Raw genomic sequence first — 101061 nt, 5'->3', positions numbered from 1 at the left:
GAGGGAGCTCAGGAGGACTGGACCAAGATGATCTTCTCTTCATTAGTCAGCTATAAGTGAGTTTTGGAAGCTTTGAAGAGATTGGTGTTCATAAGTAGCATAGGATGACTTATAGGATGACTTGTCAGGTTCTCTCTGTTGTAGAGCAAATGATTTGATAATGTCTTGTTTTCACTATGCATCTAATACAGTCTAAGGATGTCTCTGTTCTTTATTATTTTCTTGTAATAAGTTTGTTACCCAGACTTGGACTGGTGATTTCCTTTTGTGTCCTTTTCTATTTCATTTATCTTATCTTACTTTTTCCTTTTTATTATTATTATTTTTTTAAGGTGGCTACTGAATTTTAGTGTCTGAAATTATTGTAGGATTTAGAACTAAACAGTTTATCACTGCCTAGGCTAAATTTGATTCCCTTTAAAAAGCCAGTTGGCCAATGACAGATTACATGAGAAATTAAAAGTATATCAAGAGTAGCCTGAAACCATGCTACAATGTAAGTCAATGAAAGGATAAATTTGTTAGATTTCAATGGTAATAACTTTTTTGAGGCATCACTATAAATGCTTTCTTTTTTTTTCTTTTTTTTTCTTTTTTTTTTCTGTTCTGCACATTTTTGAAGCCCTTCTGTTACATCTGGATCATTTCCTTTGACTATTATTTTCAATACAGAATACCTGGAAAGCAGACACAATTAGGTTACTAAATAATGCAAACCACAAAAGAGATTTACAAAGAAGAAGAAAATATAAAGTAGTGAATAGTTCTATCTCCATTAAATACAAAATGTAGCGTTTATTATCACTTCTCCAAATTCCTGTATATCATATGGCCTTTGCTTCAGCCCTAGAGCATTACAACTCCTCTGTTCAAAGACACAGTAATTGTTCAGAGTAAGGGAGATTTTTGCATTTACAGATGCATGGATACATGTGCATTCAGTAAACTGGAGTTTCCAGGTATCTTCTGAATAAAATTCTGATTCTCTGGATCACTCTTGCTTCAGTGGGGATCACCAGAGCTTTGAAATACATGGATTTCTGAATCCCCTTTGAAATCTCACTCTGATGTCAGAGACATTCTTTAAATCAGATCTACTTGCTCTGGTCAGTGCCTCAGTCACCTTTGCTTTTCTATTTATTTGACAACCACCACTAGTGTACACTATCAGGATTTTCTAGTTCTTATCAATCCAAAGCTCTAAAATCGTTATGATCAATGCTTGTATTGCTCCAGAGCACTTCAGGATTTGAAAGACTGGACGTGCTGCTCTGCTGTATGCAGATAGTGTTTTATTAGTACGTGCAGAATCAAGCTGTGCAATCAAGCAGTCTCCAGGTATGCATCTCTTCAGACTGCATGTGACACAAGTAAGTTCCAACAGGATAAATTAAAGCAAAGAAAATCCCCATTCCACAGATCTCTTCATATTACTTATCTGTTTTTTTTAATAGAGACAGGAAATACAAAAGGAAATTAACATATCCAGCACTCCTGGACAATAATTAGCATAGTGAAGAATAGTCATACAGAGAAGAATATATGCAGAGTCAGAGACCACAGTGACCTCCCACACTGCATGGTTCTTCAGAGTTACTGAAATTATAAACAAAGTAAAAGCTCTTTTTTAGCAAACAGCCGCCTTGATGTCACTTTTTTCCACATTCCAGCTTCTGTCACTGCATCCCACACTCTCCCTGTTGCTAAGTGCTTTAGGCTTCTGCAATATGTTCCAGCAGCTCCCTGTTTCTCTCAGATCTCCAAATGTGCTATCATGTGAGAGCAGAATGTCTTGGTTTAACTGACCTGGTAAGAAAAAAAAAGATTAAACTGTACAAATTACAGCTCCCTAGAGAACATGAGAATTTTTAATACAAAAAATGTCTTCATAATCTTACATGCCCTTTCATACCACTTTCTTAGCACATGCTTTCAATTCACAGTAGGGTATATGAGGGCACATTATAGCTCCTAGGAGCAGCTATAACTAAACTTTGACTGTAAATAACAATAGCAGCACAAAGCAGAGTGTTTGCAGGAAGCTTAAATCAGTTCTCCCACTGTGCTATGCAAATAAACTCACAAGTGAATAGAAATTATGGGAAAAGTGAAAAAGGAAAACAATGCATCACTTAGAAATCTATAACATTTTGTAATTTTATTAGTAAATATTGGCTGTTCCAGTATTCTGGCTTACACGTTGTTTTATTTCTTCTACCCTTCTAGCAAGTGTGTAGTAACTTCTGTTGAGGAGAGAATGATACTGTCACAGTTGTTCACCCAGTTATGCAACTCTTTTCTTCCTTTCCTTTTCATTTTTTTTGGGGGGTAGGTACTTTACTGAGTGCACTTTCCAAGCTGCATGCCTTTACTCATCCTGTTGTATAGTTCCATAGCTCTCTCTGAATCTTTGGCTACGGTAGCAGCATAGCTACTCCAAATAACAGCAATATTTTTGCTGTTCAAGTTAAGACAAGCAACAACAGAAGCAATAAAAGCTTTCTTGAAAGCTAACATATGTATTTCATACACAGTGAACATTTTAGGTACATATTCATCTTGTATTTGCCATATCCCAGAGCCAGCTCAAGGTGCAGCCAAAGTAGGCTATATTTACATGAGAAAGTAATTCCGCACACTGGGACTAGATCAGTAGATTGAAACAGTTGATAGATAGTGAGCCATCTCATTTTTCCGTTATATGTGTTTTGGGGGTTTATTCTGGATTATACTTAGCCTGGTCCCTGGAGCCAAACACCTCTGCTACATATGTGGAATAAAGCTTTCTGAAGAGAAAAAGTGTTTGGTATGTGCTAGAGAACCTTGTGGTGATGCAGCTCACACTGTTTTGGAACCTCCTGTCCCCATTAGCACTATGGTGCATTTGGAGCACATTTAAGCAGAGCTTCTGTTTTCAATTCTTCCTTAAAGAATTTACTTTGTATGCACCAAAACCAAAACCACTGTGAGAACAGAAACAAAACATGGTAAAAGGAGACAATGACAGTATTTTTCTCGGAGCTGCACAATTGCTTTGAAATAAATTGCTAATGTAGACACAGCCCTTTGACAGCTGCCGACAGCAGAATTTCCTGCCAACTCTGCTTGGGACTAGGAGAGGAGATCAACGGCTTTGGGCTGAATCCCTTCACTCAGTATAGACCACCTCTCAATATCACTGTTGGCCTTTCTATCAGTGTTCTTCTTCCTTGTCCCATGTGCATTCTCAGCACCAGAGAAAGGTCCCCAGTGTGCTCCATTACCATCCATCTGGAAAACAAAGGAAGCAAAGTGTGGCTGCTGGAAGATAGTGCATGCTGTAGGGTGAGGACTGACAGCTACACAAGGCCTGAACATGGAGATGCTGTAGCCAAAGAGAACTGAAGGAAGAGAGTCTCTAACATAGAGAGGGCATACAATGGTTGTGAGAGAGGAGTAGAAAAGCCCACTTGGCTTCTAAAATGCTGCCACTTCTTGTCACACCTCAGACTCCTTATATCCTAATCAAGCACCTTGCAGAGTTCATAGTACCCTAGCATTCACCTGGAACAAGAAGACTTTTCCTGGCACTCCCGTTTTTTATTCTGAAATTTCTCACCTGCTACTGCTGCAGAATTTAATCAACTACACAAACACAGAATTTTTAAAACCATGTTTCAACAGTTGCTTTCTTTCTGCTTCATTCTCCCCACAGAGGAAAAGAGAAATTCTTTTGAAATCTGCCTGGTTTCTTCTGGTTCCTAGGTCTCTTCTTTGCCTCCAGACATATATTTTAATAACTGTGTGCTGAAAAAAAAATGTTATCTTGACTCTGCCTTCATTCTCGCAGTCTGGGCCAGAAACCAAAGCTGATAACCAGTTTTTCCCTTAATCAAACCCAGAATACGATGTTACATCTCTTGAGATCCTAAAAACCTCTTTGGAGGGACTCTTTGGAGTCTGTTGTTTTAAATTACCTGGGTTATTCTGAAGCAGAAAAGGATAACAGCCAGGCTAGACATTGGTATCAGCTGGGATGCAACAGCTGACAACTAAACAGGGGTGTAAGAATCAGCCAAAAAGTATGCCTCATCCCCTAACTGTACAAAATAACAGTATGGTTCTCACCTAGACTGGAGCTGAGGTCCCCAGGCCAAGCATGCATGGTGAGCACAGCCCCAAACCACTCCTTCCTGCCTCCTTCTTTTCCCCTGAAGCACCAGTTAAACTAAGGAGATTTTACAGCATAGTATTACGCTTAACTTATGATCAGCTCTGTGTAAATATCAACGGAGAGCTACAGAGAAGCTATGTCATCATAGCTGTTCCTTTGGATTGCTTCAGAGAGGCAGGGTGCATGGGAGGAGGAGAGCAGAGCAGTGCAACAGAGGAGGCAAAATGGTGAGGGAGCAGCAAGGCTGGGTCACCTGGAGCCATCAAGTGGGACAAGTGGAAAAGGAGTGCCTGACGAAGAAGAGGATGAGCTGAGCAAGGTGACACCAGTGATAACACTCTCAAGATTATTCTATCAAGAAAGACCGGAAAAAAATATCAGCAGCAGTATCCAAAGCAACCTTAAATTCAATTGGCAGGGGTCAGAAGTCATTACCAGCTGACAGCTATATCTGTGATCCGTGTGAAACAGGCAGAGTGCTCCTGTAGTTCATGGGCTCACGTCCAATTAAAACAAAGTACGCCGAAAAAACTGATATGCTCCAGCAAAGGCCAAGGCATAATGCAGGTGCAAGTGACCCACACCTCCCACATAAGGAGATCAATCTGGGAAGCACTGAGATGTTCTGCAGCACTCCTGTATTAACAACTACGAATGTCTCTTTAAAGGTAGTATACAGATGCAGTGTATTCCCTGAACTCTATTCTTGGTGTGTTACTAAGAGACGACTGTTTCTATGGAGAGCTCATTGGTGGTCAAAATAGACCATTCTGATGAATTACAAAAAAGGTAAATTAATTTTTTAAACAAAATATTGCCTGACAATGCTAATGATACAAAGCCACGCTAATACAGAATTAAGAGTGCATACTTCCTATCTCTTTTATTTATTTAATTTCTAGTGGACATTTATCCTAAATTCTGTACTGTCTACAAACTAATATAAATTAATATCTGTACTGCAAAGTACTTAACGAATGAAACAGCCACCTTAGTAGTGGCTACAAAAGCTTCAGTTGAACATTTGTTTGTTTTAAAACTAAGTATGATTGTACAGCAGTTTACTGTGGTTCACAAGTATCTACATGACCATGAATATGCTGTGCTGTGCAGTGAACAAAAGAGCTTTGAAATAAGAATTGTAAAGGCAAAGAAGGAGAGAACAAAGTGCATTAAATAAGCTCAGCATTTAATTTTAACATGCTTCTATGATAACAGCTAGGCTCTGCAGATGACAAGCAATAGATACGTGGGGGTTTGGAGCATTCCTGCTTCTTTCTTGTTTATAGCTCTAATTATTTTACAGACCTTGAAAAATGCTGTGCTTCACTTAGAGAACAGTTTAGTTGATCGGTCAACAATTTGGCAAAGTAAATAACAAGAAGCTACACAAAAAGAAGTCAGTGAAGAATTCTACAATTAAACCAGTTGGAATTTATGTGAGTAACCCTTTTTTTTTTTCTTTATTTTTTACATCTGTAGAAATTACTCATCTCATTTGAAGATGCACTGTGACATCTTTTGTGTCAGACTCGGAAATATTACGTATGTGGTGATTTGTTCAATCGTCTTTTGTCACCTACAACGTGTTAATTACTCTGCTTTTTCACCAGTCAGCTATTAGCAAGGTTTCAGTGATACTAACATTGGAAAGATTGCATTGCTAAAGTTGGATCCTGTGTAACTGAAAGGATCTCTTCAGGCCCTCGGTGACAGAAGGAAGGTGAGCCAACAAAATCATAATCACAAATTTTCTAAAAGTCATGATTAGGGTAAAACTCTCGGGATTTACATCAGGAAAATGTTTTCTTTCTAATTGACCCTCTTATTTTGGGATCCTCATAAGAAAGCCAGTCCAGGAACAAAACTCAGTATTAAATGCACATGCAAAAATGTGAAGTTTATCACTGACACCTGAACTTCTCTCTCCTCTGAGCAGATAGAGGCTGTTCTTTTGTTTTTATGCTGCTCTTTTTTCTCCCTTGCTTGCTTGCAGTCTTTCAATTTCAACACCGACATACGGATATGTATCTGGCTACATAAGGCAGGAGGGTTTGCAGCACAGCAAAAATGGCTTAGCAGGAGCCTGATGTGGTTGTGCTGATGTAGGAAACTACAGACCGCACCTCTTGGTTCTTCCCATCTGCCAGAGGGTGCCGTCCTCGCAGGAGGTGTGGCAGAAGAAATGCAGGCATCTGACTCACCACCACGACGTCCTCTTTAGTGGTTAGAGCCAATTGCCACACTACGCAGGGGAACAGGCCAGGCTCCAGTCCCCTTTCCCTCAGGCTGTAACAACTTGCAGCAGAAGGGTAGGGTGACAACATCTTAATTCTACCTACCTACCCTGCATAGTTAGTGCACCAAGATTATAAGACAGAAGATGTTAGCCTAAGTGAAGCCCTGTATCTGCTTACCTTGTCATTTCCTGCATCTGTCTTCCACAGCTTAACTCTAACATTCTTTATCATCATCAGTGCTTCTCACATACCCCCTATCTTACTAAGAGCCTATTCTGAATAGACTATCTGCCACTCGCATCTCAAAGGCTACCATTATAAATCTGCAAGCAGTCCTGTCAGCCATCTGCCAGTGCATAGAAAACTATAGAAGGAATTCTCCAAATTTACTATTCATGCTGGCTCCACTCTGGTGCACTTTCTCATACTTTTCATATTCTCTACACTGGATTTTAGCTCCAGTTCCACTTCTCTTATTCCCATATCTCTTCACACATTCCTGTCCAGTCATATAAATGTAAACTTGAGAACTGTTTTCATCTTCATGAGAACAGATATAAACTTTCCTAGAAGAAACTTAATTTTTAAATAAAAAGTTTACAATAAAGTAACAATAGCTTGTCGTGATTGAAAGCAATTCAATGTAAGTCAGAAAATTCTTTGGGGATAGCAGCCATTAAAATAAGGAAGAAATCAGAAGTTTGACACCTATAATCTTGTAACTGCAGGAGTTGCTGTGCTTTTTGTGCTTTATTTCCAAATCCACTAACTACTTTGATTTGGCAGTGGTTCAAATGTTCAGAGACTTGCTGATGGCATTTCTAATCAATTCAGGGAGAAATGACTGCAAATTTCTAGGAAGAAATTTACTTGCAAAGAAGAAGGAAAATAGATGCTTGCTATTCTGTCCCAGCTACTGAACCTGAAAGAAACAGGAGAAGAATAGGAACCTCTTTCCTTGAGATTTCATTATTTGTTTCACAAAGGAGAGATGTGATCCCCAAATGTATACCTAAAAAGGAGAAGCAGCAGAGGTGCATATACCCAAGTGACCTGCTCTTATTACTTGCAGATTTTCATTCTTTCATTCAAATTTTTTCCATCAGTTTTAGTTTCCAGTGCTATATTTAAGCAAAATATAAAACAAACAAACAAACAAGCATAAATCTTAGACTTGAGTTTCATAGCAACCTATCTTTTACTGCAGAAACCTATCATTTTTAGGCAATCAATGGAAAAAACCTCACTGTTTCCTACATGAACAGGATAATTGTATGGGGTTGGGGTAGACCTAATGTCTTTGGCTTTAAAAAGCAGGATGTCCTGCATTTCAGAGCAGAAGCAGAGAAATAAAGGAGTGTCTACCCATTTGTTTGCTAAGCAGAGCATAAATGTACAGCAAGAACCTCCTTGCTATTAATTTCCTTCTCAAAGGACTAACCATTTGCTGAAGTCAATTGAAAGACTTCATTGTTATTAGCTGGAGATGATTTATACAAGGAATTGAACTAGATATTGCTCCCTCCACCAAAACAATGGCTTATATCCCAAAATACCATTACCTATCATATATGTCCATGTCCCAGAAATACTTGATACAAATAAAAATATCACCTCAGATGCTGTAAAGACATAAATGCTTATCCGCTTGCATGATGAATAATCTTCAAAATTTCAAGAGTTATAAGTAAATGAGAAATAATATTTAAGTAGGATTTTGATGGGATGTCGTGAAATTAGGAATGGGAACTGAAAAGTTAATCAAACTAAAGGTACAGGAAGAGGAAAATGGGCAACGGCATGACACACACACGCACACACACACATATATATGTCATATGTTATATTCATATGCTGGAAAATGTCAATAATAGAAAATAGGTACAGGCCAAGAACAAGAAGACAGACTTCTCAGTAATGGTAATTTCTCCAGTAGTTGATCAATCTCTAAAGTCCACTACAGCACATGAATGCAAATCTCAAGTGCAGACAACAAACACACCAATATTTGCACTACGAGAACATTCTCTTGCTTGCCAAGCAAGTAAAGTTTACAAGAGCACACAGTAGCTTTCCCTATTCCTGTCCAGAATATACAGTGCAGCTATGTTAGTGACCTTTCATCAGTTATTCAAATCAAGGTAGAAATGGCTATATTTCTGTTAAGAGTGTATAGCTTTTTGTTTCTTGAAAGGGTGAACTTCTTGCTGCTATTTCCTGCTTCCATTCATTCCAAGAGGAAGGGGTTTGGTCTCCCAGTGACGTTAACAATTATTATTTTTTTCAGCCTAGAGGTCTGCAAGTAGTACTTTATATTAAATCCAAGTAACATGGAAAAAATATATGAATACCTACTTGGTATAAGAAAGTAAGAAATTATCTTAAGATTGTTAAGTGGACTGGAATTTTGTGTAGGTGGAAGAATATCATTACAGAAAAGAGTGCTACGCAAACTAATATATAAATAGCTCTCGCAGAGCAGAACAATAGCTCTGTTTCTTCTCTCAGAGTACAGATACAATTAGTTAGAGGATATTCATTCTTTAGAAATTTTTGGCATCCAATAGAAAAACACAATTGCATTTCAGAAAAAAAAATATTGTATTTGAAAATCATTTCCCCCTTTAATTACCTGCCAGGACTTTCAGTCTTTCCCCTGCAAATGAACACATCCCTTGTACCAGAGCACAATGCTTTCCCACACTGATGGCTGGCAGGGAGGGCACTGATCCCTGCTGCTGCCGCTCATCATCCTGAACTGGGGGCTTGGCAGGAAAGCAGATGCTTTCCACACACATTGTTTTAAAAACACATATGATTCTGTAACATTTCCATCTACCAGCATGTGTACTTCCCTGATTTAACTCCTATACTCCTACTGTTACAAAACAACTACATCCTTCTGTTATATAAATGCTGAGGCAAAGCTATTGTATTCATGTTTGAGGCAGGAAATTCTTGGTCCCCTGGCTGCACAGTATTCCTACTGCTGCCTCTATGCTCCAATGGCTGATGCAGATTTCATCAGATCATCCAGAAGTAATAATTCATGCCATGGAACTTGGGCATACCCTATTCTCGCTGTCTTCATAACAGACCTATTGTACTCATCAGCCAATCCATTTCAAAACTAGTTTAAAATATTAATAATCATGGTTAGCTAGATGGAAGTATGATTGATTGCTAAGTATTCCACTAAATAATAAAAAAATCAGTAGCTAGAGTTATAAAAACAGCCTTGTGGGATACATTAATCAAAATCAGTTCCTACATTTCAAACTTCAGTCTTTGCTTTGGTAGTGTCTTTTGCACAGACGTGAAAATCTTTCTCTGAAGGCAGATGTAGCACACGAAGCCTAGATAGGGAACAGGTAGTATACCAGTACCGACCCTCCCTTGTTAACTCATTATTCTTCTTAGTACAAGTGGAAACCATAAAACATTCTCATTACTGCAACTATTGTTCACACTTTGTTTTTTTGGGTAGTTCATCATAACCACTCAGTTTTTAGTTTCTCATCTTGTCACGACCACTTTTACTGTCATAACTGAATTATAAGTGGCAGACATGAATGTGTATAAAGTAAAATAAGCACAGCAGTACTACTATATCACTAATATTTTAGTACTTGAAAACAAAAGCACAGCTTTGTGAACTTCCAGCCCACCTCCTTTATGGAACGTAGTTTACTTGGGTGCGCTGCAGTAACTGCACTTGTTGCTGTGCTGTCTCGGGAACTTGTTCTACAATTCATTTATGTAATAACAAACCTGCACACAATTATTTATAATGATATTACTTACCCAAAATACCCTTCAAATTGAATAAGATAAAACAAAGCACAGATCATCTCGTTAGCATTCATAGATGAGAAGACCTGGCAGGTCTAGCAAGAACTGGTAGGTCCTGAGCTGCAGAAGAGATCTGTAAGGGATATCTTTGCATTGCCAGAAGTTCAAAGCACAAACGTCTGCTTTCTCTGTCATTAAAAATCCCACATGTTTTGCAAAGGTAAGGCTGCTATCCTATGTCTTGAACGCATTCAGAATGAGCTCAGTAATCATGTTTTGTCTACGCAGACTTCAAGTGTGCTTCTGAGTCATATTTACTGCTTTTTATGCTCAACTGATTTCACTAGGAGCATACATCAGCATGAGCAAAGTGAATTTGTATGCACGTAATAAGTGGCTTGATGCTTGCACTCCTTTTTAGGCAAAAGCAAGTTACTTCTGTTTACTGGGAAACATTCGTCAGTGTTCTGGTTCATTTGTGCTGCTGGAAGGGTGCAACTGAGCTGGAAACAAGGGAAATTTTAGCTGGCACTGCTCCTGCAAGCACAGCTCCCGCTTGGCCCCACTATGGAGAAAGACTGGCTGGAATGAGCTGCACATGGAGCTCCTCAAGCTCAGCAGCTTGCTGCTGCATTAAAACACACTGTATCCTCCACCTTAGCACAGAGCTACCTGCAGAGCTTGGCCTCCCTCAGTGTGCCTGGACATACCACAAAGCATGGACATGAAAATCCCATCAGTTCTCCTGAGAAGACCACGGTTTGGCTTCACATAGTCTTCCAGAAGACTGCAAGTCTGCTTGGACAACAGGTCATGTGGCTGTAACACTGAACTTTGACCAGCAAAATAAAAGCAAAAATCAAAACATGTTAAAAGAAGAAAAAAAAAGAAAAAAAAAAAGAAAAAAAAAAACAATGGGCCAAAGTGTGCCCTAAGCATATCCGTGACCTGGTACTTGAAGCTCAAACACACATCACTGAGATCACTTCAGATCTGGACGTATTGTTCTATTTTGTTCTTTCTGTGGTAGAAACATGACAAGAAGAGATAGTGCGGAACAAATTGCTCGTAAGAGTAACTTGTAGATTTTGTTCCATAGTACTGGAAAGTTAAGGCATTTGGGGGCACAAAGGGTTGAGAAGTGAGGGAATGCAAACTACATCATTTTGAATGAAAAACGGTTATAAATGGAAGAGCAAAGAGGAAGCACGGTCGGTGTGGGCAGGAGAAGCACCGGGATGGCACGGGAATGCTACAGAGCTAAGGAAACATCATGGAATAACGAAAAGGACTTTTTCCTTGCAACTGAGCAAGACATCTGCAGAAGCTACGCGGTGCCCCCCCAGCTCCAGTTCCTGCTGCCTCACAGACGGGCTCCACCCTGCCGCAAGCCCCAGGCTAAGCACCAAAGGGGCAGCCGGCGGCGGCCGCTACACCTGGAGCGAGGAAAGGCCCTCCCCACACTGACACAGCTCCCCACGGGGAGCAGCAGCGCTCCGTGCTCCCGGCTCCCCCGCAGAGAAGGCGGCCCGAGCCGCGCTCCGCCGCTCAGCGGCATTTCCCGGGGCCGCGCTCCGCCGCCCGGCCCTCCCTCAGTGCTCTCCGCGGCCGCTAGGTGTCGCCGGCGCCCGGCCTCCCCCGCGGCCCCTCCTGCGCTCGGTGTGCCGGCGGGGCTGGCTCAGTGCGTCGCGAGCGGGCGGAGGCGGCAGCCCGCAGCGGAGACGCGTAGCCCGGCTCGGCTCGGCTCGGCTCGGCCTGGCTGACGCAAGGCCCTGCGCTCGGCACCCGGTAGCGTTCGGCTCCTGGTGCGATCCGAGGCCGCGCTCCGCTGGGGAGCCGCGGAAAGGCGACGGCGGGGGAAGCAGCCATGTTGGAGCGGGGAATAAAGTGACTTCGCTCGGGGAGGTGGCGCGGCCGGCGGCTCTCGGGGCAGCGAGGGGAGGGGGCTCGGCTCCCGGCGCGTCCGGATATCGCTCCCGGCCGGAGGAGGAGAGGAAGGAGAAGGGGCAGAACATCCGCCCCCGGACCCGCGGAGCTCCGGCGCTGCTGGTGAGTTGGGGCCGCTCATTGTCTGCGGGGCCGAGGCCCCGCGGGGCGAGGGGAAGCCGCTGAGGGTCGGGAGCCGGGCCGCGGGCGCCTGGCGGGGCCGGGGCTGCACGGAGACCCGCGGGGGATTTCCGGCACCCAGGGGCGGCCCCGGGGCCCGGGCGGGGGCGGCTCCCGGGGGCTGCGCGGCTCCCCGGCCCGGCCCGGCTGCGTTCGCGATCCCGGCCGCGCTTGTAACCTCCTTCCCCGCCGCCCCCTCTCCCAGCGAGGCTGCTTTCTCCCGACTGACAGCTCCACGCTTCGCAGCCTCCGCACAGATGACACATTCGATCCTATTGCAGCCCCCCCACACACACGCACGCATAGGCAAAATCTGTCGGTTCTGTGTGTGGCTTAAGAGCTTTTGTGCCCTGCGCATCTCTGCGTTGCTGCATGACAGGATACGTGAACACTGGCTGACCATGAACTTCGGTGAACTCCTCCCTCCTCTTCCTCTCCCAGATATGCGATGGCACGAGGCCACCGGGAGCAGAGCGGTGCTTCCCTCCCGAGGAAGGTGGGATGGGTGCCTGGGGGTGCCCGGGGGTGCCTTTGATGCCTCGTAAATCCCCTGGAACCTCACCCACATGCCAGTCCTGTTGCCACCTCCACAGAGGTGGATCTGCTGCTATGCTGAGTGCTGACCTACGTCCTGTTGTCGCTTTTCTGCATCAGTTTCAGCAGTGAAACAGAGTTGTGCTCCACTCTGGGCTATCTTCAGCACTTTTGTAATGGTGGTTACTGGTATTATGGGTATGGTGAGGGAAATAAGGCTGAACTGTATCATACTCCAAATTACTTCACGTCAAAGGCTTCTGTTTCCTTCATTTTATTTCAGTAAATAACTTATGTGTGTGGTATCTTCCATTTATAATTTAACAGAAGATCAGTAGTGACTTGCTCATATCTGTTGCGGCTTACATACGAGGAGAGGAAGCTGGATTTGATATTCTTCCATTCTGTCCCTTCTTTAATGGCACTAATTGAGCTGCAGACTAGATAAGCAGAGGTTAAATACGTGGAAGATGTGGGTCAGAAAGAAACTTATCAAATCAGGCGGTGTCACATTCAGGTTTGTTTTTAAATTAGAACTATGTAAAAGTGAAGGAGGTGATGTGGTATTTTGTGTGCTTAAGATACGAAGGAGATTGCCATATTGCTTTGTTGTAGCAATTCTGTGTGCTCATTGCACAGCCCTTGTTATTTATATCTGCACTCGATGCGATGTGAGAAAGGCCTGTTTTGAATAATTAACACGGAAGTAACAGATACGAAAACATGGAATCATATGTTTGAAATGCAGAGTGAAAAAATTTCCTTAAAAATTACTTATACTTGAAAGAACAAACCGAATCTCCTTCTCCAACAGAAGAGTCATTACAGTGTTAACTTGGCGTTAAAAAGGCCACTTAAATTTGAAGAGATGAAAGCATCCCTTTTTGATGGCATTATGTAAATCCTGCCTGTCGATGAGCAGTCTGGCTTACAGCACCTTTAATGGGATAGCGACCTGGGCTTTGCGTGTTGCTGCAGCCCGGTGAGATGGAATTCCACTCAGGTCAGTAGGGGTCTGCCTGCATCCATGCTTCTTGTGAAGCAGAGCCTGTGTTGTCTGCAGCAAATGGTAGTTTGGAAGCGCAGGGTCATTTATTTTTAGCTTGGCCGAGGATGTTGTGCGTTAATTCATCTGTTTAATATGAGAAACACCCCTAGCGTGTACTTAATATATAATTCCAGTTATAGGCTTAGAAAAACAGCTCTGTTTTTCCCCTGAATGGGAAAAGTGTCTTTAATTTCCGCATAGTGCTGCAGCATAAAAATAGGAGATTGCTTATGCCATAGGTATCCTGTATGCCTGTTGTTGGTACTGTGTGGCACAACTAATAATATGCCAGAATTTCTGGCTGGATTGTTAACATATGCGTTCTTCTAATTTCTTAAATGCGTATCTGCTGCTGGAAGAAAAAAAGTTCTGCTTATCTTAGTGAGTTCTGTTTCAATGCGGTGCATTTGGATAAGCCAACCAAGTGCCATCGGGAAGGGCTTCCCTGGAGATTGATTCAACAACTGATTCATTAAAATCTTCCTTGAAAATTGCTTCTGGAGTGGAAGCAGTGGATGATATGTGGATCGATCTGCTTTTATTTTTAGCTAGGGAAAAAAAAAAAAATGTCTAAAAATCTGAAAATTGTCTAAAAATCGAGCTCAGTGGTAATAAAGCTTTTTTAGCATACATTTGGTGTTTGTAACCAGATTGACTGTTGGTTACAATTCCTAAGTTACAAGTATCTTAAGTTCTCAGCTGTGTGTTTTTTAAGCTGGTTCAGTTTTTTTGCAGCAAGCTCCAGTTAGATATCTCATGACTCAGCTGCACACCAGTGTAATGGGTGACACTTCAGAATCTGATACAAAACTCTCCTCCACAACTTTAGGGGTAGAAATGCTTTCAAAATGCCAGATGTTTGCTCGACAGTTCCACAGTCTTTGTTCAGTTTGTGCTGCCCAGTGCTGTGCTTCACATGTAAAGAACAGACTGACACGCTTGTGCTGCTGGTGACCATTGTCTTTTTTTGCAGTGCGTGTCATTGTAGCAATGACATTCTCATTCTGAATGTAGAACTTGAATTATTTTGGTGCCAGTTCACATGCTGATACGGAGATCGTTGTACTCGGGTGTTAAAACTAAAAGTGTTTTATATTCAAATCGCTACAACAGCGCTTACATCGCTAGACAATAATTTTCATATACTTCTTGAAAACTTTAAGAGATCTAAGGCTATGTTTTGTTTTATTTTAATAAACGTAGTAAATGTGCTGTACCATTTCAGAGCCTAGTTGTGTTTTTCCCATGTAAGCGAGGAAGAACAGATAATATTTCCAGATATAGTGATTTCACAGAAATGTCATTAATGGCGAGGGGTGTTTTCTTTTGTCTGCATATTTTGTGAAGAATTGTGATCCGGTTTCGGCAGGTGTTTCTCTACAGAGTGAGAGTTAATACTCATTTATTCACATGACCAGCAATAACTCTGAATCAAATATAAATCCCTACTTCTGCACTGTTAACTAACTGAGTGGATTGGTACTTCCTATGGAGCTGTTGGTTTCCCGGCCACGTTTTAGCGGAGGTATCGACTGTGGGGTTCAACTGAGCTGGCTTACTTGGATATCTAACTGCAGCAGTTCCGCTTCTGTTTTCTGATCTGGTTATATGGAGAATGGTAACTTTAAAGGAAGTGTGAATCAGGTGGCTTGAATCAAGCCAGCTTTTGGTATTTTTCTTTTTGAATAATATAATATCCTATATATTTAAAAAAAAATGCTAAGTTCCAGTGTAATAACCAGTGAATGCTATTTCTGTAATTGAAATGACAACTTCGGGCTTCGATTGTGAGAGCGTGAAGAAAGAATGTAGTCTTGAAAAGGTGATTTCTTGTACAAGTTTTACAGTATTTTTACATTCATATGTTGTTGGAAAGCCATAGGTGTTGAAGAAAGCGTGAAGTCATGCAGGAATACCAATCTGTGTTGAGGATTTGGGCACTTTCTGGGATCATGCAATTTATGCTGATAACAGGAAATTAGAGAGAGAGGTTAATTTGGTCATTTCCATGCCAATGAAGAATTCTTAATTTATATTTTCTAATGTGTTTTCTGATCCGTTGTAAATCCTCAAACAATAAGGCTTTTGCCACTTCTTAATGGAGATCATTAAACCCCATGAATGACTGCATTATAAAATCCTTTAGATGCACCCATTCTGGAAATCATCATAACTGTTTTACTGACATATTTGGGCTTTTGAGGCCTAGTGCCTGTTTTTAAAAGATTAGAAATCTCTTTTGTTGGGATCATCAAGTTCTCAGAGGGTGCTGTGTACAAGCACAAACAATACAAAGGAAAAAAATGTGAGTAGCATGGCCAAAAAAGCACAGCAGTGGAAGAATTCTAGTTTTTCATATGGTGGGGCAGAAATAGAAATAAAGATATTTTTTTTAAGAGATAAAGTACTGTCTGAATGCTTTTTAAATAAGTACTTGCAGGCTTCAGTGAATGTAAGGGCAAATTTGTGATTGTTTTTTCCCTAATGCCTTGAAAGTATAGTGAATTGCAGAACACAGTTTTAGGCAAGTTTTTGACTATGATCCTGTCACCCTGCCTTTTTTTTTTTTTTAATATTCTCTGGAACAAAGAATTCTGCATATATTACGTTGAACAAGGATGTCTTGTTGTACCACAGCAAAGAAAAAAGTCTAGTTTATACTCCTAGACACAGTTCTCGCTTGTTTTCATATTTTAGGTTGTGCTTGCTAGATATCTTGTGTAAGTGAAAGTTACTGCGTGCTCTCTAATCATATTTCATTTAATTATAGTCTATTCCTTATAATTGTACGCCTTCCCCTGCTGCTGTTTTCAAGGCGTGCTGGAGTTGCATGATGGTCTCTGATTTTCAGCAGCTGTGCCTTGTCAGCCTCACTAAGATGACTTGCCTGCTTTCCGTTCGTGTTGGAGCTGGCAGGATCCTGGCTTTCCCCTCTGTGCTCTGCGGTCTGGGCACTTTGCAGGCACCATTCCTCGACCTGAGCTTTCATAACCAGCAGTCTTCTTTCAGGAAAGTCTCTTTCCTGGTGTTTTTGACTCCTTACTGATACGTTACTAATGTGGAATATCTTGTTTGAATTTTGTTCAGATATGAGGAAGATGTTTTTAGAATGCAAGCAATTAAAGGTATCATTTAGTGAGATTTTCAGCAATGGTGCTAATTGGCATTCACTAAAATAAAGATCTTTCAGAGACAGAATACTGATCAAAGAACAGTACTTAACAGAAAACCCGTTGTCCTGTAACTGAGAGAAACCTGTTAGAGCTTCTCTGTAGAAGTAAAGAAGCCAGTTTACAAAAATATAAAGAAGTTGAAGTGAATGTGGTTGATAAGGGAAGCCAAAGTCTGTGATGAGATAAAAACTGTGACCAAAAGGCAGGCCGTGTTTTGGGAAGAAAATGAATTCTAACAAGGCTATTAGCCCATGAAAGCAGTAAAGAAAATGGTAGTGTTTGAAGAGGTCAGTGATGTTCATCATATACTCTTATGTTCCTAAGTAAAATCAGATGATAGTCATACATGGTGCTTTGAAGTGCTTCTTAAAATAGCTCAAAGACGTTGAACAGCAGCCCCTGGAGTTACATGGTAAGAATTATAAAATGTTGATGGGGCATTTTCTAGGGCATTGATGCAATTGGTGTTTTTCAGTAGTCTTAGAATACTGAGGAATTATGTGATGAGCACAACTGAAATGTGCTAAGAATTAGTAATGAGCATCATAATGAGTATTGTCTGAGCAGAAGTTGAAGGTGAGGTGAAGATTGTCATTGTTCATCACAAGTTTATAGAAGGTTGGTCTTGTGAAAATAACTTTTGAGTCTGTTGATAAGATTCCAACTTTGTGATACGTGACTGTTGATACCACAGACAAGCTTCTGTAAAAATCTTTGGTTGGTCGTAACGTGACATGTTGATTAAGGAACTACAATGCTTGCTCACTTGTCTGTGTATGGCAGAGTAAAACCTGGCTGGCCGATGGTGTGAGCCAAGCAGTCCCTATAAATACTGCAGTTATGTAATGGTGTGCCATGAGGGCTCAGCAATGTCAGGGTGTCTGGGGGAGGCTGCTTGGTGCCAGCTGCCTGGCATGTTTGTCAGTGAAGCAAGAGAATGAAAATTGCTCACCCTTCTTGTAGATAGGTCCCATAGAACTGGTCCAGAACGAGTCGTTGGTGCAGGGTGGATGGCTGCAGTAATGGCAGTTTGCTGTGACGATAGCAGGTAAGAGCAGATAATACATTCAGTATGTGGGTTTTAGGAAAAGCTTTTTTATTTTTTTATTTTTGGAAGATTCAGCAGTCATAAATTGTACACAAGAGGTCTAAAATCAAAAATAGATGACATGTTATGAAATTTACTCCAACTTTCTGTATGGTTCAAGGCTGCATTTTTGACTGCAGAATTCATAAACAACCTGCAGAGGCCAAAGAAATTGTGGGTATGTGTTTTTAACTGAGGAACACTAAGAGCCCTGTTTCTAGTCTGTTCCTAGCTTGCTGCAGGAGCCACGTCCTCTGTTTTTTCTCTGTCTGTGAAGATCCAGTTGTCATAAACAGGAGTGGAGTGTTTAAACGTGCAGGAGGCTTGTTTCCTTCTTAACTACTACTCAGTCTTAAAAGCCTTGTCATAAATATCTAACTAAACTGTTTAAGTGTCTCCTTGCAAATGTATTTTATAATAAGCCACCTTATTTATAGGCTGTCTGAAAACCAAATGCAAAGCACAGGGCTCCAGTGATGGCTGCAGGAGGCTGCGGGAGGCCCAGTGCTGCCCAGCACCAGCAGTTGCTGCTGGCAGAAGGTGAAAATGTGGCTGTGCTGCTTGTGGCTGCTCTGGGATGGCAGCAGAGGTTAAAATAGGCACTGGGGTACAACCTCAGATTTGTTGGTTGTTTTTTTTTGTTCGGTTTTTTTTTTTTCATGTGTATAACAGTCGTTTTCTGCAGGATCATGGAAAAACAGCAGTTTGTAATTATTTATTTTTCTAAATATCCTGAGCAGATGGGAGGGGAAACTTCCTCTTGCACAGAAAGGAAAGGAGGTACTTGGCTGCTAAATATATCAAGCGTGTGTGCTTTATTTAAAGTCTTTTAAAAACATGGTGCAAAACAGTAGCCCAAACTTTATTTTGATACTGAATAAGAAGGGGCAGTAGGAAATAGTTACTGGTAAATCATATGAATTAGTTTTGAATGTAGATACGTCTTTGAGGCGGGAGCTGTGAAGTTCTTGGTATTGCAGGATAAAACTCTGAAGAAGTTGAATTTTTTTTTCTTGAGAATAATGTTTAAAAATTGAACAATTTGAGCTGAAACTGAGATGTTATAGGGGTTCAGAACAAACGTTTGGGTAGGCAGCACCGAAAAGTGGATAGCTGCAGTGGTCATTTTTTAAGGGCACTCAGTAGGGCAGTTGCACAGGATCCACACCATTCCTGAAAAAATGGCCACCTGAGGAGATGAGAAGTGATCTTTGGCTTTACTGAAGCCACAGCTTGGATTTACATCACTGGTGTTGCCGCTGAGTGTTCTTGACAATGATTTCCTGTATTTCTAATCTGTTCAATACTCAAAGCATTTTCAGAGGCAATTCCAAAACTTTAAGATTCTCCATAGTTTTTTATTACCTTTGTCAGTATGATTCAGTAGGTTATGGCAAAGCAAAATATTTTAAATCTTACGCTATTTACCTTCAGGATTAAACAAGATAAACAGCTTACAGTGTTCCCATTTGCACAAGTCACAGTATTTTTAAACCGGCTGCCTGTAATACCGGGTTGTTTATCAGGGAATGCAGTTAACCTAAATGTTGTATTGTGGCTTCTTTCTGATTCATCTGGATATAATTCTCAAAAGCAAAATGTTTGATCCATAAGCCAAAAAATAGCTTCTAAAATGTATTTAGAGAGAGGAAGTCATTTTGGTATTAAGCATACTCCATTTTTCCTGGACAGATCAGGAAAAAACAACATAACCGTGTATAGGAATAAATTGATTCCGTAGCTATATTTTTTTCTTAAATTTTGCATTTTTCCTCTTTTAGGAACAGTGCCAAGTAGGTTATGAGTTCTGAAGTTATGGACTTAATATGCTTTCATAGTAATCTTTGCTGTTGCAATTCAGAATGTTCTTGCTTTGTGTTTAAAACGTACAGTCATGATAAAGTATTCTGAACCTGTTTCTGTTAAAATGGGATTTTGTTTTGGTATTATCACCTAATAGGAGTTTTGTTTTCCTGCGATTTAGGATTGTTTCTGTTAGTGGAAGAGGTAGGCATTAGTTGAAGGATTTAAGTTGCACATTGCTTGTCATTGTTAAGTTATTTTGGGGATGAATGGTTGGGCAGTGGTAATTTACCTCCGACTGTCTCAGCAAAACACTTGCATGCTCTTTAATCATCTATTTCTAGAATAAGTTGATAAAACTTGGAATCTATTACATCAAATAATCTTATCTAAAATATGATTTATACCAAATTGGCTGATTTGAGTGCTGGTGTTTGTTCATTTGTTTTCTACTCCTTGTATCTATAATTAATAGAATAACACTGTCAGAGGACAGCACTAAGATCTTAATACAGAAGTGCCTCTCTTTCTACATTTACTACAGAGGGAGCCCATCGCAGTCCTTTTTATGGTATTACAATGTGCCAGCTTGAGCTGAATTAAGCATTTGCTTAAGAAGTTCTTGACTGTGTAGATTTCCACTTAATGTGTGGGCCAGAAAGGAGTTGGAGGAAGAGGGAAGACTTATCTGGCTGATGGTGAAGAAGAGAGGGTGGCTGGGGGAGCAAAGCATTTTCTTACTAGTGCTGGAAAGCTGTTAGTTGACTCCACAATTGATATGAAACTGTCTGTAAAGTGCCTAGAGATAAATAATGTGCTTCTTCCCCCTTTGCCTTGCTATTCATACTGTTGGGTCTTTAATAGGTAAGCAAGCAAGCAAACACAGATATTTTTCTTCATTCTTTGCTTCTGCTTGCAGATGCTTAGAACAGATGAAAATTCCAGCAGCATGAGCAGTAGTGATAGTGATACTATATATTAATATTGAGATAGATACCTGAAAAATCTGTTTTCATTTTATGGTAATTTCTGAAATGAAGGTGGCAGGAAAAAATGCAAATTATCTTTTACATGTTATCAGAAACTGTTTTTTAGGATATGCGCAGTCCAAGATAAAACAAGCCTACTCAAGATCGGAACATATACTAAACTTGCTTTTGATGCTCATTGCAAACTTTTAATGTCACTACAATGCGTAGTCAGTTGTCAGTTTGCATCTTTCCATGATAGGATTGCCGTAGTTGCTCGTGGCAACTGAAATTGCAGCTCATTCCAAAGGTTCTTTCCCAGTTTTGCTTGAAAGATATGATATCTCTATTTTTTTCTATTCTACTGTTATATTGAGATTTTCTTGAGTTTCATTATTTGCAAAATATATTTTTGTTCATCTTTTTTTGTTTTTCAAGTGTGTCATAAATAACCTGTTGAAGATGTTATTTTAGTAGATGCTGTTAAGATCAGCCAGTTTTCACAGGAAGCAGTGCATCAGTAGCTGAAGAAGTAGGTAGGGAAAGATTATGTATGTTGAGTTTTGTGTTCTTAACTGTGTGCTCCTTTAAGATGCTAATCCTCAAGGTGTGCGCGTCAGGGCATTTTGTAAATCAGACTTAGCAGGTCTGCTGCAGACAGCTGCTAAGAAAAGCAGTACCCCTACAGAAAAAATCTTGTGATAGAGATTTGTTGGTAAACATTTTGACTTTTCTAAGAAACAAGTGGATGAGAAGTGTAGAGGTGGTGCAGCTATAAAATAAATACTGTCGGGCCAGCTCTTTGCAATAGCTTTTCTCGTGTCTGGGGCTAGCTGATGTCTTGCTGCCAGTATTTTTATACCTAGGTAAGTGGATCTGTCCTGAACTGCTTAACCCACATTACTGCTTTACGTCGCAGTCTAGGTGATTGTACTAGTGCCTTTTCCAGCTGCGCATCAGACAGAGCTAATACATACGTAACCTTGCAGTGGGAAGTACCCTCCTTTATCTGCATTGGGTGTACCAGACTGCATAAACAAGTCTTGGTCACTTCAGAAGGCTTCAAAAAAAAAATCTCACCAAAAACGAAAGCAGCAAAACGCTCTGATAAAGCACAGGAAGCAAAATTGTTGACGGAGGAAATTCCTTTTCTATATTGTCACTTTTATGAGAAGAGCCACACCCCAAAGGTAATGCATTTAACTGTTGGCGGATCCCAGTGACAGATATCTTTTCCCTTGTATTCAGGGATTTAATAGAGATTGAAAGCAGATGAGACGATGTAATTTTCACTTATTTATGATAGTTGCTAGATTGTTTGTTCTAATTTATAAATAATTTCTTTGTGACTGCAAGAGACTTCTGAAAGTTGTGTTCCATTTTCTTTTAAAAAAATGGTAGATGTTTCTGGTGGCTTTCTTCTTTCTGACTCCTGACAGTGTGTCTTCCGCAGTGTGCGCAAGACTCACTTTTTCTGCTGGACAGTAATTTCATTCCTGCCAGATTTAGTTTTTGTGAGTCTTACAGCTCAGCAAGCTTTTTGCTGCACAGTATGAACTAAAGGGAAGCTGTGCTCTATGTCAGAGCAGAGAGTTGAGCCTTTTTTTCAGTAGTGTTCTTCCCTCCCCGTCTCTGTGACTGAGAAGGGTTGCACCCAATTTCTGAGCCAAACCTTGGGGTTAGCAGCAGTTTTGCTGGATAGGAAGGGCAGTGAATACAGATTTCACAAGTGAGTGAGTGAGCATGGGTGTGTCATTTTGGCAAGCTGCATGTTGGACTGGAGATTTATTGAAGTCTGTTCTTGTGGGACAATGGGGATCTGGCACTTTTGGTTTGTTTTAAGCTGGAGAGTCTAAATGTTGTCTTAGGGCTTTGCTTTATGTGCTGTCAGCAGTATTTTGGTGTAAAAACTCAAAGTTGTATTTATCCACTGACACGCAGTGTATACGGATTTGTCCTGAGAGGCTGCATAAGGCATTGTTCATGTTTGTTACGTGTGCTGTGGGTAGTGAAATGCCTTCAACTTTTAACAGGTTGTGGGGATACACTCATCTCTTTCAATTTCCAGTCTTGAAACACTGAAGATTGAATATAGTGGTGTTGTAGACAACCTAGAGGTGATTACTTGCTGAAGGGTCAAAAGTGTTACGATAAAGGAGATTGAACTGAAGCTAAGAGGTGTTTGGGATGCCCTGGCAGACTGTGTTATGGTGACATTGCTTTGTTGCCCTACCTGGTTCTGAAGCAGTTCTTCTTTGATGAGAATCTCTGAACACTGTTTGCTTTTGTCTTAGTGTTGAATGAATGGATTGCTGTTCACAGAATTTCAGGGCCATATATTGCCTCTTGCTACTTCTCTACCTCTACAACTACTTTTATTTTCTTTACATTTGAATCTTTGAATATATGTGTTGAATACAGGCAATGCCATGAATAAGGTTTAAACTTCCTGTACACAGGAAGCAACTATTATCTTTAATTTCCAGTATAGTTTCACTTCATTTCTGCCCATCAGCACTGAAGGAAGTACTGTTTAAAAAGCCACCTGTAGGGAACATCCCAACATTGCAAAAGGTATGCGGTGTTTATCTTGGGTATATTTGTATGCATAAATCTTCACAGGCTTTTTTTTTGCATGCTTTCTTTCTAAATTACTATTATTATTATTAAGTAATTCGGATGCTGCTAGAAATAATTTATATTTGACCTTAAATTTTAGACTTCTAAAGTTCATAGAATGATTTTAGTTTGCCTTGCTCTTCAGGTGGCATGTTGGTATCGCTTCAAACATCCAAGGTCATTAAGTAGCAAAGTCAGCCTAATTCCCAACCCGGGGTTTTATTGTTATTTTCTGCCTTGGAAATTCTTACCTACCCATGTACTTCAGAAATTTATTTATTCAGATAATTTTCTAATGCTTATTGAATAAAATTAGAGAATGGCTGTAAGAATGTGTATTGTTGTAATAGAGATTGAGTGTTGTAGCTTCTGATCTGTAATATTACTAGTTCATTTTTTTAATTAATTTAAAATATATTGACATTTCTGTATGCAACAATGCAACATTTATACATTTTTGTGTTTTAACAGTTAATACAGATTATTTTTTTTTCCATAGATGTATAACAGGAGTTGCAAATGGCATATATATGCTTTTTGTAAGTATTCATGGATGCTGGAGTCTTCTCCTGAAAACGCTGTATTTTTGGTTAAATGTAAAACTGATTAGGTGTACTTCTACTATAAGTAAATTCCTAGAAGGTCAAGGTATTATTTGGAAAAAAAAAAAAAAAGGAAAATTGCCTTGTAGACTTGTCTAAATCAGTGCAATTTTGGGACACTGTTTGGAGACCATGTATCTGTTATACTAGGGTTTTAAAAAACAATTTGTTTTTTAAAGCAATTAAATAAAGAATAGGAAGTATGATCTATTTAAAATGTTAATTCATGGAAAACAGAAAGGCAGCTGATGGACAGAAGGGTGTTACGACCCTGTGGAAAGCAGAAGGTACTTAGGATTCTAATAAGCATTGGTAGCATTTCTATACTGCAGGCCTTTCTCTTTTAAGAGATCTTGAAGTAACTTTAATAATTGTGGCCTATTTTTAGATTTTAGTTTGTCTTTTGGACAACTGAAAACCCTGTATGTGTTGTATATCAAACCTTTCTTACTTGATGTGATGTGAGGGAAGTTTCAGGCTTTTCTGAAGAGACTCAGTCACATATTGAGCAAAGGAGATTAGAATTGCAATTTTATGACTGAGTGGAATTTGTATGTAGCGCATGAGATGTAGAGAAAGGTAACCACATTTTCTTCACACGTGCAAGGCCATGCTCTGTACACAGTTTCTACACTTCCTTTTGTTGTGTGCTTCATGGTTAGTTAATGTGCATTGGGCATGTTATAAATGCATGTCTGGTATATCAGAATATGATTTATACTATGTAAATCATAAATACTTTATTCAGTGTTTTCACTGCTCATTACACAGACTCTTCTAGCAGCACTTGAGAGGGTAAATGAATTCTCTTAAGACCTAAGTGCTGTCATCAGCAATATGTACCTGTTTACATTCTATATGGGGTGTACACAGAGTGCTTTTTAAAGGAATAATCCACTGCATGAATAAAGAATATTCATGTCTTTGTTGAGCTGAAGTTTATTATAAATTCTGAATCACGTGAAAATACTGTTCATTTTTTGCTAGTGAAACAGCCTCTGAAATTTAAACATCTTGTCTTGAAACAGCAGTATTAATAATTTAGTAGGGTTAAAAGCGAGGGTTGCATTTTGACAGTTTGTAATTATTCAAAGGCAGTTGAGTTTAAAGGGGGAAGAGAACTTCCTTTGTATGAACTGATGTGCTGAAATTAACCTGCCCTGCTCTGTGGCTGGGACATTCTCTTCTATCACAGCAGTGCAGCGTAATGTGATTAGCTTCTGAAATTCAGGCCACTTGAATGAAATAGCTGCATCTTTAAGGTGTTTGGTTTTGGGGTTTTTTTTGTGCAGCTAGATTAGGACTATCACTGGATCTGAAAGTAAATGCAGAGGCCCTGTTACACAAGGTCACTGACTGGCTGGTGGCAGCTGTTGCACTGTGGCAGCTGGGCAGGCCCGAGGCTGCGAGCCGGCCCCTTGCATGGTAGCTGTGCCAGGGAGTGCTGTGTCTACAGCAGACTATAGTTTGAGAGTAAAAATGCTTTGAGGTGAATACCTATTTACAGTAGCCTCCAAAAGCTATGCTTATGTGTATGTAATTGGTAGCTTGCCATTGATGAATATTTAGCAAGACAGTTGGGAGGCCATGCCCAAGAAAAATGTTGCAGAATTTATGGTGTATATAAAAATAAAAAAAAATGCTGTTAGTGTTACATATTAAAGGTTAACACTAAAAATCTTCTCAGCAAAAAAATTGTAAATGTTGTATGTTTAAGATGCTGGCAAACATTATATGTAAACTGCTAAAAATCAGACATAATCCTAGTGTTTTTGCAGTGTTCTTTGAAGACCAAAATGATATAATGCTCTCTGAAAAAAATAAGATAATTTTCCTGTGTCATTTATGTACCAGTATGAATGAGCTCCTTTTATGCTAAGACATTTCTTTAATTAAATCCAAATGTCTGAATGAAAGCTAGTACATTTGTGTTGTTGTGATGCTTATTTTTATTTCATAAAGTCATGACATGAAACACAAACAATAGCTTGCCTTTGCTGTGTTAGAAAGGCCTCTTGAATAGAAGATTTGTACGTGGCGAAATCCTCTGGAGATCCATGGGGAAACTTGATTGTAAGCCAGCTCTGCTGGCACAGATAAATGTTTTTGGAGAAAGTATGGATCAGTTTATAAGTGTGCAGTGCCAGGCTGTTCTGAAGCTGGACAAACTTGAGTAATTATTATTTTTTCCATCCTGCGCTGTACCAGAGTTTGGACACAAGGGTAGATTTTTGAAAAAGTAAACTGGAGGTGTCCATGTGTGGCACTGACTTCACTTTCTTGAGCCTTATCCCCATGCTACGTTTTCTGTGTGGTGCAGTGATTGTGAGACTGCAGTAGGATGGCACTAACCATGTCCTGCTGTCACCAGATGCTTCCCTTCTCCTTTCACTGGAGGAGCTGACCTATGCTGGAACTGCAGACTGTGTGCTGAGTCACAGGACTTCTCTTTCTTACCTCAGTTATTTAATCTGAAGATGTCTGCTGTTTGTGCTCATGGATCCAAACGTTAATGTGTTGAACTGTTTGTTGTTCATCAAATGTGTATGTTCCAAAGAATTGTGTGGTTCTGATTTATCCTCACTGATAAACCAGAGTGTGCCAGTGCTGCTAACATAATGAATGGAAGATGGCTAAGTCTTTCAGTAATCTTGGTGAGTAAGTAGAGTAATATGGACAGAGGATACTTAGTAGAGATAATAACAGTGGTAAGACATTGGAATTGATTCATTACAAGCCTAATGAATAAGAAGCTTTTATTATGCACTTACCCATCATAACCCCACAGTGTATCTTACTAAGTGTCAGAACAAAATGTGATTAAAGCATTCTGAATGATTTCTTAAGTATCATAGTAAGATGTGAAACTCAAAATACCAATCCTGTATGATACAGCAAAACTTGCTTCTTGAGCTTCTTGGGCAAATACATTCAATATGAGTTTTTGTTGGTAAATTACAGTAGGAATGGATTTATAGGAATAGTCTGTTGTATTGTAGATGGAATGATGCCTTCTGTTTGTTTTAATAGTACTGGAGAGACTTTGATTCTTAGTTTTTACTTTGTTGTGAACATCCTGGTATGGGATGTTTAGCATAGTGGTTAAAACTGGATGTATCGATTTTGCTGTGCATGAGAAATAGGAAGTTCAGCCAGACTTCTTGCTAGTATGAAAGCCACTATCTGTCCTCAAGTTATTTCTCTTTATTTGTTTGTTTGTTGTCTGTTTATTTATTTATTTTTGTTTGCTTTGTGTTACATTGAAAATATAAATGTACATTTTGAAGAAGATACAAAATGTGGAGTATATTTGAAGTGTTCAGAAATGATCAGATTTCTCTTTCAAAGTTGGCTTGGCTTCTGTGTATACTACCAGCTTTGGGATCCAGTGACTATGTAGTTTGATTAGGCAGTCTTCAGATTCCAGACTGATTTTTGTCTCTGAAAGCTTTTTTCTGCCAAAAAGTGTTTAATTTGATCTGCTATATTTTGTATTGTCATACTGTGATATATATATATTTGCCTTTTGAAAGGTTAATTTGCTTTATATTGAAACCTTTAGTCTACTAAATGTTTCTTCTGCTTTACTTCTATACTCTAATGTCAAATGGTAAACAAGAACAAACAGAGTCTGGAAGGAAACAGGATATGTGGTTTATGTAACTTTATTATAATAGATTTTTGTACCGTGCATAAACTGTGTGTAGCGAGAATAGACTTTGAAATTGTTCATCACAATATTTGTTTCTCTGTGAATCAAAACTATAATGTTTACTGTAAAATTTAGTAGTGAAAAGTGTTTGAACAACAGATCAGTGTTAATTTTATTAACCCTGAGGATAGAAGGTTTTTTAAGGGAATACTAAGATCTTCATTGTGAATAGTCACTGAGCAATCCAGTGTTGTGGAAGATGTGTATGAAGAAAAAGAACCATTTCCTGTCAGGATGCCCTGGGGATGACACTGTGTGTAATGTGTCTAATGTTCAGCCTGTGAACTTGGCATTTTTCTTCTAATGATAAGTAGTAAGGCTAAGTAGTAAATTTTGTGCTAATTTTCCAATCTTTCAGGTTCAACATTTAGATCTTTTTCTAGCAGGTTGTCAGAGGGCTGCATACTTAGCTACTTCAGCTCAGGAAGTTAAGTCTGGGAACGCCTTTAATCTGCTCTGAGCCCCACTGAGGGGAGCAGGTGCTCTTCAGACATCACTTTTCCAAGTGCAGTATAAATGCATTGATGCAAGTCCTCTTTATGTGGATCTAGCTGAAGTCCTAGCAAGTGAGGAGGTATGCAAGCTGTCTATAGTTGTCTTCATGTATTCAGTGTGTATTTTTGTCTAGTCACTAACACTTCTTAGAGCTCTCAAGCTTATTCCAGGTGTAGGCTGGTTCTCAGGGTGGCACTCGATCTATTTATACAGAATTGATGTTGCATGGGGGAAGTGTAAGAGAGATTTTTCTTATGGAGGTTATTAGAGTTGATGGAAGCATATCATGAGGAAATTAGGTACTGGGAAAAAAAGGTGCCTTCATGCTTCATTTATTTCAGATTTGCCTTGGTAACGTTTGAATGCCTTTGCATTTTTGCTGTCAAAATGTCACTATTTGGATCTTTCCCAATGTTTTCATTCAACTGATAGGAAACAGAAGGGAAGGAACTAATTGGTATTAGTCTGGAAAACATGTTCTGAATACAAGTACAAGCATTCGTATATCCTCATCCAGATTTACAGGGTGTGAGATATGTGACAACAGGAGCATCATTCTGGGAACGCAGTTAGATCTCTTGGGAGTCCGGAATGCATTTCCTTCCTTACTGCAACCAAGGGAAAGTGCTGGTGCTTCTCTTGTTACAGATTCTCTTAAATTGTTGCTTTATAATGAAAAACTTGTCTTGCTAGCTCATTAGTAATTGCTACCTCCTACTCTCTTGTCAGCAGGGGGGTAGGATTGCCTCCTACACCCAAGAAAAAAAGCATGAAAATTAGATAGTGATAGAGGCTAAATTTAAAAGAAATATGAGAAGAAATAGGCCAGGCTAATCTTTAATTCTGCAAGAGAGCAATTCTTTCAATAGATATTAAATGGAGGAAAAAAAGAAAAAAAAAGAAAAAAAACACCCCCAAACAATCATTTTCATTACAGCGGTGTCTTTGGGGGTCCAAGTAGCTCCAGTGTTACCAGTCAGAGAATATTTCTACGTAGGCTGGGCTTGCTAACATGAATCATCATTCTGTATTTGATTAAGGCTTTTCTAAGTGGAAAGCTTTCTGCAGTTCAGAAGCAGTTGCACCTGATACCTGATTGCCTCACAGCAAGAGGGGAAGGCACTTCTGAACTTTAGGAAGAACTTAAGCGGTGAAAGCTTGTGTATGTTTGTGCTTTGGCACTGGGACAGTATAGGCAATGACACTTCAAACAAAAACAGGAGAGGAAAGTTTGTCAAAACTCTGCTGTGATGACTCATGCGTCTTTTTCATCATCTCAGATTCTGTCTGCACTGCAGTCACAGCAGTGAAAATACGATGGTAGCTGTTAAGTATTGGTTTGCATGCTGCTACCCACAGCAGCAGTTCCTTGAAATTAGCTGTGAAGAATGTTATAAATCTTTCTGTGAAGTCTTCCAGTCTTTCCCCTCTGTTACTTGATTTTTTTCTATTCCCTGCAGATTGAAAGCATTTCCCTTGCACTTTCACATTCTGTTTCATTTTAATTGTGCCTGTGGTAAATGTTTTTGTTTTTTCAACACTTAATCTGTTCCTCAGCCTGCATTTGTGAGTTATCAGTGAATATTTATTCCCCCACCCTGTCAATTTGCTGCTTTAACTGTAGAATACTGTAACATACACAGAATAAAACTAACTTGTATGGTGGTCAAGTTTGAGTACGTCACTGGCGTGTTGTGGTTGAGACTTTGTAAAGCAATGGCTTATTTTGAAGCCACGGGTTTTACTGGATGTAGTCACCTGTTGTCATGGTTGTTCAGAACTATTATGAATATATTCCACTGTCATATTAAAATAAAGAATAACTATGATTTATGAGAAATAATATTTGATGATCCTCATAATATTCCTTTTCCTCCGTTGTGTGTAATGTTTTTTTCTTGTGGGAGTAGACAGCTTGTAACTTCCTTGTATATTCAGGTGAATATATGAGCTTAAGTGGTCACAATCTGTTTGAATCATCAGTGAGACTTACGTTATAAAACAGGTTATGTGGCATTACTGACACTTAATTCTGTTGAACTAGAAAATTGCTTGTAAATTCTTGCCTTTAGACCATGCCTTCCTTTTTTCAGCATCTGGAAAATCAAGTCATTGGTTCTCAGTAATTCACTTTTGCCTTTTTTTCTTTAATAATTAGATTACTTTGTGTATTTCATAGATACCAGGTTCTACAAGTACATGGACAGTTAGCATGAATTCACTTCTATATCATTAGTCAGGTGCTAATATTTGGATGGAAAAGACAAGTAATACTCATCAGAAAGAGCACTGTTCAAGTGTGCAGAATAGGAATATTATTTATTTGCAATGAGATGACTTCTAAAAATTTTCAGGTTCAGGTTTAATGCTAATACATTTCATTTGATTCTCCAGTTTGTACAGTAGATACGTATTGATTCATGGGAATTGTGACTGATAAAGAAATCAATTCAGTAATTCAGATGTTATTAATGTTCAAATGACAGAGTTAAAGTTTTTCCAGTCAATCTGTATTTTTCAAAGGACTTTTATTATGTGCATCTTTGCTTGGATCCACATTTGTATCTTCAGCTGTTCCTTAAGACAACTTACTTGTTCCATGTTTAGGGACTTCAGAAGAATAATATGGGGTTTTATGTATTGTCTGTATATCCTGAAAAGGATAATGTTTCCTATTTAGTTCACTTAGCATCTCTCGGTGTTAAACGTAGATCTGTAGGTTCAGTTGTTTTGGTTTTTTTTTGTTTGTTTGTTTGTTTTGGTTTGAGTTGGGTTGGTTTTTTTTTTTTACAATTCCTTGTTGTAAACATGCAATGTTGGGATTAGGTGTTTTCATTTTTAAGAGAAATTGTAGCTGATATTTGTGCAAACATAGCCTATCTTAAGAGTGGAAATTTTAAAAATAAAGACTAGAGGAAGAAAAAAAGATCAGTTTAGAAGTATTTATCAAGATTTTTGCCATGTAGTAGATCATTCCCAATGCTTTCAATTGAATCCTCAGTCACTAAATACCGTTTAGTTCTTTAGATGTCAGGTCTTCATTTGGCTTTACCTGCTTGGCTGTCTGTACGTGTTTGGATTTTTTACACGCAGAAATCTGATCCTGAGCAGAGCTGGAAAACTGGTATTTCACATATTTTGGGCAGTTGCAGATCAGCTGGCACACACAAGGCAGAGTAAACTGAAGAACAGAAATGCATATTGAAGTACGCTCACATATTTTAAAACTGCTAGTTAGTGGTATGGATTTTATATAGGCATTCTCATACCATCTTATAAACACATGCAGTAAAAAACTAACGTGGTCTTAAATGTGGAGCTTTTGATTCTGTAGAGACCGTGAACATTTGAGTGATTTAAATCCATTGTCAGTGTTGTTTCTTACTTTGCTCGAAAGGTTTAGGGTTTTTTGTTGTCATTGTTTTTACTTCAGAAGGTCAAGCTCAACTTGCATGTGGTTTGCAGGAGCTTTATGGTTTTCCTTTCTGAACGCTGTAATAGGGCAGCTTCAAAAAAAAGGAAGTGAGTGAGAGAAACACAGTGCACAAAGTCTCCCTACCTTCAAGACATCATCAAGGTTCTGAAAGCTTGCTTGAATGGAATCTGGATCAGAGCAGAAGCAACTGGAAAGTGATTTTATGTGCTTCCATTGTTAGAATAGCAAAATGAGAACTTCTAAGTATGGCTTTAGTGTTTGATTATTCAGTTATACAAGATAAAATAATTATAGATGAGGTAGCAGGGGAAGAAGATGGAAAAAAACAGATCCTATACCTAAGTTAATGTATTATGATTTGATGTTGGGACTTTAGTTGAACTTAAAGCACTGTAAACTGCCCTGAAATAATCAGGACAAAAATAGTTTTGATGTTATTGGTTTACACAATACAGAACAATTTACTACATGTACATGTTATAGCACTTTGATTTTGATGCTTAACTGTTCTGAAAAAAGGTCTGAAAAAATGGACAGAAAAGTCACTGATCATATTAAAGCTCTCAGCTGTACTTTATAGCCTTTTCATAGGAATAAGAATTTCTTTAGCTCTCAAGAAATCTGTTCTATCAGTAATTCATAGACTTAAGGACTGTGTAAAGCTGTTAAGTGTATTTCCCTTACTTGAAGGATTTTAAAAAGTTGTTGCAGGTTAGTAATTTATAGTATTTGAAATTTTAATTGTAATTGCTGCAGAACAAGGTACAAATATGCATCGTGACAACTCTGAATTATGTAAAATATCAAATTTTCCTGTCAAATTGTCTGAGTCACATATTTCTCTCAATATTTCTTTTTATTTTGTTGAAGTTATTTGAAATTGAAGAAGCTCATATGTAGAGAACAAGATAATTAGAAATAATAGCACACTTCAGTATTTTTACTTGAATAGTTTCAGTTGCATGAATTTTAAATTGCCCATCTAGTATAAGGGGCTGAATGCACGTGGTGAAGTCATGTAATGGCTGTCTAGTGATCTTCATAGCTGAGAGGTCTACCTTAATTTCTTGTGCAAGGAAATGGAGTTTAAAAAATGTAGACGAGAGTAGTTCACAGTTTTTTTTTCTTGCAGACTCTTTATAACAATAGAATACATTATAAAAAAAAGTAGTTTGGGTCGGTGAAGCTGACATGGCCTAAAGTGATTTACTTTTGCTTTCCAGTATATCTGATTTAATAAATAGAACAGTGGAGTACATTTTTTTACAACATATTGAAAATTTTAGCTAGACTATGCAAGAAAGGAGTTTGTGTTTCTCATTCTGTTTAAGAGCTGTCTTTCTGTGCTAGCTTCCTCATGCAGATCATGGCATGTCTTTGGCTATTCCTGAAAAGTAATGGGATTGTTATCTGTTTGCCTGCAGAGGATGAGTGAAGATGAATATTCAACTGCTTTGAAGATTACCTTATTTCTGTATAAAACAAGATTTCTGTTTGGGTTTGGATGACTTTTGATAAATTGTTCTTAGATTTTATTCTTCAGTTTCCCATGGCTTGAATTCTGTTTGTATCATACTCCTGCTTCCTCTGTGTTTGAGGGTTGGGTAAGTGAACAGAGAACCAAAACTCTCGTGGTCAATTTGTGTCACTGAAGAATGAGACCAGTTTCAGTTGTCTCAATAAGTAACAGTCCTTTGCTAAAATGATTTCCAGATAGTAACTCTGCAATGACATAAGGCTTCCTACACACGGTAAAGGAAACTGGAGATTTTTGAAGCCGTAGAGGTCTGGTCTGTCATTGTCTTCAAAAAATCAAGACTGACATATGCATATGAGTCTTGTCTAATTGGATGTTGAAAATCTCTAGCATGTTTTGTGATAAAGCAAAAGTTATAATAATTCTTCAAACTTTCTCATATATATATGAAAGTAAGATTTCACAGTGGCAAATTAGCCCACATTTTGTTTTATTCATTACTCTTATGTTGTCCTTCTTAAGAATCACTTATTATGGAATCTCAGAATGACTTGAGTTGGAAAGGACCTTAATGATTATCCAGCTCCAAGGTCTCTGCTGTGGGCAGTACTGCCATCCACCAGCTGAGGCTGCCCAGGGCCCCATCCAACCTGGCCTTGAGTGCCTCCAGGGATGGGGCACCCACAGCTTCTCTGGGCAACATATCTCAGTGCCTTACCACCTGGTGAGTAAAGAATTTCTGCCTAACACCTACTCTCTCTCCCCTTGTTTAGATTAAAGCAGTTCCCCCTTGTCCTGTTGCTACCAGACCAGACCAAAGTCTGTCTCCCTCCTGTCTGTAAGTTCCTCTCAGGTACTTCTGAAGGAACAACCTCTTGAAGCTACACATTTTAACAATTCGTGGCTGATATTGGCAGTTAAGTAAAAAATCATGATCGTCACACTGAATGGTGAAGAGAGTGGTATCTTGATTGAATGCATCATTTTTTGCTAAGACAAGACAAAACCATGGTTTCAGGATAGTCCTGTGAAATAGTAGGCTCCATCATTAAATGTTTCTTTACTTTAAAATTGTGAAAACAGCAATATACAGGTTTGGAAAATCTCTTATTTTACTATTAATCTACTTGAATATCTGCAAATTTCATAAAACTTCCATTCACACAATATTTCAAACAAGCCTTTAGGTCTCTGAGGTGTGTTATGTTGGCATAATGGTGCTCCTGGGATTCGTTGGACTTCTGATGTCTTCAGTGGAAAAATAAACTAGGTCAATGGTAGGAGATTTAAAAAATAAAAAAGCATCAAGCATTTACAAAATCAGATAATGGAGTAAAAGATTTCTTTAAGCAGATTAAAAAGTCAGGCTATAAACCTGTAATTGGCCTTCTTGAAACATTTTGTTTCTTTGATGCCAGTAGTAAAATTGTCTTGTTGTCATCCAGAGCTCTGTAGGACCAGTCTTACACAAGCTGCCCATACTTTGGATTGCAGCTCCACCTCTGGTAATAGATTTATTCTTAATGCTCACTGTGGGATCACCCATCAGTGGCAGCTTGATCTAAAACAAGCATCAGCAAAGAACAGCACTTGTGTTGTCTTGATCAGAACGCATCATCCTGTTGCTTTTCATCTTTGGGGTGGCTGTGGTAGGGACAGATGATTCTCTGTTTTGTGTGGGTTTGGAACAGAATGGCCGTTACAAAGCATTTGGAACAGATGTGTACAGTGCAGCCCGAGAGTTCTGGTGCTCTGTATCATGTGAGTGTATGGGGCTTTGATCTAGTAATTGAACAGCCTAAGAACCAGTGCAGGCTTAAGATGCAGACAAGTCTCTGTCATATCCTTCTGTTTTTATGGGTGAGAAACTTGTTACGTGTAGCTTACTGTAGTCCTTTCTCTCTTTTGTTTCTTTAACTTCGTGAATCTGCTGTTTTCTCCTCTCTTGACTTTTTGTAGGTTGTATGTCTTACATTCATTGCCAATTGCAGTTCAGTGCTGACGCGTTGTTCTCCAGTGGTTTTAGTTGCTTTATAATGGAAACATCAATTTATTTTTAGCCATAAAAATTCTTCTCTTGCAACTTATTTTTCAAAACCTGTATATTCTGGAGTGACTTCCCTAACAAAGGCAAGCTTTTCTGTACTGCTTCTGATTTTTTTTTTCTTGCTTTTTTTCTTCTGTAGAGAGTAATACTGGTCAGATGTTAGCAGTGAAAATAACTGATATATTTTTTCCTCTAGGGCTGCATGATGATAAAAATGCGTTTCTCTTCAGTAGCTCATAGGCTTTAATTGAATAGCAATAAGCAGAATGGGCAATTGAAGTAGCTTTTACATAAATTATATGTGGGCAGTGAAGAACAAGTTAGAGCTGTTAGCCTCTAATCTTTGAATTAGGGTTAGTGTTGTGTTTTGGTCTTTGTAGCCTATATGGTTTTTGTATGCTCATTTGGTTGCTTGCCACTTCCATAGATTTCTGTATCAAGATTTCTCTGAGTTATCAGCGTTCCTTTATCTTTGTTTGATTTCAGTAACAGTACACCACAGTAGTATGTATTTAGGTTTGTTATTTCTCTGGAAGTAGGAATTGATTAAGTCATTATTTAACAACATCTAATTTAGCCAATTCCGTCTCGATTTTTGGAATCCACCTTTGTCTTCAATACTTGAGTATGCTTTATATTTTTTTTGTGTAAGACGAAAGTGAATGCACTTCTGAAATGTCAGAGGGCACTTCGCACTGTGTTTGCTGCCATCAACAGTAATGACTAGTGTTTATGAATTAAGAAGTCCTTTATAATCAGATAAAAATTGCTGTTGGCCTTCTTCCTTCATATTCAATAAATACGTTTTTGACACTGCTTCCATTATCAGCTGGGTTGTGAAGAACACAGTTCTCTTAATTTATGAAATAATTCTGTAAACATTTGTCTTATTATTATTATATTATGACATCTTTATAGTTCTGCGGTTGATTTTATTGCTCGCTTTTAGGTTCGCATAATTCAGCCGATATCCTGAGCTCTTCATCAGTTTTTTATTGGAGCCTCTACCCTCAAATAAAAATTCATTTGTAAAGGTGGAAAGTGCAGTTATTGAGACAGCCTCAAGAATTAACAAAAGTTATTGTAGAAGTATCTGTAAGTACTTCCTTAGAAGTCTTGAAATTGTCTCACTAGTGCTCAGAGGGCAGCAGAGAAAAGGAGATAAACTGATTCTGTAGAAGCTCCAAAACAAGGAGTTCTTGATTGTAGTAACAGAAGAAGAATTTAAAAAACCCTCTGACAGGATCAGTTGTCATGCAAGACGTGTGCATGATATATGCCTGTCACCCAAAGTCTTTCTCTCACAAGGAATCTTACAATCTCTGGGCACCATACCTTTATGGTAAAAGAGTTGCTGAGGCATTGAAGGTCATCTAGAAGAGCCAAGGAATCTCCAGATTGCATCAAGTTATCTTATGTAAATACCACTTTGGGTATTCAAAAAGTGTTCCTTTAGTCCTCTGTTATGGATAGACGTGGATCAGAAACAGAAACGGTGTCATAATTTGATTGATTGTTTTGTACTTTTATTAATTACCAATGAAGCATATACAAAGATTCCTCTTGAAGACACTCTCTTGGGTTCCCATTTATTAAAACAGAAATGTAGACTGCTTTTCAAGAAAAATGAAACTGCAGAAGTACAAGCACTAAAAATGAAAATTGTGTTGCTCTTTAGAAACTTCTGGGAGTATTTAATTAATGACTATCGATCCTAGACATTAAAACAAAGTGAATTGCAGTGGAAGAGGTTCTTCCGGTTGCTCTCCAACAGGTGCATTCTTGGCTGGTAAAACACATTTCATACTACGTGCATCTCCTGGCATAGACTGCAGACAGAAAATAGTAGTGTGGATGCCAGGTTGCTTCAAGAACATCTGGAGAAAGGGAGAAGGAGTTAGAGGAGCTTGGACTGCTCTTTTGTTGTAGTAGAACAGAGATGCTACATGTCCTCAAGCTGGACTGTACTGAGGCCTGTGTCATTTGGTAACATTATAATAATGGTTAGGGCTCCTTTATTTTCTGCCCTGGAGTTTTACAGCAAAACAGCTTTGGTACTTCTCTAAGAGAGAAAGTTGCTTTCAAGGTAGATCTGTATTAGACTCTGACATTAAATGTCACTGAAGTAATACTCTCTAGGGAATGCTGAGTCTCTCTCTTTATAGGCAGCAGTTCAGATTTACCTTTTCACAAAAGATTTTTTCTTTGTGAGACAAATCTTGCAGCTTGACAGCACTACCCACGTCACTGGCAGCAAGCAGCAATCTCAACCTCAGCTAGGTGATGGAGATGGAGAATGTGAATCAGTTTGCCAGGGGAGCTGCTTGCCTTGTGCTAGGCTGTGGCAGGATGAGGCCACCTCATCACCACGTTCTAACAGCAGAGAGATCTCATTAGTGATTCAGGTGAAATTGTTTTGAAGACAAATATAAAATTGCACTTCCTCCTCCTGCCAGGCAAACAGAGGAAAGCAAATGGGTCTGCCCAGCACACTGATGCATTCATTAGCAGTGCTCGGTACAGACTGGAGGATCCTTTTTACTGCTTTCTTTTCATAATAAAATACCTGGTTATGTTTGCTCAGGCTTAAAGGATCCTAGAGAGATTCCAGTCACCAGTGTGTGTGCCTGTTTTTGTAGACTTTACCTGTTTAAGTTCTGTTCAAAACATTTTCTGGAGAGTAATTGAGACTCCATTTTTGTTTGCTAATTACTTATGTCTGGTTTACTACTATTTGTTTATGTTAATAGTTACTTCTCTCCCAGTTTCTCCATACCCTAATACTGCCTTATTGACCTGTCATGTGCTTACAGATTAGTATGTTTCCATGTAACTGGTTGTTGCCATGTCTCCACTTCCCTCAGCCTGTCTGACCTCTTGTCAGTGCCAGGGGACATGTTCTTTAGTCCTGGCTTTGCTGCAGGCCTGGAGGACTTGATACCATCAGGCTGAGAGTGACCTGTGTGGAGAGGGTGACCAGAAGTGTGAGCAGTGTCCTCTGCTCTGCTGTTTGTTCTGCCTGGAGCAGGGGAAGCTTCTCCAGCTGGCTTGCCAGATTCACCCAAATTACAGAGTTGTAGCTCTGCTCACATCCAGAATTTGGGAATCCTTGTCTGGATGGGATCTGTTAGACTCCATGTAGGATTCTTGTCTTTACATTAGTGGTGACAGCTGTGGCAACTTGATCCATGGCAGTTGCCTTAGTTTATATGCTCAAATGAAGAGGTGCTGTTCTTTTATCTGCTTCTGGAAACTACCCTGGGAAGTACCGGTTGTGAGGTGCAGTAGAATGGTTTAATGAGGGAGTGGGATGTCACTGTAGGAGAAGCACAGAGACTGAAAGGGACAAACCTGCATGTGGTTATTACATGGGAGGAACAGCCTGAACTATTGGAGAGTGAATGTGCATGTGCTGAGTACTTGTTTTTCATTTCATATGCATTTGTTCTTATCCTCCCACGTCATCTTTAATTAACAGCATTGCTGTTGTCCTTTATTTTATTCACTAATCACATTTATGTTATCTCTCATTTTCTGTTTAACTCAGCTAAATTAGCTAAAGGTAAAACTAGAGTTTTTCAGGCTGTTTTTCTAGTACTCAACTGTAATACCACAATACCCATGGTGTGGACAGCATGACATTGCATTTGATGCACATCAGTGATCAGTGCTCTACCTCCAAGAAAGTATTGAGATGGCTTAAGCACATTCTTGCCTTGCACTGCATATTACCACCACCCTGCTGTTGCCAGCATAACTGTTTGTGAATCCGTTCCACAAACATATGCCAGAACTCTTCTTTCTTTCCCAGGTTGTCAGCTAGATCATCATTTGCATTAGGCACAGTGTCTTATGTGTTCAGTGTCTTTGGCACTGGGTGCTGTAATGAGAGCAAGCACTCAGAGTCCCTGTGCGTATCCAGTTGACCCTTAAATGGCAGCGTGAACGTTTTCAGACAGATGTAGCAGCGTTTGTCTGAATGTTGTAACAGAACAAATCAGTCCCATGCTGGGACATCTTGACTGCTATGTAAAAATTAATACGGCAGAAAAATTTGTAACTGACTTGTTCAGAGCTTTTCTGTTAGTGAGGAATCTCATGAGCTGTATCAATTACAGGACTGGAGAAGGGAAGAGAAGGCAATAACCTATGAGTTTCTAAAATTATTGAATCAAAACAATTTATAAATTTATTTACACAAAATGCATTAATTGAAATGCATTTTAGGGCCGTAGTTGAGAAATAAACCTCATTCTGGCAATGTACTATTTACTCGCTCTTTGGACTTGTCTTTAAAATACATTTATGGAGGTTTTACACATACTCGACTATGAGAAACCATTTTAGTCATTGTTTCTGTCAGGAGTGACTGACTTTATTTTAGACAAGGTATTCCATCACTTTACTGCTTCAGAAGTAGTAATTTTCCCACAATTTGTTGTTGTCAGAAATCTCTAGAAAAACACATAATACTTCTGCTTTAAATAAGACTCCAAACAGTCAGTTCTGTTAACACCAGTGTTTTCTTGGTATCTTGCTTTCCGTCGCATTGTAATGCATCAGTGGATCAGACATTAAATGTAACCTGCTATTCTTAGCAGGGAAGATATTGTGATGTTGACAGTACTGTAGAATGTGCTGCCTATTTTGTCTCTTTTAAACTAATTGAAATTCCTGCCTATGTTTTTATGCTGTGCATTCATTTAAAAAGAAAAGCAAAACAACAAAACAAATCCATAAATTACTGTGAAACAGCTTTGTTTCTCTCTTCTATTTATTTATTTGTTTGTTTGTTTACTTGAGTTACCTTCTGCATCTGTGTGGCAGTGTGAGGGGAGTGCATCCAGGATTGCTTTAAATTGATTCCTGACTTATTGATATTCCTTGTATAGTAATGAATTCATACAGTAATTACAAGATACTTTTGTTTTTCTTCGTTGTTACAAGTTTAAAGTCTTTCTGGGTGCATATTTTCTTTTGTTTGTGTGCGTTTACACCATACAGAGCTCAGTCTCAGCTTCCTTAACGGTAAATGCCCAGGTGGACCTTAATAAGATTTCCTGAAAGCTTTTCCAGAGTAATTTATTTCTTGTTTAAGAGCAAAAGGGCAAAACTTTTTAAATTTGGTTGGAGATTTGTGCTACAGTTACTTGTTCAGCCGTATCAGTGTTTTCTTCAGTTTTTATCTTCATTTATATCACTACAGTGAGTGTTTCTGCATGCTTGATTCTATAATATCAAAATAAGTTGAAAGTTCTTTATCTTTGTAAGTCTTGGGTTGTAAATATGCGGTTTTGTGTGTGTGTACAACACAAGCCATATGTTGAGGCCTGGTCATGAGAGGTCAGGTGCTTAAATGACAGATGAAGGTAAATGGACAACTATGGTGGTGAAGGAAAGCTCCTGCTTGTGTGAGACTCCTCAATTTTGTACCTGAATCCTGGCAATAAAGGAAACCCTTTGGCATTTGGAAGTCCAGGCCTTCTACAGATGACATTGTTCGGGCCCTCAAAAGAGTACAGTTCTTTCACAATCTTAGGAGTAAAATTCTTGAGCCTGGTAGAGGATTTCTGCTCAGTTTTCTTCCTGAGACTGGCACATTGCAAGACTGAAGAAGGTGGTCCTGGAAGAGATGAGTGCTCCACTGTAAATCAGTTACTAAATCAATCTCTATATTAGGGGACAGCAAGCTTTCTGTGCACAGTTGTTAAGGATACTTGTCTTCTGAAGCCATGTTAAGACAATTTTATGCATATTAATCAAAATCCAGTAAAATTGCAGACATCTTGTTTTCCAGTTTTCCTTACATCTTTTGAGATGGAAAGTTCCATGGCTCATTGGTAATAAATATGTTACATTCATGTAGCATTCTGGATTTTGCTTTTCTCTCCAAGAGGAAGAGGGATTTTCAGTTTATGGATGTAACAGCAAATACAAGAGGCTTTGCCAGTCAGCTCATTCATTTTGTTGGCTTAAATGTCAGCCAGTTTAACCAGAGTCACACTGTGTTTTTTCACTTGGCTGGTGAGAGAACAGAGCCTTTGATAATTAACATGAAGCTATTCATTAGTACAATCTATCTAATCTAGGGAGATATAAAATACAATGTCTTTATTGATTCTTTTGCTGTTTGATATCGCTTGTATCTCTGTGGGGGAGAATGTGTGTGTACATTTGAAAATACATAAACTTGCTGTGATAGACTAAGGAAAGCTGAGTCCAGGAGAAAGGTAAGTATGTGATATGGAATAGGACTGCCAGAGTTAACTCTTTTGGGAAATCTAGAGAGTTTGATTCCTTATTTTCTGTACCAGTGGTATAGTTAAATACATCTATACGATTCTCAACTTTTGTTTTATTTTTTATTTAAAGATTTTGTGATGTTTCTTTTTAGGTTGTTTTTATTTCCATTCTTCATTACTTTTTAAAGGTAAAGGGATTATGAGGAGGAGGCATAAAAGGAAATACATTCCAAATATAAATTCAGTTAGGACAGGCTAATTTCCATGCATTTCCTCCGTATGCAAAAGTTCTTGCAGTTGATATAGATCAGGAGCTGAATGTAGATATGCTCTTACTCATTTTGGGAGGAGCCTCTTTGCCTATATTACAAGCCTCTGATAAGAAGTACAGCTTTGTGAATACATTTCTGCTTGCAGTTTTCTGTAATTAATTTGCTGTGATCTGTAAATATATAAAAGGGCCTCACCTCAGAAGATTACTTTCATGTGGAATATTGTTTTATTAATAAGGAAAAGGTGATGAGAGTCCCTTTGCCCTTTCTATTTCTGGGAGTTCAGCTGGGCTCTAATTTGACTTCGTAATTATTGGTTTTCTAATGGGTAACAAGGGTATTGTTTGTCAGATGTCATTTGTATCTGTGCTGTGTCATTTATTTGACCAAGTGCAGCGTAAAAGATAATTTCTGAAGTGGTTCTGTTCCTAACAAGCAAGTCTTGTTGGCCAGTCATATTGTTCTAGAGGAGTGGAAAAATGCTGTATTTTTTTTCATGGATGTGAACAAACGTGAGTTGAAACAAAAACGACAGATGTAGTGAGTAAGATTCCATATGTATAATCTATTCATTTACAGGAGACTTCTGATTGTAAGGAAGTATTATATGTGAATTTTGCAATTATGAAACTGTTAGTTTATGATCCTAAATAAATTAATCAAATATTTTTCATCAGTGAAAATTAGTTTGTTTTGTATTTGATGTGCAAGGTGCTTGTATCAACAGTAGCTTGTCTATCTTCTTTATTTTTTAAATTAATATAAATTGAGAACAATTAAATAGATACAAACATTACAGAAAGCTGTTTTTTTAGATTAAGACGACGATATCCTTGACAGACGTTTCCTTGTTTCTGTTTTTAATTAACACTGTTTACGTTAGTCCAGGTTTGTCATACTTTCTGACACAAGCAAGGGTTATCACCTCAGATACACTCTGATAAATATCTAAAGTTATTCATGCAGTCAAACGAATGACACACAGCTTATTGTGTACTCGATAATAAGTCATGTAACTGGTGTAATTAAGACACTAGTGGAAGGTTAAATGATGAGCTGCTCAGATTTGAAAGATTGACTGAATGACACTGCATTTTGAGAGTCACTGAGAATTGAGATCCTGAGGATCACACCAGAGGGAGTTTCATGATTCTTGCTAGTATTTTTTTTCTATGACTGTTTTTGTTTTTCAGCCAGTAATACTGTGCTCTATTTTCCATCTTAGACCCTAAAAAATGGAAGTCCTAAGAATTCATACTGAACTCCAGGGTGGACAGCCTGCCCTGTGGCTGTGTTGATCTCTTCTTGCATTGATATTCCCCACCTGTGGCTCCTGAGCACCTCAGTAAAGCCCATCCCGTGTTCATGCTGTTCTCAGGCTGTTGTTATTGGAAGTTTCTGGGCTTGTCTTTCCCTCTCACTTCAGCTGCTTTCTACAAATAAGGAGTTTTTCTTTCCACCTTCGGATGTTTGGGAAACACCTCTCCCTCTTGTAAAGCAGCTTGTAAAAACAGTCAAGAAGGAATTTCATTTTGTGTCTGAGTAGATTTTAAAATGCGTAATCACTCTGTAGATACACCTTAATGCAATTTAACATCTGGAACCTGGAGAGTCAGCACTTAGTCTGATCCGAAACTTACTGAAGTGGAAGGACGGGTTCCCATTGACTTCAAAGGACTTTGAATCAGCCAGATCTTGGTCAGCCATCAGTATCTGTGACCCTCCTGAAATAAATGGCTAACATGTAAGCTATTAAATAACTTCAGCACTTCTGAAAACTTTATCTGAATTTGGTTAAGCTTACAAGGATTAAGCACACAGTGCACGTTAATTGCAAATAAAGACCTTCTGCATTCCTTTGTTTCACTTCAGTGTGTCAGGGGGCTGGGAGCTTAAGGGAAATAGTGGGGGTTTAGATTGAGGATTTTGTCTATCGACATTGTAAGGCCTCTGATTTTTAGTGAGTAGATGAGTGCAGAATCTAGTTGAGTTATTATTTTAGAATGAAGATGCTTTGATGTGTGTCTGCAGTACATCCAAGGTGTTGCCTTGGACCTGGTTTAGCCAAAGAAAAAGTGCCATACTACAGGCGTTAAAAGAGGGATTGGTGTGGTACAGAAGAAGGGAACCAGAAACCACGTCTTTAAATCTGATTTCATGTAGGTGATAATGGTGAAGTTTGTTTTTAAAGCTGTGTTATGGAGATAGCTTTTAAATGACGTGGAGTGAGCAAAGTGGGAGCTTGAGGCTGTTGAAGCAAACACTCAATGATTATTGAAAACATTTTTTCTCAGATTGTAAGGAGAAAAATATGTATGAAAGGTGAATTTTAGTACAGTTTCTCAGGATTTAGTTGTGCTGCTTCCAAAGACAAAAATACCAACTGTTTGGGGGTAGACTGGAGGTTATTCATTCAGATGTAGCAGCTCCTTTAATATGTTGTTTTTTCCTTCATTTCCTATCAGCTTAAGGACAGAACAAATATGTCTCTGCCAGTTTTTCTGACTTGTAACAGAGAGTATCGTGTTAGATTGCTTGTCCTCATTCTGTCTGCAGAAGACTAGAATTTGCATTAGTTTCCTTCAAGTGTATACATCTATACGCCTTGACATCTAAAATAGTTGTTTTGGATACAACTTTGAAATTCAGAGTAGATCAGCCTATGGAACAGAGCAGTGAAATCCTCAGCTTCAGTCTGAAGTTTCAGAATAAAAATAACTGTGCATATTCATCTCACAGTAAGAACTTAGGAGAAAATAATGAGTCTTGCTTCATCTAATCATAGCTGCTACATGTGTATTACTAATCATGTAACTCCATTTTAGATTTGAATCAGGCTACGAATTAAAAAGAGAAAATAAGTATGCACATGTTATAAACTACTGAAAGCAAACGTCAGACTGTTTTCCTGTAATTTTAATTCAGGTGAATTAAAATAATCTTTTATTGATATTTCTGTTATTTTAGACATTTTAGAGAACCAGTTCTACCTTTGGATTGTGTAGCTTGTATTTTTGAAATTCTGTTCTCTGAGTCCTTTTCTTGAGATACCAACATTTGGCAGGTTCTGCAGCTTTGGCCAGAGTGAGAATGCACAAGTCAGAGGGTCAGGACATTCTCAAATGCTACACACAGTCATTCCTTCCTACATTGCCTTCCATTTCGAAATATATGTATAATACATATCTCTATGTGTCTGAAATAGCAGGAATACTGGTACTTAAAGGAGGAAAATTTGGTTTCCTATAAATGAGCGTCTTTCCCCTTTTTAAAAAAAATCTGCATTGTTTCAGAGGAAGAAAGTGTTTATGCTTACGTTGATTTCCACTCCTGATTCTTCTTTACTTTTAAATTACTTCAAAATCAAGTTCTGAACTTACTCCTAATTTTGGTAATGATGGTGCTTCAACACCCCATGAAAACCTCATGTAACAGTAAGAATTTTGATACTATATTTAACAGAATACTTACTTTCATGTTATCTTGAGGTTTAAAATCTCTCTCAAATTTTCTAATCTGTCTGTTAATTTGTATGTAATATTCTTTAGTGGTAGACCTTTTTGATCAAAAAAGTGTGTAGGCTTAAATATTTGCAAGATTGAAAGGCAGGAACAGCCTGTTTCCATGTAGAGGCATCTGTTTTTACAGTTACTGCCCAAGTAGAAAATTGGAAAGAAATTGTTGTGCTTTCCATTAGCTTTAGGGCATTACATAGCTAAAAATTCCACGTATCCTTTTTGAGAATAGTACATGTAGGAAGGTGCAGATTTCAAAAACACTGAGGAAGAGTTGAATAAAAACAAAATAAAAGGATGTGTCCTGATTTTCAATTTTTATTTTTAATTTTTAATAAAATAATAATTTTTAATAAAGATAATAGCCCATCATTTTGGAAAAGTTAAACAAACAATCTCAAATAACTTCTTTAAAGCAAGTCTTGAACAGGAAAAGGAAATATTCCCCTTGGAACATTCTCTGAGTTCAGTTCCTTAACAATCAGACTATCGTACTGTTGAGTCAGAAGAAATGAAATTATTCATGCTAAGGTGTGGTTTTATTGCACAGACAGAAACGCATTTAAAGAAAAGGACTCTTTTTCGCTGACTTAACTGCATCTCCAGAAGTTCTATTTTTATTTCCTACCCAGTGCCTGACTATTTCTGCCTACTCCTATAGTAGCTGTGGTTGCCTAAGGTGTTAAACCTGTGTTGTAATCTACCTTTGTGCCCTTAGACACCATTCCTTCTTTGTCACTTTTTGTATTTATTTGCCATTAGACTCAAATCCCAAAGGTCATTTTTTGTCTGTTGTTACTTACTAAAGTGTGTGGTTTGCTCTTACAATGATTTAGGCTGTATCAGTATTATCCTACTGTCAACTTCCACTTCCAACTTCTGCCACCAGCTTCTTCTCCTATTTGCTGTCTAATGACTAAACTATGCATTTGAAAAGCGCATACCTAAAGGGTTGCTGTCAATGTGAAAGAAATCATGTTCACAATTTGTCATTAAATATAGATATAATATAGATATTTAGCGTACTACTTTTTTGCTTTTCTCTATTTGGTGGTGAATATCAAGGAAAATCTGTTTTTCTGTGTGAATGATGGATTTAGGAGTACAAAGAGGCTGATAGAAGCTGCTCAGCAATCAAAGTATGTTGTGATTGTGTGTGACAGAGCCTGGGTGAGTCTTTGGTGCTCTGAGCAGATGAGTGAGTTGCTGAGAAGTAGCATCCAGGGTGAATTGTCCATATGGGTAAATGAAAGACAGCAGCGTGCTTACCGCAGTACGCCGTGTGTTTGCCCTTACATGACAAAGTTCACTTACCAGCTTAGACTTGTGGCAACCTGTTTATCTGCCTATTCTTTTGATGTTATTGCTTCTTTGTTTGCTTACCGCTTCCCACAGAGAAAGTGCCTCCTGTTTGTTCCCAGTTTGTTCCTGTTGCCAGACAGGAGAGAGGCATCCATTCTAGCTGTTGTTATCGGGCCTTGGCTGTCATCTTGGCTGTGGGACTGGATTTGAGAATTGCATTTGCGTTTTAAAAGTCCTAGTGTTATCTTCCTCCTCATTTGGTGAAAAGGGCAAAGTAGAGAGGTTGGGTAACCTGTCATCCTTAAACAGATGGGCTGAAAGAAACAGAAGGTTCCAACGTCATTGTCTCCAGGAGCTTTGGTGAAAGAAACTGCAGCAGGGGTGCAGTGAAGTAGGCAAGAGTGTCATCAGGTTTCCAGATGATGGCTACTTTTGTTACCGTAAATTAAATAGTGATTATATTAACTTTTACAGCTTTTCTTAAGCAATGGTTCTTACTTTCTCTAATATAAATCAAAATTGCAAAAATATGTGTCTCAAGGCATTGAGTCATTGGAAAACAATGTCTCAAGACATTCTTCAACCCAGTAGAGTAACTTCGGTCTAAGGATGTGTATGTTTTATGGATAACTTGCATAGTGACTACAGTTTCTGTGATCCTTTCTTCATTTCTATATACGTTAATTAGTTTTCTGATGAAATAATTTTCTTCTTGCTTTTTAATCTTTCTTTTCAGGCTTCCTTAAGCCAGGCGTAATATTGATAGAATGAAAAAGTTTAAGAGGAGACTTTCCTTAACCTTGCGTGGAAGTCAGACCATTGATGAATCGCTGTCTGAGCTAGCAGAACAAATGACAATTGAGGAAAACAGCAGCAAAGATAATGGTAAGGGTGTCTTTCACTGTAATGTAAGAATTTTGATAAGATCTCGCATGAGGGAACGATGTTGGGTTTTATTTCAGGTTTCATAATTGCATAGCCATCCTTATCAAGCTGTTCTTCTAATTTACCTCATGTTTGACAAGTCTGGTTCTTTTAACAGGCTGATAACATTGTCACATACTGTTTTACTTTGATATCAATTTGTTATACAAATTTATCAAGAATTACCAAAGTTGCTTTTTTAATGTATTGATTGTAGATGGTCTGTCAGTAAACAAAAGCATTATTTTATGAATTTAGGGGGTCTTGCATCAACTTCATACAGCTTTAAATTAAGTTTATTTCCCAAAATCATTATTCTGTAATATGTTAATAAGAATTGCTTAGGTATTATAAATGTAACTGCTTATGTTATAATTGGTGACGTAGCACGCTAGTTTGAGAACTATTACTTGGAATAAGTACTTCTTTTCAGCAATAGGAAGGCATTTAGAAGTATCAGGGGTAACTAGCTTGTCTGTGCATTCTTATGCAAGTCTTTGTCTGATCCCATAAGCATACTGGCTGCTGTGAAGTCTGTAGTAGTGATAGTACTGCTTCTGAACCTGCATTGCAATAATAATGACTAGAAGAGATTTTATTTGCTTTGTTCTGTTTTCTTGGCTGTGGCATTGAAGTCACGTTTGCATTTTCTGTGCTGATTACTATTATTTATTGCTCTGCTGACATCTAAGATTTTCTCAAGTATCAAGAGATCTGATTTTTTTTTTCACCTCACACCAGCAAATGTTAATATTCCTCTTGAATATTCAGAATTGGCAGGACTGGGAACTCTGAACAGAAGTAGAGGCAGTGGAATTTGCCCTGCAGACTTTCATGCTCCATCCTTGATCTGTTGCATACCAAGCAAAATTTACTTATGACAAAACAAATCAATTGGTATTTCTCATTCTTAATCCCTGGTTTCTTCATTGCTGTTGTCTTCATCATGGGCCGTGCCTGAGAGTTTTGGAAACTTATGTCTCTTCTAACTTCTTGTGTTTATTCAACAGATTTACTCCAAAACAGTAATTGCGTTTTCTCACTAATGTGTACAAAGTACTTTCTGAGACATTCTAAGCAGTGGTCCCTCATGGTTACATTTCCATTAGCCTTTGTTACGGAAGCATATTTTCTTCAGACCAGTATATACGTCTGATAGGTTGATTCCATTATGCAAATATGTGTAAACGAATGTGAATTTCATACTGGGAAATAAGCATCAAAAATTGTCACCATCATCGCCGAATGTACTGAACTGGGTTGCTGAAGTGACTCACTTGAAAACTGGATCCAGAAAGTTTAAGTTGTGTGGCATTCTGGACGTTAGCTCAAGGGAGAGATGACACAGTAACCTAGTTTGTGAAGATGTGAGCTTATGTCATCCTAGACAATGTATTTAATATTTGAGAATAATCTCAACCAGCAACTTAGATGTCTTCTGCATGTTTATCAGCAAACTTTGACAAACTTAAGTTGTCTGTAGATATTTTAAAAGTTTCTAATTGCAAGTGAATGATTTGGCTTTCAATGCTCATTTTACTTTGCTTTCCACGTTATTTCATTGGTTGAGAGGAAGCTTGTAAGCTAATATTGTGTGGTACAATGCTCAGAACTGTAAGATGTTGTTAATGCCATGGTAGAATACCTCTGGATACATCTAAGCATAGTCGATGCTTTTCAAAGTGGAAGAAAATACAATTGTACTGTTGCCATATGTAATCTTTAACTCATATTTTTTATTCATTTTAAAAAGTCATACTGCCACTTCCTTCACTTTTCTAATAGTTTTAGAATGCTTATATTGATATCAATTCTATCTCTGATACTGAAGAGATGAACAGGATATTTTGGATATTTTTATTTTCCTTGAAAACTCGAAAGTTGGAAAAATGCCTGCTTACATGATCTTCCCACAATCTAAGAGATTTTGGTTTTCAGGCAGATGATGGGAGTCAAAATTTGGACACCAGTTGCTGTCATGTGTACATGTGTGTATGTATATGATATGCATACACATATAATGACAGAGATTTGCCTCAATCTCTTTAGATATATATATGTATAGTGTAAAAAACCCTGTACTGGTTATAAATAGCAAATCGAAACACATGAGAGAGGATGTAGTGTCTTAACAGCCTATGAGTTTCTAGATATAGTAAGATTGTGGAAGGTGCATCTTTCACTGCAGTAGTGCTGATTTCAGAAGGCAGGAGTAACCTTCTACCCCAGTTTAGCTTTTAGAAAGAACAAGCAGCTTTTTAACCCTATGGAACAGAGAAACACAGATGTGACCACTTCGCTTCGCAGACTCTGGATCTATTCTTATCAGAACTTAAAAGGCTCTGTCTAGGAAATCAAAGGCAAACCAATATTTTGATCTACAGGGAATGAAAGTCAAGGATATAGACAGTGTTCAGAAAGTTTTGTGTGTCTCTTACCTTCTGCTGTTTTTCTTATGCCAAAAGACAAGGTACTGCCTTTACAGGCATTACAGAAGGCTTTACAGAATTTTCTTCCACTGTTGTTGTCCAGTTTTGTTTTGTTCTTATTTTTTTCTTCCTAGAGTATAACCTGTCTTGTCTCCTGTCATTCCTTTTGATAGCCATGCCCGCTGGAATATATATTGTTGTACAAGCTAGCTTTTTTCCTTACAGAAAAAATGTCTGATTTACTGAATGCTGGAGGCTGCTGAGGTTACATCCATAAAAATCCACTTAAGTGCTGACTTAGGATCCCCACTCATCCATGTGCTTTTCATAATATTGTTCTATAAAACCCTTATTGGAAAGCTCTAGTTCAGCTCTGTGATTTCAGTTGTAGATGACATGGACACCATACCAGGGACGTTTCATCATGATGCCCTTTGCAGTAGACTATCCTATTCAGCCCACCATCAAACCTATCCTCTCCCAGAACAATTGCCTCTGATTCCAAATAGCTGCAGCACTCTACAGACCTACCTTGTCATTAACTCCAACTTCTAAGTGGGTTGTTTGAAGATTGGTTTAAAAGAACATTGCTACTATGCAGAACAAATTGTCCCATTTGTAGTTCACAAATGTAAAATTAGATACATACCTTTTGATTTCTTTGCAATGCATTGATACCACAGAAGCAGCTGACCTTTTGTGTGCAGTCCCATTTCACATGCAGCCTCCTTCATTGTGTTACATCAGTACAGTCTCAGCATGCAGCACTTACCCATCAGCAGCAAAATGGGATTAGCGGGGATCAACCTGCATTGTTCAGTGCAATTGCAGTGTCATAGCACAGAGGTATTGCACTGAACATAGGATAATCAACAATATTATTCTGGAAACACCATCAAATTACTTCGTGATTCGAAACCTGTATGTGATTAAATCTGCCTCACAAATTACCTTCATCGTAATTGGCATTTGGGTGAGAAGGCATCATATAATCAGATGCATAAGCCATTGTAGTAGACTGACCAATGAAATGCCTAATATGCATCTGAAGCCTTATGTACTGTGGGCTGAAGCACAGTCTTTTTAGTGGTCTCCAATGCTTCAACGTATAAAACTGAAGAGTTGCATTTGCTGTATATTTTTTAATTCTGTCTTGATTCTAGCACAATAACAGTTTGCTGTGTATTTCTTTTAATCCTAGATACATAATATATATGTATTCACATTAATATTACAATTACTAAATCATAATTTGCAGCACTTGACAACTGAATTTGCTCCTGAATTTTTTCCTTGTCAATGTCATACTAATGAAATTTGGCCAGAAGTAACATCCAAATCATGCATATTTAGAGCTCAATTAAGTGTAAAATTTATGCAAGTGCTTTTAATACATATGAATATGCTCTCTAATGAAAGTGGAAAATGGGGCTGTATTGTCTAATTTGATAAAATATACTCATAAGCTCCAAGCATGCTTTTAAGATTAATTATAAGCTATATTCATAAATATGTCCATAGCTCTTGTGTTAATATATAAGTAACAATTTAGTTGAAATGCCACTATATAATGCCATCTTGTTCTTTATGTATACATACATGCTAAAGCAAAACAAGTGAGGTTCCAACATAATTAACTTCATGAATATCATAGAGTAATATTTATCTCCATTTAATCTGCTGTAGCTCAGTGATATGATCGTAGGATCTGGTTTCACAAACACTTCCATAATTTTTTTGTAATTTTACAGGTGTGAGTAATAATGGAAGGATCAACTACAGTAAAGTGCGTAAGTGTTTTTTTAGGTTTAAGGCCTTAATGACTAGTTTCTGCTCTGGTGAAAAGAATGAATGCTTGTAAAAATTGACACATGCCAGTACTGTTGTAGAACATCCAAATCATTATGTAGTTGTAGGCATTTCTTATCATCTTCCGTACAGCTGAGAAGTTCCCATCTGCTGTGTGTGATTCCTTGTATGTAAGAAAAACAGTGTGTTACAATACATTTTCAAGACAATGTGCTTGAATTGAAAATAAGAGCACAGAAATACTTACCAGTAATAAATCTGTACATTTTTTGTTGTTATCAGAGGAAAGAATCAATATAGATATGTCTAGTGGGGGGCAAGGAATCCAGAAGTGATAGAGCTCATCCTTGAGCTACAGATTACTGCATATAACTGGCAGTTGTCATAGCTAAGTACTGAACCACATGCTCTTCCTTATGCTATCCTGACAGTGGTTTTATTATGTCTTTATGTACCCTTCTGTGCTGTGGCATGCATCAATTTTTGTTATTACTGGTCAGTACAGTTTTCACATCCCACATATGCTGCATAGCATAGAGTTCTTTCCTCCCTTCTGTTTACATTTGCTTCATTCCACAAAACCTGGAGGCTCTGTTCATGTGTGGAAGTGCTTTTAAGTTAAAATCAGCATGAAAATTCTGTACCTGAAAGCGTGCTTCAGAGACTTGTAGTCTTGAGGGGCTTTTGTCCACTCTTCCTTTATAACTGGAGAACAGATTTGGCAGGAGAATGTGGTATGTGAATGCAGAAGTGGACTCCGTATATATCACACATCTCTGCATAGTCTCACGTATGAATCCATAGAAGATTCTTCTTAAATGGCATTCAGATGGACTTGTGAATATGGAAAAATAAAACAAATGTGTGGTGTTCCTTTGTTCCTTTTTTTTTTCCTGAAAGTAGGCAACTAGATCCTCTTTCCTGATTTGGTGGGCAATGTTGCCTCACAGATATTTGTTTTGGGAGCTACAGGGAGGGTAGTTGTGTGTGGGAAGGCAAGGACAGAGACAAGGGATGCTTTTATCTTGGCTGAGTGCTGACTTGTTGATTTAAATTGTACATGAAACAGTGTTCTGAAGGATTTCATGTAGTGTGATGCCTTCTGGAACAGTGTATTCTAAAGGGAAGGTTAGTACTTGTGATAGGTCATGCATGTATGGTAGGAAGATGCAGGACTTCCATGTTTGTGTTCAGATATGTGTTCCGGTAGCCACAAGTAATTTTCTTGAGAAGTGTTTTTTAAGTGAAATGAAATACCTAAATCTGGAAAGGCAGATTTTCTGCTTTGAATATCTTTTTATTTGATTGCAGTCTCCTTCATCTTCATACCTAGAGAGGAGGCAAAAACTCATTAGACATAAATTCACCTTTGAAGTACTTTTTCTTGTGCATTTTAGGTGTCCTGATCTTATTTTTGCCATGTATGTTGTCTGTTGTTTTTGTGGTTTAAAAATTTTCATTTTCATGCCAGTATGTAAAAATAAAAACAAACAGGGTCATTATGTGCCATTTTATTCTTCTTTAAGGTACTTTAACTTTCAGGAGAAACTCAAAGGGTAGCTTTCTGTCAGCGTCTTTCTTCAAATGTTATATATTTTTTGCCACATCTTCCAAGTAAGAATACTTGCTCTAAACTTGATGGCTGTACACAGATGGATTAACTTTGAGCAATGGGAGGAATCCTCCTAGGGTCGTGCTTAGTTTGCAGTGTTGTTATAGTCACTTTTGAAGTTTTCATTTCATTACATAAAGAATAAATAGAGTTTTGATTGGGAAGTGGTTTCTCTATTTTTAGAGCTCTTTAATGTTTTCTTAGGTATCACGTAATGGTGTCCATGGAATCAATCCCATATAACAATGCATAAGTTTACATTAATTTATACACTGTTCCATGAGAGTACAGATAGCAGGAAATGTACTGTTACTTCAGGTTATCTGAATATTTCTTCGATGGCAGCCATCACCTGCAATCAACTGATTTTACTCTATGGGTCTGACAACCTTCCGGCTATTGTATCATGCAAGATACTGGCTCTACAATGTCAGAAATTCACGTGCTTACGTTCTAGGACTTATTTTCTTCAGAAAATAAGTTAATTTCAAAATATTTGGTATTGCAAGTCATAGAAATAGGTCACTATTGCCAACAAATATATAAAAATTGAGTGGTCATTAGCACAGCATACAATTCAAATTAGTTAAATGAAGAGGCACTAGATAATGCTGAAATATAATTAAGCTATACAGCAGTAGCACTTATGACTTCAAAGCAGTTGGTAACATTTTTTAAAGGTTGTGATAGTTCAAGCTTCATGAAAGCAGAGCTGCTAGAGATGGAAAGCGTAGTTTCACTTTTGGACAGTTCTGACACCTCCCCACTCTCTTTCAAAATGGGAGGGGAAAAAAACAAAAACCAACCACATTGAAGTTTTCTGGAGCAAGGGTAGGGTCAAGGTGGGTAGAAAAGAAACTGCATACTGTCCTACAAAAACCAGTAGCTGATTCTCAGGGCATTTAGTAAGCCCTTGCTGTAGTTGAGCCAATCCAGAATCAGGCTCTACAGCTAAAAGTGACAAGAGAGGTTCTGCTTTCTCCCCTGTGTTAGGACTAGCACTCTGTGTGCCCTGAGATGGCCTAGTTCAGAAGCCTAAATCAAAGTTACCCTTCTTTTTGCCAGAGGAGGATCTAGGACAATCTTTTTGGTAACATCAGTGAATTGTGTCGCGCTTGCTGTCATGTCAGTTTGTCTTTACTTACAATATGGAGCATACCTGGGTTTGTTCCTCATGATATACTAGATTCAGAGGTCTTAACGTTGTCTGGATTTCCAGCATCTGTCTTATTTCTATTAGCAGAAACTCCGATTGTTTACATTATTTGTATGAAATTTAAATATATGTTTATTTATTAGTATGGTTTTTTTATCTCCAGAAGGGAGAGTGGTTACTGAATAATGCATTCTCTTGTAGACTTGTTCAGCTTTATCAGTGAGGCCTGATTTAAAGGGAAAATGTCACCAAGTATTACAGGTGATTTTGATTCTTTAATAAAGCTAGCTGAAGAAAAGAGTCCAAAACTTAGACAGAATCTGAAAGCCAGCCTGCAGTTTCAGTCACATAATAGAGTTACTCATGGGACATGAGAAAAATAGAAAGACAGTTGAATATCTGCTCTTAGATATTCATAAAATGTATTTTAAAACGCATTTACATTCATAATGAAAACTTTCTTTCTTTAATCCACCAATTGAGTGATATGTGACAGTGGCTGAGGCCTTGCATAGAAACGCCAAGCAATTTGCAGTCTTTCTGGAAACTCAGATTAAGTAAATCCAGTTAAATAAATCCAGCACTAGAAAGAAAGAAGTGGTATGGCCTTTTGTTAAGACAGATGGATAACAAGAAGAAACATTGAGGTTTTATTGAAAAAATACTGAATTTGGGAGTAATTTCAGGGCAGAATTTGTGGTTTCTTTAAATTATAGTTAAAGGGAAAAGACAAGACATCTTTATAGCCTCATAAAACAGTTAGTTTTAATTAATTCCTTGGATGGTGTTCTTGGTTATATAGTCTATTGTTCTGCTCTACACTGGCAGTGCTCGTAATTATGAGCATAAATTTATATTACTATGTAACTGAAAATTTTGGGCAGCTTGAGTTATATTCTGTTCTTAGATGTTTCTTAGTACTTGTGTAATTTCAAATGTAGAAAGGCAGTAGTACCTTACTGGGTACCATATTTTCTTAAAATATACATGTGTGTTCTTCAACAGATCAGCAATGTGATTTAATAGTTCTTAAAACATCAGTAAGCCAGACTGCTGGTGTGTGGAAGAGTAGTTTTGATAGCGCTGTGTTGTTAATTCGTGCTGTGTCAATAGTAACGGATGTTTGAGTGATAGGATGCAAGAAATATGAAAAAATGATCCAAATTGCATAAAACAGCTCAGCGTAAACCAAACTTGAAAACCAAGTAGTACAGTAGTGTATAGGTAGTATGTGTTGACCACTTTTTAACTGAGAGACTTTCTGAGATGCATACCTAACATAATAGCACACATATGGCTTTATTAAAAGGGTGTGTGTGTGTATAAATACACTATTATATTTATATGTAGATATATGAGTGCATGCTGTGTATATATTTATATATATATATATAGTTATTTCAAAAGCAGGTACACTCGAATTCCAAAAAGTATTATTGAGAATGATTCAGTTACCTTTTTTCTTATTTAAATACAGTATTTGATTGAGTAGTGTAATGAACTAGTAGTACATTTCTTAAGAAATGTAAGAGTTGAACTGTATTTGGTCGTTACTTGAAAGGTTGGTTGAAACTAGAGTGATTTTGTACCCAGAATACAAAGAGCATATAGTATTTACTGATAACACGTAATTCAAAAAGAGCAACTTAGTCTCTCTTTCAGCTTCCTTTTCACATTAGGAAGTTTATCGGTTTGAAATAAAAGTTTACAGAGTGAAGTCAGGCCAGAGGGCTAGAGGTGATTACTTGGGCCTATGGCTGTGGCAGCAGATGCAAAACCCTCACAGCTGCACCTTTGCAGCAGAACTCTTGCCATGTGAGGATGGGCGGAGTTACAGATAGCTGTCCCCTTGTCTCTGAATGTGATATTTGAGGGAGAGTCTAAGATTAAAGCCCAAAATGTGCTTGGGAGCATATCCTACAAGTGCTCTGTTTCTAGTTCAGAGACTTCCTGAACCAAGCGTGTTTTTGTGTGTTTAGTAAGCTTGAGAAGGTGTCAGTCTCCCTTGGCGTCTTGTAAAGCTTTTGGTACTCGTCACATCCTGTGTGGTAAGGAATTTCCACAGACGTGCGTTGTGAGCCACTTCCAACCACTTCCGTGTGTTTTACATCAAGTTTTGCAGGGGCCTGCTCTTGTGCTGGAGTCATTGGGCACAGCTGATGAAGTTGATTTCAGACAAGGGTTGTGTCACGTCTTCAGCAATTGTCACTGATCGAGGATAAAGTCTGCACAAGAATTCTCACAACTGTTTTCCACAGTTGGTCATCCTTGTTGTGGTTATTAGAGCCCTCTTTATACTGTTTCTCTCCGTTTTGAGAGAGAAGGACCAGAACTGTGAATGATACTCAGAGCACAAGAGGTCATTACATTTGCATGGTGATTTTTCTGCTGTTTCTCTACTTTCTTATTACATTGATAATTCAATTAGTTCCATGAAAATATCTACCATTCTACCAGAAATATGTCAGCTAAGCCTTTGGGGAGTTTACTGAATTACATTTGTTGAGTACAGTGAAGATAACTTAAGGAATATGAGTTTTATATAGTGAAACACTGTTTTAAAGACAAACCAAACCGACAGCTATGGAGATAAAATTATATGAGGCAGTTTATAAATGTATGTAATAAGAGTGTATAACTTTTACAGATAGTTTTGACTCATTCAAAAAGAATCAGTTGCACTAAATTCTCACCATAAGTTCATAAAAACGACAGCATTACCCTTGAAATACAATGATTCAGAATATTAATAGTTGTGCAAAAAACAAATTCTCAGAGTAGGTGAAATTCTGTATTAACTTTGGGATCTTTGTGATTGTTGGACAGAGAGCTAATGCGTTTTTGGAAAGCACTTCCTTTAAGTGTTTGTATCTTAAAAATGCAAAAATAAGTAACAGTTGTAAACTAATCTCCAGCAAGACTTTGCTTGATTATTTTCAGTATTTATTTCCAATTCTTATATGTTACTGTTGATTTTGCACAGAGGAGGCAGCACACAGTGGTGAATTCATGCGGACATTATTCTAAATATGTAGAGCATACCACAATGCAAATTTAACTATATGTGTTATCTAAACAAAATACTCAGACTGCAAGTATTTTTTACACCTTAGTAAAAAGAAACCTCCATATGATCCTTCCTTTTTCCTAGAATAATGTTGTTAGGATTTTAAAAACTTAAAAAAAAATAATAATAATAGTCTTGTAGTTAGGTACTCTTAACTCTTCTTTTAGTCTCGAGAATACTAGTAGTTCACTTCATTGTTTGTGGGCAGTGAAACCTGGCCTACTACACGACTTAAGTTAATGCTGCTAGATTTTGTAGCAGGCTTCATAACTGACAGCAGTACTTAATGATTATGCAGAAAGGTAACAACTGGATATTTCTGTATAACTGGATCTTATATTAAATATTACTCTTTCCATTTCTATAAATTTGCTGTTTATCTGTTAGTTTTATCTGTTTATCATCGAGCTGACTTTTTCTATGTTAAGATTTTAATTTTGCTTTAAACTTTCAGATATATGCAGATTTACCTGTGCCATGACAAAAGAACACATTGCTGAAATTAACATACCTTGTTCATCACACTTTCGTGTTTGTAATGAACGTAGAACTTTATCTCAACACCGTGTGGCATATTTGTAGTTTCTGACCTTCTCAGTGTGCTCCATGGTTCCTGGAGATTAATTTTGGTACAGGTAAACAAAGCCATAACATACAGTGGAGATTACCACCTCTGTGCGTACATGAATGCAAATGTCCATATGTGTGGGCATGCTGTAACATGATTAATGACACCAGAATCGTCATGGAATGCAAATGTAGTGATGCCCTTACGATTTGACAGGGCTGAAGTGATGCATGCACTGTCTTGCTTGTAAGCATTTTTGCTTCCGGGCTGTGTGGTTCCTTATCACTCCTTCGGTACTTTCTGACCTTTAGTGAGGTACGTATTGGCATCCTGCTTTTCTCAATATAATGAGAAACTCCATTGTTTTGATGCAGAATTTACATTTTTGAGTGAAAGACGTGTGCTGACAGGTCCTTTCAAATTCTGGTTTCTGCCTGAAGCCCTTTTTTAGTTTTGTTTCCTGCAGCAGCTGGGTTAAAGCCGTTTTTGTCTTAATGTATTACTCCCATTATATGCAAGCATTTCTTGCCTAATTACTTCTTAAAGTCACTGTCTGTACTTTAGTCTCTTCCTTCAGACCAATCTTGGTAATGCATCCTCAAGGTTTTTGCATTTGTGTGGGAGTTGTTGTGGGAAGGAGGGGACTCCTTTCAAAGTCCTATTTAACTATGTAGGTTGTGAAGTATTTGTTTTTCCTCCTCATTGAAATTCTGCCTGCAATAAAATTGTATCTGCCAGCTATATGTTGCTTATTTTTGGAGGAAAAGGAAGGCTTTGGGATCCCTGCATTTAGAGATATAAGTCAGGGTGATGAAATAGCACCCCAAGTTGCTCTCTGTCACAGCCGTGGCCCCAGAAGCACCCACGAGGCTCTGCTCAGCAGCAGTTCCCTGCAGTTGCTCTGTGCAGGGCTGCTGGCTTTTCTGTTCCACAGGTAACACCAAACCAGCTGTATACGTAATGGCGAGAATCAAACAGTGGAAAAAATAAAATCAGTTGAATCTGAAGCATCCTTTTGATACGTTTAGTCTCAGACTCCTTGGTTCTGAGCACTTCCCTCATGTATGGTTTTAGTGCTTGTAGGTAGCTTCCTTTGCCCTGTGCACATTTTCTGTAGAGAATGTTAAGATCTTGTATGAGTGACATAGTGGCTAATGGGTCCAGTTTTGTGACAAGCAGTGTGAGTTGTCTTCTGTCCTGCTCCTTGCTGGAGTAGGAAGTCCTCCCTAATTCTAGAATAGACTGAGCCATGTTTTGCAGCTAGTTAATGTGTGCCATAAGGATACTGGGAGAACACAAACACTTGATTTGTATATGCACTTGTATATCAGTTCTCATGTTTCCTCTTTTCTAGAAAGTGTTCATCAGTAATTATAATCATGGAAGCACATCTTACAATCCTGTTTTTTTGTATGAGTACAGTGGGTTGTTGGAGATATAATCCAAAAAAGCAAAATAACTGTTCTACTATTTAAATAATATCAGAACAACAGTTAACCTTAATTATGGCATAAAGATGGTGTGTGTATGCACAGGTATGTTTCTTTCTAAGGACTTCCAGTTGCAAAAGACCTCACTATGAGTAACTTTTAAGAATTTTGAGAGCGTGAGTATTTCTAAAGGCTTGCTGTTGAATTTGCTCATCATGAGAATTTATCTACCAGTTGGTTTATTTAAATTATAGTGAAGCTGAGACATTGAGAAATCAAACAAATCATTAATTCAGAAGAAAAAAAGCCAAATATTCAAGTCAACTTTCTGTTCTTATTTACATTTTTTTACTTTATGTTCAGACTGTTTACTGATCCCACAGTAGAGTGACAGAATTTAACAGATCCAATTTGGGAAACACTTAATGCCATGTTTTGTATTATTAATATTGAAATGGTTGTAGTGTTGTGGTCTGCTGTTAGTATGAACTAGTCTTACTGGAATGGTGATTTTCTGTCTAGTAACTGTTTGTTTTATTTTTCTTTCTTTTCCCTTCTGGCACGTTCCTGACACTCCTACTTGCTTGTGGAAATGAATATTTTGATCCCTGTGAATTCTAGAGCCTATTGTGAAGAATGGCAGGCCTCCAACGTCTCACAGCATGCACTCATTTCTCCACCAGTACACAGGATCTTTCAAGAAGCCCCCTTTACGAAGACCACATAGCGTCATAGGGGGCAGCCTCGGCTCTTTCATGGCAATGCCCAGGAATGGGAGCAGACTAGGTAATTTACTACGTGGTTTGTTTAAATTCATTTCTTTTTTCCTGTGAAAAATAATGTCTTAGTTTTATCAAGGGACAGAGTTACTCTAATGGTTTAATGAACCTCTGGGAATTCTTATTTTTTTTTTCCCTGGGGTTGCTAAGAAAACTTTTAGGTACTGAACATCTCGAGGAAAAGAACCTGTGAATGTTTGACAATTTAAAAAGTTACAAAGGCTGCAAAATACTCTTAATGCTTTAGAAGGAACCTTGTGTCCAGCTCAGTTAAAAGCTCTGCTGAGAACTACAAGAATTGAATATATAAATTCAGAAGATTATGTGTGGAATTGAAAAAGAAGGTGATGTATTACTTAGACTTTCCAGTAATACAAGAAAAAAAATGTTTTCCAGTGTTAATATAAGGCTACTCAACAATAACTATCTTTTGTTGGTGTCTTGAGCTATGTTTGTGAGGCAGGTGAGCTACAAATGCGTTTCTATTGTTCTCTTTCAAGTAGTTTGTCATATTGCTGCCTCCAGTCGCCATTAATGTTTTATCCTGCTTTTATGTTGTTTTAAATTCTGCTTAATTGATTGATACTAGTAAAATGAGAGCAAGTCAGTTTAATTAGAATTTTATGAATTTTTTGTTCTTTTGCCATTCTTTCAAAAGCGTGTGACACTTAAACTGATCTTGTTCAAGATTAAGCTGTGAGTTCTCAAGATACTCATCAAACCACTTACATCTTACATCCTCCCTTCCTTGTTATCACTTATGCAAATTTTGACTGCAGTATTAATTCCTGATTTCACTCAGCTACTTCACAGTACTTTTTTTTTTTACAGTATGCTAATGGAAAGAAAAAGTAGTTCTATTTATTTATTTATTTATTTATTTATTTTAAGCAAAACAACTATACATGAAAATTTGCCTGGTTAGGAATTTTTTGTCTTTTATGGGCGATTTGTTAAGTCAGGTGCATGTGAAATGTGTTCACAAAGAGCGGAGATGCATTCTTTTGTATTGCGTGTTGCCTTTAAAAGATACAGTAGCATTTTGAAGGGCACATTTGTCAATAACTTATTCCTTGTCAGATTTCTACTGTAAACTTCAAATTTGCAAAAAAAAGAAAAAAAAAATCCTGAACAGTTTTTGTTTGTTTAATGATTTCCCAGTTTACTCAAAGTTAAATTTTTTATCAAAGCATTAATACATAGGTAATACAGAAAAATGACATTTGTTTTCTTTTTAAGGTGTGTTTAATACTTGCAATTTGTAGAAGTGTTGTAATAACTACATACTAAATACAGATTCCTATAGAATGTGTAATTTCATTGAAGGTGTACAGAATGGATTTAGTGAGTGCACTACTTATTCGTCGTGAGTTTTCCCTCTTCTTCTCTGGAAAGATTAGTCACTCAAAACCTGTTATTTTGCTTATCTAATATGTTCTCATTTAATGAAAATTTAACCTACTTGAACATGTTACTTAGTAGCATTTTTCTACTTATCTATGCAAGCAAATTACTACTCTCTACTAGTTCTCTCTACTGCTTCTTTGCATCTTTTCTCCCTTTGTTCCTGCCATATGGGAATGGTTACTGCTCAACAGGAATTCTCCATTGGGGTAATGACATCAGAAACAAAATGGTCAAATATCCCACGCTATATGAGACTTCTGTGTGTGTGTGTGTGTGTGTGTGTGTGTGTGTGTGTGTGTGTTTATTCTTTCTTGTTTTCTTTCATTTTTTCCTATTCGAGTGATGGGGACAGGCTACTGGATTCTTGAAATAGCACAAAGTGGTAGTGTAAAAAGATGTCTTGGTTAAAAACAAAAACGAAAAACAGAATAAAACTAGATCTGCCACAAACATAGCTTCAGATGGCTTGTTTATGAATGAATTTATCACTATGAGAATCGACTGAGAGACCTGGGAGAGATTTCTTGTTTGTTTTCAGCACTGAGCATGCTGCAGAGTTCCTGCTGTTATGATAACAAGTAAAGACCCAAAATATTTTTTAAGACCTTTCTTCATGAAAATGTTTTGGTTAACTTGAGGTATTGTAAAGACAGAAAGTGTGTCTTTTGTTTAATGTTTTGCATTCACTTATGTTTGATGTTTTTTCAATAATACAGATGACACTCAGGGCAAACTGTGACTTAGCAGTGCCACTGATGAAGGTCCAGATGAGTTTTTTGAGCTTGCATTTACCTCGTAACTATAGAGCTCCTGCAGTCTTGCACCTCTAGAAATATTTAACTGCTGTGGGCCCTTAAAGAGCCAGAATTAATAAGCAATTTGTGTACCTCATCTGACTTAAACCAGGGCCAACTTCAGGTGTACTTGTTCCATATTTATATTACTGGGAGCACTGAAGAGGTGCTCAGAATACCCAAAGCCAGTTCTGTCCAGCATGGATCTCAAACTGGTGATCTTCAACAGCAGCAGGAACTTACCCATGCTTTAGCCAGTTGTCTCAATACAGTAATGAGGATCTGTTTCCTTGTCATAAATATCTGAATTGAAAGGAATGATGTTTTCATAGTGCTTTCATAGTTTGTTTATCTTTCACAAATGGAACATTGTATATTTTAAAAGTATGACAGTATCAAGCACATGATTACTTTCATGTATCTGTCAGGGTTAGTTGTTTTTTTTTTTTTTCCTTTTTTTAAATGATGTAATCGCTTCATGGCTTAGAATACAATAGTTATTTAGTTTCATGGAAGTTGTCCAGATAACTGTCTCTTGTCTAGCATCTCAAGAGAAAATAGGCTTTGTAGCCACACCAGCAAACTTAAACTAACATGAGAATAGATAGATTGGGGAGCAATTTCTAGAAGTCTTTCCCTCAAGTTCAGACCAGCATGTCTGTAGAAGTACTGATGAATCTTTGGTTCAAAACCAAGCTGAAAGGATTGCAGCTTTTTTCTCTCTCGTTCAAAATCTGAGCATGACTTCCTGAGAAATTTCTGTTGCACTGTGGACTTTTAATCAAAATCCGATTTTGACCCACACTGCTGCTGAAAACTGTGCTTTGTATATGAGATATTTTCTTAATCTGTGTTTAATTACAATTATTTGAGTTTAAATAGATGCTGTGTAAGTACCTTACAAGTTGCTCTTCTTATATCCTTTGTTTTCTGTAAAAATAAATTTGTAGTAGTAAGAAAGAATTTAGTTCTTTGAAGACTGTATGACTGTGTGAGCTAAACTAGACAGACGTTTTAGAAGATGTGTTGATTTCTAAACTTTGGCCTCAAGGGTTGTTTTCTTGAAAATCCAGTTTTTATTCTTTTTTGTTTATAGTGATTAAACATGCATATTCTTTCTCTCTCCTGTCTGTCTGTCTATCTTTCTGTGTGTGTGTGTGTGTGGTTATTATTATTATTTTTTTTTGCTTTAATTGTTGTGATTCTGAGTAAATGCTGAATATTTGGAGTTATACTGAACTTTGGGTGTTTTGGTCATATTAGTTTTTTTAAGGGTAGAGTTCCGAAAAATTTTAGTTATTCTCAGGTTCTCTTTTACACTGTCTGAGATCATGCTTAATAATAGGAACAGAAGAGATCAGGGAAATTCATGTATTTTGTCACCTCTTAGATATATACGTGTGTTTAGTCTGCAACCTTGCCAGCAACAGGGGAGTTGGAACTAGACAATCTTTGAGATCCCTTCCAACCCAAGCCATTCTATGGTTCTCTGTAGTAATTTGGAGCTCAAACATTTTAGAGGTGAGAATGGACTGTTACTCAAGAGTAACTTGCTTGTATGACCAATTTCACATTGTGTGTACTTCTGCATGTCATTTGTCTCTTGATGCTATTAATGATGCCACTTCAGTTCTTTTCTTCATTCTTTACAGTAATAGTCTTCCAAAGTCTGGAAGATTCTGTGGCAGTAAAAAAAATGTGATGTGTATGTTAAATACATGACATAAATCTGTTATATGTGAATGAATCTGCAGGATTACATTAAAAGTACTAATTTCAGTTTTCCTAAGGATCCTACAACACCATATAACTCAAGTGGACTAATACCTAAATTTCTCCCATACAATCATAAATTTCACTGAAAGGCTTCTGAATCTCAAGTCCTTTTCTGAATCAACTTAGGCATTGAAGACCTAGAGTTTCCATATTTGACATTTCTGAAAATCGATACCTATGCTTTTCAGTTGTATTTAAAAATTTATTTATTTAAAAATTTTTAAGGCACACTTAGTTGCAAGGCAAGTAGTCAGAAAGTCTTAAATATTTTCACGTTTTATATATTTTCTGGTGAATCTTAGATTTCCATTGCAGACACAAGTTTTTCTAATCCAGTAGTATCAGGAAGAAAAGAGATAATAAGGAAGTTTAGGGATATCCGGATAGTGGGAAGGCATTTAAAAACTAAAATTGGGATTTGACTGTCTTTTGTTCTGGAAAATTCTGATCTGCTGAAAACTGAGTGAGAAAAGTAACATTAAAGTTTGTGAGTGAATTTTATGAAGTATTCCTTTTTCATTTTGGGATCTCTGAGCCATAGAAAATATATTGTGTATCGGGACTAATATTACTGTGACGAGCCTTTAAGATAAAAATCAATGCACAGTTATTTGCTGTCTGTACAAGTGATATTACTTAGTGAAAACGGATTGACTATTTTGGTTTTTTTGTTTTTTTATTATTTTATTTTTATTTTTTACTGTTTTTAAGATATAGTTCATGAAAATCTGAAAATGGGGTCGGATGGTGAAAGTGACCAAGCATCTGGAACATCATCTGATGAAGTTCAGTCTCCCACGGGTGTTTGTCTCAGAAACCGAATACATAGACGAATCTCAATGGAGGTAATTTACTTTTCATATAAGGATTGTTTAAATTGACAACAGAGCATGGAGTTGTTCTAGTTCTTTGTAACTGGTTGTCTTCTCAATCACCTTTAAACACTTTGACATACTTACTGTGGAGAGGATTAATATAATAGTGCTTAAATGTCTAGATCCATTTGTCACACGCAAATAGGACAATTGTCTTGAATTGTTTATGAGTTGCTTATTTTGAAAGCTGAATATGTTTTGAAACTTGAATTTCTGTGAAGAAGGTATTATATGTAGTTTTTAGAATATCTTCACATTCTATACAATTTATAGAATGTGTTGAAGGAGTGGTGTTTAGATTTTTTTTTTTTTTTACTTTAAACTGTTGTCTAATCTTTCTAATAAGAATGTTGCAGAAGCATTGGTCAAGACTGCTTCAGCCTTTCTCTCTCTTCCTGTTTTTAAATGAACGGAACTTTACAGGATGGTAAACAAAAGGAGGAAAAGTACCTAATGAATAACTGTGCACATAATTTCCTTTATTTATGAGTCTCGTTGTGAATACTAGCCACCCTTGTGCTTGCTTTGTTGTCATTTCCCTTGGCAAAGAAAAACAAAATGCTTCCCTGTTTCTTGAGTGTGTAAAAGTAATAATGGTTCCTTTCTTGCAAAACCATGCAAAATTTTGCAGTTTCTTCATTACAGCATGTATACCAGTATGCATAGTTTGTAAGATTTTAGATCTTCTTTCAAAGCATGATATGAAGTATAGGACTTGGAAAGCAGAACTGGGTAAGTTACAGTAGAGTGAACATGCCAAAAAATTTTGATTGGTGAGGCATTATGTTATGCTTGGAATTCCAAGACTCTGAGCATGCAGTGCTGGTCTGATTCCAAGAACTTATAAATTTTTGTATTAATTATTTATATCTTCTGCAGCACCTGCTTTTTTTTTTTTTTTCCTAGAAATTCCTGATTTTTTTTTAAACATATTAAACTCAGGTTTAAACACTGTTTAAGCTGGACCTTTTACATGAGAGAGCTAATTTAGGTTTGTTGATCTATGCAGGAGGCTTTAAAAAAAATCATACAAGCTTGTAGATCAGTATGCATTCTGGAGAAACTCAAAACAGAAGAAATTTTCAAAATAGTTTGGTTTTTTGCTTAATATCTATTTCCTGTGCATTTCATCTGAAATACACGTTTAAGCCAGGAAAGAAATGAGCAAGTTAATGGTAGATCATGAAATTAATAAACTGAAATGGGAAGATGCAGAGACTTAGGGAGAGAGTGAAGAGCCACAAAGGGTCCTTGTTTAGAGTAGGATTAACAAATCTCTAAAAGAATCTGTAGAACTCAGGAAAAGCTGTAAAAATTTAGTACATCCATGTGTAATTTTTCAAAAGATATGAAATAAAAGCAGCTTTTTAGTGGACTCTTAGCACTGTGAAGAAGTTCTAATACTACTCTTCCAGCTGCTTTCAGAAGTTTTTATTTCACTTTGGTTTATTCAATACTGATTTTCTCATTTTTTCTCCTAATTCCAAGTGCTTATTTCTAGTTTTTGAACTTTTTTTTTTTTCTCTGATTGGCCCAGTCAGTGAGAGCATTCATTTTTTGGCAGCTATTCCTGTATATTCTGTGAGAATTTTAGTTTCCCCCAAATCATTTCAGTATTAATTTAGCAGCTTTTAAAGTACAGTTTCAAGCTAACGTTTGAGAACGCTCTCACTTCTGAATTTCAGAAATGCAGTCACTGATGGATATTTTTAGCTGATAGAAGTTTACACTTCAGAAGTGGTCTGTAGCATGGTAGGTGGGTTTTTTAACCTGTTTGTACATGCCAGAGAAAAAGAGCTGTAACAGTCTTTTATATCTTTGATTAAAAAGCCTTTCTAGTCATAATCATTTCAGTGTAATTTATCTGTTTTCTTAAGCAAAAATGCCTTAAGTGATTATGTCGTCTGCTTGTCTTTCCCTCATCCAGTTTTTCCCATGGGCTTTTTTCAGTCAGTTTTGACAGTTGAAGATCTCAGATGATAATTTTCTGCTCATTTCTGTGGAAAAAAATCCAACTCCTAAATCAGGATAGACTCCTAATCTATACACTGCTGGGAAAGATGCAGCCTCTATTAAATACTGCAGAATACAAGTAGAATTTCAGTCTCAAGAAGTACATCCATAGGGGACCTGTTTTTCCTGGCTTTGCTGCCCAGCAGATAACAACACTTACTTCCTTGGCCTTCAGGGGAGACAAATGAAGGGTTTCCTTCTTACACCAAATCTTGCCTGCCTGCCTTGAGTGGTTTGCATCATGGAGCTGGCTAGTTCAGTACTAATAATGTCATGATATAATGAAATGGTCTTTGTTGAGAAGTGTTGGTTGGTTCAATTTTATTTTGTTAGTGTCTCTCTCATATTTAGACGTGATTAGTTAGCTTGAGGCTGTATTCCCTTTATAGTCTTTAAATTTTCTTGTATATATGTATATACATGCACTATGCTACACATGCTGGTTAATTAGTATGTGTGATAGTTTTTTATTTGCGGTAGTCTGCTGAAGTCATTAATCATATATGAAATCCACTGCAAAATATATTTGTTTAAAATATTCAGAGTTGACTAAACTCAACCAAACAGCATTCTTTTTCTGTATTAAAATGAATGTGCCTGTCTTGATATGACTATATCCTTGTACTTATTTTGGCTAATATTCACTGTATTTGTAATATATATTTATCATTTCTTATATATATTTGTTTCTACTGAATTTGCAAAAGTCCTGGTTTTTCTTTTGTTTTGTTTTTAAGGAAACTAATCAGGTTAAACTGAAACTCTGGAAAAATATTTTTTTTATTTTTAAAGACTTATGCATAAAATCTTGATTATATATATAACTTCCTCTAAATCCTGCAGATCAGCTGCCCAACAACCACAAAAGCTTGCTTAAAACATTCTGTAATCAGCACTAATTTGTGAGACCATGTTAGTGTTCTGGGGATGTTTTTTGCATGTCAGAATATACATTTTTATCTTTGGTGTCCACCTTATTACTGCTTTCTCCGTGATTGTTAAATAATTTTGAGCTAGAATAAAATCATTACGCTGTGGGAGAGCAGAAAGATTCCCTTGTCAAGGGTGTTTGGAAGAGAGCATGCCAGAGTCTCATTTTATTGTCTATAGAAATTGTGTTTTGCAAGTAATACACAGATTGCTAGTGGGTTACTAGTACAGTTGCTTCCCCCTTTCAGTAAGCATACTGACGGTAGCTGCAAACATATACTGTGTGGGGAATTTCACTTTCAACAGCAAGTGTTCATTGGAGGCCCTGTGCCCATGCTTTGGATAGTGAATTCTTCAGTAAGTACATTAGTGGATAAAAAATAGGGAGACACAGTCTGTGCAAATTGAAACATCTGTTTCCCTTTCCCCAGAAATCCAAGGTCTGTAAGATGTCTTCCTATGTGAACTGGCAGAGGGCCATAACCCACTGTTCACCAGCCTGTTTCCCAGATACTTTATCCTGAGAAACAGTTCTTATCCATCTGACTGTCACATTAGTGGCAGCAGCTTGTTCCAGATCAGACTGCTCCTACCGCATTGCTGTAGGGTATAATTTTCCCCTGGGAGGATTAGCTGCAGATTTAATGCTTTTAGTTCAAAAGAGAAATACAAAGACCATAAAGTAATCCTATGGTTAGGTGTGAGTTGTACTGATTACCTTCAGGAAAAAAAAAAGAAAAGAATGCATGTCGTTGAAAAATAAGATTTTGGTGAGCCCACACTTTTACCAGGGTTATGACTGCTGCACTGATACAGCTTGAATAACTGAGTTGACTCCTGGTCCCCGTGAGGGAAATGTACCTGCTCCAGAGAGGAACCCACCAAATAAATTGACATTTAAGTAGGTGTAGTGCTACCGTTTTCTGTTTGTAGGCTTTGAGTTGGAAATTGGTTCTGAGTTTCCCCATTCCAATGTAAATAGGTCACAATCAGCCTCCATTCAGTTTAAATTCTTGAACGGTATACTGGATGGCAGTACCGATTCAGCCTTTTAAGTCAGAGGCAGTACAGTATTTTCTTCTGTCATTAATTTTGGGAGCAGGAGAAAACTGCAGGAAGCACTGCAAAGCGTGAGCATTCAGCCGTGCATCTGTTACCACCTGACAGGGTGCTGTGGATCCCTGCAGCAGTGCCTCTTGGGTAAGGCTTCACTAAGCGAAGATTCTTCCTGCTTCTCTGTTTGGCAGCTGTATAATCCTTTCTGCCTTATTTACTGGATTTTGTCTGATTTCCTTCTCTATGTATTCTGAGATTGTGTAGATCTCCTGCTCACCTCTTCCATGAATCTGTGTGATCACCTACCAGTAGGTAGAGAGGAATTAAAAAAAACAGAAGCTGAGTACCGTCAAGGTGTTTATTTCCTTTCACATGCTTGCTGTGTTATCTGTTTTCATTTGTGTTGGGAAGCTGTCTCAGTCTTTTGCAACATTACACAAGAGAATGCACTGTTACATTTGTGGATTCCTACTTTGAGGCTCACATAAAGCTTGACTCTTTGGAAATCACACTTCAGAAAATGCTAGTCTAAATGACTAGTGTGGCATTGATGAAAGTGATGGGCCTCCTTTTGATCTCTTTTATTGGCTTTCATTTCTTAACCCGATGAAGAAAGCAGTCAGTGCTACAAGAAAAATAATTTCAGCTAAGACTTCTGGAACTTTCCTTTTACTAGATTTTTCTAGGAATAGGAGTAACTATGGTAACAGCAGTAAATACCTTTTTGCCCTTCTGTTAGTAACCTCTATAATCCTAAAGGTCCTTGTGTTCCCTTTACAAATTCTGTATCCTTAGAGAAGTTACTGCATTTTGTGGTATCCATTTTGTAAGGATGGAATATCTGCTTTGTTACTTTTTCTCATCAGTAACTCGTCCCCCTTCTAAGCTCCTTTCCTTTCTGAGTTCCCTTTACAAGTAATTCAGTATCATATTGGATGTATTCAGCCATCTACAAATCAGATCTCACTTGGGTTACTGATGCACAACAGATGAGAAGTTAGAACGTGGATACAGCTTCCTACCTTGTACTCCACCGTCACTGTTATGTCCAGGACAGTCTGATTTCAGTAATTTAATTTATTTTGAATAATCAAATTTCCTTTGGGACCTTCTTCTGGTAGTTCCTGCTGTATGGTTAACATTAGAGAGTTGACTCTGCTAGACTGCTCATATCAGCATTGAATACATTACTGCTTTTGCTGTAACTTCCTTTGGTTTGCTGGTTCTTCTTTTGTTATCTCTTGAGACTCTTGCAATTTAGAAATGCAAGTTTTCAGGAAGAGATGCATTTGAAGGAAAAGATGCTGTTACATCTCAGGATTTTGTCCTGTGCCATCAAGGCTGCAGGCTTGATTTTTATACTGATCTCTTTCTCATTGTATTTTTTCCTGTTCCATTTCCCTTCTCTTGCAAGCCTTGTCAGCTTATCATCTTCTTTGGGGTGCTTTCTCCTACTGGTCTATTGGATAAATTGATCAGAACATACAGAAAACTACTCTTAAAAGTCAGGAAGATTAAATAGTAAAAGAAGCAGAACTCGCTTTTTATTAGCATCTGTTACCTTCTGTCACCTACCACTGAGTCCAACAGCCACCAGACCCTAGGTATCAGCAGGGTTTATGTTAAGAGGCTAACGTGATATCTTGTTAGGTGATAAAGGCAGACACACAAACTCAGAAGACAGGATTTTTTATTACTGTTCTTTATTCTTCCCTGTGCTCTAAGTTCACTTCCTCATGAGCTCTCTGAAGTAATTACCAAAAAAAAAAAATCAAAAACCTACAAGAAAAGAATTTTTGGTGTATTTATACACTTGACAAAAGTAAAGTAATAATCTCACATCTGTATTTTATTATCTTCAGATTTTTTATTGCACTTATCTGTTTTGTTTCCATTAGTTGTGAATGGAAGTTAATGGAATGCAATTTCTGAATGGTCTATTTGTGCTAAATAAATTGCTTCACTGACATCTAAGATGTGAAATAAATCAGAAACTTACTTTTTTTTGTTTGTTTCTTTAAAGACAGTTTTTATTCAGCTTATCAGTAGTCTGAAACAGTCTGAAATCCACAGAATTAAGACACTTGTTCAAATTATTTCAGTGGGGAAATGGTGGTGGAAAAAAAGTGTGCTTTTTGAACTATATATCTAATTCCATTATTTCAAAAATACTAATTGCTACAAGTATTACTTGAAAATAATTTTTAAGATTTCATTGCACTGAAGTAAAAAAAAAAAAAAAGCAAAACTAGCTGCTAGCACTTCTGGTTTCTGGCCTTTTTAAAATTCATTCATTGCATATTTTTGTTTCAGTGGCTGTAGCTACTGTAGAGATTGGTGATAATTTTCTTGAACTCCTGGCAGTGAAGTCCTTGCTCTGCTGATTGATGAAAATAGATGTGTGGGAAACTGTGACTCCCAGTCCCAAAATAGAGGTTAAACCTATGAATTTTCAGTAATACTGATGTTTCATTGATTACATTTGTATGTTCATCTTTTCCTAGCAACTCAACATGAAAACTGATGAAGTTTGTTATGCTGGGAGAGGAGGCAGAGGCTAAGAAATATCTGTGGTCGTTGGTATTCTGAGTATGAAGCTGCATGCGGTCTTCTGAATATGATTATATTCCTGAGAATATTTTGAATACTTAATCTGATGGAAAAAAAAAGAGAAGAAAAATTTAACTGACTAATTAATTCCATTTCTTAGATCATCTCTGAATGCTTTCTTAAAATAATAGAATCCTTAAAGTTAGAAGAGACCTGTGAGGGCCATGTAGTCCAACTCCCCTGCAATGAGCAGGGACATCACAGCTAGATCAGGTTGCCCTCAGCCTTACCTCGCCTTGTCTTGAAAGTCTGCAGGGATGGAGCATCAACTACATCAGTTGTTAACCTGTTCCAGTGTGTCACCACCCTCGCTGTAAAGGTTTTTTCCTTATATCTAACCTAAATCTACCCTCGCTGAGCTTGAAACCATTTCCCTTTGTTCTTTCTCCACAGACCCTGCTAAAGAGTATGTCCCCTTCTTTCCTGTAGCTTCCCCTTAGATACTGAAAGGCCACCATCAGGTCACCTTGGAGTCTTCTCTTTTTCAGGCTGAAGAGCTCCAGCTCTCTCAGCCTGTCCTCATAGGAGAGGTGTTCCTTCTGTGAATAAATGAATTGTGTTGAATTTCAGTAGACTGGCTAAAAAATGCATGGATTTGTGGAGTGAGAAATAGCAGTGTTCCTTTATAAATTGATCTTAAGATTGTATTTTTGCTACTGCTTCTAACAGAAGAAAGGATACTTTGATGACCCTTTCCTCAAATTTAATAGCATAGAAACTGATTCCTTGTTGAATGTTTTCAGGGGAAAAATATGTATCAATGATAGCATTCAAGTGTAAAGGAAAAGCATAGTATTCTAGTGCAAACTCTTGCAGGAGACAGAAAAAACACACTTTCTGCATTACAGTGAAATCATTTACATCTGGTCATTGCTCTGTAATCCATGGTTTTGCTCTGAGGATTTTTGAGACTGAGAGTCAGATACTCATCCAACTACTCGTGCATTTTGAGTGGTCCTTTAATAAAACCTTGTTACACTTTGTCAGAAGAATTTTTGCTCACAGTATGCTGTAGAACTAGAACAGAAAAAATAGCCTCTTTATTTATATTTTCAGAAAGTATAGACCAGTTAAATCTTCTGTCCTTATGTTTGCTCTGTTAGCCCCATGATAAATGGTGGTATCTTGAGACTATTATTTGCATTACAGGCATATTTAGAAGGTAGCACTTTTAATTCTCCTAAGCACTAAAGATGTGCAAAGCCATCTTTTATGTGAGGTTATGCATAACTGGAGGAAGAAATCTTTGTAAGCTGTTTGTCAGCTCACAGTACATAAAATTAAAACAACAGTAATTTAAAAAAAAGGTAAGTAATTAGAATTTTATCTGTCTAATAGGAAAATTCGTCTCAGCTGTTAGAAGAGTGGTTCTAGTTATAGTAATTGAATATTTATTTATAAAGTTGTGAAAATAATACGCTGCATGAATTATGTCAGATTTTTTTTGGTGGTTGTGTGTGCTGGTGTTTTGCTTCAGGACCTTGCCAGTCTCTTAAGTCTGCAGTGCTGTAACCAAATGAGAAAAATCTGTACAAATATATTCTCTGATTAGGGGTTGGTTTTTTTTCTATTTACTTTTGCCTCTAGCAGTTTTGTAATATGTCATAATTCTGCACAGGATAAAGTTGGCTTGAATCATGCTGTCATTTGAAAAAAATGCACTGAAATTTGATAAAGCAGCTTTCAGAAAAAAAAAATCTACATGGTATTTGAAACTGAAGTAGTGCAGCATGTTTAAATTCTCATGGGCATAAGCAAGTGTTTTTCAGCTTGTTTTCTTTGTACATTATGTAGTATGCCATACACATTTTTTATTTAAAATCTGCAAGGAACATGTACTGTAGAAAGTGGGTTTTTTCATAGTAAGCATGGAGCTGAATTACGTTGCATAGAGGATTGTATGATGTAGCATTTTAGATCTTGTTAAGCGTTCCCCAGTGAAAAGAAGAACTATGACTTATTAGTGAACATCTTGTGGTTACAGCTGACATGTCTTGCTGTTGCTTGCTAAAACCAGTGAGAGGGCTTATTCAAACTGATGCTTACACAAGAGAGCAAATTGTACTCGTTTGATCTGTAGTGGACTGTTTGGGCTATCAGAGTGCTGTCTGTAGACCTAGAAGAAGAGTGATATTTTTTCAGTATTGTTATTTAGCAATATCAGCTCCTGAAGGATAAGCTAAAATCTTGGGGAGGGTTGGAAGCTTGTTGTCTGGTAGAACATACTAATTGTGTTCTGGAAATGTAACTGTCAAGAATGAGCTGAAGAACTAAAGGTGTGAGGATCTTCATATAATGGTGCAGCTTGGGAGTATCATTAGGCTAGTCCACTGTCTAGCTGTTCCTGACAGAGCTAACTTCCTTCTTGTCTTGGCTCCAGAACTTGCATCAGCAGGTAATTACTCACGTTGTTTGAAAGGGGTAGTATTTTTCTGCCGATTGAGTTACTCAAACCACAGTGCTGAGTCAGGAGCTTTGAGCCTGTTCTCCAAGGATGGTGTGGCCACAGGCAGTGGAATATCAGTTTTGGAGATAGCTGACTGTTAGACTGTCTAAATGAAACATTTAAGGAATAACTGAGGATGATCAGACAACATATCATAGGTTTTGCTTCTGGCTTGTCGGTCCTTTATTATCAAGGAATAGGTTAGAAGTTTTTTTTCCACTTCCTCCTACTTGAATGGCAGAAGGCCAAATCTCTTTTCTCTCACTGCTGTTGAGAATGCAGTATCAGCATGAAGGAAATAGTCCAGAAGTTGAAAGATTGGCAGCATTTGTAGTCTCATAAATTTGGGAAAGACTTCTTGTTGCTACTCCAGCAAGAGAAAAACAGTTTATCAATTGGCACAACCGTGAATGGTAACATTCTCCCATTTTTTTGGTTTTCTGTCTAAGATACACTACATGTACACTACATGTAATGAGAATTGAACTAAAGAACAAGTGCTTCCAATCTTCTGTTTGGTTGAGAGTGATGGTTGATATTCTGTTTTGTGCAAAATATTTGTCTTTATTGTATGAATGCACTGTGTAAGTCAAAAGACATAATGCAGTTGGGTACTAGCCAGACACAAGAAAAGGCTTCTCAGAGCATTTGCTGTGTGTAGTGCTGGAAATAGTAAAGATAAGCACAAGTTGGTGTAGTTTATCTCTGTAGACAACGTAGCGTTAATTAATGTCACAGTCGCTTACATGTTTATCTCCCATCACACAGAGTAGAGCAAATGTGTTTCACATTTCAGGCAAATTATAAAAATAGTACACATTTCTCTGCCAAGCGATAAAGCAAGACTGCAAAATAAGCATCGCACATGAGGATAGAAAATGTGTTTTTATAATATAGAGGGAGGGGGAAATGCCATCGGCATTCTGGTTAACCTAGCAAAGCAACTGATGCTTGAATGTGGATCAAAAAATAGCTCATTAGTAGCATACAGTTTACTTCAGGCGTTTGAACATTTAACAGTTGTATGTTTACTCAGTCCTGGTTTATACTGTTGCAAGTTGACCCTAAAGATAACCTTGAAAAACAATAAAAAAAATTAAACTTGAAACCTTAAAAATTTACAATACCTTTGTAATAAAACAGACTTTGTTCAGGAAGCAACATACAGGTAAATGCTATCATTTTAGTCTTCTGGAAGACAGTTTATTTTACCTGAAACGCTTTGCTGACCTTGAAAGCAAACATTTTGCATTCTGATAGACCTTCACTTGCTGGAGTTACAAAGGAATGCATGCAGATTCCCCTGTAAAGCTGCAGAAGTATCTAAATCACTTGAACAACTCTTACATTCAAAAACTGTACATAAGATAGGGAGTCATTCTAGTTTCTTACCTTAAAAATGGAACAAAAATTTAGAATATTCATAAAGGGGATGCAAGTATTAAACAGACATGTTTATAAGTATTAAGTACCAGAAATTAATGTTGGGAAAATAATCCTGCAATTAATTTTACACGCTTCCTGATTAGTACTTTAAACAGCATTGTAGCAGAGGCTCCTAACAGCCTATGTATTTAACAGCCTGCTGATAATTTCCATTTTAAAAGGTTTCTTGGTTATAGTCTTTGTGTTTTGGGGTTTTTTCATCTTCTGAGAAATGCTAACTTGTCGTTAGGTTCAGCTGGCCATTGAAATTACTCTGGACAAAGTCCTCTTTCCGGAAAGTGTCTTTTCTATTGTATCATGGAATTCCACAGAGGTTTAAGAGAATTAGCGATTCTTAAAAATCAGCATTTCCTACTGTTGCTTGCATTTCACTGGCGCAGCCTGGCATTGTACCAGAGTGACAGCAAGCAGCCCAGCTGGACACAGCGCAGGTTTGGCTGCTGCTGAAGTAGTGGTTAGGGCTGTTAATGGGCACGTCTGGGCACAGCTGCAGGAGGGAGTGAAGATGGCATCTAATGTACAGGCTTCACACACTGAGACTCGAGCTTTGTCTGGCTGCCCCATCCCCGTGCAGCCCCATGAGGGTGGAACAGGCTGCTTTCCCCCAGCAGCTCTCTCTGCCTGGTACGTACACAATGCCGCCCTGTGGGCATGCTGCGCTGGGATGAGTCCTTCATGGCAGCCCCTGTCTGTGAGGCTGGCTCCATAGCTGTGCCGCTGGCTGGCATGGAGGCTGCAGCACAGCAGGGTTGGGGCAGGTGCTGAGCCCTGCCTGCTCAATGTCAGGACTTTCTCTTTTCCCCACACTGCCCTTCACAGCAAGCGGGCTGTGGGTGGCAGAGCTGGGATGAGGCATGACGAGACAGCTGACTGTGGGGATTTTCTGTGCCATTCGTGTTGCACTCTGTGAAGAATGCTGGAGGAAAGGGGACGTTTGTGGTCATGGTGTTTGTCTTTTGCTCTCCAGCAGCCACTGGGTGAGCTGAAGCTCAGCTTTCCAGGAAGTGGCTGGACATCTGCCTGCCGGTGAGAAGCGGCAAATGAATTCTTTCTTTCATTTTGCTTGGGCACACAACTTTTGCTTCCTCTGTTAAAGCAACGTTCCCTTGATCCACAAGTCTCATCTTCCTTCTATTTTCTCTCCATCCTGCTGGTGCGGGCAGTGAGCATGTGACGGGCATGCATCCGGCCCAGGACAGCAGGCACGTCTGGCTGCTGGCAGCCAGCAAGTTACCTTAGTGTCACATCTCTGTGAACTCCTGAGGCTCACACTTGGCTGGTAGCGTTGCTCTTGGGCTTCTTTTTGTCATCTCTTAAGTTAAGTGAGTTTTTCAGCTGTATTGAAATGGTAAATTTTAGTTGTCAGTTTTGCAGCTTAGCCAGTAGGAAACGTGCTTGTTTGCACATTTGATGGAACCCACTTCATGTTGCTCTGCAGCTTTTAATTATGATGGCTTTTTCTTTTTCCTCCTAATGAGGTGATTGCTTCAATTATTAAAAAACCTGGGAAGGATTAAGGTGACAGAGGCAAACAAAATGCAGTAATTCCTTTCAGCCATTTGGGTTTGCAGTCTAAGTGACTTTCTGTAATTTTGTCTATATTAGGTAGTTAAGTAAAGGATAATTACAATGCTGAAAAAACTTTTTCTATCAAACTATATGTATGATCTTTCAAGTATTGGTGTCATAAAAGGCTTCTGACTGTGGTAGGTAATGATTTTAATATAAGGTTCAAAAAAACATTGTGGCTTAGTAGACATTTCGACACAGCCAAATATGTGTATTACAAGTAGAAGTGCAGCACAGATCGTTAGGGGGAAAATATCTGTAGTGCCTGCTGTAGTTTCTGTGAAGTCATTATGCTTCCATGTAGAAAAGAGACTTTCTTCAGGTCTACAAAGTTAAAGAAAATGGATAGGATTCTTTTTTTTTTTTTTTCTTATGATATACCAAAATGTTAGGCTTCTAGCACAAAATAGTAAGTTTGGGGGGGAGAGGGGGGAGGAGAGGAAGAGAGTTTTAAAGCTGTGTATAGGAAGTGCTGAAATTATATTTAAAAACAGACATTTTACTCCTGAGGAAATCTTCTCCCTACTGTAACCATAAGGCTCTCTTAATGTTTTTTAAAGAAACTCACAGTGGGCTGTTGTGTGCTTAAAGTAGATTGTCATTGATGAGGATTTTTTTGCTAGGTAGATAAAGTTATGGCCTTAACATCATTAAGTCCTTATATTCAAAAAAATATTTGTGTTACGCACTCCGGAGCACAAAACACAAGGTTGCAGCTTAAGGTTTGTTAAGAGCTGAGGATGTCACATGGGATCTCTGGTGTAAGTCATGGGGAGTTTTGCAATTACCTATTGCAGTAGTGCCACTGCTGGAGCTTTTATAGGCAGTGAAAGGAGAGTGAAGATGAAAGAGAACTGCTAGCTACCATTATAATATTTTCTGGTACTTAAAATGATGTCTCCAGTCTTTACAGAAGCTGAACTCCAAAGTAATGAACCTGTAAGAGTTGCAAAGAACCTTAGATTTGTTTCCTTTCCCTTCCTCTGCATTTGAAGAAGTATGTGTTTATTGACAGCAGACCCTGTGCACAGTAGGGGCATATTTTTCAAGTTGTCATCAGAACTTAAGAATACCTTGGCTTTCTTCTTCCCACGTCCTGATCAACTTTGTATGCTTGAAAATACTTCTTCAAGGCTGTGGATCTAGCTGTGAAGCACCATTTTCATTGGCCCAAAGATGAATTTTGTGGGAGTAGATACAGACTGAGAGCTGTGGGGTACAATCAATTTGCTATTTCATGAGGCCTTTGAATTGTGGTCCATAATTTGAATACTCCTGTAAACAGCTGCTATTAAAATACTTATTATCAAATAAGCACTACAAGAACAGTCATAAGAACACTGCAGCAGATTGTCATAGTGATAATAGCTAGGAGTAGGAGCTATTTTGCTGTGGGGCATATAGGATAGTGATTTTATCTGCTATGTTCAGCAAGCTGCATTAAAAACATCCCTGTGCTCTTTCCTTCTCTTGGTTCTCCTGAGCAATGGAAAAAAGAAAACTAGGACATTGCCCCATGGTTTGATCTGGGATCATAAGATGGAGTAGAGGCCAATACTGGTCCTCTTCTTGGCATCCCTTGTCTGTTCCAGCAGTTGCAGGGTTTCCCACTGCAGTGAGATGATCCAGTTTTTTCCTTTGTGCTCATCTGTTTTGATGAGCTACCTGAAAGTTCTGAAGAATGCAATAAACATTAGGGTGAAATTCTTTTTTGTTATGTTTTAATTTATTTTTTTTTATAATCTGAAACCCTCTGAAATATGGGTGTAGGGCAGTTCTCTCTTCAGATGACTCTGGTTCTACTGAGTTTGAGTTGCCTGTTATGAAAATGATAATAGCAGCACTCGTCAAAAAGAAGGAAAGTTCTTTAGTGGAAAATACCATTTTACTGAAGGGTTGCAGCTTGCTGTCGTTATAATTAATCAGTTCCTCCAGTATTCCCAAAACCACATAGGCCCTCTCACATTGCCAATGTTCTAAAATTTTTGAAATGTCAAAGTTGAAAATTAGTAAAGAAAGGGAAAGCTGCCTAAAGTGAGGGATCTTTTTGTTTTCTTTTAATTGATCTTCAAAATGTTGGTCAAAGCTGCCATTCAGCTAACAGTAGTCCTTTTGTTTGAAGACTGTGGTTCCAATTTGAAAATTTTATACACAGTGCAAAATGTAGACACTGAATTTTCCAGTTCTGCAGCGAAGCTACTGCTGAGCAGCAAAACAGAAGCTAACTGAGACTTGGTGCTCTATACTGAAGCAGGTATGAGGGGTGAAAGGAAAACAGGAGAGTCAAATGCCAGAAGGTAAACCTTTCTTGACAGTGCTCCAAAAAATTTGTCTGTATGTGGTGGCTGTAGTGAACAGCACATGTAGGTCAATTGCTTTGGAGGTTGAAGGGCTTGTTAGTTGGCACTTCTGTCCTACCTGAAACTGTTAATTGCCCAAATAAATTTATTTTTTAATATGTTTTGAAATTATATTTTTTACTCAGCTCTTGTTCCGAGTACATATATATATCATGCTTATTCGTGGACTGCCAGTGCTGAAAGCTTAGTGAGTTGTCTACTCAGATCTCAAGTCCTGAAAGGTCTGATGATGCAGCCTAAGCCAATTTAGCTGCTGTCTTCCTGGGATTGCCCTGCTGCCTCCTTTGCCCCGTGCTCAGGCTGTGAGCTTGTCTGACCTTACACTGAACCTTTTTGGAGCACAAAGCTGGCAGGAAGCTATGCATTTCATGTGAGATGGTTTCTCAATGATTTAGCATGCTGAAATAGTTCAAAGCTGCTGCAAAGACACGAGTAGAAACACATGGCCAAGCCCAAGGGGAACAGAATGAGGTTGTCACTGTAGTTAGAATCTACAAGTTTATAACCTTGAATAATCAGAGAGAGTAATGCAGTTTGAATTGTGGTGGTATCTCATTACTGTAGTTGTTATATCAAAATAAATGTATTAACTGCTCTTTAAATTCTTGATTTTCAGCATTCCATGTATTTATAAGTATTCTAGTCAATTCAACAAATGTGTCCACAGTGCAGTTCATTTCATTCTTCTTGTTTCGTTAACATGAGTTTGTAAAGCACTGAATTTTTGATAAAACAATTTGAAGTATTCTTAGAAGAGAGCGTGTTTTTAAAAACAGTTCTTTTCAGCTTCATATTTCAGTTTTAACTGGTAACACCATCGTTAACAATAGCCCTGAACAGTGTAAAAACGTGCTTTAGGAAATCCTGAATTATACTTGACGCTTCCCTTTTTAACGTTACTTTCCTCAGGATTTGAACAAGCGTTTGTCCCTGCCTGCTGACATCAGGATACCTGATGGATACCTTGAAAAGTTACAGATTAACAGCCCTCCGTTTGATCAGCCGATGAGCAGACGTTCTCGAAGAGCATCTCTAGTAAGTGTAATGCATCTCCCTGACCTCCTGGGTCTTAAGATTCCATTTAATGCAGATGTCCTTCTGCAAGAGAAGCGTAATTCAGCTCCATTTGCACCTTGGCTTTTATTTCCTGAGGGACAGGGCAATTTGATGTATACCAAGCACCTTTAGAATCCATTTAAATAGGACAGTTTCCTTCCATTCTCTTCCCCTTCTCTATTCTGCAAACTTTTCCCTCTCATTTCTTAGTAAGTGTCTTGAGCTGTTGAAATCTGTGGCTGAATTTTACTCCCTAAGTATATCCTTATACTATTGTGATATCATTTGAGTCTGCTGTCAGTGATAATCTTTTGAGCAGAGAGCCCCTCTAGTCTTAGGTCCGCACTGTGTGTCTTGTCATAGAGTTGGAGGGCCCTGAAGTAGCCTAATAGTAAGGCAGTTATTTCAGTGGTCTTTTCAGTGTCGGAATACAATATTTGGAGGCTGGGGGAGTTCTCTGTATATCTTATTTTTGTTGCTCTTTTAACATTGAGCAGTTGGAGTTCCCTCCTCTTTACATTCTAGAAGAATGAAAGTAAAACACTGCCCTCTAATGAATATGCTGCGTGTAGGGAACCAACTTCCTGTCACAAGGTTGTTTGGTTTGAATTTTGAAAATTATTTTCGTGGTTTAATGGTCCAAATTAAATCTTCCAGCAGTGCTGTGCAGTCATGGATTTTCTGCATTGTTCTTTCATTTTTTAAAAATAACCTAGGATCATTATTCTGAGATTGTCACTGAAAGCTCGTTAGCAGTTTAGTTTTTGCATATGTGAATATTGTTTGCTGCTTTAAATGTGTATCTCTTTTCAAGGCTTAGTAGGAATCAAAAAAAAAAAATCCAGTAAGAATGGAGAACTTGTTACACTTTAAGTCAGGTGAATTTCTTTGAAATACAACAAAAAATGAGCTCTTAGAGTAATTTTATTTTGTATATACTGGTACAGTATTGCATGCACAGCAGTATAGGTGCTTCTCTTATGCACCAACCTCTAGAAATAAGAGACCATAAATAGAATTTGACAGTGTTTCTGGGTAGGTCAAGATGAGCAGATGAGTTTTATGTGAGAAACGTTTTTTTTTCTTTCAGAAGTTGTTAGCATTAAAGATTCTAAGAAATCACGTTTCGAAATTGTAGCCCCAATTTTCTGGCAATAATAATTCTAATGGTTGCAAGGTCTCATTTATTTTCTCCTTTCAATTCGGAGGCCTATCTTTTAATTCTGATACCACATCACAATATATCTGCAGGTCAAAATACACTTTGAAAACATAATATTTACTTTACTGACATTATTCCTACATTAGTGTAATGTTTAAAATCTCACTGGAGTTATAAGAATCGTCAAATATCAATTTTACTTATATTTTGGGATAAACAGACTTCACACCAAGCTTCTAAATAAACTTGATGCTAAAATATCCTAGTGCAGCATTAAAGTAGTATAGTCCTAACACGAATTTAATAAACCAGAATTATTCATTATACTTTCATGTTTAACGCATTTGTAGACAAGTTCTTAAATTTGCTTCATGTGATTTCATGTTCTGAAAATTAACAAAGTTATTAATCAAATTTTTGTTAGTATACCTTAGTGTATTGCTGTCAAATCTTAATCCAATCAAGAGCATTTGTGTTGCACGTGGTGATATAATATGGAATTCCAACATCCTTTGGATTTTAGGAGCAAATCAACTTTTTCTGACCTGCTGAAGCCAGTAAGGGGGTCAAGGTATCTTTCCTTAGAAAGAAGTGTTATGTGTGGAAGTGGAAGAAGGAGGTGATGCTAGAAAACTAGGCTTTTTTGTTTTACAGTATGTATGTTTGTCAGTAAGGCAAATAAACCCTCAAGAAACGAGTGGGTTTGGGGTTTTGACATGGTACAGGTTACGTGCACTTTGTAAATCAGTATAGAAAGTGTCATGTTTTATATCTGCTTTCAACATTCTTTATGCTTTAAGAGCAATATAATAACGTAGGGTAAATGAGAATGGGCTTAAACAGAAATAACTTTAATAGATGACTTTTTTTAAAATATGAGAGTAACAATAGGTTTAAATAGGAAAAAAATAATAATCTAAGAGGCTGTCTTCCAAAGACGTAGAAGATAAGCTCTCTTGATACGCATTATAGAGGTAAGTTGTTGACCCCCAAAAACGAAAAGAAAAAAAAAGATGAATTGATCCAAATAAAATACTTAAGAGACTTGAAATTATGAGCCAAGAAATGTAAATTGTTGAGAAAAAGCTGATGTTTGAGGAGGGATGATGTTTAATAAGGATTTTACTGGTGGACTGAAAAGGCTTTGAGAGGTCAGAATGGAAGAGGAGATCAGGAGCAGAGCTCTTTGGCATGTTCCATGTATTTGTAGAGAAAAGATAATGAAAATTAGTTTGAAAGAAGCAGCTGCATATGGATATACTAAGCAAGAGAAAGAATGGAATTGTTTGACTTCTGTGCTTTAAGTATAATAGCCTCATTAGTAATCAAATCAGAAGAGAGGACAATTTACATAGGAGGTAGGTAAAGTGGGGGTTTGTTGTAAGCATAACGTACTGGGATGCTTTAACATAATAAATCCTTTTTTGAAATAACTGGATTTCTTGAAGTTTGCTGTAGTACTGTCAGACGTTTTTCTGAAAGAAAATTCAATTTGTTGATTAAATGATGTACATGACAAAATAGCTGGTTAAATGATTAAAGGTGTTAATTTTTTTTTATTAATTTTCGTTTATTTTCTTTGCAGTCAGAAATTGGGTTTGGAAAAATGGAAACCTATATCAAGTTAGAAAAGCTTGGAGAGGTATGTATAGAGTTCTTTTGAAATCACTCCTTCTTTGATTACCTTTCATTATTGGATAGATGACAGAGCACTTGCAGTGTACCCAGACAGGTTGTGAAGTCCCCTTTGGAGATCTTCAAAAACCATCTGGGCGTGTTCCTAAGCTATCTTGGTGTCTCTGCTTGGATAAGGGGGTTGATAAGGGGGTTGAAAACCAGATGATTTTCAGAGGTCCCATCCAGTCTCAGCCATTTTGTGATTGTGTGATTTGATGGTAATGATTTATGTCAAATGTATATAAATGTTAACTGAAAATCTCTATAACCTTGCAGATATCTGTTCAGTTTCTCTTATCAGTAAATGAAATGTTTGACATTTCATACCAGTGTCACTATCACAAAAATGTTCTGTGCATTTATAGTAAAAGCAGCAAAAAATCACTGAGCTGGGGAAGACAAGATTTAAATAATACTGAGTTTTATTTCCCTTTTGTTTTGGGAAGGCAGTTAATTTGGATTATCTCTACTACAATCAGCCAGTGATTTTCGGAGAAAATTTAGGATTCTGGAGGCATCAGTTTTGGGAGTGACCAGTAGTATCAAAAAAGATACAGATGGGACAGACAGAATATTGCAGTTAGTTCTTCATCAGCAGCATTCTCATTTCCAAATGCTTTATTTTTTCTCCAGTCCTTGTTAGGTTCCTCACTGGACGTGAACTTAATGTTGCCTAGCCTTGGGGAAATATTAATCTAGTAGCTATTGAATCCTAATTGAGGGTGTATTTTATCTCACTTGCATTGCAAAGTGTAATGGGAAGTGCAGGATCTATCTGTTGTAATGTAGGACACTTTCAGTAACTTGTGTGCTTCCTCTTTGCAATTCATGATGTTAGTTATACTTATTCACTGTTTTGTCAGAATTCCTTGCTTTGTAACATACCTTAAGAGTTTTGAATCTTTTATTGTCTACAAAAACTGAAAAAGATGAGCTTCCCATATTCATGTTCAGAATGTCAACAATAATGAAATTTTGACTTGTTCTTTTCCCAGAACATTCTCATGTAAAACACGTAGCAAAGACAAGGAACGATGACCAAAAGGAATTACGTTTTCCTAAAAGTAGTGATAGTTTGTCAGCTGCCATTGGAAACTTAACTGCAGCACAATATAGCCACACCTGAGATAGTTTTCATCACAGAATCCTAGAATGGCTTGGGCTTGGCTTAAACACCATCTACTTCCAGCTGCCTTGGGCAGGGTCACCAACTGCTAAATTGGACACTAGAACAGGTTGACTAGGGCCCTGTTCAATGTGGTCTTGGAACATCTCCAGGACTGGGGCATCCACAGCTTTTCTGAGCAACCTTTTCTCTGTTCCAGTGCCTCCAGTAAGGAATTTCTTCCTTATTTTTCATTAGACCCTACTCCCTTTTAGTTTAAAGCCATTATTCCTTGTGCTATCACTATGAGACTGTAAAACATCAGTCTCCCTCCTGATTATGAACTCCCGCAGTTGGCTTTCAGGGCTGCAGGCTCATACTTCTGGCCACTTAGGTGATCAATTATACCAGCAGGGAACTTAATACAAGTTGATCAGACTTCTTTGGTCGGTATATGGTATACATCTTTTCACGTAATTTCAGGGTGAGTAAGTACATGCATCCCTTGTTTTGTTCTGTGTGTTCAGATGTAAAAAAATATTTTTCAAGTCTAAACTTAAAAAAATAAAAAAAATAAAAAGAAGAGCTAGTCTTAGTCCACATGAAACCTATTACAATCTTATATGGAAGTTTCATTTCTTTTTGATCTTTCAATGAAGAAGCAACTTCCTTTTCCATTTTGTAGGGTACCTATGCAACAGTTTATAAGGGGAGAAGTAAATTGACAGAGAACCTGGTGGCTCTGAAAGAAATTCGCTTGGAACACGAGGAGGGAGCACCTTGTACAGCCATAAGAGAAGGTGAGAACTTTTATTTTGTTATCCTTTAGAATTTCAGATACTTCTGGCTTTATTTTTAACTTAAGTATTGTTAGTGCTTGAAAATTATATCAGCTATATGGGACATTAAAGAAACTGATATTAGTTTCAATGCAGAAAATTTTAATCTTATATTAAGAATTAGTGTATCAGACTATATGGGGATGTTTGTGTTCTCAAGCATAGTGTTATAAATGCATGAATTTGTATTGAATTAGACTAATACTAGTAATTTTCAGGGATTCAGAATACATTTTATGAAATGACTGCTTCTGCTCGGTTGGTATAGACTTATACCCAAATTTGTGTGGTATTTTGATTAAATGGATTTCCTTTATTTGGATTAAATCAATGACCTATGAATATTATGTTCTTAAAAAACACGTATTAATTTTGGAAAAATTAAAAAACTTATGCATGAACTTGCTAGAAATGCATTTGTTGCTTCTTTTTTATTAATTTGCTTTATATTTAAAATTCTCCTTTGCAGTGTCGTTATTAAAAGATCTGAAGCATGCGAATATTGTTACGTTACATGACATTGTTCACACAGACAAGTCTTTGACTCTTGTTTTTGAATACCTGGTAAGCCTTTAAAACAAATAGTGAACTTTATTTTCTATTTATTTCCTTAAAAACCATAGCGTATTCTTTTTAAAATGCTTTATTTTTATCCTGTATCTAGACTTATTCAACTGAAAATTATACAGCTGTGTTCAGTTCTCAAAGGGCCGTAGATCAACAAATACTGTTCTGATTCATACCAACTCATACCAAATTCAGTTGCTATAAGAAAGGATAATTATGCTGTTATCCCATAGGTATTTTTCACAACTTTTACAGATGATCTTAGACTCTAAGACAGACAGTACTAAATTAGAAGGAGCTTTTGATGCCCTTGCGATTAGAGAGGCCGTATACAGAGAGATCTTGACAAATTAGAGGGTTGGACATCACCAGCTCATGAAGATTTACAAGAGCAAGTGCTGGATTCTGTACCTGGGATAGAGCAACCCTGAATATACATGCAGAGTAGGGGATAAGAGGCTGGAGAAAAGCCCCAAGAAAAAGAGTATGGGAGTTCTGGTTGAACATGAGTCAGCAGGGTACCCTGGCAGCTGAAAAGGCCAACCATATCCTGGCGTGCACCAGGCACAGCACAATCAGACCTCAAGCACTGGGTGCAGGTTTGGGCACCGCAGTATAAGGACAAAAAGTCTGTGTGGAGCCAGGATTTGAACTCGTTGAACCTCGTGGGTCCCTTTCAAGTTAGGATGTTCTGTAATTCCATAATCAGGGAAAAAAGTATACTTTGGAGCAAACAACTTCACATTCCATCTTTTTGTAACAATCTTCTTAAGGGGAAGTCTGCAGTTATATCTCTCACTTGCCTCTTTCATTGTGGACTTTTCACTTTCTCAGTGAAGCTTTAATGATATTCTTGTGTAACGTTACATGTGTATATATATACATGTAAGCATAATAAAAGGGTGGAAAGGGAAGGTTGGAAGGTGAAGAAATAACTAATAACATTGTCTAAGAGCAGCTTCGTGGGTAACTTGGTTGGTTTTGCCCTCTGGAAAAGACAGTTTTCTCAGTGTTCAGACTTCTGTGGATTGGTTGTTGTTTGGTAAAAACACAAAAACTTCAGAAAACTCAAGTTTTCTGATGAATGATTTCTGGGCTACTTCTAATAAAAATAATGCTCGCATGTTCTGTTGTCTGTAATTTTACTGAAAAGTAATGATCTTCTGACAGGACAAGGATCTGAAGCAGTACATGGATGACTGTGGTAACATCATGAGTATGCACAATGTAAAGGTGAGTGTTCTAGTGAGATTTCAAACTTCCTCTTTTCTGATTGAAGAATTTCAAAGAACTTCATCAGGAGCTGTAAGATTTAGAGCTTTCAAAAAGAAACTTTATTTTGACCATTGGACTTGACTCAGTTGCATTTAACAAATGGATCCTTTTAAAGCAGCAAAAAGAGTTTGTATAACTTTGTACAAAATCCATTCTCTCCAACATTACATATTTAAAGCAAAAATTTTCTTAAAAGTAAGATATCTATAGCTCTGTTAACATCTTCCAGTTGTGTACTCTTTAAGTCCTTATTTTGGTATATCCTCAAATAAAATCTTACGTGCTCAGAAAGGAAAAGTGACCTCAGTCACGCATGGATTCCAGTGTCCATCACACAAGAAAGATGCTTTAATTTGTATTTAACAATAAATACTCCTCTCCATTAGTAATAAAACAAATTGTTTTATTTAACATTTAATTGGTGGTTACTTTTAACTGTAGCTGTGACCTGGTCTCATGACTCAGTTCCAAATCTGGCCTGGTGTGAGACTCAGTTTCAAATGTCTCTTCTAACAAGCAGTTTGCCATTTGGAAATCTAGAATACTTGTTTATGTTTTTTAATACTGCAGCTTTATAAGCAGCATTCCAAAGAGAGGGAAAAAAATATTAACTTGAAATGAGTTAAGTTTCAGAGGAAGCTGGTTTAACACAGTATTGCTTTGCTGTCTTGCAACCTCTGCTGTACTGTGCCTTCAAAGCAGCTTAATTAAGCTGTGTGTAGTTCATGTAAGAGTTATTATTTGTGTAATAAGCATACCTGAGAAACTGTTTCATGCCTCTTGAAAAATACTGATTGTAGTCTGTGGTCCTACTGAACAGAGCCATGAGTGCACAGACAAGATGGGAAACCTACTTTTATTCTTACACAGCAGTACACAACACAAATGTCATTGACAAGTCTGTGTTCCAAGTAATATGAAGTGGTAGATTTCTTGTACATACTGGTAGGGTTGTCATCTTCGTATTTGGTTTAGGTGCACGTTTAGAAATCTGTACTTTGTTGAACTGCATAAGGGATTTAGCTTAGACACTGGTCACTGTTTCGTTAGATTTTTCTTCTATTGTCACATTAGGGTACATACTTTGGGGAAAAAAATCCTCCTGGCCTAATCTATTGCTCCCTTTGAGAATCTGTAAAAGGAAATTATTTAATTTGTATCTGCTTCAGAGTGACAACATAAAATATAATTAAGCTTGTGTTCTCAATTAAATACAACTTAAAAAGTAGTGGTTTGAGCATAAAAAGTAAAGAAGAGCTGTAAATGGGAAGCTGACTCCTTACAGGTGTGCAGTTAAAAGATCAGGGAGAATCTGCTTGTGATAATCTGAGCTAAATGGTGAAAACTGTTTTTCCATGTTTGCCTGAGGTTTAAACTGTGCCCTTAGAGCATATTGATATGGTCAGTACCTCTGGCACTGAGACCAACAGCTACTTAACTGTGGTAGCTGTATATGCTTAGAATATAATAGCTGTGGCAGCTGGCTTTATTATAAACATTTGAAAGAGTTCCCTGCCACCCCTTCTATCACATTCTTCGCCTTATTTTATGTTTCTGAGTTGTAACAAAATGAGGATGTATAATATAAATGTGTAATATAGATGTGTGTGATCTCAGCAGGTACTGCTGTTTGAAACAAAATAATGAGCTTGTATGTGTTGACCTGTGCATCTAAAGAAGGATCCATGCCAATTGTCAAGGAAGACTGACAATTTCTGTAAAATAATCTGCATTACCTTCTTGCAAGTCCTTGCTGTCTCAGTGTATGCTAGAAATGGCTATCAATTTCTGCAGCAGTGCTGTTAATACGTCTTGGGAATAGCTACCCTTGCAACAGTGTAGGCGTGAGTAGGTAGAACAAAGCTAGTTGTTTTCTCTTTCTTCTCTTCAAAAAAAAGGAAGAGAGAAGAAATCACTACAGATTTCATTTTTTCTTGAATAGGTAAACCTGAGGTGAGCAGACCGAGAACGGACAAATGCAAGCTATACCTGCTGTGTTTTTGTCCAGTTTAGAAAAAAATGATTTTGTAGTGTTACCTGGAACAAAGATAAGCTGAAAAAAGTCTTGTGTTCAAATTCAGGCCCTTTATACCTACAGAAACTGCAATGATAGAGTAAACTGCTTTGGCTGCCCATTGCTTTCTTCATCCCTTAGAACCTTTAAGTCTACACATATGCAGCATTAATATGTATGACTGGAGTTGCTTGGCTGGCTGGCTTTTGCAAAGATCCTAAACAAACCTGTGTGTATCAAGGTGAGGGGATGAATATAAATGCCAGAGGCAGTGGGGTTGTGTTAGTAATCTTCATTTCCCCACTTCTCCGCATTTCACGAGCTTGTGAATCCTGTTGTATTTTTCCAGTAGCCTGCCAAAGCATTCTTTACACAGTGTCGCACAGTTGGATGGAAAGAGTGCTGAGCTGCATTTTAATAAGGGATCGAGTGGCAGAAAGTAACTTGAGTATAGTCAGACAGTTACCTTTAAAGATGTAAGTGTGGGAAGCAGCATTAGTAAATACTTTGAAAAAATAAATAGCCCTGTGGTTCTCTTCAATTATGCAGAACAAATCTCTCAAAATCTTTGTTGTAAAGTATTATGTGAAAGCAGTACATCAGCATAAAAGGATTTTAAATCTGATACTCAAGATGTGTTTGTATGGAAAGTTAATTCACTTCTTGAGAAGTATTTTTGTCTTGCTTATAGTATAGCAACTTAACTCTGCAGTGCCCAAATAGACTATTCTAGTTAATGTAATCTGAAGATTAATGTTTTTGCTATAATTTATTTAAATGTTCTTTTTTGTAGCTATTTTTATACCAGATTCTTCGTGGTTTAGCATACTGTCATAGGAGAAAGGTGCTACATCGAGATCTGAAGCCACAAAATCTACTAATTAATGAGAAAGGAGAACTGAAGCTAGCAGACTTCGGTATGGACTGGAATTCTTCTGTAATAATTATTTTCTTTACTCAGCATTGGGAAAATACTGAATATAAATTACATAGAACTTCAAAATCTTTTGAAATTGGGAATGTGTATTTGCACTGTGAACATTAGGAAGATGAACCTAGGAAGTGTATTAATTCATCTTCTTTGTACTCTAGCCAGGATCAGTAGGGAAGAAGTTTGCTGTTTGTGATGTAAAGTAGCTGTACTGTCTTCCTTGTAGTAGTAGTCTCTAAACTGTAACTGTAGGATCAACATTGTTGAGTATGACTCCAGCCCACGTCTCTGTCAGTCTTACAGTGTTCCTCAGAAGTTTGTCTATTTATTATTTCAGTCATGATTGCGAATCTTCCACAAACTTCTGTTTTGGTTCCTGTTTCTCCTTTGAATAAGTTAATGGAAACAGCTGTCATGGTAGCTGGAATTCATTTGAATAAGGCAAAGGAGAGAAGGGAATGTGCAATTGCACTCACAAAGAAAAGACAAGAACATCAAGTCTGTAGTAAATTCATGTGCTCTCAGATGGAAAGCGAAAGTCAGTCTTCTGCGGGATATTAGAAAATCTATGGTCATACTGTTGCTTGAGGTTTGAAAGTAGTCTTACTGCTTTGAAATTGGCACTTAGTCGAATCCTTAAGCTGCAGCTCAAGTTCTTTTTTCTCACACTCCATGGTCACTCCAAAGCAGAGTTACCAAAATGAATAAGGGAAAGGTCAGTCCTTACACAGTATTGTCAGGTGTAACTGTCACTAGAAGGATGCACCAAGTTCTTTGGGGATTTCCTGCGAGTATTTGAAGAAGAGCGTGACCTTCACAGTTTCCTTTTATTTTTTATGTCAGGAAATTCCTTAGAAAGTTGTGTTTCCACTGTGTTTTTTCCCGTTGTTGAACAAAAGTCACTCAGAAGATTTCATTTAACACAGTAGTCTCTTATTGAGGATAGTACTGAAAACTGATGATATCATTATGGAAAACCTCTATTGATGCAACGCTGTTTTGGTCCATTTCCACTGTTTCATTACTCATTTGTTGCTGTCTAACTCTTACAGTATAATTCTTAAATGGAGAATGTACAGAAGGGGTTTTATGAGGGAAGATGCTGTGTTGATATAATGCTTTGTTGTTTTGATGTGCTTACTTCTATACCTAAAAACACTTCTCATTACATTGATGCACATACTCGGAGACAAATGTTACAGAAATGAGGACTCTTTAATTGAATATAATTGTGAAGGTATTTAACAGGTATATTAAGGTTGACTTATCTCATAAAAATTCTTTGTATAAGAAGACTTAAGCAAAGCAATATTGCATAAAAGCAGCACATTACCCTTTATTTTCTTTTGAATCAAGGATTGGCTAGAGCGAAGTCTGTTCCTACGAAGACCTATTCCAATGAAGTTGTCACGTTATGGTACAGACCACCTGATGTTCTCCTCGGATCTTCAGAGTACTCAACTCAAATTGACATGTGGTTTGTACAGCTTTGTAAAGTTTTCAGTTTTCTTCTCAGACTGGTTGAAAAGATGTCAACTCTTGATTGCTATGTAGTAGCATCAAATACTAATGCTTTGAATTTTGGAAGACTACAACCGAGTTAGGTTTCAGAGAAATTCTGAATGCAGGACAACTTTATATTTCTTATTGGCAACATGCTTCAGGCTGACATTTCTAGGGGAAAAAAATCCACACATAACACATGGTATTTACTGTGAGCTTCAGTTCAGTTGACTGATTTGACATCTGAAGGATATATTTGGTCTTAGACGGTTCTTTTGTTAAAGTATATCTTCTTTCAAACCTGTATTTTTAATAGTATTTTTAATAATTTTTAATATGGTTAATTAATAATTCATTTATATTTAAGATTAAGTTACAGAAGTCTTTTAAGAGCTGAAAGTCTAAATAGCTGGATTTTTTTCTGATTTATCTTTTTCTCTGTTTGTGTAAAGGGGTGTTGGTTGCATATTTTTTGAAATGGCATCAGGAAGGCCTCTCTTCCCTGGTTCAACTGTTGAAGATGAACTGCACTTAATTTTCAGGCTTCTGGGTAAATATGTACTTTTAGCAGTACTATCAGTGCTGTAAGTTTATTCTTCTAAATGCTCTTTCTTTGAGAACTGTACATCTAAAAAAAAATGGCATTTTATGTTGCATTTGTATTTAAGGCGAATGACTGTATGCCTGATAAAAAATGATCAAGCTGAGTGCATAGATGAGCTTATACAGCATCACCTTTTCCTGTTAAATTAGAGGATTAAGTGTTGTGTTTTGTTTTTTTTTAAGTTGTTTCTTTACAGTTTGGTGAGTTTTGTTTTGTAAATTGAATTTGTTGTTTCTTTTTAAATACAGGAACCCCGTGTCAAGAAACATGGCCAGGCATTTCTTCCAGTGATGAGTTTAGAAACTACAACTTTCCCAAATATAAACCTCAACCCCTAATCAACCACGCACCAAGGTACTTTGTGTTTTACTTATAGAATGTATGCATCCCTGGGTCTCTGAATATTTGTAAATGTGAACAAACTTCCAAGTATGATGTGCTAGTGAATGCCAGAAAACTATACATCAATTGCATTGTTGTGGGCAGATATTAATTCAAAGCATAATCCTGGCGCACTGTGCTTACTTTGTCAAATATCAGTCATGGCACCACAGCTCCATAATGACCTATAGAACTATAAAATCCTGTTGATAATGCCTGCATAGTGGGAGTATTCACTCAGCACTCCCCAATTCTCTTCTGCTATACAATAGGCTCATTGTTAAAATGGCAAGGTTTCCTTGAGCAGTCTCTTGAAATCATTCTAAAATGTTATGAAGAATTTGCAAGGTCTGCATCAGTATTGTTAACAGCACAGAGATTATAAATAAACTCTGTAACAAAGCCTAACACATTTTTAGTGACTCAGAAGAAAAAGATCTAACATTGTGTCCTTCCAGTTAATGACCTGGGTCGACCTACTAAACCACAGGGCAAAGCTCAAGACTTCTCTGTTCCCAGTGTTTTCCAGATAGTCTTGTTCTGGGATACTGCTACTCATGCGTATACTTGTTCAAAAGCAAAAAGCTTGTTCAGATGAGAAGATTCTTGTGTTTAATTTTAGTTTTCATATCATTCAATTAAATCAGTGACTTTGCAGATTGGCTTTTGTAATTATAGTTCAATAACTATTCTAATCTTTTCTTCATACTTTTATTTTTAGGCTAGACACAGAAGGAATTGAATTGATAGCGAAGTTCCTTCAAGTAAGATGTGTTTTGTGGCTTTATTTAAGTTTAGAATTTTAATGTATTGCATTAAAAATATGTATTGCAAGTATAGGAACTGTCAGATGTAATTTGATGTGAAACTTGCTGCATCTGAGTCTGCAGTGGATGACAGATATGGGAATAATGAGTGGCAAGGCTGCGTGCGATAGGAATTTCAAAGCTGATGATTTTGGTTGTAGTTTTTGCTGCTGGTGGGATTGTTTTTTTTTCTTTTGCCAGAGGCAGTTCTCTGATTTCTGTTTGTAAAAATGTAGAATTTGTAAAATTTTGTGTTAGCCATTCTCTGAAAAACCTGTAACACTTTTCAAATATGATATTGAAGCAGAATTTCTGAATGCAGATGCTGTGTTTCTTTAAAATCAGGCTTAGTTTATCAGTAGAGAGGCAGGTACTAAGGTGTAAGGATTCTTTGATCTTTCTGTCTGTATTAAAAGGTCAAGTACTATGTGGCTTTAATCTTTGAATCTGCATTAAAGAGCCTGAAGCAAAAGGAGAGGAAGCAGGATGGAAGATCAGCTCTTAAGTGTTTGAATAGTTGGAGAAGTCCTGTAACTTCATCGGGTTAAAAAGGAGTTTGGTCACTCTGTTCTGCAGCCATTCTGTATCAGGCCTTCATCTATTTACGTGTTGTGTTGGACAGCACTTGCAGTCCCTGTCTGGAATTTGTTCTTACTTGTGTACACCTTTTTTAATGTCAGCATCTTTGTCCAAATATGCCAAACACAAGGTGTGCAAAGTGCACATATAAGACCGTGTTGTCTGGATTTTCCTCTTATTCAAAATGCTGTAGCATAGTCCATCTGAAATAGAAAACTTTTATAATCTTTTGTAATAGCATTTCACTGCAATTTTATATATAAACCTGATTGATGTTACAACTATTAAAAAAAAGAAACCTTTTTTTTTTGCATCCTTTTCTAGCAATTTTCCTTTTTAAAGTATTTCATCAACCATGTATGTTGATAATTTAGGCAGCATATGCTAGGTGTTTTGTGTGTGACATATAAGTGAAGAAAACAAAGATGTCCCAGTGAGTTAGTAGGAAAGGTTTGCGCAAGTTTAACTCTTCCTTTGGTCAAATCACTTAATGCAAATGATTTTTTAATGAAAACCAACATGCATCCTTTTATGTTAATAGTATGAATCAAAGAAGAGAATTTCAGCAGAAGAGGCCATGAAACATGCATACTTCAGGAGCCTTGGAACAAGGATACACACTTTGCCTGAAAGTAAGAAGAGTAGTTATATTAGAATATAGAATATGTTACAGAATATTTTGTAGGATATAATGATAGAATATTGCTGAGATAGTACACGAAAGCTGACTACATTACTGTACTGGATCTTGGTGGGATGGAGTTACTTTTTGCTGTAGCAGTTTGTATGGTCTTGTGTTTTATATTTGTCACAAAAAAACCCTTGCTGATAACACAGTGGTGTTTTATCTGTAGCTAAATGATGTTTGCACAGCATTGAGGCCTTTTCTGTTTCTCAGTTTCTCCACGGTTAGGGATGAAGGAGTGCTCAAAAGTGAGGGGACGTGAGACAGATGACTTCATATAAATAAAGAGATATTTCATACCATGGGGTGTCATGCTCAGCAATAAGTGGGAGAAAGGGGCAGAGGAACTGGTGGGGAAGTTAACCATCTCTTGCATAGGAACTGGCTAGGCATTGGTCTACACATGGGAGGTGGCAAGTGATTGCCTGTGCATAGCTTGTTTTGTTCTCTTTTCTTTCCCTCTTCAACTTGTCCTTCACTTATTAAACAATTTTAATCTCAGTGCACAAGTTTTCTTGTTTCTAATCTTCCTTTCCTCAACCCCACAGAGTGGAGCTGTGGGGAGCTGAGCAAGCAGCTGTTATGATCAATCCCTAGCTGTCTATCAGGGTTAATTCACAAGAACTTAATGAAAAACTCTTCAATCTGTTACAGATGTTCAGTGTATATTGACTTAAATATGTGTGAATAGAAAAAAGATTTTTTCTCACATAGTCTACTAAATTAAGAATAGGATTTGCTCAGTAAAGGATTGTTGTTTGAATATAAAGGAATATATTTCTTATCTTCCAGGTGTTTCAATATTCAGTCTAAAAGAGATTCAGCTGCAAAAAGACCCTGGCTTTCGAAATTCCACTTACCCAGAGACAGGTATGGAAAGATGAATATTTTCTCATACTGGTGAGTTGCTTCCTAGTGCAATGAATGCAGGTAGGAAAGAAGAAGAGATCCTGATGCTAGTTGCACTAGGCACAAGGGAGGGCTGTTGTCCTGATGTGGAAAGACAGAAGAGTAGTGATTGAATGCTCCGTTGTGCGAATGCTTAAGTTTCTCACCATGGTCCATGTTCTGTTGTAGGACATGGGAAAAACAGAAGGCAGAGCATGCTTTTTTAAAGTGGGCAGGTCAGAGTCAAGCCCACGCCTATCCTCTCAATCAAGGACTCGGATCTGAAGGCAGTGCTCTCTTTTGGTGGACTCGGAATCGCAGTTTGTCTACACTGTCCTCTTCACAGTGGAGTCTTTTTATTTCCAACCTGCAGATTATGTTTTTATATTTGTTGTCACAGTGTGACAATTTTTTGTACAGTTGGTTTTAAGGTCTCCTCTGCCACTAGAGCCAGTAGGTTACAGCTGTTGATGTAACTGTAGCTGCAATTTTTGTGCAGGACTGAGAAACACAGTGCATTATTTATTGCGGAATCATTGCTGCTAAATAACTACTGTCTGTATAGTTAACACAACAGTTCCATGCCTGAAGAAGTTGCAGTGGCTTTATAATATGTGAATGCATCTGTTTCTCTTCATAAAATGTTCTACTGCTGCGGGTTTTTTTGTATTTTGTAAACTGCAGTGTTTCCTGGAATGTAAGCATAGCTTTGCTTGGCTATAGGTGAACCATCTTTAATGCTCTAAGTTCATGGCACTTAACTCCTTATTTAACATTGAAAGTACGTGTTGAAATAGTTGAAGAATTATAATGCATATTATGTTTTTGAAAAGCACATGGTGTGAAAGTTGATTCAAACAAGTGAAAAGTGACTATTATTTGCTCTCAGATCCTATATTTAGTTATTGATGAATTAGAGCATGGAGACTGGATGATACATTTTGTCAGGCTTACTCCAGCATAAGGTATTTGCACGTTGTTGTGCATATTGAGCCTGGCAGAAGCAATGACTTGCAGAAGCAATGACTTTTTCTACCTTGTTTTTAACTTAGGAATACAAATAGTTAAAAAAAAAAAAAAGAAAAAAGAAAAAAAAAAAGAAGAAAAAAAAATTCCTATTTGTTGGACCCTGACTTCCTTTTGAAATTTTGAATCTTTTCATTACAGAGGAACGGGACAACTGATCACAAGAATATGGGAATAATGTGATGTTTTCCCAACTCGTTTCTCTCCCATTTGTGCATTATTCACTTGAAATCAACTAGAAAGATGCAAGTTTGTACTTGATAAGAACTCACTATACTAGAAAACTTTTAAAATGGGAACTTAGAGAGTTTTTCCAGATCTTAGGTGTTATCTGTTTACCAGAGATAGTAAACATGTTACTACTATGCTTATGCATCTCAGTGAGTATCATAAGTACACCCTTGGTGATGGTTACAGTATTTTTAAGCATTTGTGTTCACCTTTATGAACCTATTTGTTTAGTGCATCTTAAAGAGACTGTAAATCTTTATTGGTATATTTTGAAATGGTCATGTAAATCTTTGGCTGGTATATCATGAAAATAGTCATAGGTAACTTAATTTTTCCTGACATTCACTGTAAAACATTCAGGGGTCCTACCATTTCTGTTCAGGAAATCTTGTAGTTTATTGTTATTTAACAGTATTAAGTGAATTTTTGTATATTTCATTTTAACTTTATTTGTGAATAGTGATCGTGGCATGTTTGGGGGTGTTTTATTAATATTTCATTGATACTGGTAAATCTGAATTGGGATTTTTTTTTAATTATTATTTTCTGAAAGAGAGAAATTCATGTGTAACGGTGACTATTGGACCACTACTGCTTTTCAGCATTTGTAAACCGGTTTTACGTTAAATCTTGTAGACCTAACAAACTGCTGTTATTTCTAACTGACCGACCTGTATTAATATTGTACTTTTGAAAGTATAAATATTACGTGGAATTCTTTGGTTTTGTTTTGAAATTTATAATAACAAAAGCCCTGTGTTGTCAGAAATACAGACTAAGTGAACTTGCAGTTCCTGGGGCATTGTTGGAAACGTAGCTAGCTCCGTATGTTGTGGGAGTCAGCGGTTTAACTTTAGCTGCTTACAGATTCTTGCAACAAAGAAGTAGTGGCAGTGAAAGTGGCATGACTCACCTGCAACTGAGGCTGTTCAGGATGGCACCATATCCGTGGTCCTTAGTCTAATTACTAGCAGTCAAGTCTTGCATGTCACCTGGGTTCGTAAGTCTTGCCTAGCTCTAGGGAGGTGATACGTGTCTGGGATACATGGATTGGTCTCGCCGATAGCGTCGTGTGTCCGTGTCAGAGGCAGATTTGGCACCAATGAAAAACCTTTGTCCTAAAATAGTTGTTAATATATTTTTTATAGTTGATACGGATCTGATCTAGATTTTATACTGATTAACTTTGTAGGAGATACGTTGTAGATGTGATGGGTGTTGAAGGAAGAAGTATCCGAGGAACATCTTTTCTACAGAAGTAGTGACAAAATAGATTAAATGTTCATTGTGAATAAGTGTGGGGTTTAGCATTTCTAGAACAATATTTTCTAGGTCATAAAAGAACAACGGTAATGTGGCGCTAATGAGTAAAGGACTTAAAGGTTTAACTGGTAACATGAAGTGCATTAACAAATTTTGAAGGGGATGAGCTGCAGCTAACGGGAGGTGGTGTCCATTTTAGGTAGGAATTCAGGTTTGTTGTTACAGGTGAAAAGATTTTCCATAAAATTAAAGCATTCTGCATATGTGGAGATTTTTCTAAGGACCTACAGGTGAATCGGTTTGCTTCACTGGGAGGTAGCTTTAAAGAATGCAACTTGGCATCTGTGGCCAAGCCAGTTTTGTTGGAGTCTCTTTTTTGTCTGGTCTGTAATTCCCGTGTCAGCAGAGACAATTGTGTGGCAGATGTGTGTTTGGGGCAGCAGTGAGCGTGAAGTCACCGGGTGCTTCTCCGACACTGTTTTGGTGTCATTCAGCATTCTGTCACCTGCCTCTTGGTTCCACCTGTAGGGAGCATAGGGAGTGCTGATGGTCTGGGGAGGACCTCAGCTGTGATGAAAACCAGGCAGATGCTCAGTAGAAGTAAACTGTCGAGATTTGTTGTGACAGCCTCTCCCTGAAGGCGGGTGATCAGTTCAGGAGAAATGGCCTGCAAGGTGTCGCTGATCTAAAATAATCATCTGTAGAAGATACTTGTTGTATCCCACCTACCTGGAGCTAGAAAGGGCAGGGTGCGTGTGTAGATGTGTGTAGGAAGAAGGTAGCTTTGGAGACCAGGAAGAAGCAGGTGGTAGGAGGTTGTGTGCTCATGGCAGGTGAGGGCTGAAGGGGAGAAAGGGTGGGTGGAGGATGGGGCATTACAGGCTGGGAAACGGTGAGAGACGGAAGGGAACAACCCAGCTGCACGGCAATGCTCTAGTGAAACATGCATCTCAGCACAGCTGTGTTATTTTTGTGCTGCTTTACCACAGCATTAAGTAGCCAGAGTGTATCCCTGAATTGGGCAATAAAAGTTAAAATAAACAGTTATTAAAGAATCAACATGCTTTGTATCTGCAAATCATTTGAAAAGCTGCAAGGTAGCATTCCTGGGGCTGCGTACTTGTTTGCATGAGTTTTTCGATTTAATAAAAGCACGCTGTTTCTGTTTTGCAATGTTAAGATGGAATTAAGGTTGAGAATACATTCGGTTACTGAGGACGAACTCTATGAAAGGTACGTTCTAAATATCCACAGGCTGAGTACTACAGAGCCAGGAAATACCCAGAATGCAAGTCAGACTTGAAAGAAATCCAAACAAATTAGGGTATGGAAATGCAGAGCTGTAGCCCATGGCAACACTAGGAAAAAAAAATCACACCTTAGTCGGACAGCGTGTCCCAGATGTGTTCATTTTGTCTGGTCACTGAAAGGCAGAGATTAAATCACTTCTGTACCTTGTTCGTGTATTTCTGTACCTTTTCTTTCCCTTCTGCAGTGTTCAGGTCTTGATGAAACAAATGTGGGATCTTTATGAATTTAACTCAGGGCTTCCTTTTTACGCTTCCTTCCCCCTATTCCGCAGACTGCACTGGTAGAGATCTACTGCTGCTCCGCGGGTCAGCACTTGTATCTCACCAGTTGCTAATTTAAAAGCTTGACATGAGAACAAGCACAGGCTGTAAAACAGAATGGAAACACCGCACAAGTGCTTAGCTCGTTAGCTCAGGTTTGATTTTGGAAAGTATGAAAGACGAGGTAGATACGTGGCCGTGCCTGTGCAGTTTAGCTGCAGACACCAATCTCTTGTAGGCTGCAGTGGAAGTTTTTGTTGGCAGGACTGGGGTTAGAGTTCAGCTATTCCAGATATTTTTTTTTTCATCTTACATGTTTTTCACTAGACTGTACTGCCTTTCTCTTATTAACCAGGAGATGAGGATTGATGTCAGTGGAAAAGTGTGTACGTTACATTTTTCCATTATTTCCACATGCTCTCTGCAATGCTGTTAACTCATTTAAGTCGTGTGGTTTCAGAGCCAACTTAAGCTGTGAATACGCACACGTGCGCAGACTTATTTATGTTAATAACTGCTCTGTTTCTCGTCCTGGCTGCATCCTCCAAAATCAGGCCTGCCCAAACAGATTGTTTTTATGGCCCTCCTAATGAAATGCAAGTCTTGCTGTACCTCAAAACAAATTATCCCCCAGAGAGCTATGAGCTCCTTCATTGTTGCAGTGGGATCTTCTTGCTGACGGAGATGCTGTGGGTTGCAAACCTGGGAGGATGTGCTTCTCTATCCCCTTTCCAACATGCTCCCCACACAGCAGTGCTAGCACTGCTCGCTCCTCTTCACACCTCAAGTTCATTTTTTCAGATTTCAATTTTTTCCCCACTTTTCTATGTCCTTTTCCTTGATCTGCAAAAGGAAGAAGCTGGCTGGGAGCTAGATAAGGAATAATTAATAATTAATTTATATAATTATATCATAATAATTCATTTATCCCTGCGCGCTTACTGCAGGGTGAATGCGAAATGAACTGATGGGAATCTCTCAGGGGAAATAAATGCAGTCATACCTCCTACAGTCTCCTCCTGTAAGAAGGGTGACGGAGCAGTGGCACAGCTGCACAGAGAGCTGGTGGAGTCTCCTTCTCTGGAGACATTCAAGACCCACCTGGACGCCTACCTGTGCAACCTGGGCTAGGGAGCTGCTTTGGCAGGGGGCTGGACTAGATGCTCTTTAGAGGTCCCTTCCGAGCCCTACAGTTCTGTGATTCCGTTTACAGACTCCC

The 101061-nt window shown here is 37.7% G+C and overlaps 1 protein-coding gene across 2 annotated transcripts; it reads left to right on the top strand.

Annotated features, from left to right (window-relative positions):
* Positions 1-11893: 11893 nt before the first annotated feature.
* Positions 11894-97723, top strand: CDK17 (cyclin dependent kinase 17). 2 transcript variants are annotated; one of them, XM_065742696.1, is made up of 18 exons: positions 11894-12234; positions 47360-47508; positions 51728-51766; positions 60240-60404; positions 65086-65219; positions 80589-80714; positions 83483-83539; positions 85365-85479; positions 85988-86082; positions 87256-87318; positions 90168-90291; positions 91662-91782; positions 92261-92358; positions 92661-92766; positions 93515-93557; positions 94720-94810; positions 95656-95733; positions 95941-97723. In XM_065742696.1, the coding sequence occupies exons 2-18, from the start codon at positions 47391-47393 to the stop codon at positions 95976-95978; spliced, it is 1611 nt and encodes a 536-aa protein (XP_065598768.1). In that variant the 5' UTR covers positions 11894-12234; positions 47360-47390; the 3' UTR covers positions 95979-97723. The 2 variants fall into 2 exon arrangements, with proteins under 2 accessions (XP_065598768.1, XP_065598769.1); XM_065742697.1 differs by lacking the exon at positions 51728-51766 and having other exon boundaries at positions 11896-12234.
* Positions 97724-101061: the final 3338 nt, after the last annotated feature.

Source organism: Cyrtonyx montezumae, unplaced genomic scaffold (assembly GCF_038088225.1).
Source record: "Cyrtonyx montezumae isolate F1298 unplaced genomic scaffold, pur_monq_1.0 scaffold_3, whole genome shotgun sequence".
Classification (NCBI taxonomy): Eukaryota; Metazoa; Chordata; class Aves; order Galliformes; family Odontophoridae; genus Cyrtonyx; species Cyrtonyx montezumae.
Note: the sequence above shows the minus strand (reverse complement) of the source record. Positions and strands in the feature narration are given on the sequence as shown.

Coding starts and splice junctions, on each gene's coding strand:
- CDK17 (XM_065742696.1), top strand. CDS start 47,391: ATGAAAAAGTTTAAGAGGAGACTTTCCTTAACCTTGCGTGGAAGTCAG. Junction 47,509..51,727: donor AAACAGCAGCAAAGATAATG/GTAAGGGTGTCT, acceptor GTAATTTTACAG/GTGTGAGTAATAATGGAAGG. Junction 83,540..85,364: donor AGTTAGAAAAGCTTGGAGAG/GTATGTATAGAG, acceptor TCCATTTTGTAG/GGTACCTATGCAACAGTTTA.